Consider the following 144179-nt stretch of genomic DNA (forward strand, 5'->3'; position numbering starts at 1 on the left):
ATGACCTTTTGATTTCTAATTTTTGCAAAGTATGCCTTTACTTCCAGGCCAGTTCAATCTGATTTTAATCTGGGAAAAGAGGCACAGTAAAATTTAGGAAGGACGGGTTTTCTATCACTTGGCAGGTCACTGTCTGAATTTTTGTACCATCAGGAAGGACAGCTAGTCAACCTAGATTTCCTTTAATGATCCCTCCCCAAAGAAGGTTGCAAGGGACATCCTGTGTGGGATGTTGATAAAGACAGGTCAACATACTGTTTGTAAAGACATCTATCTGTGTGTAGAATTTCCTAGATGCAAATCGCTCTATTTTAGTTTTATGAATCTCAGTAGTTGGTTTATACTATAAAGTGGTTTCCCAAAGTCTTCAGGATAAAACCCAAAATGTTTTATGTCAATGTCTTGGGTGTGAGGTCTCTTTCTACCTCCCAGTTTTACCTCCTGTCCCTTCACACAGACTCTGGGGACTCATGTCATGGTAACTTTCTTGCAGTCTGCAAAATGTATCCTGTTAATATTATTTCCTCTATCTGAAATGAGAGCCACCTATTGTCCCTCTGGTGAAAACAATCATTTCTTGAAATTCAGCTTGTATCACCCACTTTTTGGAGCTCTCCTGTATTTTTCTTCCTTCCCTCCTGAACTTGTCAAATGAACATGTCTCTTGAACAATGTCATCTGTTGCTTCCCCCTGATACTTTCATATCTAATCATGGAGGCCAAGAACTGGGGAGTTACTGACAGCTTTTATAAAAGACAATGATTTTGTAGTCATTAATTACCTTACCCTTTTTATAGGTATAGTGCAGCTATTTTTAATCCATTCATGCAATTCAGATGAATCAAAGTAGAAAACATCTGTGTAACAACAATTGTTTTGTTTTGTTTTTGTACCAATGATCAGAATTTATTTAGCCTTACTATCTAGTCAGGTAAATGGTGATTTTTAAAGAACAGATTGGGGAAAGAATGGAAGTGCATACACACGATAGAAAATTCAAAAAGTACAAAAAATATACTGTAAAAACAAGTCTTTCTTTTGCCTCTAGTTCCCCAGTTCTCTCCCTGGAATTACTAATACTACAATTTATTGTGTATTTCTCCAGAGATATTCTAAATATATTTGCAGAAAAATAATTATATATCATAAATGGTAGAAAGAAACAATAATTTTTAAGTAAAAACCTTACTAAAATAAAGCACTAGTGTAAGTACTATAATTACTATATTCTTTACTATATGTTCCTGAGGAAGAGGGTCTTATATTTAGTTAATTAAATACACAATAAGCCAAAATCTGGATAGAGGAGTGAGGCAGAAACTTAAGTAATCAAATGTAATTTTTCAATAGATTCTTCTTGGTGTTACAGTTTTGCTTCTGAAACTAGTAGTCTAATTAAAGACTAATTTCCTAGTTCCAGAGATGGAGTATGAGTAAAACACAAGTGAGTTTTGTTGCCTCTTCCCGTCCTCCTGAGATGCAGAGAGAAAAACAAGAAAGATCTTCGTTGACTTGGGAGGTGGACATTCAGGTTTCTTAACCATTTCAGATATGGTGAGCACTCGCTGTCAGAAGAGAGGTGGGGACAGATTTGTTTCCGAAATGCACGGGTTTCTAAGGAACTAAATTCTTTTTCCACTTGTCAGGGCAGGAGAACACTGGGTTTGGTGGTCTCTCAGCAGTGGAATGAGCTGGCTGTTCTTCCTGTCACCTCAGACTGTCCCATAGCTGAGGACCTTGAATTCTGGCTTAAGGAGCCAACTGGGGGCACCTGGCTGGCTCAGTGGGTAGAGCATGTGACTCTTGATCTCAAGGTTGTGAGTTCAAACCCCACACTGGGTATAGGGATTACTTGAAAATAAAGTCTTAAAAAACAAAAAAGGAGCCAACTGGATACACCCATGGTTTTATAAGCCCGGTAGGGTATTCTGGGTAGGGCTGCCCGGATCCAAATTTCTTCTTCCACCTCTCCTTCTTATTTTTGCTTTAATTCTCTATTTATAAATGATCTTTTTTATATTTAAATCATCAGTGTAATCCCATATTACACAAAAGATATTGAATGTTATACCACTGAGAATAAGTCTCGCTCCTACCCTGGCTCTCGAGTCATTTAGTTCTGCCCCAGATGTGACAATTATCAATAGCTTGTATGTCTTCCAGAGCTTTCTCTCTGCAAACAGTAGAATGATATTCACAGTGGTCTGCACCCTACTTACTCACTTAATATCTTTTTGAGACTATTCCAAGTCAATACATATATGCTATTCTCTTTTTTTTTTAACAACTGCATATAATTTCATTGGTAAATAAACTCTCATTTATTGCATGACTCCTTTCTTAAGGGACATTTATGTTGATTTCATCCCCTTGCAAGTAGTGCTAGAATGAATTTTTTTTTCAGCTTTTTTGAATATAATTGACAAACAAGATTGTGATATATCAAGGGTATACAATGTTATTTGGTATTTGTATTTATTGATATTTATTGAGATTTGATATTATTTGATATTTGTATATGTAGTGCGTGGATTCTCACATCCACTGCCTCTCATATTTACCTTTGTGTGTGTGTGTGTGTGTGCGTGTGGGTGTGCACTAAAGTTCTACTCTCTCAGCAAATTTCAACTCTATAGTATAGTTGTATCAACTCTGGTTACCATGTTATACATTAGATCCCCAGACCTTACTCATCAGGGAGTTTGTACCCTTTTATCAACTTTTCTTCCTCAATTTCTCTTTTTCTCTTCTCTTCTTTTCTTGATTTCTATTTCCCCCAGCACCCAGCCCCAGGCAACTACTTTTCTACCCTCTGTATCTATGGTTTTGATTATTTATTTATTTATTATTTATTTATTTTTATTTATTATTTTCAAATTATTATTTTTTAGTAATCTCTATACCCAATGTGGAGCTTGAATTCATGACCCTGAGATCAAAAGTCGCATGCTCTTCCAACTGAGCCAACCAGATGCCCCTATGAGTTTGACTTTTTAAAAACAATTCCACAATATAAATGATACCATGTAGTATTTGTCTTTTTCTATGTGGCTTATTTCACTTAGCATGGTGTTCTCCAGGTTCATTCATGGTGTGACAAATGGCAGGATTGTTGTGGTGTTGTTTTTTTTTTTAAAGGCTGAATAATATTCCATTGTGTGTGTGTGTGTGTGTGTGTGCGCGCGCGCGTGTGTCTGTGTATCATATTTACTTTATCCATTCATCTGTCAACACTTAGGTTGTTTCCATGTCTTGGCTTTTGTGAATAATGCTGTAATGAACATGGAAATACAAATATCTTTTTGAGATTATGATTTCATTTCCTTTGGATAAATACCCAGAAGTTGGATTGCTAGGTCATATGGTAACTATATTTTTATTTTTTAATTTTTTAATTTTTTTAAAAGATTTTATTTATTTATTTGACAGACAGAGATCACAAGTAGGCAGAGAGAAAGAAGAGAAGCAGACTCCCTGCTGAGCAGAGAGCCCCAATGTGGGGCTCAATCCCAGGACCCTGGGATCATGACCTGAGCTGAATGCAGAGGCTTTAACCCACGGAACAACCCAGGCGCCTTAAGTAACTGTATTTTTAATCTTTTGATGAACTCCCATACTATTTCCCATAGTGGCTATACCAGTTTACATCCCACCAAGTATACAAGAGTTTCCATTTCTCCAAATCCTTTCCAGCATTTGTTATCTCTTGTTTTATTGATAATAGATGTCCTCTAACAGTATGAGGTGATATCTCATTGTGGTTTTGACTTGCATTTCCATGATGATGAGTGATGTTGAGCATCTTTTTATGTACCTGTTGGTCATTTGTGTGTCTTCTTTAGAAAAATGTCTTTTCAGGTATTTTGCCCATTTTTATTGGGTTATTTTTATTGATTGACTGACTGATCGCTCTTGAGGTATATGAATTTCTTATATATTTTGGATGTTAACCTCTTAATGGATATTTGATTTGCCAATATTTTCTCCCATTATGTAGGTTTTTTCCAGTTTGTTCATGGTTTCTTTTGCTGCGCAGAAAGCTTTTTAGTTTGATGTGGTTTTACTTTTTGCTTTTGTTATGTTTGCTTTTGGTGTCAAATCTAAGAAATCATTAACAAGACCAGTGTCAAGAATCTTACTCCCTGTGTATTCTTCTGAGAATTTCAGGTCTTACATTCAAGTCTTAATCCATTTTTAATTGATTTTTGTGTATGGTGCGTTGTATGTCTAGTTTCCCCAATACCATTTATTAAAGAGATTGTCCTTAACCCATTGTATATTCTTGGCACTGTTGTCAAATTTAATTGACTATGTAGGTATGCATCTGTTTATTTCTGGGCTCTTCATTCTGTTTCATTAATCTATTTGTTTTTATGCCAATACAATATTGTTTTGATTACTGTAACTTAAAAATATAGTTCAAAGTCAGGAAGTATGATACCTCCAGCTTTGTTCTTCATTCTCAAAATTGCTTTGGCTATTTGGGGTCTTTTGTATTCCATAAGAATTTTAGGATTTGTTATTCTATTTATGTGAAAAATGTCATTGGAATTTTAATAGGGATTGCATTGACTCTGTGGATGGCTTTGGGTAGTATGGATACTTAAATAATATTAATTTTTCCAATTCATGAACATGGAATATCTTCCTATTTAGTTGTGTCTTTTTCAATTTCTTTCATCAGTGTTTTATAGTTTTCAGTGTACACATTTTTTCACTTCCTTGATTAAATTTATTTCTAAGGGGGCTCCTGGGTGGCTCAGTGGGTTAAAGCCTCTGCCTTCGGTTCAGGTCATGATCCCAGGGTCCTGGGATCCAGCCCCGCATTGGGCTCTCTGCTCAGCAGGGAGCCTGCTTCCTCCTCTCCCTCTTTCTCTGCCTGCCTCTCTGCCTACTTGTGATCTCTGTCAAATAAATAAAATCTTTAAAAACAAAATTATTTCTGTATTTTTTTCTTTTTTAAACTATTGTAAATGGGATTATTTTCTTAATTTCTCTTTCTGATAGTTCATTGTTAGTGTATAGAAACAAACCTAATTTTTGTACCCTAAAACTTCACTGAATTTATTTGTTTTAATGGTTTTTAGTGGTGTCTTTAGAGTTTTCTATGTATAACACATTGTCTGCGAACAGAGATAATTTTACTTCTTCCTTTCTAATTTGTATGCTCTTTCCTTCTTTCTATCTTGGCTTAATTATTCTGTCTCATAATGTTGCTGGTACTGCACAATACTGGTCTATAAAGTAGTTTGGGCCATCAAATAATTTTCTCAGTAGTCACAATACTAGCAAATCCATAATTAAATATGTGTCTAAATATTTGAATCAGTTACATATCCCCATAACACTACACATTTTACTTACATCATAGGGCAAATTGTCATGGAAATAGAATCCAGTAGCCTTGCATTTAAGGCCAAAGTAACAATTATTTTAGGGGATATAGATTATTTTCTTGATTTTGGCTTTTAAGATGAGTTTTTTCTTGATTGAAGCCACTTGAAGGACTACCTTAGAACCTTCAAATCATAAAATGTAGTATTCAGAACTGCAGAAGGTAGAACTTCTGGTATGATCTGCTATTTTTAATTCTGGTGAACCAATTAAGTAAAAATGTTTTAGTAAGAGAATAGAAATTACAAATATTTCTCATCACAAAAACTGTAACATTCTATAAAAACACTTTTGGATAAATATAAAGCATACTAACTTTAAAAAAAAGATTTATTTATTTATTTGAGAGACAGAGAGAGAGCGAGCACAGGGGGGGAGGGGCAGAGGGAGAGTGAGAGAGAGAATCCCAAACAGACTCCCTGCCGAGGCCAGAGCCCAAAGCAGGGCTCAATCCCAAGACCCTGAGATCACGACCTTAGCCAAACCCCAAGAGTCAGACCCTCAACCAGTTGAGCCACCCAGGCGCCCCAAGCATAGCAACTTTCTATTTGAACTAATTAATTTCCAGTTAGTAATGCCAAACTTAGAAGGATAGTTTTGGATTTCGATTGTATTTATTAGATGTTCAAAAATGTAATGAGAATAATCCAAAATTGCAAGATCTACATGAAATATATTGTATGTGGTCAACATTAATATATTAAAAGAAAAAAGTCACTAGTGTTTAATTCCTGTTATAATTTGAATGCTAAGTAAGAACAGTAGAGTAACACTGGTTTACGCTTAATTTCTCAAGTATAAGGACCAAGTAGTATGTTATGACTACAATGAAAATAAATTGCGTAAGAAGTGGATTATATGTAGAACTACATTTTCTTTTCTGCAAGGTAGGAATGTGCTTAAAAGAGTTAGAGATTAAATTTGAAATAAAGAATTTGTTCTATTTTGAAGGGAAAAAAACTAAATCTCTTTATTTTGATATCATTTTCTTTTTGGATTTTTTTCCTTCTTTTAATATATATCAGCTCCATGGTGAAAAATTAAATTAGACTAATGTGATAGAGAAAATCTCTTGTACTTACGAGTTTGTTTTGTTGCTTAATCTTTGTGTGAGCATGATCTCGGTCTTCCATTAAATACAGATTTCAGAATATTTTATCCCTCTTTAAGTTTTTGATTCTTACAGAAAAATCATATTTAAAATCATGGCTATACTCCTGCAATCAACTGCTCAAAAAATCAGTAGCTCTTTCAGGGTTTTCTGAAGTTGGGGGTTTAGTCAAAATTAAGGATACATTTTAGATAATGCTGATCTCTTGCGAATTATGATTTTCTTAAATTTATAAAATTTCACTTATCATAGATTATACTCTGTTTGAAACTAATAATTATTTCTTTAAATATTTAATAATTAAGATGGTCACTGGTAGATATATTTATCCATTATAATTTTTTTAAGGTTTAATTTTTTTCTTTTTATTAACATGTAATGTATTATTTGTTTCAGGGGCACAAGTCTGTGAATCATCAGTCTTACACAATTCACAGCACTTACCATAGCACGTACCCTCCCAATGTCCATCACCCAGCCACCCTGCCTCTCCAACCCCTCTTTCCCCCTCTTCCAGCAGCCCTCAGTTTGTTTCCTGACATTAAGAGTCTCTTATGGTTTGTCTCCCTCCCCGGTTCCATCTTGTTTCATTTTTCCCTCCCTTCCCCCGACAACTCCCTGCCCTGCCTCTCAAATTCCTCATATTAGAGAGATTGTATGATAACTGTCTTTCTCTGATTAACTTATTTCACTTAATTTTTTAAAACACAAACAAACAGTGGGAACCTTTCCTCTCTACTTATTTCAAAATATACTATAATTGGTTATTATCATCTTTTGCTTTTTTTTTTTTGAGAAGTTAGGTCAAATTTTAATTAATTTTTTTTTAAGATTTTATTTATTTATTTGGCAGACAGAGATCACAAGTAGGCAGAGAGGCAGGCAGAGAGAGAGGAGGAAGCAGGCTCGCTGCTGAGCAGAGAGCCTGACGCGGGGCTCGATCCCAGGACCCTGGGATCATGACCTGAGCTGAAGGCAGAGGTTTTAACCCACTGAGCCACCCAGGTGCCCCAAATTTAAATTAATTTTAAGTAAGAATTTTCATTTTTAAAAAATATTTCATTTATTTATTTATTTGTCAGAGAGAGAGAGAGAGCACAAGTCGGGGGGGGCGGAAGGCAGAGGGAGAAGCCGGCTCCCTGCTGAGCAAGAAGCACAACATGGGGCTCGATCCCAGGAGCCTGGGATCATGACCTGAACCAAACAAAGGCAGACACTTAACTGACTGAGCCACCCAAGTGTCCCAATTTTGTTTTTAAAGCTTATTTTACTTGGCATTTTTTGAAATAAATGATGGAAAATGAAAAAATTTGGAAATGAAAGATTGATAATTTTGTCCTAAATTAGACACAATTTTCCAATAATTTGTAGAAACTAAACTAACTATACCTAAAATGATCTTGCCTTAGAACCAGATCCATGTGGGGTGGCCTAGTCCTTCAAATAAGGAGGGGCCAAAGGACCTTGCATAGTCAGGATCCAGGGTGATAGTCAGCACCTGCTCCTGGAAAGGCTTATGCTCAGACTCCTTTTCTGGCAATAATCACTTATCTGTCATGATCCAACCAAAATCTTCGGCCCATTTGGTTAAGAAAGCCAACGTGAGATCTGACCCGGCATCCTGGCCTACAATTTGCTATTGGATTACCTTACCACTCACCAAAGAGAAGGGCTTGGAGAACCATCCTTTCTACCACCAAAACACTGGTTTTCTTGGGGAGTCCCAGGTTATTCAATAGAGTTTATTTTGGTGCTTCTGATCTGGGTTGTATTTTTGATCAACCCACGTATTTTCGGTGCCAGGGGTCCTTAAGCTGAGATTGTTAAATAGACAGAGTTGTTCAGCTGCTGCTGCTGCTGTTTCTTCTTCTTCTTCTTCTTCTTCTTCTTCTTCTTCTTCTTCTTCTTCTTCTTCTTCTTCTTCTTCCTCTTCCTCTTCCTCTTCCTCTTCCTCTTCTTCTTCTTCTTTTCCTTCTCCTTCTCCTTCTCCTTCCTCTTCTTCTTCCTCTTCTTCTTCTTCTTTTTCTTTCAGCACGCTGAATGCCAGAAGCCAAACTAAAGGAATCTTCATGTCAAAGGATTGTTGAGACCATAGTTTCTACTGTTCTTCCATAAGCATAGGTTCACATTTCATGTAGGTAGCTGGCTAGTGGGAGAAGAAGTCATTCTAAGGCTTCCTTCATAGCATGAGATGTCCTCACAAAAAAATATATTGTCTGAGACACCTGTTATCAATCTTTTTCTTTAAGTGGAATACATCCTGTTTTCTCCTCAATCCCACAATCTCTAGCAAACAAGCTGGTATTTCCATAGTGCAAATTACAGAAACTGAGTTCAGAGTCCAAGGAATGTAATATCAAGTCTAAGAGCTAAATGAGTCCTACTTATGGACCCAGTCCACTAAGTTAGGCTGATTTTCAAGGCCTGGAGTAAAATAAACAATGAATATTGCTTATTTGGAAACTTTCTCTCAGGCTTTTAAATGATCTTTTTTAGGGTGTGGCTTCATTTCGTGTGAGGAGATCTCATTTTCACAGTGGGTACTCAGTGATATTACCCTTTTGAAAAGCCAACAGGGCTCCCCACTGATTCGTGACCATTTGCAGAACATTGTCAGTCTCTGGGGTCCTTAATTTTTTTCTCCCCTGGTTCAACGAGACAAATGCACTGAAACTCTGCCAAGGTTTTGCTTCAACCATTGCATGAGATAAAGAGGATTTACAGGCAAAGAACTCTCTTGAACAGCAGCCAAAAAAGCAGATAACTTTTAAATAACACACTGTGGTAGAAGAAACTGCCTTGTGGCAATCTACTTTTGAGAAAAATAGCAACTATTTATAGTACATGTTGGCAAACATGTATGCTAGGCTCTAGGAAAGGTGGAAGGTTACCATACTGTTTATGGTTTTTCTTACATGGCTAACACTGAATTGAATGTTACAGACAGAAGTTACATTTTTATTACTTATCTTCAACCAAGTTCAATTGATTTACAACAATCAGCCATATGACTAATTCAATTTGAATGGAAATGAGTTCAAAGAATACATGAAAAGAAACATACAATGATAAATTATCTAAATTATACAAATGTACCCCCTCACTTTAACAAATTTAGATTTGTAAAGTAGATAAATAATAGATAATTGCTTTCTTTTATTGAAGGGCTTTTTTCTTTTTCAGTATAAGGTGATTCATCTCCAGATTTCCCTAAATAGTGAACTCTCTTAATGTTCTTAAAGTATAATTAGATTCCAAAAATGCTTTTCAAAAACTTGTTTCTGGAACACATCTATTGCGTGTGAGCCGGGGAAGGGGCAGAGGGAGAGGGAGGAAACTCTCCCACGGAGTGCAAAGGCAGGACTCGATCCCAAGACCCTGAGATCATAATCTGAGCCAAAACCAAGAGTGGCTGCTTAACCAACTGAGCTACCCAGGCGCCCCTTGTTGACACGTTTTTTTTTTTTGAACCAATAAACCAGCCTTTATCTGCAAGCAAGAATCATTTATACCCACAGTTATACTCACAATTTCATTTCCTTTTTAGTTCAGAAACTTGAGAAAATTTTCTTTGGTCTTCCTCCTTGGTAGGAACTGGTAGTATATTTTTTATCTTAATTCTTTGCATAAACTTCTAAACAAGTATGATTCTAGTGGCTTAGATTCACCATTCTGAGAATATCATTTAATGTGGAAAACAGGTCCATGGAAAAATTTTACACCAACATTTCTCTGTAATTAACAGTCATTGATGGCATTTTGGAAACCAACTATTGATATACATCCTTTGACTTAGAATTAAATATCAGTATACACATCTTAAGCATTTTACCTAATTTATATTATTTGTTTCAACATATTCATTTAGCACTTTAAATATCTTATCTCAAAAAGTTGGTTTTGGTACCTTTCTGCAGAACAAATGATGGGTTTTTTTTAAGCTTTTCTCTTTAGGTAGTCTAACTAGATTTGTTAACTGGGTATACTTTGTATTGCCTACAGATTGATCAATGTTTGATTTCTAGATTAGGGCTATCTCTATGGCAACTCACATGCTGTAAATGCATCTACTTGTGATATTGCTCAAAAATTACATCTTTTCCATGCTCTTATCTTGCTCACCCCAAACATGGGCAATTTTAACATAGGCTGTTTAATTGAGTGATTCTATAATTATGTATGCGAGTTGGCTATTGCTATGAAATTAAACTTCATCTCATACAGGTGTAACTGGTTTCATAAAAAATTTATTCTTTTTAAAATTTTAAGCTCACAGATGCTTTAAGAAGTTCAAATCTTTTTGGAGGGGAGATGGCCTGATTTGCTAGGCACTGTTGCTTCACTTCATAACTTTTCCATGACAAAAAAAAAAAAAAAATGCTGAGGATTAAATGAATTACTGGAGAGCATACATGTGAATTTCAGGTAATCTTCATTATTCTGCATGATTTAAGGTTTCTGATTCCTTGGCTTTGTTGGTTTCCCACTTTTGCCCCTACATTTAAGATATATTGAGATATATTTATTTGTATATTATATATAAATATTTAAATACCGATATATATTTATTATTTATTAATATATATTAATATATTTATTTTGCTCCCAGATTTATTGAGATGTAATTGACATACATTGTATAAGTTTAAGGTGTACAATGTGATGATTTAACACACATATATATTGTAAAATGACTACCACAATAAGGTTAGCTAACATATCCTTCACCTCACATAATTACTGTTTTATTGTGGTTGCAGTGGTGGTGAGAATATTAAAGCTTTACCTGCATAACAGTTTTCAAGTATATAATAGAGTTATTGTTAACTACAGTCACTATGCTCTATCTTAGATCTCTGGAATTTATTCATCTAATAACAAGTGTCTCACCATTTTTCCCGACCTCTTGATTCCTGACAACAATGATTCTACTCTGTTTCTATGAGTTCAGTGTTTTTAGATTCCAAATCTAAGTGCGATCATACAGTATTTGTCTTTCTCTGTCAGACCTATCTCAGCATAATGCTCTCAAGGTCCATCCATATTGTCACAAATGGCAGAATTTCTTTCTTTATGGCTGAATAGTATTCCATTGTATATAGATACACATTTTCTTTATCCATTCATCTGTCAATGGACATTTAGTTTGTTTACATATCTTGGCTATTGCGGATAATGCTTTGCAGTACTGTTTGTGAAAATCATCTCTGAAAGCCTAGCACCTGTTCCTTCAGCCCTCACAACAATGCTATAAATCTTGAATTCTCTGTCAACTAGAATAGATTTTCTTGTCCACAGTGGAACTTCAAATGATACAGTAATTGGTACCAGAAGCAGCTGCTGACCTTAGAAATCCAAAGATGTAAATCTGGAAGTGGTTGTTGAACATGAGTGAGTTTGAAAACAGTGAAGAGATCTGTTTACTTTGAGAGGATTTCTGATGGGAATCACCTGTGGTCTCCTAGAAAGAAGTACTTTTTGGAGAGAGTTTTGACAGGACAAAAGTGGCTATGCTGTAGCAGAGTGTAGTAAACAAAAGCACCATAAGGGATGCAGACTGGGCAAATTACTTCTAATTATATTTAGTAGTTCTGAGACAGAAAATGACAGGCTTAGAGTTTTAAGTTTAAGTGATTGCTAGAGAACCAGAGAGTTCCAGTGACTGCCACACAATACCTTGTCTCTTGTAATCACAGTCTGGATCTATAAATTTCTGATTTATAATGTGTGCTGAATTCGTAGCCTCACCAGGCTTCTGAGAAGACCTAGAAACAGTGACCAACCCGGTAGCAATGAGCAACCCAAGTGTTTAAATTATGCTCTCTACATTTAATTTTCCACTATGATGAACCTGGGCAGAAAATATTTCCAAGTTTTATATGACAAATGACTTGTATCCAGAATATATAGAGAATTATTATGAGGCAATAGTAATAAGACAAACAGATCAGTTAAAAGTAGGACAAATATTTGAATAGATACTTCACAAAAGAAGATATAGACATGGTTAACAAAACGTAGAAAGAGCTGATCATTAGTCATGAAGAAAAAGCAAATTAAAACCAGAGGAGACACTACTACACACCCAATAGAATGGCTAAAATTTGAAGGCCTGATAATATCAAGTGTTGTAGAGCATAGGAAGCAACTGGATCAATCACTCATTGGTAGTGGGTGTGCAAATATAGTATGGATCCTCTGGAAAACAGTTTGGCAAGTTCTCATAACATCAAGCATACACATGGCATAAGACCCAGAAATTCCATTTTTGGGTATTTTCCCAAGGAAGGGGAAACATATGTTCACACAAAAACCTGTGTATAAATGTTTAGAGCAGATTTATTTATAACAGTCCAAAATTGGAAAGAACCCAAATGTCCATCAACCAGTGATTGGATGTTGTATATCCATGTAGTGCAATACTACTCAGCAACAGAAAGAGACAAGCTATTGATACATGCATACTATGAACAAATCTCAAAAGCATTATGCTAAATTAAGAAGCCAGACACAAGAGGCGGCATATTGCATGGTGCAATTTATAAGATATTCTAAAAATCCAAAATTATAGGGAGAGAAAACAGATCAGTTTTTCCTGGAGAAGAAGACTGGAGGGAAAAGTCTGACTTCAAAGGGGCATGAAAAAAATTTGGGATGATGGAAATGCTCTACAGCTTCATTGTAGTAATGGTTACACAACTGTAAACATTTATCAAAAATCATCCAGTTATATATGTTAAAATAAAAAGGACCCCAAAATATAGACATGCACAGTAAAGACTAAGAGCCTGGGGAAAATAATTAAGAGAGTAGCTTAAATTGCTTTATGAAAACTCTACAATTTGTCTCTACAACTTAACACTGTTACGTGTATTTTCAGGATGGGCTAGTATGATGCATTGGTTCTGAACAAGGCTATAAAATTCAAGTTGACTTCAGTTCAAGTTCTGGCTCTGCCATTTATGAATAGAGTGACCTTACACTAATTATTTCATTTCCACCTGAAAGGCTTATGGTGGGGATTTAATGATGCAATTAAATGCTTCATCACTGCTTGGTTCATATGGGCATTCAACAAATGTTAATTATTTAGGAACATTTAGAAAGAGCCTGGGTGGGGAGACACACACATAAACAAATAAATTACAGTATCTTGTGAAAAGAGCAGAAATAGAGCAAGTGTAAGGCGCAGTGATGGCAAAAAAATGAGAAATGTTTCACCATGTTTGGAGAAGCCAATGATGCCTTTGTGGAGGAAATCATGACTAAGATAAAATTTGAAAGACAAATAGATGGTTTTCATCCTCATTAGGAGAGTGAAGGGCATAAAATGTCATAGTGTACTTGGAGAATTATGCCCGAAGTTTGCCATTTCTTTCCTTTTCTTTCTTTCTTGAGTGATTAGAGAAGTTATTGCAGTGTGAAGGAGTCAGCCAGAATAAGCTCTGGAATGCTAATTTAAGAATCGTGTTGTATCTCATCCTGCATGTGGTGGAGTGGTTGGGAGCCAGCAAAGAGGGAAACAAATTACAAAGATTACTTTCGTCATCTTGGAGAAGGTGGATTGAAGCTAGGATGAAGCTAGAGGGAGATAGACCTGTCAGAAGTCTTGTTAGATGAAATCAGGTAAAGGATGGTGACATTCAGTGCTTTAGCTATGGGAATGGAAAGGTGAGAATAAATTCAACACAGTTTTAGGGGAATTCACATAACTGAATATGAAGGAAAATGGTTCCAAAATGACATTCACAATTCATGCTTGGGTATCTAGATGGGTAGTGGTACCTCTTGATATGTAGAAAAAACATATTCCTAAAGGGAAATGATGAGTTCAGGTGGGTAGTGTTGATATTTGAGATGCCTGTGGACATCCAGTTAGAGCTTTCCAGTAAGAGGAAGGATATGTGAACCTAGAGCTCAGTATTGAAGTCTGCTGGGGAGCTATATATATGGCAGTTGAAGTCACAAAAATAAAGATCACCCTCGAAAAGCATATAGTATGGGAAGGGATTCAGGGACAGGACCCTGGGAAATATCAACACTTAAGTCTATATAGAAAAGACCTTAAATGGTGGTCATAAAAGTAGGAGGATCAAGAACAAGTAGTATCAAGGAAACCAAGGAAGGTGTTTCAATAATGGGGTATTATCAAGAGAGTTATACGCAGCAGTGATGTCAGGAAGAATGAAAACCAAGAAACAGCCAATGGATAGGAGTAGTTTTAGCAGTGGGATCAAACCAGATCGCTGTGGTTTAAAGAGTGAATGGAAGTTAGTACATGTGGAAATATCAAATGTAGGCTACTGTTTTGGAAACTCAGTCAAGAAGAGAAAGAGAAAAACGGAATGAAGGAAATACAGGTTGAAAGGAGGTTTTTTGTTTCTGCTTTTTGTATGAGGCAAAGGAGAGACTTCACAGTATTCCCATATCAAAGGGGAAAAGGCTGAAGATCCAGGAGTGTATTATTTAATGCCCAATCCCAACCAGAAGATAGAAATCACAAGTTATTTGATAGAAAATTTAATATAAAAATTCTTAAATATGAATAAAGCTGTTTATCAGGTAATTTAAAAGGTGATATAAGGACATAAAGCGATATGAAAGAAGCAACTATAAGAAACATCTAACTCTCCTAGGGCTGGGGGACCAGCAGAGGCAGGCAAGGGATGGAGTTTTAAAAGTGTGATAGGAATTCAAGAGAGGGAGATATTTTTGTTTGCTTGTTTGTTTGTTCTTTTGTTGCTAAGATCCAATCAAAGAGTATTTTATGAAGACGGCATTTGAGCTGGGCTTAACTAAATAGAAATGAAAGAATGTTCCAAGAATTACACAAGTTGCACATGACCTGGCAAATAATAGATGCTTAATAAATATTTTTGAATGAATACAAGGCAAAATGAAGAGGGCCAATTGCCTTAACTGCTGATTGGAGGGAAGGGTGGAAGACGAAGAAGGGAAACGGAGGTCTAGGCCATTGGGAAGAATGCATGAAGAGGAAAGAAAGGCGGAAGGGGAGATTTTGAAGGGCCAAGATAAGTTCTGGGAGGGCAGACTAGACATCCTAGTGCACGCAGGGTCTGGGCCCTGCAGGTCTGCGGCTTCGTGGAGTCCGGACAGAAAGTGGAGATTTGTAAGTCATCCCAGGATTCTGGCCAGCCCTGTCCTGGGGAGAAAGCGGTAGCATCTCCGAGTTGGTGAATCCAGAACCAGTCCACAGGCGAGAAGCTGAGGCCGCACGCCTGCTGATTTACAGTTTGCACCTGCGCTCGCCTGCAGCTACTAGGAAGTGGAGGATTCTCCCGTCTATCCTGCCTCAAAGCAGTGGACTCTGGGAGCGGAGGACGCCCGAGCTCCTTCCCTATGGACCGCTTTCTTAAGGCGGGACAATGAGTTCCTCTGGCTGCCGAGCGCGAGCTTCCTGGGAGGAGGCGCGCGCTCCGCTGCGCGCGCAGCCGCGGCCCGGTGTCGCCTAGCAACCAAGAACAACAGTGGCCTAGGAGGCGCGCGCCAGCCGTGGCGGGTGCAGTTCTCCAGGTCCGAGGAGCCGCGGCTCTGAGGGATCTCCTGGCAGGTAAACGCAGGAGTGCGGCTGAGCAGCTACTCCCGCGGTTTGGAGAGGCCCAGGGCCAAGGTCCCAGCAGAACTTGGGCAAGGAGAAGGTGCCCCGCGGGTGGGGACATCTGGGCCACCTGAGGGAACGAACGAACACCTTGGAGGGGTTGTCGGTCCCTGCTCTATGCCCGCAGTATTAGACGGGGGTCGGGGTGGGCTTCCTAAGCATCCCGCTGCCTGCCACTTAACAGGTGACAAAACTGAGGCCCGGAGAGGGCATCTGAAAGATTCCGCTACTTGACTCTCAGCAAATCAAGAAGCGAGTCCCCACTTGTTCTAGCCTTCCTCCTCCCCGTAAGTTTTCTCAAAAAAGATCTCCCCGTAGACTAAAATTTAAAGTCGTGTAGTCCGAAAGTTCACCAAGAAGTACAAATGATTGGTACGTTTTCGGGGGGAAAATGTGGCGCCTCTCTAATAATCGGGAAGATGCACATTTAAAGCAGATTTGTTTTCGTACCCAATGCCGTGAAGTTCATGCCTTTTCATCCAGTTATTTTCCTTTACCTTAGAGAAGCAGGTGCAGAATGTGGATGAACATTTTAGGTTTAAGGATGTTCATTGCAGACTTAATTTCCCGTAATTTCAGGAAATTGGAAACAAGTGCTCAGCAATAGGAGACTGTCCAGATAAATAGTGGACTTTACAATATTATTTTATTTTATTTTTTAAAAAAGATTTTATTTATTTACTTGACAGAGATCACAAGTAGGCAGAGAGACAGGCAGAGAGAGAGGAGGAAGCAGGCTCCCTGCTGAGCAGAGAGCCCTATTCCTGGACCCTGAGATCATGACCTGAGCCTAAGGCAGAGGCTTTAACCCACTGAGCCACCCAGGCGCCCCTACAGTATTATTTTAAATGACATGATATGCTGATTCATTGGAGATGATTGGAGCAATAAATTGAGAATGAACTCTCTTGAACTTGTCCATCAGTTTAATATAGGAAGAAAATGGTTCCATTTTCCTACTATATTAGGAAGTTGAGAATAGGAGCTAGAAATCCAGGTAGGCTGGTAAAATCACTGTAGAAAACACATGAAAAAGGAACTATATTGAAATAGTGCTGATCTCCCTGAGTTTTTTCCTGAGTGATTTTTTTTTTTTTAAATCCAAGTGCCCTTCCTTGTTTTCCAAATTTTCTGTAACGAAATGTATTACCTTATAAAGTAGACAGTAGACACAAAGCTATACACTTAAACATGATTAAAATCACAAATTTTATAGTATGTTTATTTTGGCACAATAAAAGTCATCAATGGGCAGATGGTAAAATAGTCAAGAAAAGCAGGTTTTCTTCAGTAGAAAGGATTTATTTTCTTAATTTGACATCTCTGAAGCTTTAAAGGAAAACAAATTTTTAAAGAATAAAATAATATAAGGTAATTTGGTTGTAGCATGTTGATTTTAAGTAAAATGTTGAATTTACAAAGTTAAAAAAAAAACACCTTAGGATTATTTTTGAGGTTTATTGCCTCTGGCTCTATGTCAGTTGTATACTTCCTCCCGCATTAACTGTTATGCTCAAGATGGCAATAAAAACACAAACTAAATGCTTCCTACTTCAGGGTATTGCGTAGGAACAGCTCCATTGCTATAATCCTGTGTTAAGGCTATTCCAACCTCTGCACTCTTCAATATGCAATTATTCAAAGCCACTATCTTAAAATGGGAAAAATCAGTTCCTGAGTGAAAATCAGATTACCTACAGTAATTCTGAATTACAGGTGTAATTCAGTTCTCAAACACTATTCAGAAGCAGTTCTTATATAAATCAAAGTCTGCTATATCTTGGAATTGGTTGCAAAGAGCTGTGAAGTCTCTTTTTTCCTAGAGGTCAGTCATAGGATAGATTTTCATTCATCCAGAGTAGTTTCTGTGCATCTGCTTAGAATATTATAGACAAAAGCCTAGGGTCTTTGTGCTTGTTAAGCATCTATGAGATGATGTTTGAATTTTGAAAAAAATATTGCCTCTAAAATCTGAAAAGAAAATTGAAAAATTAATGTTAGATTTTTTAATTAATATTGTTACATTTGAAAACAGTTTTCTCATTTTGTAAGAATTTCCAAGTGCACAAACTGCTGAATAATTTCAAATGCTTAATTTCAAGACTTTTTAAGAAAAAATTGTATTTAATGGATAATGTGGGTACATTTTAATGTTCAATGTATTGGATATAATGTGAGGTAGTGCATCACAGCATAAACTTGCCCAGACCCTCAAAGATCTTGAAATTTATGTGACCTGAGCTTGGGGATGTCATTTCAGAAGTAACTAGGAGTTTTTCTAGGAACATGTGGCTTTTAAAAATATGTGATAAATTAGGGTCAGTGTCCCTAATGCTAGGAGTTGCAGTTGTATCTTGACAGACTATCTGGACTAACTCTGACATTGTAGATTCTCTCCAAGGATTTTTCACTTCCCAGAATTTCTCTGGAAACTATAGTAATTTCCTCAAGACTAGTTTATACCATCTGAGATTGCACAAATGCCAAGCATAACCCCACAAGCTCTCATGGGAGAAAATTCAAAAGATTTCTGGGGTTTTTCTAGCAGTCATCAACATCGGGAAAGTCCTCTGTACCCAAGTGGAGTTACTCCTCTGTGGTGTATCAATTGTGAGTAACAATGCTCTTGATGTTTTTCCTGCACAGTCAAGGACATGTGAGGTAAAAAGGGTCTTGCAAGCAGGAGCCCCAATTTCCCCAATATACAACTCTTCACATTCTCAGTTACTTTTTTTTTTTTTTGAGCTATGGGTTATATTAGAGAAAACTTCTGGTTATTTGGGAAAATGACACCAATGTTAGTTTAGTATTGGTATGTCTTGGGTATCATATATCAAATCATACTCCCAGGAAAAACGGTTAATGATTTTTATAAATAGCGAATGCCTAGTGTTCACCAGATACTCTCGGGATAGATCAGTGTGAGAAAGCAGTCCAAAATCCATCCTTTTGTGGCAAAACACTCTTGCAGATCTCAAAAGTAACTTGGATTTAGTCTCCCAAGCCCTCTAAGTGAGCTGTAAGCATGGTAAACTATTCCCGGTTATGTAAGTAAAAGTTTTGTCTCTAATGTATTGTCTTCCTTACGACCTGGAAGCCAGAACTAATGCTCAAAAAATTCCAAAAACACTGAGAATTTGAAATAAGAATGTAGGTAACATATTTGTACATGTACAATAATTTCTACATATATTAGTAGAAATACTAATATTAGCATAGTCTCTTTTCATGTACAGTTAAAATGAGGAAATAAATCTCTTTCTAAGGGCATAGGTGACATAGATTTGTACATTGTATAAACAATGTACAAATGATACTTTTTTTTTTAAAGCAGGCTCCACTCCCAGCCTAGAGCCCAACATGGGGCCTGAACTCACAACCCTGAGATCAAGAGTCAGATGCTTAATCAACTGACCCACCCAGGCGCTCCTATTTAACTATTTATTGCATCTTTTTCCAGAATGGGTAAAAAGATAAAGAAGGAAGCAGAACCACCTCCTAAGGATGTGGTAAGTTTCTGATTTGAATATTATAGTAGCACATTAACAACGAGTTTTAAAAATAAATTGTTCAAACAGTTTGGCACATACCAGTATATACATGAGTACACAATGGCAGAAGTCCAAAGTCTGACTAATGATAAGATTAGTTAGAGAAATCTAACATTATATAAACAAACATTTACAATGTTGTCATTACATAATTAGCACAATTAGAGAGTAATTATTAGCTTTTCCAGTATGTGGATGGCATGTTTATAAGCCTAGTTAATGAGCAAATAGTTTTGGTTTGTTCTTTTAAATATTTTAAATTTATATTTGCCTGTCTCTCATTAATGTTAATCATCCAAGTGCATTTTCAGAGATAACTAAAGTTTATGCTATAGCTATCAGATGGGGGTAGAAGGTTGTCTGAAGACTGCCGTTTGGACATCAGAAGTCTTGTATTTTCCAGTTCTATGGAGACGAAAGTGTGGGTTCATCCTCTTTTTCTATTCCCAATATTTGAGTAATGCATTTCCTACAACACGAAGCTCTGTCTCTCTTTTTAAATTTTTTTAAAAAAATTTTAAAAAGATTTTTATTTATTTATTTGACAGACAGAGATCACAAGTAGGCAGAGAGGCAGGCAGAGAGAGAGGAAGGGAAGCAGGCTTCCCGCGAGCAGAGAGCCCAATGCGGGGCTGGATCCCAATGAGGGGCTCGACCACAGGACCCTGGGATCATGACCTGAGCCGAAGGCAGAGGCTTTAACCCACTGAGCCCCCCAGGTGTCCCCCCATCTCTTTTAAATCATGGTTTTATCTTATTTCTTTAAGGTTTATCAATTACTGAACGATTGTGTTAAAAATAGAAAATGAACTTGGACAGTTTTCAGTGTGGAAACTTCTTTTGAAACAGACATTTGGTATCATTTTCTTCAAATAAAATGTACATAAAAAAGTGCTTATAGTCAGTCAGTAGACTCACAGGATTTTATAGTTGAGAGAAGCTGAGCTTAGCGCAAGATCTTCCCAACAACACTGGAGTTTTGTGGTTACAAACGTGAGCTACATCCCAGCTCTGCCTCTCATGAGCTGTGTTATTTGGCACAGTTGCCAATTGTGGCTGAGTTTTTTCAGCTTTTCAAAAAAAAATTTCTTCAGTGCGAATTATAATGTCCAATTCATTTTGGTTGTTGTAGGAATTAAAATGAAATAAAACACATCAAATTTTCAGTACCTGGCACATAGTTAACACTAGTAAATAAGACCTATTATTATGGGACTCCTTTAGACTCTGACATGGGCACACACACACACACACACACACACACCCTACATAACTCCTTGTGGATGATCCTTCAGTACATTTGGGAACAAAGACAGCAGAAGCATCTGTCTGCCCAGGACTAGGAAATCTTTGCAGAGATAGACGGTCATTGTGGTTCATGATACATTTTCATCATTCTAGTTGTTCTTCCTTTGGACATACTCCTAAAACATTCCAAATTCTCTTGTTTTTACATTACCACTTTTTATTGCAAAATAGCATTTTTTAAAAGATTTTATTTTATTTTTTTAAAAGATTTTATTTATCTATCTATCTAACTGAGGGGGAGAGACAGAGAGAACACTCAGAGGGAGGGGCCGAGGGGGGAGGGAAAGAGGCAAGTGCTGGGCTCCACACCAGGACCTGAGATCATGACCTGAGCCTAAGTCAACAGTTAGTTGCTTAACTGACTGAGCCACGCAGGTGCCCCAAGATTTTACTTTTAAGTGATCTTTATACCCAGTGTGGGGCTCAAGCTCACAATCCCAAGATCAAGAGTTGCATGCTCCACTCACTGAGCCCGTCAGGTGCCCCACAAAACAGCGTTATTGACATCTTAATACCGAAAAGTGAACTAATGAACACAGTACTTGATGATGAACACTGATTAAAATTGGAATTAAGAGACTATTAAACAACAGAAATATTTGTCTAATACACTTTCTATAATTTTGCAGTGTCTTTCCTCTGTATTGCAGTCCTTGCAAGGCACAGTCAAGGGCTTGAGAAACAATTTTAAATCCTAGCATTACCAGAAATCTAGCTCTTGTTTCCTCATGAGGTTCACAACAGCCTTAGGGACAGCCAAAGCGTGTGCAATGGCCAATGTCAAAGAAATTACTGCCTGTGTTTTCTTTGGGAGTTTATGGTTTCAGGTCTCATATTTAAGTCTTTAATCCACTTGAGTTTATTTGTGTGTGTGGTATAAATCGTCAGGTTTCATTCTTTTCCCTACACCATTTGTTGAAGAGACTGCCTTTTCCCCATTGTATATTCTTGCCTCCTATGATGAAGATTAATTGACCATATAAGCATGGGTTTATTTCTGGGCTCTTATTCTGTTCCATTGATCTATGTGTCTTATTTTTGTGCCAATACCATGCTGTTTTGATGACTATAGCTTTTGTAGCACATCTTGAAATCTGGTATTGTTATAACTCCAGCTTTGCTGTTCTTTCTCAAGATTACTTTGGCTATTTGGGATATTTTGTGGTTCCGTACACATTTTAGCATTATTTGTTCTAGTTCTGTGAAAAATATTGTTAGTATTTTTTATAGGGATTGCATCAAGTATCCCTTCATAGATGACTGGATAGAGAAGATATGAGATATATATATACACACACACACACCCCCACACACCCACACACACACACATATATATACATACATACATATATACATACAATGGAATATTACTCAGCTATAAAAAGAATGCAACAACACGAAAGGACCTAGAGGGTATAAAGCTAAGTGAAGGAGGAAATCAAAGACAGACAAATACCTAATGATTTCAGTCATACATGGAATTTAAGAAAAAACCAAATGAATAAACAAAACAAGAGACAAACAGAAAAAACAGACTTTAAATTCAGAGAACAAACTGGTGGTTGCCAGAGGGAAGGTAGGTGGGGGATGAATGAGATAAAGGGGGTCTAAGAATACACTTATCTTCATGTGAGCTGAGAAATGTACAGAATTTTTGAATCATATTGTACACGTGACATGAATATAACATTCTATGTTAATTATACTTTAAAAAAAATAGAGTGAGACACCCCCCCCCCCAAAAGGCATGTTACAGTTACCAATGGTCCTTGACTATTGCCTTTCCTCAAGGTCCTTCCATCCTTTCCCTACTCTGACTTTATGTTAATAAAGCTGATAGATTAGTGTGAAAGTATGTAATCACTTTCTATCTTGAAAATTCAAATACTTCAAAACAGTATGCCACAGTTTAAGCTCTCTGAACTTGGAATTTTTTCTAAGGTATAGCTCTTCAAAGTCTACAAATTTTTCTTGTACAAATTTTAAAGGAATACCAAATTTAAAAGATAAATATATAACTGCTTAATAAAATAAACTTTCCTGTGTCAACAAATAACAACTTCCTTATAGAGTTCCTAAAAACATTATTTCCAAAGATTTGTATTTTTATTAGTCTTCCATCTACTATTTAAAATGGGTTATGGGGACAGAAAGAAGAATGTTCAGTTATATGGTTAAAACAAAAAGCTCCCTTTGCTTTTCTTATTTTCTCATTGTCAAAGCATACATCTAATATATGCCTGTATGGTTTATTGGCCTCCATTCTTTTTCATGCAATTGACCACTACCTAAGAAGATGCTTGGATGTGGGGAAGATACAGCTTAAGTGAGCAGTGTAAGATTCTGCCTTCCCACATCATTTCCATGTCTAGCTGAAAGGTTGGTTGTGATGCTTTAAATAAAAGGCAAACTTCCTGTAGAGTGATTGCATAAGAGAGTTACTAACAAAGGATCTTAGTAGACAATATTTAATATAAGGCAAGATATTCAGTGACTGAGAACATAGGCTGCAGAGTTATACCGCCAGAACCTGAATCCTCACTCCATCATCCATCGTTTGATCTGGGGCAAAGTTTCCAACCTCTGTCCACTCCAGTGAGGAGGTAATGATAGCCACCTCATATCTACTCGCAGCAACGAGACAATGTAGATAAATAGAAGATGCTTAGAACAGTGCTTGGCACTAGATAAGAATTTAGTAAAAGTGGTTATTTTGAATCATGTAGTTGAGGGTACTCTTCATTACTCTGTAAAACTTTAGAGTTTTTATGAATTGTCTAAGGAGGCAGGGAGATCAGCTGTGGAAGACCCACTGGCCACTGAAGTTCCCAGTGGCCTGGGTGTGGCCATTATGATTCATGGTCAAGTCTTCAAGTCTATGAGCATTTGCTTAATACTTCAGAGGAAATCAAGTTTCAGTGGATAAATCCACAGCATCTAAACTCACTAGGGACGATGGTTCTGGAATCTCACTAAGTATCAAGTTAAAGAACATTTATTTTCATGCGTCAACACCTTTTCTCCATAGTTCAGTGCCATCTGGGGGAGGAGTATTGAGTCAGAGCAACAGGCAATAACAGAACTTGCTCCCTCACATGGGCAACCAAACCCAGTTCCTTGCAAGAGTGGGATGGCTCCAGGGTCCTTTTTCTCCAGGACGCTTTCATCAACCTCAGAATGCAACCCTTAATGCTCTGACACCAACTGCCAAAATGGACTTATTTCAGAAATGGAGCTTCATGGGACTTTATTTTCCTGTCTTTTGCTCTCATCACAGATAAATAAAATGTCATAGTTTAGAGGTGCCTGGGTGGCTCAGTGGGTTAAAGCCTCTGCCTTCTGCTCAGGTCATGATCCCAGGGTCCTGGAATCAAGCCCCGCATGGGGCTCTCTGCTCAGCGGGGAGCCTGCTTCCCTCCTCTCCTTCTGCCTGCCTCTCTGCCTACTTGTGATCTCTGTCTGTCAAATAAATAAATAAAATCTTTAAAAAGTCATAGTTTAATGAAAATTATTATAAATTAATAAACATATACAAAACTGTATAAAAAATTATCAGCTTGCTTACCTAGCTCTAAACCTTTAATTTGGGTCATAGGGAAAACCAGAGACCATTTTAGCTGTTTTCATTTTCATTTTTACACTTTTTAGCAGATTTTAACTGATGTCTAGATGTTCTTTACTAAAAGTTCATACTAGAGTGGTAGTCTGCTTGCTTCTGTTTATCTGTCTTTCTTTTCCTGTGTAATTGGTTCCTTGTGACCTGAGACCACTGATGTAGTAAACACATTCCAGTCGACATCAAAAAAGCCTTTTATTTGCCCTTATTGGTACCATAAAAGTCACTAAACTGTCATGATTTATATACTTTCGCTGAGTTCAACTTTATAATTTTGTATTCTTTTATACCTGTACTAATGCAGTAGTCACTGGCCACATGTGGTTATTTAAATTTAAATTTACAATAATTAAAGTAAAATCAATCAAAATTAGCAACTAAAACTTAAATGAAAAATTCAGTTCCTCCATCACATTACACTTCAAATGCCCAAAAGCCCCACGTGGCTTGTGACTTCTCTATTGGATGATGCAGAATCAGAACATTCCCATCATTGAAATTCTACTGGGCAGCACCGTTCTAGACAATCTTGTTTCATTACCAGAGATACAAAAATATCTCTGAGTCTATGGCTTCTCTAATTAACTGAGCTTAAAATTTCAAGTTTAGCCAAAATGCTTCCCCTTTATTACACTCTTTCTATAAATAACTTTTGTTCATCATTTATTTTGTACAGAGCGTGAAATTATAATTTCACAACCAGCTTGCTGGTGACTGACTGTGAGCTCCTCACAGGAAAGCAGATGGGATATGTAATTACAGCACAGTATTATTTATTTAGTTGTGTGGCATTCTGTTATAGCTATCATTTTATTCTCAGCACCCATTTTAATAAAAAATTACTATAATGCTGTAGGCTCTGTAGGAGAAACAAATATCATGCCAAGTTTCTCCACTCTCTGCCAAATATTCGTATTTTCCCTCTTTTAATAGCCCTTTAGATTGTGGCTCTCACAGTTTGAATCTTCCCTTTAAGCTTCTTATAACCCATATTACCTTTTTCTTAAGGATGACCAGAAGACATGGCAAAATACTGAAGTGTTTTCTCAACCATTAAAGAAGGATTAAAGATATTTATGATAGTTTTAGTTTAAATATATTTTCATGTACTCCTTTGACAATTGTAGTCATTGTGTCATGACATAGCCTTGTTTTAATATGGCATATTTATTCACATGCTTATAAAGTCAGCTTTAAAAATATTGAAATACCAGAATAGTAAATATTCTAGTTGGTGGAAACAGTCACTTAACAAATAATAATATAATTCAGATAGCAATGATCAATGAGGAAAAATAAAGTAGTCTATAGGGATGGAGAATGATCAGGCTACTTTAAATAAAATCCATGTCAGGGCAAGCTTTCCCAGTGGGGTCACACTTAAGAAAGACAAATGGAATGAGGAAGTATGCTATGCAAATATCTGGAGAGAGCACCCCAGCCAGAGAATAATAACTAAGGCCTTACTTAGTATGTGTGAGGAATGCCAAGAAAGTTGGTATGACTGGAAATTACGAAGCAGGGAGTACAAGCTAGGTACCAAAGGTGGTGGGATGGTGGTGATGATTGTTTTTTTTTCCTAATGTGCAAAAAGGGAAATCCAGTGGAGAGCTACAAGTAGAGGATTAGCAGCATCTCATTTATATTTAAAACAAAAAGCACAAGAGCATTCTAGCTCCACTGTGAAAGGAAAGTGAAAACTGGAAGACCAATTCAGAGGCTGTTAACAGAGGAGCCATGAACTCTGCAGCTAGCCCCAGACGGTAATTGTGCAGGCAAGAAGTGGCCATAGTTGGGATCCATGTTGAGGGTAGAGCTGACAGAATTTGCTGATGGTTTGCATGCGTTGTGTGAGAAGAAGAGGAGTTGGGGGATGTTTCAAGGTCCGGCTTGAACAACTGAGCAAATGATGGTAAACTTATTGAAGAAGATGCATACACCAAAGAAACAATGCAATGTCTTGAGTGCTATTCTAGAGAAGTTCAGAGGAATATAGCTGTGGAAAAAACAAAACAAAACAAAACAAAGCGACTCCCTCAAGCAACAACAAAAACCAAGGATTTTCAATATCTGAACTACCATGAATAAAAAGCAAAAAACATTATCCAGAAAGATGGAGGCCTGGTAATTAAAGTCAGACTTAAGCTTCTACAGTTTCAAGTATTATTATTTTAATTCTCTAGAAGTGAGATAAAAATGGCAAGTGATAGGTAACATGGTGATCACTGATGATGGTCTTAGACTATTTTGGTAAACTGATGAGGATGAAAGTCAGTTTAGAGACGTTCAGCAGGAAGTGTGAGAAGGAGAAAATGGAGAAAAATCAATAGTTCATAGAAATTTTGACCAAAAGGGAAGGAGAGATAGGATAGCATCTGGAAGGTGATTAACATCTAGGAAAAGATTATTTTTGTTTTAAAATAAGAGAGTTTTGAGAAGCCAGAGTTTAGAGAGGCTAAGATGGCTGGAATTTGCAGGGCCGAGTGCCAGAGAGGAGGGAAATACATAGAAAAATAGCTCCAGAAATTTGGTTAATGGTCCCCTTGATTCTTTGAAGTCAAGCAGCACAAGGTGAAAGTCATGCTCATGACAAAGAACAGGCATGAACAACTATCAGGGAGATGTAAGCTGCATAATTTTTAGACTCATACTGGTCTGGAAGACATTCTGATTTTGACCCAAAAGATTGGAGAGATCTTATTGAACATCTGGGGTATTAAATAGAGGCCCCAGCAAGGTCATGCCTTAGTAGTAGAATGGTTAATCCAGCCCTAGAGCAAAGCTTCCCCAGGCTTGCTGTAATAAGGCTTTAAAACACACCTTAAATAGATCAAGCTGAACCATAAATAAAACAACTGTCTAGCAGAACAAAATTCAACATCCTTTAAGAGAACCCCCCCACAAAAGACTCCAGACACTCAACAAGGTAATTTTCACAATGTTTAGCTGCCAATAAAAATTATTATATATGCAAAGAAATATGTGATCTAGTCAGAAGAAAACTCAGTTGTTAAGCCAATAGAGAAGATAAAATTGGATACTAAAAATATTCAACTATCCAAAAGAAGATAGGAAAAAAGGAACCAGGGACCAAATCAGAGAAATAGAAAACAACTAACAGGATGGTCCGTTAAAACCCAATTATATCTATAACTATATTAAATGTAAATGATTTAATACTCCAATTACAAGTGAGAGATTGTCAAACTGAATAAAAAAACAAGATCCAAAATATAAGCTGTCTATAAGAAATCTCCTTTCAGTATAAAGATACGGATAGGTTAAAAGTAAAAATAAGGAAAAAGATACACTGAAATAAGCACAAGAGAGCTGGAGTGTCTATATTAATACTAGATGAATTATATTACAGGGCAAATAATATTACCAGAGAAAAAGAGATATATATCATCATAATGAAAAGGTTCATTTGGAAAAATGGTCTTAAATGTTTTTCACCTAGTAACACTTGTTTAAAATACATGAAGAAAAAATGATACCATTTGTCCTTAGCATCAAAAATAATGAAATATTTAGAGATAAGTTTAACAAAATAAATGTAATACTTATATGCTGAAAAACTATAAAACATTGCTGAGACAAATTAAAGAAGACAAATAAGTGAAGAGAAATACTTGCTGGATACAGATACATTGCTGGTGGGAACACAAGACTGTAAAACAATTTTGGAAAAAAAAATTATTATTATTATTATTGTTAATTTTTTTTTTTTTGTAGAACTAAACATGCAGTACCAGACAAGCCAGAAATTCTACTGCTAGGTATTTATTCAAGAGAAATGAAAGCATATTTCTATAAGAAGACTTATATGAAAATGCCCATTGCAGCTTTATTCATGATGGTCCCAAATGGAAACAACCCAAAGGTCCATCAGCTGAGTGGATAAATAAGTTGTGTTGTATTCATACAATGAGATACCACTCACTGTTAAAAAGGAATGAATCACTGATACATGGAACCATCTGAATGAATCTCATAAGCATTCTGCCAAATGAAAGGAGCCATACATAAAGGGTACCTATGTAATAATTTTATATTAAATAGTCAAAATTAATCTATAGCAAAAGTAGGCAGATGAGTGGTTGCCTAGAGTGGATATGGGAAAGGGAATCAGCTGGAGAGAGAGGCAGGAGCATTGGGGTAATGGAAAGTTCCACATATCATTGGTTATACATATGAGTTTAGTAAAATTCATCATACTTACACTTAGGTGGATTTTGTCAAATCTAAGTTGGCCCTCTGTAAAGTAGACTCAAACGAAGCAATGGGAATAATTTAATTGTTAGGTGGAAGGTGATTACCCAAGAGAAAAAAAGGATGATTAATGGTATGACATAACTGGGAATATGTATGTTCTATGAGAGCGGGGGAATTGGTTATCTTGTTTAATGTGTGCTCTTCTCAGTGAAATGCATTTATTAGGGGTTGAATGAGTGTTTATTGAATGAATGAGTGAATTAAAGATGAATAGGTTAAAAATCCAAAACACACATTAGACATTGGGCTTAGGTAGTAGAAGAAGCATTTCCTTTAATATAATACAGGGATATGTGTAGAGGCTCTTGTGAATATGTGAGGCTGTTGTGAATTTGCTGATCATGAATTTATAGTAATACTGTTTTTCCCTATAGTTTAATGTTCTCTAAGAACGCTCAGTTGCTTGAGCACAAATGCAAAGAGAGAAATTCTTAATGTATGTTCATGGTTTGGATATTCTAAAATTGATTTGATAAGAAGACAGAAGGACACAAAGATTTATTTCGGGTTTGGCAGGAGTGTTATTAAAATAATAGATTATTAAATCTAAGCAGGATAAGAAATAAAGTGAAGTAAGAGTAAGACACTTAGGGGCACCTGGGTGGCTCAGTGGGTTAAAGCCTCTGCCTTCGGCTCAGGTCATGATCCCAGGGTCCTGGGATCGAGCCCCGAGTCAGGCTCTCTGCTTAATGTGAGAGGAGCGGGGAGCCTGCTTCCCTCCTCTCCTTCTGCCTGCCTCTCTGCCTACTTGTGGTCTCTGTTTGTCAAATAAAAAAAAAATCTTAAAAAAAAAAAAAAAAGAGTAAGATCCTTAGAGTAAGACATACACAAACAACAGCTTTAATTTGGATGTTAGATGATGCTATCCTGACATCCAACAGACATTTCCCCTACAAGGGGCATTTTTATTCCAGCTGTGCCCTTTTAAGTCATTGCTTACTGCTGTCTTCTCTGCTTTCCCAACCTTACACAATCATGCTTCCTTACTCAGAGTAATCTGTCCCTCCATTCTTAGCCTGAAACTGAACATCAATTTTTGTTATATACCTAGACACAGTAAGATGTCCATTTAGGAAGGGCCAACACAAAGAGCCAGCTAAAACTTTGAAATTTATTTTTTCCCCTTTAACATAAACAGAACACCCTCCTTCTCCAGTCTCTGGAAATGGAAGAAAAATGGTGTGATAATGTGTTTTCACCTTGACTGAGGAAAACCCATAGGAGCCATGAATTTGTTATTGTCCACCATGGCTACCCATGAATTCTCAAGATCTCATAACACAATAGAGATCTTCCTAGAGCTCTATATTTTTTCTTTACACTGTATTACCATTTGCCCTGTTTCAGATTTTATCCAAATGGCTTTTACATTTTGGTTTTCTATTTTACATTGTGGTTTTCTATTGCTTTTTAGTTATTCTGCCTACGTAATTTCTGCTTTCTCATAAAGAGTAGTGATTAGAAACAAGTACTGATTATTAGAACTGCCAGAGCATGTAATATATACCGGTACTCCAGGATTCTTGTGTATCAACTTAAAATTATGCTAGTATATGTTATTTAATGATCATCTATTATGTGCCAGACAATGTGCTAAGTGCTTTACATATTTGATCTCTAATCCTCTCCTTGATCCTTCAGGGAGAATATGTATCATTATGCCCATTATACAGAAAAGGAAAACTGAAATTCTAGCAGCATAAGTAACTTGCTTGATTCCACATAGCTAAGTTGAAAGACTAGATCCATCAGATTCCAAAATGCTTTGCTCTTCTGCCATTACTCCAGGAATTCCAAAGCCAATACTGGCACTATCTATCAGTGATTTTTTTAAATGAAAACTTTACAGTGCACTTCGTGGGCAGCGACCACATCCTTTTTGAATGATTACGTTCTCTTCAAGTTTCTAGACACTGTTCATTTTTTTATGTGTTTCTTAAAGCTCATATGTGAACCTGACATATTTTCTCTCTACATTTCAGTTTGACCCCTTAACGATTGAAAGCAAAAAAGCAGCAACTGTGGTGTTAATGCTTAATTCTCCAGAAGAAGAAATTTTGGCTAAAGCATGTGAAGCCATTTATAGATTTGCTTTAAAAGGTTTGTTTTTTTTTTTCAGTTTATTTTTCCATTTCATTAGTTTATTAAAATATTTACTACATAATGGGCCCTTTCTTCCTATCTTAAATTCACTTCTTGTCAGATGAATTCCTTCAGACAACCAGAATATCGTTTAATGCATTACCTGAAAGTAATATATCTCCCTAAGTGCCTATCTTAATCTTAAGGAGTAATTTAGTCACTGCATAGAATAGTCATGTTGAAGGTTTTATTGTAGTTTAAAAAATTGTAAGTCACAGGAGCTGCAAGAGCTCCCAGTGGTCAAAGCTGGAACAATTTGAGCAACAAAATAAAGTAGTATTGAATTATAACCCAAAGTATAAATAAGTATTTATTAGCCTGTACTGATACAAATAAATAATTGAATAAGTAAATAAATGAGAGAGAAAATAAAAAACTCCCATGCAGAAGAATTCCAAATAATTTATGTACTCTGACTTCAAGGAGGCAAAATGTAACTTTTCACTCTGTGGGTGTGGGCTTTGCATAGGGACTTCTTTTCAAAGATTGCAATATGGAAACAGGGAAAAAAGAGTAAGTTCATAGTGGAGAAACCTGACAAGCACTACTGAGTCAGGTGATCAAAATCAGCATCAATAGTGATAAGTCATAGTGATAATATGTGAACTTGACATGATGTAATGAAAAATGGCACTTCTGTAATTTTCCCCCAAAACTTATAACCCTGAAATCAGACAAGTTCCAAGTCAGGGACATTCTACAAATACACCTAACCAGTACTCCTCAAAACTGTCATAGCTATCAAAACCAAGAAAAGTCTGAGAAACTCATAGCCAAGAGGAGTTGAGGATAGGATATATGACTAATGTCACAGGGGACCCTGGATAGGATCCTGGAACAGAAAAGGAACATTAGGCTAAAAGTAAAGAAATCTGAATAAACATGGACTTTAATTAATAGTAACATATTAATATTGGTTTATTAATTATAACAAATGTATCTACTAATACAAAATGTTAATAATGGGAACATGGGTTTAGGATATGTGGTAACTCTGTTCTATCCGAGCAATTTTTCTGTAAAACTAAAACCATTATAAAAATTGGAATTTATTAAAACACTATACATGTTACAAGTTAGGTCCTATCTCAAGGATTATTCATAGAGGGTTTATAATCACAAATGGTAATTGTATTCTAATTCATTCCAAGTGATGATAAAAGTAGACTTTTATTATACTGTATAACATTTTAATTGAGAATACTGAAGAGTTTAGTATAACTTTGTATTTTTAACAAAACCATTTAAACTAAGAAGGGAGCAATTTGAATTTTAAGGAAATGATACTTACATTTAAGGAAATGATACTAAACATTGTTTTGGGACTTGTATGAGAAGCAACAAATCACTCAAGTAGCAAATGGTGAAATACTCACCTTGATATATTTCACTCTAGTTATTGGGAATCCAGATAAAAACCAGAATCATTACTTCTGGCAGGTATGGTTTGTGAGTAATTGTGTAGAATTCTAGGCTGGATTTCAGGGAGACATTGGATCATGAAGTTAGGGCAACTTGAGTCTCACTCAGCTATACAGAATCATCAAATGCCATCTTTTTTTTATATGACATGAGGTAAAGAAATAGATAGATATATATTTTATGTGAAATCAATACAGAAATTACTGTAAGTCTGGTGTTCTATACTAGCAGTATTTTCTGACTGTGTTTTTAAGATAAATTACCTCCTGGCCATCATGCACCAAGAGGTCAAATTTACTTTCCTGATTGAAATAACTAAGAAAATGAGAATCTATGAAATAACAGTTGGCAAAACACTGAATATTAGGCAATGAATGACAGACCATTGAGAGAGAGGAAATGAAAGAAATAAACTTTGATTACCTCAGCTTATTGATTTCAGAGAATTTCCAGGACCACATCACAGGAAGGGGTATCCTGTACAGAGCCTTGTAGACTCTGAGAAGACAGATCTAAGAGTTCAGGGAGACAAAGGCAGCAAGAGTTTTCAGTAACAGAGAGGAAAGAGAACTCGGGAGAGTGGCAAAGGGTCTGATTCAAGTGCTCAGCTGAGTACTGATAAGGAGATATGTATGTGGGAACTACTTGAAGTCATACAAAGCACTTAACAGGATCAGATTTAACAGCACCTGGTGCTCACACAAGGTCACAAGTTGTGCCTATTTCCATCAGCCAGACTAGAAAACTTCAAGATTCATGGAGAATTATATAGAATACACCAAAGGGTCTTGCCTCAAGAGTTAGAAATTATTAGCCCTAGATCGAGCTTTGCTCTAGTACCACCTAATAAATATTTTAAAAAACAAGACCTAAAGTGATCAAATTATTTCCAGATAATTATGTCCCAAAACAAATTTGAAGAATACAATAATTACCATTTACCAAATGGGTAAAATCTACAGTGTCTGGCATCCAATAAAAAATTAGCAGGCATGAAAAGAAACAGGAAAATATAACCCATAATGAGGATAAGTCATCAGTAAATAAAAACTGACACAATGTATGTGTAAGTGTAAAGAAGAGAAGAAGGACCGAAAAAACGTTAGAAGAAATAATGGCTCTGAATTCCCCCAACATGACAAAAACTCCAAGCTTCTGGATCCAAGAAGATCATACAAAACCAAGCACAATGAATATGAAGAAAAGTACACCAAGGTACAACAAAATCAAATTGCTTGAAAAGAATGATAAAGAGAAAATCTTAAAAAGCCACCAGGAGAGAAGCACATTACATTCAGAGGAACAAAAATAAGGATGACAGTAGATTTATCATCACAAATGATGCAAGCAAGAAGTCAGTGGAGCAGTATCTTTAAAATACTGAAAGAAAAATAAACTTTATTCCTAGAATTTTATTCCCAGCAAAAATATCTTTCAAAAAACACAAGTGAGATAATGTCTCAGACATTCAAAAGCTGAAGTAGTTTATTGCAAGCAGACCCACACTACTAATTGTAGTAAAGTAGGTCCTTCAGGAAGAAGGAAAATTGACACTAGATGGAAATGTGGATCTGCACAAAATAATAAAGATAGAACACTAGAAATGGTAACACACAAAGGTTTCTCTCATTATTTAGATCACTTAAAATAGGTTATTTTAAACAAAAAGAGTAACCATTTCCTGTGCAGAAACACTTGTAAAAATAAGATAAATGACAACAACAGAACCAAGGTAGAAAGGGGAAAAATGGAAGTATACTACTGTAAGTTTCTTGCACTATATGTGAAGTGGTCTATCACGACTGGAAAGTAGACTGTGATAAGGATGTTTACTACAGAATTTAATACAACCACTAAAACAACAAAGAATAATATTAAATAAGCCAACAAAGGAAATGAAATGGAATCATCAAAATAATATTCAATTCATACAAAGAAGGCAAAGATGAAAAAAGGAAAACAAAGAATAATGAGATGCACAAAAAAACAAAAAACAAGATGGTAGACTTAAACCTAATGATATCAACTATCAAACTAAATGTAAATAGTCTGAGTAGTCAATTAACAGGGAGATAGTGCTATAGTCTATAAAAAGCAAGACCAAACTACATGCTACATCCAAGAAATGCACTTAGAATGTAATGACACAAATAACTTGAAAGTAAAAGGATAAAAAAAGATATCCTATATCAATACTCATTAAAAGAAAGCTGGAGTGACTATATTAATATCAGAATAATAAAAGAGCAGTATCAGATTTAAAAAATTATTTTATAATAATAAAAGAGTCAATTAATCAAAAAGCTATGAAAAATAAAATAAGATGAAAACAGAGAGGGAGGCAAACCATAAGTGATTCATAACTGTAAGAAACAAACTTAGGATTGTTGGAGGGGAATTGGGTGGGGGAATGGGATAGTTGGGTGATGGGCATTGAGGAGGACACTTGATGTAGCGAGAACTGGGTATTATATGAAACTAATGAATCATGAATTCTACCCCTGAAACTAATATTGCAGTTTGTGTTAACTACATTGAATTTAAATAAAAGAAAAAAAAAAGAAGCTATGAGAAAACCTAAACAATTATTAATGTCAGGCCTTCAAAATACATGAAGTTAGAGATGTAGGGAGAAATAAACATCCACAATTACTGCTGAGGACTTTAATAACCTTCTATTAATAAATGAAAGAACAAATGGATAGCAATTCTATAAGGATATAAAAGATTTGAATAGCAATATAAATGAATTTATCCTAATTGATATTTCTCCAAGCAGAATAACATTCTTTTCAATGCATACAGGACATTTATCAAAATAGGTGATATTCTGAGCCATAATACAAGCCTTAATAAGTTTATTTTTTGTCTTAATAAATGTAAAAGAATTACAATCATATAAAATATGTGTCATACCACAATAGAATTAAATTGAGAATCACTTAACACAAAGGACTCTGGATAATCATTAAATAGTTAGAAAGTAAATTACACACTTCTAAATAATCTGTCAGTGAAAGAATGCAAAAGGAAAATCCAAACTGAAGATGAAAACATAACATATAAAAATAAAAATTTGTGGGATGCTACTAAAAGGGTATCTGGGTTAGCCAAAAGTTTCTTAGATATGACCCTAAAAACATAATCCGTAAGAGGACAATTGATTGGATTTTATCAAATTGACCCGAAACACACACATCACCAGAAAAGATACACAGATGGCAAATAAGCACATGAAAAGACATCAAATGTTATCAGGACATTGCAAATTAAAGCAATAATGAAATATCACTATACTCTGATTAGAATGGCTAGAATTCTAAAAACTGACAACATAAAATGCTGGTGAAGATGTGGAAACAACAGGGACTCTCGTTCATTGCTGGTGAGAGTCCAAAATAGTACAGGCACTTCGGAAGATGATTTGGTAGTTTCTTAGAAAGCCGAACATGATCTTATACATTTCTCAAAACCTATAGAATTGTAAAACACATACAGTGAACTGTAATATATATTATCAACTCTACTTAATAGTTACATATCAATATTGGTTTATCAATTGTAACAAATGTATCACACTAATGCATGATTTTAATAATAAGAGAAATGGGGGAGGAAAGGGAGATGGAGTATATGAGAACTCTGTATTTTTTGTTCATTTTTTAGAAAGATTTATTTGAGAGAGAGAAAGAGAGAGAACATGAGCAGAGAGGAGGGGGAAGGGCAGAGGGAAAGACCCCGGAGCCCAACACAGTACTCCATCCCAGAACCCTGAGATCGTGACCTGAGCTGAAATTCAGAGTCAGCAGCTTAATCGACTGAGCCATCCAGGTGCCCGTGTTCATTTTTTAATAAATTTGAAACTGCTCAGAAAAGTCTAGTAATTTTTAAAAATATGTGCTATAGACTAGAAGAAATTTTTTATTAATCATATATCTAAAGAACTCTCAAAATTGAATAATAAGGGGCCCCTGGGTGGCTCAGGTGATGAGCGTCTGCCTTCAGCTCAGGTCATGATCCCAGGATCCTGGGATCCAGCCCTGCATAGGGCTCCCTGCTCAGCAGGGAGCCTGCTTCTCCCTCTCCCTCTGCCTGCCACTCTGCCTACTTGTGCTCTATCTTTTTGTCAAATAAATGAATAAAATATTTTTTTAAAAAAACCTCAATAATAAAACAAACCAAATTTAAAAATACATATGAGCAAGAGATTTGAACAAACACTTCACCAAAGAAATATATGGATGGCAAAAAGTTACCTTATGCTCACCATCATCAGTTGTGAGGGAAATGCAAATTAAAACCATGATGAGATAATACCTCACACCCTCTAATGACTATCATCAGAAATATGGACAGATGTGTTGGCTAGGATGGGGAAAAATTGGAACTTTCACATTCACTTTGGAACAGTTTGTCAGTTTCTCGAAAAACTAATGCACATCAACCTATATGGTCCAGCCAAATCATGGTATATCCATGTGGAATAGTAAATAACAATAAATAGGGTGAACTATGATACATGCTACAACATGAATTAATCTCAAAATAATTAGACTGAGTGAGCAAAACCAGGCAATAATGAATTCATCCTGCATGATTATATAAAAGTTCAGGGAAAGGCAAAATAATGTATAGTAACAGGAGGAAGAGATATCACAGTGTCAAAAGGGCACTTTTGGGGTGTTAGATATGTTCTTCATGGTAGCGTTGGGTTTCATTGGTGTAAAACACATGTCAAAACTTATCAAGTGGTTCTCTTTAAATATGCAGTCTATTATATGTCCATGATCTCATTAAAGCTTTAACAAAGAATAAAAATAGATGTAAAAGATGACATAGGTTGTTAATTTTGCAAATCCTCTTTTTCTGATCATAAAATTGTAATATATAGCATTATTTTAAAAATTTTTAAAAATATGTTTTAATGAAATAATTCAAGTTATATAATAAAAGTCTCAGAATGAAAATTTAAAGAAGCCATTAACTTTTATAACAATCTGATATATAATACATGTTTTTATTTAAGCATAAGTATCTTAGAATTTATCTTAAATTAAGATCATTTAACAAAATGTTTTCATCTAAGAAATTAAGTTTTAAATTTCCATAAAATACAAATATTGGAAGATTTGAAAAAAGTTTGTAAGAGTCAACGATGCATATTTCAACATGTTCTTACCAGGTGACAGATTTGACCATATAGATACAGGGCAGTTCCATGAGCTCTAAGAACATATAGTCCATGTCTTACGAGAATGTGGACCTACAACTTAAAATATAAAATAGTCTAATTTTATGAGAAAACTAAGGCAAGGAAAGTTGAAATGACTCTCAAATTAATTTTGAAAGTGAAATCTCTATTTTCATTGCCTGTGAAATTGAAAAGCTGAAATTAATCAGGAGGTAAACATTATTCCTGACTTTGTACAATGCTATCTCACTCATATAGATACAGACAGACAACTTCTACAGTTAAGCAAGACTCTGGCCTTACCTGGCCTTCTGGTTCTGGGGCTTCTTGCCACAGCTAAGGAGTCCCCGGTGACCCTGGCTGCTCCCCTCTACATGCACACCTCCATGCTAGCTGCGGGTACATCTTGCCTGACAAAGTAGCTATAACCCCGTTGGGTGAAAAATGAACCCCCAGAAATCAGCCATGACCCCACTTTAACTCAAAGTGGGGACTGTGTATGTTAAGGAAGTCTTGTGATTAATGATGCTAATCCATGACTGGTACTATGCTAGGCACTGAGGGATATGAGAGAGTAGAATAGGAAGGGAGTCTGTCCTCAGGGAAATTAAGTTAGAGTGGAACAGGCAGACAAAGCAAGGAGATCGCCAAGTGGTATGAAGAAGGCAGACTAAAGAAGGATAAGAAAGGCTTGGATGGGGACTCCTGGGTGGCTCAGTTGGTTAAGCAGCTGCCTTTGGCTCAGGTCATGATCCCAGCATCCTGGGATCGAGTCCCACATCGGGCTCCTTGCTCAGCAGGGAGCCTGCTTCTCCCTCTGCCTCTGCCTGTCACTCTACCTGCCTGTGCTCACTCTCTCTGTCAAGTAAATAAATAAAATCTTTAAAAAAAAAAAAAAGAAAGAAAGGCTTGGATGTAGTGATAACATTAGATAGGGGGGTCAGGGGAGACACCTCAGAGCAGGTGCAGTGTGGGCTGACAAGAGGAAACCAGCTTTGTCACCGTCAGGAGGAAGGAGAGCAGCTCGCGTCTAGGCTACCTGTGCTCCAAAGTTTATTCCGAGCAAAATATATATGGAAGCAAAGAGGAATATGGGAGGCAAATGGCAAATAAGAAATTAAAATGACATGAGGAAGAGTTTTGATGAGACTGATGATGTCCATGCATGATTTTATTTTACCCATGACATCAGGTGAAGAAAATAAAGCTACCCTCCTTGAACTTGGAGCCGTGGAGCCCTTAACCAAACTGCTCACCCATGAAGACAAAATTGTAAGAAGAAATGCTACTATGATATTTGGAATCCTGGCTTCTAACAGTAAGTGTTAACTTAAAAAAAAAAAAAAACTAATAATCTCATATAATGCGTTCTCTTTTTTAAATTTAATTTTAAGGGATTTGTTTGAATTTTATTTGAACTGACTTTAATGTTAACAAAAAGTTATGTACATATAGAAATTTTATTTTTTTATTTTAGAGACAGAGTGCTAGCTGGTGTGGCGGGGAGTGGGGAGGGACAGAGGGAGAAGGAAAGAGAGGCAGAGAAGGAGGTTCCCTGCTGAGTGCAGAGCCAGATGCAGGGCTTGATCTCAGGATCCTGAGATCATGACCTGAGCCAAGACCAAGAGTCAGAGGCCAACCAACTGAACCACTTAGGCGCCCCAAGAGATGTTTTTAAAATATAAAAATATGTACAAATATATCCATGCAAAATTTGTCAAAGGTGGTGATGTATGTTCCAGTCTAACAAGTTGAAGGCAATCATTGTCTCTTAAAATTAAAATGGCTTTTTTTCTTGAGTTAGCCTAATGCAATTTGTCTGCCTATATGAAGCTACACTTCATATGTATGTCACAGTGAAAGTAGCCCAGGATAAAGAGGTTTGACGCATTGGGTTTTTTGAAACTATTAAATATATTTTGCCAAAAATAATTTTAGATGTGTATTTATTTCTTAAATCAGACTCATTACTTGCTTGAATATTTTCATATATTTAATATGGTGGAATAATAGCATTAGTCAAAACATGCTATTCTGTCTGTTAGAATATCAGTTTGACCAAAACCATAGCAATAAAGGCAGCCCCTGACTAATGAACAGGATGTATTTTCCACTTGAAAGTCATTTTCATGTTATAATGATAGGTTTTTTGAGTTAGCCAGTGAAAGTCTTCTAACTTTATAATAAAAAATGACATTCTTGGTAGAGACTGAATTCTAACATGAAACTCAGGCAGCTAGGAATAAACATGTCTCTCTGTCTCTCATGGCATCTGGCTAAAATTACCATATTTTCCCTCTCACCAGTCTCAGTGAAAACACAGTTTCCACCTTCAGCTTCCGGCCCCCCCACCTCACTTTCCTGAACGTGTGAGACAGGGCGGGGGCAGGGAATGGGGGCGCTCCTTATTTCATGGTGTCCGGCAGGGACTGTCGCATTAGTCAGAGACAGGAAGATGGGAAGAAAAGGGCAAGGAGCGTTTTCTGTGGCATCTGTGCCATTTCCGCCTCAGCTGCAGAGCCGGCATGGACAGCCCCTGCAGTGGTGGAGGGCAGGTGGGGCTCCGTCGGGGCTGTTACTGAAAGGGATTTGGGCAGCACATGCATGAGTTCTAAAGGTGGCTGTTGGGTAAGGCACGGGCTCTGCAGATGGCTGTGGGAGAAGGATGTTCCACCAGCCCAGATTATGGTAACAGTAGTCAAACCTTACGCAGCATTTCCAGTGTGCCAGGCGCTGCTCTACGTGCTATTTGCATATTGTCATTTAACGAGGTCGGTGCTATGATCGTTCCCTTTACATATAAGGCACCTGAGGCACAGGGCAGTTAAACGAGGTAGCAGTCATTTATATTGTGGAGCCCTCATAAATTTTAATCTCAGGGGCTGCCTGTATACTTATTCTGCCATGTTGTATGAGCCTCATTGAATGTACTTAAAACCAAAAAATGGAAGACTAAAAATTTTCTTATGTTTTATTCTGTTTACACACCACAGAATATGAGATCCAGTGGTGCTTTGTAACACGTCTTTTGCAATTCCTGCAAGTCCTCATCTTAAAAATAGGAATGGGCTCTGGAGGGGTTAAGTTCCTGGCTCAGTCATGCAGGTGCTTAGTAGAAGAGGTGAGATCAGAGCTAGAATTAGAACGTACTCTCTGGCTCATAGTATAGTGGGCTTTCTGTTCCTCGATCTTCTCTGATCCTTAACATTAGTGCACTTGCTAAGTCAGGTTCTCCTTCTAAGTGATTTTGTGGGGGGAGAATGCGGTTTGTTTGGAATGGAGAGTTATAATTGCCTGTGTATACTTATATATTCTAATTTAATGTCTAGGTTTCTGTGACTTCTTTCCTGTTTACTTTTGTTCTTAATTTCTATTACTCATTTTAATTTGATATTTCCATCTTCCAATATGTGAGGAGTTTTAACCTGTGAAGCCCTCCAAATGGCAAAATTTTCCTGGGCAGGATCTATATAGTGGATTCCATGAGTTTCTAAAGGAGCCTGTGACCCCACAATATTGTGAATGACTGTTGTGTCTGAGTGCTAAATGCGGTGGTACTCGGACCTCTCGGGTCCTCCTCTGATGGCTGCTGGCTGGGCGGCCACCAGTGCTGGGCGAGTTCAGTCTGCAACCACGAAGCCTAGCAATGGAAAGAGCTTTGCTGTATTTGCGATTTGAGTCTTACATATGATGAGTGAACTTCCAAGAGCTTTCTTTTGATTTTATGAATTGGGTGGAAAAAAAATCAAACCATTATGGGAATGAACTCATTTTCTATTTGAATACATGGTGTCCTCAACCGCTTGTGGAGTTTCTTTTCTGTTACTACACCTAGTACATTAATGGCTGTTGATTCACTCTGCATACATGTCCAGGTTGACATGGAATAAAATATGAGCTGCAGTCACGTGCTCTAAATCAAAAGGCATATTTCCAGATGAATATGTAAATAAATGTACCTCTGTGGCTCCATGGTCAAGCTGTCTTAGGGCTGTTTTAAAATAACTAATTTTACTTTAGCAATTTTTATCTTTACATGGCTTTTATGTACTCAATTGTATCACTACATTCATATGGATGAACCAACAGAATGTTCCAACAACAGATGCCAGGTCTTAAAAGGATTGCCATGAGAGCAAACAAATCTTACTTTTTCTTCCTTGTCTTTTTTTCTGAAGTGATTGAGTTACCTGCCCATGCCAAGCCTGGGTCCTTCAAGATAGGCACTTAAATTACTTTGCTAAACCTTTTTATCAAATGGAGCCGCTGTCTCCTTTTACCTGCCAGTCTGTATTTCGTTTGATGAGACCATCTAACAGAGACTCTTTTAATGGAGTCAGCTAAAGAGAGAGTTCATTGCAATCCTCAAAGCTCAGACTTTACATTGCTTTTGGCAGTCTGAATAGCTTGCCTTCTTAAGAAATGGTTGATGTAAAAGAATATATAAGGCCAAAAGTAAATTTAGACGGTCAGTATTATGTAACCAAAACTTGTAAATAAGAATGCAATGAAAACAGATCCATGAAGGTACTCCAGGACGTGAAGGTGCTGACAGTTCTGGAACAACCTAAAATTGTAGGTGTCACACTGTTTAGCAAGAGTGGATTTATGTGGGCCAACCACAAGTCAGCTGCCATTATAGGGGGGTCTGTTGAGAGAGAAGGGGACAGAGGGCAATATTGTTTTTAAAGTGATGAAAACAGCAGCTTCGCCCTTATTTTTATTTTACTGATTTAACCTCAAGAAAAGAAATATTGGAGGGGGCAATTTAGTGTCAAAAAGCAGAATAACCAATTGATCAGCCATGCTTCCGATTTGTAAGACTGGTCAGTGAATCCAAATCATCCACGGAGCCAAGAGAAAATGGTTTAGTGGATAGATCTACCAGATCTATCAGATTTGGCTAAATTTATATTGAGAAGGGAATTTCACAGCAGAGAGAATCCTCTGATGAGAACTTTGGACTTGTTAGGGCAGACCAAGGGGTGATGGTACATACGGAGGCGTCAAGCTGGCCTCTCCCTGCAGCAGCAGGTCCTTCCTGCAGAGAAGCAAGAGGAACAGAGAGCACACAGAGCCTGAACGTCCCCAACATGTTATTTTGTATACCAAATGGGGAATGAGCTTGAAAATGTAAAGGCCAGAAATATTTAGTGTTAAGTATGCAAAAATAGACTGGTATGGCCTTCTCATTTTGAAAAATAGAGACTGCACTCTTCACAGTGAGACGAGAATAGAAGCAGCTCTTCCGGAGGGCATGCACCTGTATAGCTCGCCAAAACACCTGGAAGGATCTGAGTATTATGCCTTAACTGAGTTAATTCCCTGTCAAGGTAATACCTTTGTTTTTTGAATGAGTGTCGACTGAAAAATAATGCCCTTCACTTTGGGGCACTATGCTTTTCAGACACTCTACTATTCTTTTGTACTTCAAGCTTGGGTTGACATACCTATAGCTAGCTGTAAATTTGCTGGCCCTCTGTAGCCATTTTGAACAGAAACAGAGAAAGCAGAAGTTTCGGTGGGTAGAGAAACAGCCACATCCTGGAATCCTGCAGGAAAAGGCGTCCAGTGGAGGTCAAGTATGCCCAGTGGTTAATGAGGAAAAAGTCATCCAGAGACCATCTGCCTTAGATGCTGCCGAGCGAAATTTTCCAGAAGTTTGCTGATGCTAATTTTGGCTTACAAGCAAAGATAATTGACCAAGAAGAGAAACTACAAAAACGAATTAGTACCTATGCCTTATTTCTCAGAAAATTGGGGCTAAAGATGGCAGGAGATGAGCGGCGGCATACCTGCATGGACTTAATTAGGCTCACATAAATAATACAAAAGTGAACTTAAAAAATCGGTGTACTTATCTTTAATCAGTTTTGGCATCTCTGATAAGGAAATGGAATACAAACAAGATATATTCATTGAAAAGGCTGAGGATAATTCTCTTGTGCATTCTGTATAAGTTTTATTAAAATATAAAATTTAAGAATGCACTTCCCAACAAAGCAACACAACAAAGAATTTCTACTATATAATAAACAAATGTAGGGCACAGTTACTCAAATGTACTGATTATGTTCCAGGAACATTTTGTATTTTTTTTGGTGTTTTGGAAGAAAGTATATTTCAGTGATCAAGGAGCAGAAGCCAGAGTCTGTCTCGGGTCAGGTAGCCCTGGACAGGCCACCTGGTCCCACCACTCACTCGCTGTCCGACTTTTGAGCCTCAATGTCTTTATCTGTAAAATTAGGTAATGATAAAGCCTTCTTCATAAGGGTCTATTTCAACAACATCACCATTATTAGTAGTAGTAATAAACATTAATATTCTGTGTCTCCTTTTGTAGATGACGTTAAAAAACTGTTAAGGGAATTAGATGTCATGAGTTCCGTCATTGCTCAACTTGCTCCAGAAGGTAACTTTCCATCGTGCATCTATCTGTTCCAAAAGCGGGGCTGGTTTGTTTTTCACATTGGGCTAAACTATTCATTGAAAATAGTTTACATAGTATCAGCTGTGAATTGTCATTAAAATCTCTCAAACCAAGATGGACTCCAACCAAGTAAGATTTGCAAAGCTTTGGTTTTCAAAACGTATTTTAACATAATGCTTGAGTAAGCCTTTTGCATACTTGTGTTGTTTATCTCTGATGCACAGAAGAAGTGGTTATCCATGAGTTTGCCAGTCTTTGCCTGGCAAACATGTCTGCAGAGTATACCAGCAAAGTACAGATATTTGAGCATGGTGGGTTAGAGCCACTCATCAGACTGCTGGCCAGTCCAGACCCTGATGTGAAGAAGAACTCTATTGAGTGCATTTACAACTTGGTCCAGGTGAGGGTAATTTCTAAAAGTGTGCTTTGACCTAAGCTACTTCTAGAATTTATTTCAAGATTGCTCTGCTATTTAGGGTCTTTTATGGTTCCATACAAATTTTAGGATTATTTGGTCTAGCTCTGTGAAAAATGCTGTTGGTATTCTGATAAGGATTGTATTAAATGCGTAGATTGCTTTGGGTAGTACAGACTTTGTTCTTCCGTTCGATGAGTATGGGATGTCTTCCCATTTCTTTATGTCCTCTTCAATTTCTTTCCATGTTTTATAGTTTTCAGAGTTCGGATTTATGAAAGGACACTTTAGGAGTGTATTTAAATTTTGAAAGAATAGAATGGCTTGCAAATTAAGACAGGACTATACTAGACAAAGGTATTTCTTCTGAAACAGGATATCTAATATATTGAATTAAGTTTGACACAGGCAGTCATTTGTTGACCTAATCTTGGTGATTTAAGCACATTGGGTGCAATATATGCCTTATTCAGTGTACCAACATTTTGGATTAGGCTTATTTATTGGTGAAAATCCAGTAAGTTGAGTACATGGAACAGAACTCATTGGTCACAATTGTAAGATGCTATGTCACTGAACAGTTTTCCTTTGTTATGGAAAGAAACAGCCTCCCTTGGCCTTTTCCACCTGTGCTGTTCTATGTCCCTACCCTTAGCTGCAGCCCCACAAGGCACACACACTCACACCCACAACAGGTCCCCTTCCTGACACTTTGGACACCTTTCTCTGCTTCTTTCCCTGCTCAGGTTCCTGAACAATTCCCATACACACTTGATAATCTTTAGAACAACTGAAGATACAAAAACACCATCTTAAGTAGCCAGGAGTGGAGTATAAAAAGAAGAGATAGTGAAGTGAAAATGAGGCCTCCATTTCATGGAAAGGGGATGAGCTCACGCCCAAAGACAGCAAAGCAGACCTACATTCCTGGCCTTAGAAGTCATTGCCACAGGGCTGGGCACTCACTGGCTTTCCCCTTGTTCTTCCTGAGGGAGACCTGCTGAAGGAAGCTCGGCTGTTGACCTTCTCTCATCCACAGGCCTAAATAATCCTGTCAATGTGTTAGTGTCTTTTATCTCAAGACTCCTCATAGCTTTGATTTCCCTGTATTTTTTTTTTTTATTTCCAGCATAACAGTATTCATTATTTTTGCACCACACCCCGTGCTCCATGCAATCCGTGCCCTCTATAATACCCACCACCTGGTACCCCAACCTCCCACCCCCCGTCCCTTCAAAACCCTCAGATTGTTTTTCAGAGTCCATAGTCTCTCATGGTTCACCTCCCCTTCCAATTTCCCCCAACTCCCTTCTCCACTCTAAGTCCCCATGTCCTCCATGCTATTTGTTATGCTCCACAAATAAGTGAAACCATATGATAATTGACTCTCTCTGCTTGACTTATTTCACTCAGCATAATCTCTTCCAGTCCCATCCATGTTGCTACAAAAGTTGGGTATTCATCCTTTCTGATGGAGGCATAATACTCTATCCCCAGGGGTACAGGTCTGTGAATCACCAGGTTTACACACTTCACAGCACTCACCAAAGCACATACCCTCCCCAATGTCCATAATCCCACCCCCTTCTCCCAAACCCCCTCCCCCCAGCAACCCTCAGTTTGTTTTGTGAGATTAAAAGTCACTTAGCAAACTCAACACCCAAAGAACAAATAATCCAATCAAGAAATGGGCAGAGGACATGAACAGACATTTCTGCAAAGAAGACATCCAGATGGCCAACAAACACATGAAAAAGTGCTCCATATCACTCGGCATCAGGGAAATACAAATCAAAACCACAATGAGATATCACCTCACACCAGTCAGAATGGCTAAAATCAACAAGTCAGGAAATGACAGATGCTGGCGAGGATGCGGAGAAAGGGGAACCCTCCTACACTGTTGGTGGGAATGCAAGCTGGTGCAGCCACTCTGGAAAACAGCATGGAGGTTCCTCAAAATGTTGAAAATAGAACTGCCCTATGACCCAGCAATTGCACTATTGGGTATTTACCCTAAGGATACAAACGTAGTGATCCGAAGGGGCACATGCACCCGAATGTTTATAGCAGCAATGTCCACAATAGCCAAACTATGGAAAGAACCTAGATGTCCATCAACAGATGAATGGATCAAGAAGATGTGGTATATATACACAATGGAATACTATGCAGCCATCAAAAGAAATGAAATCTTGCCATTTGCGACAACATGGATGGAACTAGAGCGTATCATGCTTAGCGAAATAAGTCAAGCAGAGAAAGACAACTATCATATGATCTCCCTGATATGAGGAAGTGTTGATGCAACATGGGGGCTTAAGTGGGTAGGAGAAGAATAAATGAAACAAGATGGGATTGGGAGGGAGACAAACCATAAGTGTATTTTTTCTTTTAATCAAACACAAATGAAAAGCTTACTTTCACTATTCCTTAGAACAGAAATATACTAGTTAATAACAGTATATTAATTTCCTTGGTTTACAACTACATCACTGCAATCTCTCCTCCTCCTTTTAAGGACACACTCTTAGGAGGACACCGTGAAGTACCTACCCTACTCCACTATGATCTTATTTTAACTAATGACATCTGCACTGACCCTGTTTCCAAATAAGGCCACATTCTGAGAGTTAGGACTTCCAGCTTATAGCTTGGGAGGGACATAATTTAACCTATAACAAATAGCCACCCACGATTTTTATATTTGTAGGAAGCATTTGTTGAAGAATGGATAGAGAAACCTAAGCTGTTAGTTAGTAGGGCTTTTCCACCTTTAATACTATTTTACATTTGTGATGTATTGATTTTAAGTGTCATGATTTAGCAGTTTGGGGGCTTTTCATGACTTTTCGCTCCGTTTTCTCCATTGCTGACTGCAGCTAGCCCTGTCCCCACCACTCACATACACAAAATTATAGACAAACTGCAGAGCAACTCATCTAGACTCTAATGACCCCTTGATATTGTAAACATCTTAAATAAAGGTCATGTGTCTGAACTAAACCTGATAAAAATCTGTGTGCACAGGGCCTACCAACAGCACTATGTGCATGTATACGTTTCATAAACATTCCATTTCAATAAAGATAATAAGGAATAGATGCCATCATTTCATTTTATCAAATACAATTGTGTGTGAAAAGAATTTGATTATGCATAGATTTTATTATAATGCTATTTGTAATAAAAGAAATTTGCTGGATAATAAAGAAACAATAGATACTGCAGAAGTCATAGATCGCATCTTCCTGTTATCAACAATGTCTGCAGAGTTAAAATGAATATTTAGGTGTTGCTGGTTGAGGGTTTGCTTATATTTGGGGGGAATTATTTTGGAAGGGAATCTGGAATAAAAAATGGGAAACTTAGAATGTCCTTCGTTAGAAGAGAGAGTTTTCCATTCTTGAGATTGACTGTATTTTGCTTTCAAAGTTACTTACTTGATCATTTGTATTTCATGGCAGGATTTTCAGTGTCGAGCTACAGTTCAAGAACTAAATGCAGTCCCCCCTATATTAGATCTCTTGAAGTCAGAATTTCCAATTATTCAATTGTTGGCTCTCAAAACCTTAGGTGTTATCACAAATGATAAGGAGTCACGAGTGATGCTAAGGGACAATCAAGGAATGGACCACCTTATTAAAATCCTAGAAACTAAGGTATTTGTAACTTTCATTCAACTCTCTACAAGGAAATGTATCTCTTCTAAATGTTTTTATAAAATATGAACTGTAGAATTTTTAAAAATTAAATTTTAATATATTTAAGCATAGTACTAAGTACAATGGACTAATTTGCTTATTGCTGCATTGTTTATCAGCATGATTAAATCAGATTAATGATAAAGGCCATTATAAAATAATTTTTTTAGTCTTCTGGTTTAGAAATTTAAGATTTTAAAATTTTTGTTTAGGACCTTCTTTATGATTTCCTGAAGTACCTAGAATTAGTCTTTTAAGCTTTATCAGCCATAATTTTCTCTAAGGTAAAGTAAGAAGAGTTGTTTACTCCTCATTGTGGAGAGTAATCTGCTTTACTCAGTCTATTGACTTAAATATTATTTTCATCTAAAGAAATACTTTCACAGAAACATCTAGAATAACGTTTGGCCACATATTTGGATACCAGGGCCTACCCAAGTTAATAATCATCATAAGTCCATCCCTTATAAATCTGGCACCCATACCCATCTCCTTAAATCATACTCAATCTCCAGGTGAAGGCAATAACAGAGTCCTACTTCTGCCTGGCATGATGTAACTATCCTGTGTACAACCAAAACATACTAATCCTTTCTTCAGAACAGGATGCAATGATGTTTACTCTTCTCCTTGATATTCTATAACATAAATACTGTGATGTAAAACTAGTGCTAATTTTTTAAAGTTAGTACATCTTATGTTACCTAAGGGGATAAGAGAGGGGGAGAAAAACAAAGATATTTCATACATACACACTGATTTATAACAAAATAAGGAAGAAATACTCATGGCAGTTACAACCCTTTTGTCTATAGGTAGCCACATGGTGGTAGTTAGTATTTTTAACAACTTTCCTCCAATACACATTCCATGATCCCTTTGCCCTCAGCAAGCACTTTAGCTGGGTGCGGTTCTTTACCTGGTCGGGTGATCCATGTCTTCATTCCTGAGGGTCTGGGCCATTAGTAGTCCTGCCTGGATTGCATAGTTACAGTTTTCCATTGACCTTAATCACAACGCGTGGTAATACTAAGAGACACCACCCTGAGGACTTCCTATATTCCAGATACACCTTCTTACCTCTACTGTGGAGTAACAGTCCAACATCCCCTTGGTAATTGGGATCAGTCACCCCAGCAGCACTTTGCCTGCGTTAGAGGCATGGGGAGGCCAAAGTGGCTGGGTGGCAGTTTTTAACTTCCAATTCAGTGGAATCACTGTTGTGTCTTTTGGTGGAAGCATTCTCCTCTTTGGAACTAAGACCTCTGGGCCAGCAGAGCCTAAGGTCTGGGAGACAGGAAGCAAAAATGTTGCTCATGGGTCCCTGGGGGTAATCATGACTGCTGTCACACCCATTCCACCCCTTGATTCCTGGACCCACCATCACTGGCTATGGGAGAAGGGCACCTTATATCGGATGCTGATTCAGAACATAACCTCATGAAGAAACTTGCCCAGCCCCTGCAAAGTACTGCCACTTTGCTGACATCGTAACTAAGTCTTCAGAAGGCCATTCTGTCAAGCCAGCTGCTTCAGGATGGTGGGGATCATGGTAAGACGGGGAATTCCATGGGCATCCTTCCTGTGTTCCTCTCACTCTAAGGATTCCCACTTTAAATGTCTTGCTGTTCAGGGAAGGCTGCAGTTTTCCACAGTGATGGGGATTCGGGAGATTTGTCAGGTAAGAAGGCCACAAACTTATAATACTTCCTCTGCTAGTAGGAGATTTTAAGGAATATGCTTTCCTTCAGCTTCTGTCTGTTTTTTCAAAGAGTATTATCTTCAGGGGAGTCTGGCTGGCTCAGTGGGTTAAGCCTCTGCCTTCGGCTCAGGTCATGATCTCAGGGTCCTGGGATCGAGTCCCGCATCGGGCTCTCTGCTCAGCAGGGAGCCTGCTTCCTCCTCTCTCTCTCTGCCTGCCTCTCTGCTTACTTGTGATCTCTGTCTGTCAAATAAATGAATAAAATCTTAAAAAAAAAAAAAGAATATTATTTTCAGATTTTAAAGGTGTTGTTGGTAGGAGGTTGTATGAGCAGCTTCATTTGGCTGCCATTACTGGAAATGTCCAGTAATTATCTTCTTTTCTCTGGGGGAGGGAAAACAAGAAGAGATTGGCAAACTGTGAGGGAGAGCGATGTTATGATCGCAAACAAAACTGTTTCCTTGGGCATCTGTCACAACAAAGTTAACGGCATTATGTTTTGACTGACCTTTGTCCTAACAGTAAAATTTAGGAAGTATCCATCTCTTTTAGTACAATTTTCTAAAATTATGTTTGCTTTTATTATTAGGAATTGAATGACCTTCATATAGAAGCACTTTCCGTGATCGCAAATTGCCTTGAAGATATGGATACTTTGGTGCTAATTCAGCAGACGGGGGGTCTTAAGAAGCTCCTGTCATTTGCAGAAAATTCTACAATTCCTGACATTCAGAAGAACGCAGCAAAAGCAATAACTAAAGCAGCTTATGATCGTATGTCTCATTTTATATAAACTAAGCACACATATTTCCTCTTTTATTCTTGATTTAGATTAGAATTAACAAGCACTAGAGTATTTGTCTGCTTTTATTTTTTTTTAATTTTATTGTCTTTTATATTTTTTCAGTGTTCCAAAATTCATTGTTTATGCACCACACCCAGTGCTCCATGCACTCCGTGCCCTCCTTAATACCCACCACCAGGCTCACCCCACCTCCCACCCCCTCCTCTCCAAAACCCTCATTTTGTTTCTCAGAGTCCACAGTCTCTCATGGTTTGTCTCCCCCAACTCACTTCTCCTCTCCTTCTCCCAAAGTCCTCCATGTTATTCCTTATGCTCCACAAGTAAGTGAAACCATATGATAGTTGACTCTCTCTGCTTGACTTATTTCATTCAGCATAATCTCCTCCAGTCCCATTCATGTCGATACAAAAGTTGGGTATTCATCTTTTCTGATGGAGGCATAATACTCCATAGTGTATATGGACCACATTTTCCTTATCCATTCGTCCGTTGAAGGGCATCTTGGTTCTTTTCACAGTTTAGTGACTGTGGTCATTGCTGCTATGAACATTGGGGTACAGGTGGCCCTTCTTTTCACTATATCTGTATCTTTGGGGTAAATACCCAGTAGTGCAATTGCAGAGTCATAGGGAAGCTCTATTTTTAATTTCTTAAGGAATCCCCACACTGTTTTCCAAAGTGGCTTCATCAACTTGCATTCCCACCAACAGTGTAAGAGGGTTCTCCTTTCTCCACATCCTCTCCAACACTTGTTGTATACTGTCTTATTAATTTTGGCCATTCTAACTGGTGAAAGTGGTATCTCAATGTGGTTTTGATTTGAATTTCCCTGATGGCTAATGATGATGAACATTTTTTCATGTGTCTGTTAGCCATTGGTATGTCTTCTTTGGAGAAGTGTCTGTTCATGTCTTCTGCCATTTTTTGACATGATTATCTGTTTTGTGTGTATTGAGTTTGAGGAGTTCTTTATAGATCTTGGATATCAGCGCTTTGTTTGTAGTGTCTTTTGTGAATATCTTCTCCCATTCCGTGGGTTGCCTCTTTTTTTTTGTTGACTGTTTCCTTTGCTGTGCAGAAGCTTTTGATCTTGATGAAGTCCCTAAAGTTCATTTTCGTTTTTTGTTTCCTTTGCCTCTGGAGACATGTCTTGAAAGAAGTTGCTGTGGCCAATGTCAAAGAGGTTACTGCCTATGTGTTCCTCTAGGGTTTTGATAGATTACCGCCTCATGTTGAGGTCTTTTATCCATTTTGAGTTTATCTTTGTGTACAGTGTAAGAGAATGGTCAAGTTTCATTCCTCTTCACATAGCTGTCCAATTTTCCCAGCACCATTTATTTAAAAGACTGTCTTTTTTCCACTGTATATTTTTCCCTGCTTTGTCCAAGATTATTTGACCATAGAGTTGAGAGTCCATTATCTGGGCTCTCTACTCTGTTTCACCAGGCTATGTGTCTGTTTTTGTGCTGATACCATGCTGTCTTGGTGATTACAGCTTTGTAGTAAAGCTTGAAATCAGGCAACGTGATGCCCCCAGTTTTGTTTTTCTTTTTCAACATTTCCTTAGCAATTTGGGGGTCTCTTCTGGTTCCATATAAATTTTAGAGTTGTTTGTTTCAGCTCTTTGAAAATTGCCAGTGGAATTTTGATCGAGATGGCATTGAAAGTATAGATGGCTCTAGGCAGTATAGACATTTTAACAATGTTTACTCTTCCATTCCATGAGCATGGAATGCTCTTCCATCCTTTTGTGTCTTCTTCTAAATGGTCATTTGAGAATAGGTGCCATATTTACTATCTGGCAGCAAAATTCATCCTAATGCCAATGAGTAAAACGAGAGATTGCTTTGTCAGGGATATAATAAACTCTTTGATTTAATTATGAGTCTTTTTTTTTAATTAGGTAATTCATGCCTAAATTGTTTTTAAGTCTTTATTTCTCTTGATTTTGAAACTCTACAGAATCTATGCATTGTTTGTGATCCTGAAAACATTGTTTCAGTATATTGACATTTGGAATGGTATCTATATAGTAATTTCAATGTCAGCTGGAGACAAGCAGTGCCATGTGATATAGCTGGGAAAAATAATATGCTCATACTATATACATAATACAATTTTCATTTCAGTGGCAAGCTATGTTGACATAAATCTGTAAAATATGAGGGATAAATTATATCACAAGTACTGAAGATGAAATTATAGTTTTAATTTATGTATATTTGGAGTCTTTTATTTAATAAAAGAAGTGATTTTATTTTTCCCCTTCCACATCACTCCTCTTATAAACGATGACAGCTCTGACTAGTTTAAGTGATTTATATTCTAAACCTATATACTCACATCTGTATATTTGTCTATGTGTATATTATGGGAAACATTTCCTTCTCAATCCATACTGATTTCTTGAAGGCAGAATTTTATTGCAGTAAGACGAGTCTCACCATCCAGTGCATAGTTAACATAGAGGGGACTTGGCAAATCTAGACAGGCTGTGAAATTAAAGTTTTAATACTGGCATAAGTTGCTTGATTCAGTATTCTGTCAAATAGAGTTTAGAACTTATCAATCCTGATCAGTTCTGTTTTCCAACTTTCTCAGGACTTCTTAGCTATTTGAGACCAAGAGCCATGGACAATATCAGACCTAAAATTTTTACAATTTGTCTTATTTCAAGATGGTTGCAGCCCCTCTTGGGATAGTGAGTTTCATGAATTTATTACTCATCATGTGATGTAGCATTGGGAAGAGCACTGGATGGAGAGTCCCTGGTGGTCCAGTTGTTCTGCTAGTCCCCTACTGGCACTGCAATGACCTAGGTTGTGAATATGAGGGAATCACAGCCTCTCTGGACCTCTTTATTAATGATTTATTGAGCCCCCACTCTGTGTCAATAAACCCAGAACAGGCAAGGAAACAGGTGATCACACTGTAGTGTTAAATGGGCTTGATGATGGAAGAACAGGATGGGGGGAGGGGCAGGGTCACTAAATGTCAACTTGGATCAGATAGATCTTCCTGACATATGTGATTTATAAGCAGGACCTAAAGTAAATAATAGAAATTGGCTGGGCAAAGAGGGTCATGGTGAGATGGGGAAGGATCACAAGTGCTCTAAAGGGAAAGAACAGTGTACAGGCCAGAGGAGAGACTGAGCATGGTAAATTCCAGAACTGAAAGTTTTCAGAATGCCTAGTGAATAGAATATAGCAGAAAACTAAAAGTGAAGGCTGTAGAAAGAGAAGCCAGATGCTAATGGGTGATAGAGGCCAAGTTAAGGACTTCAGACCTTATTTTGCTAGCAACAAAGAGCCACTGAAGTGGCTTGGAGAGCTGAGGGACCATTACAGATAGTCACTTTTTCAAGAAAGCACCCTCTTGCTGCAAGGTGGCGGAGAGGTTAGAAGTGCAGGACCAGACCCAAAAAAGACCAGGAAGGGGATTGCTGTGGTAATCGAGGTAGAAGATGAGAGTATCCTGAAACAGACATTTGCAAGGAGGACCACCAGCACAGTGCTTGGCACATTGGGAGGGTCCATAAGTGTTTGTTGACTGACCACCTGCGTGGGAGGAGGAAGAAGGCAATGTCAAGAATAAGACCAGGTTTCTGGCTGGGATGGCTAGAAGCAGAATGGTGCCATTCATAGAAATGATTTTTTGATGAAAAGAAAGGAAATGAATTCTATTCTTCTTTTAAAAATGGTTGTAAGAGGGGTGCCTGGCTGGCTCAGTTAGTGGAGCATTGCAACTCTTGATCCCAGGATCATGAGTTTGAGCCCCATGTTGGGTGTAGAGATTATAAAGAAATAAACTTTAAAATAAATAAATAAATAAATAAATAAATAGGCGAAATACACATAATATTAAGTTTCTTGTCTTAATATTAAGTTTATTATAAATAAAGTTGATTATAAATAAACTTAATATTATAAATAAACTTATTATTATAAATAAACTCAATATGAAGTTTATTGTCTTAACCAGTTTTAAGCTCAGTGGCATGAATTCCATTCACATTTTTGTGCTGCCATCACCTACATCCGTCTCCAGAACTCTTTTACATCTTGCCAAAGAGACAGCCTGTATCTATGGAACAGCGAACTCCCCACTTCTTCCTTCTTGCAGTCCCTGATAACCACCATCCTTGCTGTCTCTATGATTTTGACTATTTTAAGTGCTTATGTAAGTGGAACTGTACAATATTTGTCCTTCTGTGATTGGCTTATTTCACTTTGCACGACTTATCCTCAGGTTCATCCATATTCTAGCATACATCAGAATTTCCTTCCTTTTTAAGCCTGACTAGTGTTCCATTGGATGTATATATCACATTTTGTTGATCTATTTGTCTATTTTTTAAAAATATTTTTTATTATTTATTTATTTGGCAGAGAGATAGAGAGCACAAGTAGGCAGAGGGGCAAGCAGAGGGAGAGGGAGAAGAAGGCTCTCTGCTGAACAGGGAGTCCGATGCAGAACTCAGTCCCAGAACCCTGGGATCATGACCTGAGCTGAAGGCAGACGCTTAACTGACTGAGCCCACCCAGGCACCCGATCTATTTGTCTGTTAATGGACACTTGGGTTGCTTCCACTTTTTGGCTACTGTGCATAATGCTGTTATGAACATGCATACACAAATAGCTTTTCAAGTCCCTGTTTTTGGTTCTTTGGGATATACTCATGATTGGAATTGTTGGATCATATGGTACTTCTGCATTAAATCTGCTGAGGAGCTGACGTGCTCTTTTCTATAGCAACTGCACCATTTCACATTCCCATCAACAGGACACAAGAGTTCCAATTTCTCTACATTCTCACCAATACTTGCTATGTTATTTATTTATTTATTGAGTCAGTTAGTTAGCTAGTTAGTAGCCATGCTAATGCCTATGAGGTGGTATTTCATTGTGTTCTGGTTTGTATTTCTCTAATGATTGTGTTGTTGAGTGTTTTTTCCATGTGCTTATTGGCCATTTATTTTTTTGGAAAAAATACCTGTTTAAATCCTTTGTCCATTTTTTTAACCAGGTTGTGTTTTTTGTTTTGTTTTGTTTTGTTTTGTTTTGTTGTTGTTGTTTTATTGAGTTGTAGGAGTGCTTTTTATATTCTGGATAGTAACTCCTTATCAGATGGATGATGTGTGAATATTCTCTCCCATTCTGTGGGTTGCCTTTTCACTCTGCTGATTGTGTCCTTTGATACACGGTTTCTAATTCTGATGTAATCCAATTTATTTTTTGTGTCTTGTACTTTTTGGTGTTATAGCCAAAAAATCATTAAGACATCTGATGTCAGGAAAATTTTCCCCTGCTTTCTTCTTAGAATTTTATTGTTTTATCTCTAATGTTTAGGTCTTTGATCCATTTTGAGTGGTTTTTATATACGGGTATAAGGTAAGGATCCAACTTCACTCTTTTGTGAGTAGAAATCCAGTTCCCTAGCACCATTTGTTGAAATCCATTCTTTATTTGTAATACAAGGAAACTTAACAGAGAGTCTTTAAATCCCATCTGGCACTTTATGTTTTATGAATCTACTTCCTTATGTTAGCTCTAAAATGACTATATTCCAGTTCCAAATTGTGTCTCCTCACTCTTTATTTTAGAATCAAATGACTAAATCTGTATTTATTACATCGATGTCATTTGTGATTTTTTCATGTTCCCTTTAGCCACCATTTTTCCAGACTGAAGAATCTATATTTTACTTAGTCTTTCCCTATATATCATGTCTGTAGGCTATCCTGTAATCATCCTCTTACTTTTTCTGGACTTTCTCTTGTTCATCATGTCTCTCTCAAGTGAGGTGATATGTATTATAAACAGCATTTTAAAAATATGCACCATCATTTTATGTAATATAAAGATTTGGTTATCTTATGATTATTTTCAGTTTCAGTTTTATGAAGCAAGTATTTTAATCAGCCTTTTGACCATGTCAGCAAACTGAGCCAACACTTTGAGGGAAAGCCCTACAGTGAACCCCAGATCCCCATTTTGAACCCAGAATTCAAAGGCTTCCATTTTAAAGTCTAACATTTTTTTAATTTGTAGTTAAAAAATGTAAATTTTGCTTTGGAAATAATATTGCATTTTCACTGAGGTCTAGGAAATAATCAGTGTATACAGGTCTTCTATGAAATCTTGAAAAGATACACTCTTTTCTTACTACCTAATATTTATTCTATGCATGCTATATGCAAGGAATTATTCTAGAAGATAAAGGTAAATAATGAATAAAATAAGTGGACAAATATTTGTTGAGTAGAAAAAAGATGTATTTCTGGTGGAATGTAGAGTTTGATATTTACCTTTTAGTTCAACTTTATAAATTACATTGTACAGTTTTTGTCCTCTTTATTTTTATCTATTCTTTGATATCACAGAAGAAGAGTGGTATGTTAGAAGTTTCTCACTATGTTATTTCTGTTGATTTTCTCTTGTAATTTTGTTTTAATTGACTTTGCTTTATTTAGAGTTATTTTATATCCACTATTAATTTTTTTTTTAAATCTCACTTAACTGATTTTTAGCTTTAAATTCTAATTTGATATTAAGATTGCCACTTTATCACCCAAATATGGTCTTGGAGAAAACCAGTTCTGTAAACTCCAGATGATTTAAATAAAGAGACAAAAGAAGGGACCCCTTTCCAAAGTATAATTAGGGTTAAGGGAACAAACAACGGATGGTGATGTCCCCACAGATTAGCAATATCTTATCTCCATCTCTTAACCTTAAGCATGTGACTTCTGTTTCTACCATTCTGCCAAAACAGTCCTTGTAGAATTTGACATTGACTTCCCAACTCCTAAATCTTACAGAAGTTTCATTTAGCTGATTATTCTCTTCTACTGTTTGTTTATTTACATCCTTATGCTGTTTACATGGCCAGATCAACAATAACCACCTCCTCTTCCCTGCTTCCATTCTATTCTGTGCTTTTCTTTTTTCAAACCCTACCTATATTTCTTGTCTACCCCTTTTTATAACTGTTGCCTGCCTTGACTTCTTTCTGCCAGACCTAGCCTGATCTAGCATGCTGTCTTTTATATTAATTAGTAACAATGATAAACTCTAAAAACTTAACAAGGATTAACAAAGTTACCCCCTAGTATTTCTGTATTGAAGATAAATCATTGTGAAGTTTCAAAATAATTTTCCACAGTTAGAAAATCCTAGAAGAGAGCACAGGCAGTAATTTCTCTGACATCAGCCGTAGCAACATTTTTCTAGATATGTCTCCTGAGGCAAGGGAAACAAAAGCAAAAATAAACTATTGGGACTACATCAAAATAGAAAGCTTCTGCACAGCGAAGGAAACCATCAGCAAGACTAAAAGACAGCCTACCAAATGAGAGGAGCTATTTGCACAGTTAGAAAACTCCATTCATAAGCAGGTTTTAACAAATACTGCTCTTTATCCTGTTGTTAAGAATAATGTAACCATCAGTATTCTTTTATAACATTTTTTTTTTTTTTTTTTACTTTCCATCATCATCAAACATGTTTTTGGGTTAGGTAATGCATTGTCATCGCATGTCAAAAACACAGTTGAAATACACAAACACATTAACACACAACCTTGAAGTTTTGTTTGTTGAATGCTTTTTAACACGGGTCCCCACCATAGAAAGCCCAGCTCAGTATGCCTTTGACCTGGCACCAGGAGGGGGAAGGTGTTAATTACCACGTTGCCATGAGGTTTATGAACTGGCATTAACATCTCAGCAGGCGCAAAGGTGGCACAACAGCAGCTTCCTAGAATGGGTGAAGAAAGCATCATCACGTGAAATTTATTTCCAGTTACAAAACCTCATGCTTTTTATTTTAGTGATACTGCACAAATGTTATTTTTAAAGCACATTACTCTATTAGTCGCGTAATTACCTTCCCATCTTTATTATCTGTGTAATTAAAACATAAATACTTTACTTCTTGGCGTAGCAGTTCAATGACGGTGCTTGGTTAATACATTAATTCATCTTTTAAATCTATTATAGCCACACTGCAGTCAGCACTTTTGAGGTTTGGTGAACACAGCTGGATTTCGAGAACACTCCCAGCAGGGCTGAGAAACTAATTGCCCGCAGTATTTAGACTATTTTGAAAAATCTTTCCAATAATTGCATATATACTGTTTTTTGAATGCAACAACAGCATACTCCAAAGTTAGTCTTTACAAATTAATTTGTTTGGCTGATTTCCCTGGTAGAAATTTACTCTCAGACTGTTCTGTTTAGTAAAGTTGATTTAGAGCTTTAAATTCAGGGAAGTCTTAATAATAAATCTAAACAATTTAGGTCAGAGACTCTAGAAAACTTTCAGATCTTATTTATTCAGGGATTACTAATCAGGACTACATATATGTTAAAACATTGCAGAAGCCACATAGTTGAGATTTAACTATTAATCACAACATTTTTATAAATCAGTTCTGACCTGATTGAATTCTAATTTTAAACGAAAGGAACAAGGGATTAAAATGATAGGATTACCGGACATGGTTTGTAATTGGTTTAAGACAAATGACCAGAAGTGTTAGTAATTTAGCTTGATGCCTGTTACGCCCTTGCGGTGTATCAGATGAACAAGGGCCAAAAATGTTTGCAAAAATGGTGGCATCCGAATGTGACTCTGCTTCTGTGAAGGAGGCAATTTTAAAAATTTATTTTTGGAAGAAGATAGAGATCATATGTTAACTTTAAAGTGGAAAACCAGTTTCAATAACTTCTGAGAATATTCCTGGAAAAACAAGTTAATTACAGTATATGTACATAATGAATTACTTCCACATGCAGATGTTATGTATGACCTAAATTAGAATCAGCTGTTTTTACAGAGATTTTTATTTTAACAGAATAGTATTCTCCGATGTATATCAACATCCTAAGACATGTATCACAAATTCTTCTGTTTTAACCAAGTAAATTGAGTTTATGAAAGTCGATTAATGGAGAATCAACCCTATGACAAAGTATTTTGAAGGAAATGTGAATAAATGAGCAAAAAATTATTTGTAAGCTGTTGCTTTTCAAACTAGTTTCTGGCACCTCTTATGGCATTAAAATTGAGTTTGGTTTAATATACCTTTTTTTGAGTACATGCCTTTAATAAATAGTAACTTATTTAGAATTAACTATAGAACATAGACCAAAAAATTAGGTTTTAATGTTCTAATTTAGTTTAATGTAATGTTTGCTTAGTATAATAATGAGGTTGTCATTTATTTAAAAAATGAAACAAAATCAGGAGAAAAACATTAGGGAAAAAAGAGCATTAAAAATACTTTGGTTTTTCATTTAGTGTTCTATAATGGGGTAAATATCATGCTATGTACTTAGAGTCATAATTTTATTTGTTTTCAAATAAAGAAAAACATACTAATGTGTGTGTTTAGATTATACTGATGGTAATTTAGCAATTAAATATTTCATTTCTGCTACAACAGCACGTATTGTAATGAGATAAAAATGATTATGAGGTTTTGATAGAGGATTATAAATCCTTGAGACTTGGAATCATACTCTATTACTCGTTTTTACTTTCTCCTCTTCTCTCTTTTTCTCTCAAGCATGTAGCATGCCAGTTTGTACACCTTAGGCACCCTTCAAATACTGAGTTTTGTATTTAAAATGAAGATCGAATAAACAGGGCTTTGTCCTTAGTGTGAAGACAGCATTACTCCAGGCACCATGAATGACGTTAAATAAGTTCTCTCTAAATCTGAAACTTGGCTTTTTATTATTATGGAATTTTCCTTCTTCTTTTTTTTTTTTAAGATTTATTTATTTTAGAGAGAAAGAGAGAGAGAGAGAGAGGGAGAAACCATGAGCAGGAGGAGCGGAGGGAGAGAGATTCGCAAGCTGACTCCGTATTGAGCACACAGCCTGATATGGGGCTCGATCTTACAACCCTGAGATCATGACCGGAGCTAAAACCAAGAGCTGGAGGATTAACTGACTGCACCACCCAGGAAGTCCTAGAATTTTCTTTGCTGTGTTATTGCTATCATATTAGGGAACAGGAAAAAAATTCCAATAACCATAAGTCATTTTGCATCATCACTGTGTTCTAAAGGTTAAGCAGCTGTATATTTTGTTTAGTTTAGAGTCTTTGTGACTAAAGCTAAGAAATAGTTTGAACTCTTGTCATATTTTCGATGAGGAAGTAGTTACGCTTGCATGGTTTTTGCAGCAACATTCTGAATTTTTTTTTCCTTTTGGTTTATGCAAGCCGAAAATAGAAAACTCTTTCACGAACAAGAGGTCGAGAAATGCCTTGTAGCCCTTTTGGGTTCTGAAAATGACGGAACGAAAATTGCTGCCTCCCAAGCTATTTCGGTGATGTGTGAGAATTCAAGCAGCAAAGAATTTTTCAATAATCAGGGTAAGCAAACCAGACAGACCCATTTTGAACATTTTTAGGCCACCAAACTGTTGTTTTTTTGGATGTTTATAGACTCACGTCTCCCCTTTCTGCTTCTGCAGGGATTCCACAGTTAATTCAGTCGCTCAGGAGTGACAATGAAGAAGTGAGGGAAGCTGCGGCCCTCGCCCTGGCTAATCTGACCACATGCAACGCGGCAAATGCAAAGTGAGTACCACACAACTCCACGCCGCCTCTTCTGGGGACCTCCAACAGTCCAGTATGTTCTGATTGTAATATTTTGGCTTTCAAGCCATTGTACATATTCTGTCAGCTGTTCTAGCTTGGATTATTCCTCAGGAACCCTCTCTTGTGGAAGATTCTAGAACAAACAGAACTGGATAGTGCTGGAAATATTAAAGACAACTCTATATAAACCTTTGATAAAGCTAGAAAAAATTTAAAAGATCCTTTTTAAAGTGACATAAACATTAGGCAAATCTAGAAACATTTTAGAAAGTCAGTCCGAAACAACATATTATGGGTAAATACTATGAGGAAAGATTGGAAAGGAATGCCCTCTGCATGCCAAGCACTGTGGTACATGATCTGTATTCATTAGAATTTTAATTATCAAGATAATCTGTCAACAAATGAGAAAACTGAGGCTCTGAAATTTACCTAATTTTCCTAGGTATACAAATTTATTAAAATAGCTGATCTGGAAATTAAACCCAGGTCTCCTGGCCTCCAGAATCTATGTTCTTTTCTCTGCAGAAGTCCACCTGATAAAAAAGTGAAAATTTATTATTTTTTCTTCTTAAAGATTTTATTCCTTTATTTGACAGAGAGAGAGATCACAAGTAGGCAGGCAAAGAGAAGGGGGGGGTAGCAGGCTCCCCGCTGAGCAGAGCTCAGTACGGGGCTCGATCCCAGGACCCTGAGATCATGACCTGAGCCCAAGGCAGAGGCTTAACCCACTGAGCCACCCAGGCGCCCCTAAAAGAGTGAGAATTTCTTGAAGGCAACTTTCATAAATAATTATTTACCCTCCCTATATCATATTTGGTATGTTTATTAGTCAGAATTCTCTAGGGATACCTATCCAATAGGACATAATATACATAGACCAGGAGGTTTATTATAGGAATTGGCTTACGTGATTCTAAAGGTCAAGAAGTTTCATGATCTCCCATCTGCAAACCTTGGAACCAGGAAAGATGGTGGTATAATTTAGTCAGAGTCTGAAGGCCTGAAAGCCAGGGGAGCCAGTGTCCCGGGGCAGGAAAAGATGAATGTCTCAGCTTAGGTAGAGAGCAAGTTCACCTTTCCATTTCTCTTGTTCTATTTGGACCCTCAATGGCTTAGGTGAGGCCCACCCACTTTGGTGAAAGCAACCTTTACTCTGTGTACTGATTCAAATACTAACCTCTTCCATAAAGACCTGCACAGACACACTCAAAAACAATGTTTTACCAACTACCTGCATGTTGTTTAGCCCAGTCAGGTTGACACATAAAACCCACCTTCACAATTCGCAAGTCAATAACTTTTGTATATTATTCCTTTGTGATATTGTGGTTAAAATCATTCTTTCTAAATTTGAAATAAATCTTCCTCCACCTCCCTCATATACTTAATCTATTTCTTACCCTTTCTTTCCCTTTCTCTCCTCCCACACAAATGTTTTACAAGGCCTTATTCAATGACTAAAAAAATCTAACAATGCCTGATTAAAATACAGCCAAAATGTATAAGCATCAGAATGAAATTGTTCTCCTTAAATAGCTATAATCGTTGACACGGTAATTTCTGAAATTCAGGCTCATCATCATCTACATGAACCACACGAATTTCTAGAATACTGAGTCATAGTAAGTGGCAGTTTGAAAATAGCATATTTAGTGATTGTTCCAGTATCAATGTGCTGGTGCAGAAGTCTTATCAGTGACATTAAAACACTTCTGGCTTAGGTACATTTAGATTATATAGTATCTGAAATACTTTAATAGGCCCCCAGAGTATACAGACATTGCAATTTGATGTGAGTTTGCCTGGCTTCTATCATCTCACGGTTTTATATAAAATCAGAGAAAATTGGGATGTTAAGTAGCTTCCAAAAGAGGCTGCCCCCAGTTTTTCTCCTGCAATTTAATCATCTGTTTCACAGAATTTTGTCATCTGACTCTATAGTTCCATTGTGTCAACACAGAAAGGTCAGTTAACACTAAATGATGCCACACCCCTCTTTATTTTTGTAATTTATTTTTATTTTGATAAATTTCCAATTGCAGTTATTTCTTTTACCTATTATATATGGTCCATTCTGATTTTTTTGGTTTGTTTGTTTTTCCATTTGTGTTTGGTTTGGGACATGGGACATGAATGAAAGTGGTTTTATGGATATCTTTCGAGGCTTACATAGTTTTTACTTTGGACTTGCTTGGCTAAAAGATATTGAAAATAAATGTTTCTGAGAAGGAAATGGAGTAAGATTTGACATGTTTGTGTCAAATGTTAAAGACTGGAGTTGACAAAGATTCTATAGTCCACCAAAAGGAATGAAAACAAATAAGCCACATTGTCTATCTTTCTAGCAAACCTCTTAGAGTAGTAATTAGAACCACAACAGAAGAGACAGCAACCATGATTGATTATTGTTAATAAGAAGCATTTTCTACTCAGATCATCTTTAAAAACATATTAATTTAAACTCAGCATTGATGAGTATTTCTAGCATCACATTTTAGAAGCAGGGCCTTAGATCATCTTTCCTAAATGTGGGATAGAGGTTGGTGGGCTGAGTCATGGCTCTGCTGCTGGGGCAGTAGGACTAGGGGATGGAAAGAATGTTGCTTTTCTGCCACACCTAAGTGATAAAAGAAGGCAAAAAACCAGAGCTAATGGCTTCCAGGTGTACTGCATAGCTGTTTAGATACCTGATAATTGCTGGCCTAATTAAAAAGAAAAATTGCAGTTAAGCACTGTGAATACTAATTTTGTTTGTTAGAAGACAACCCTTCTCTAACATTTGTATCTCTATGTGCCTATAATTCTTAAAGCCAGGGTAACTTCTGGAGTTGGAGACCCATTTCATGAATTGAGTTTTCTCTGGTGTGTTATGATTACATGTAATGCTGATATAATTTCCTTTATGTAACAATGGATTTTTGCCTGGAAAGTTGTGGGTAAATAAAAATTTTCTAAGTTAAAGGAAAAAAAAAATCAACCAGAGGAAAGAAAAATATACTTTGTGGTGACTCTTTTTGTAAATTTGACAAATGCTTTTAAAAAATAAAATATTTTCACAATCTAAAAATGGAATTTTATATAAATTTATAATCTAAAATACCTATAGTCAGATTTTCACACATCTTGCTTTCTTAAGAAAGAAAACACACCCATATCCTAGAGAATTAGGTAAGACAATGAGTAATTTTGCTAGCAATGACCAATAAATAGCCACATCATCCATACCTCTTTCCACTTTAATTATAAATATCACCTTAATTGGTGCCAAAAGATTTTGCCTCAGTGGTATATTCTCTGTGGATGAGGATTCCTAGATGCTCAAGTTTTCCATATATTTGAAAATTCTTTATAATCAAAACTTTTTAAAAAAATTCATAGTGCATTTGAATTAAAATCTGAAATCCTTCCCTCCAACTTTTGAAACTGATCATACTGTTTTTAGACTTTGCAGGGGAGGGTTATGGTTGCCATTTTGAGTTGATGGCCATCGTGTGCTCCAAGGTGGTGGTGTCAGGCCCTGTAGGGAGGGTAGATGCTTGCCTCACTCCGAGTGTGGCCTTCTGGTGGCATTGCCTTTTGGGTGTTGATGCGTTTTGTTGACCCCTCATTGGCAGCCTCTCAGTATGAATTTTCACTACTGTCTGTAGATCTGATTGGCAGGACTGCTCCTGCCAAAACTCTCCTCAAATCCCTCCTTTCAGTCAGTTAAAAGCTTGGATACCAGGTAACTGAGATTTATGCAATCTTATATAAAAGCCACAAGTAAGGACCCGAGACCTCTTCTCTAAGTGGTGTTTTGGTCCCCAGTGACCATTTCTTCCTTTCTTTTTCCCTCCCTCCCTCCCTTTTTTCCTTTTCTTTCTTTCTTTCTGATAGTACTCATGTATATTCTGAATATATGACGTTTCCAGGTATTTGAGTTATATAGACAATTGAGACTGTACTTAAAAAAAAAAAACAATAATAATCTAATAGACACAAATCCCTTTGCTCACAAAGAAGCCAGTATTGGGGAGTAAAATAATGAAAGGTGAAGTAGGTCATAAAAACTTTTCTGGAAATATGTACAACTTTCAGGAGTATTTTGCCTCAGGCCTTATGGCTGGACTAGTCTCAGTGCAAGGAATATTCTTGGCCCCAGAATGCCCATGGCTCTCTCCTCCTTCAAGTCTGTTCAAATGTCACCTTCTTAAAGAGACCCACCGTGACCACAGTGTTTATAGTTGTACCCAGACACACTTTTTTTCAAACCTCTTTCCCTGCTGCCCCTTTTCCGTAGCACTTTTCTAATACACTATGTGACTCATTATGTTTGTTATTTATTTTCTGTCCTCAACCCTTCTCTGACCAGCACCCATGAAGGAAGTGCCTTTGTCTGTTTAATTCACGGATACTTCTCAAGCATCTAGAATGTGCCCATTGCAGAGTAGGCATTTGGGGGAAGTAGACTTACCACAAATATAATGGAAAGCAACAGGACAGTGAAAAAACAGTTCTGACATCCATCAATACCCATAACCTCCAACAGAAAGTGATCATTTTGCGCACTCATTTTTACATAATTTGAATCACAAAAGCAACAGTGGAAACTCACCTCTAAGAGTTTCCTAGTCATACTTTTCATTCTTTATTATCTACAGGGTAAAAATCACTTAAAGTGGATAAAAACACAAAGGCCACGAACACAAATAAAAATAATAGTTTGGAGGTGTAGGAAAAAAAGGACAAGTACAGCCAGATTCACTGAAAGTGATGGGGGAAAAGAAAAAGTGAAATTATTTTTTAAGTGAATAAATAAAAAGCAAAAAGCCTGAAAGGAAGAAGTAGGCGAAAATAGAAACCAGAGAGCAATAATGAATTTTTATATAAAAATGTAACCCATTGGGGTGGCTGAGTGACTCCATGAATTAAGCATCTGAGTTTCAGCTCAGGTCATGATCTCAGGGTCTTGAGATCAAACCCTGCGTCAGTCTCTACTCTCAGCACGGAGCCTCCTTGAAGATTCTCTCCCTTTCCCCTGCTCCTCCTCACCAGCCCCCTAAACCCCAGCCCACATACATGCTCTCTCTCTCTCTCTCTCTCTCAAAATAAATAAACAAATCTTTTTAAAAAATGTAACCCATTTAGTTACTCTGGACACTGTTATCCTTTCTTGGTTCACTGATAATCTTTCTGACAATTCTCAATTTATAATACTTTTTGGAAAGGATAAAGTTGATTTTTGATGTAGGAAATACCATTTCAGCAACATTTCATGTGATATTAACCTTGTACTCTTCTATCCAGTTATTCATATCAAAGCTGTACATTATTTATGCAAATATCTAGAGAATTATTGTTGGTTGACATTCTTCTGGGGGGCAGACTCTACCTATTACAAGAGTGTTTTAAACTGTTAATTTATAACATCGCTGCCATCTGTTGGATCTGATCAGAATTAGTTTTTGAGTTATCCTAAGAATAAAAAGAGTTCGATGTTTTTCGTTTTCCTTGCCAACACTCAGTAAATTTTGGCTATTAGTAAACTATGAAAAGATTAGAAAATAGGAGGGTTGGTGACTAGATCTCAAAAGATATAGTTATTTTAGGAAATAAGACAATGAATAAAATGGAAACATAAAAAGTAATAATACAATGAATACCCATAGATAAGTAAGTACAAACGGTGGTTTTGCTGTAGAGAATACATAATCCAGTCTCTGTTGTTTACTCACAGATCATACTAAATCCCGCGTTTTCATACTCCTTACTTCCATGTTCTCTCCATGTAGAACTGAGCAATTTCACTCAGGCTGAGAGACCTTCTTATCTCCATTTCTTTATTTTTTATTTCTTGTACCCCTTCTTGGCTTTCCACAACAGTGACTTAAGTAACTTAATTCTTACTTGATTAATGATTAATAATCGATTAATGATTGATTAATCAATCATTGATTAATAGTTGATTAATGATTGATTAATGACAGCACATATAGTGGTTACTTAAACAAACAGAAAGTTGACTGATGCAGGCCACTGCAGGCCTCCACAATATGAAAGACAGAGCCCACCTCTCCCCTGTTCCCCTCGGCCTCCTCTTCCTCCTCCTCTTCCTCCTCCTCCTTCTCTTTTTAAAGATTTTATTCATTTACTTGAGAGAAAGAGATAACAAGAGAGAACACAAGCAAGTGGAGAGAAGGAGAAGCAGGATCTCTGGTGAGCAGGGAGCCCGAAGCGGGGCTCAATCCCAGGACCCCAGGATCCTGACCTGAGCTCAGGGCTCAGGTCACTTAACTGACTGAGCAACCCAGGGGCCTCTAGAGACAAAGCTCTTCTGTAAGGACCCGTCTGCTTTTGTGTGACCTACGGTGAGGACCACAGCAAAGGAAGTGAGGAGATGAGTAAGGAGCACACCTCAAAGGGATTCCAGAAAGAGACAAAATGTCCCCAAACTATATGGATGTATATTTGAGTACTTTGGGAACTTTTGAATGTTCTTTATTACCTATGGATAACCTGTTATTTTGTATTATCAGTATTAATATTTCTCTTTGCTAATTTAGAAATAAAACATTAACTAAATGGTAGAATTATTCCTGGTGGACCATGCCTAAGGAAACCATGTAAGGTGTAGAGAAACCATTTCAAAGGTATGCCACGTGCAGAACTTTATACAGCCCTTCCGGAAAAGGCAGGACCTCATCCATTCACCATGACCCAACTCCCCGTCAGTCACTGGGTGTTATCACTCTAAGTCATTTCTTGGAATGTTAAATCTCCCTAGTATGTATAGAAAGCACTTTTCAAAGCTTTTTTTTTTTTTTTTCTCCCATTCTCACCCCATTAAATAGAATTGGTGGAAGATAATATATTTGTATATTTATTTTTACAAATATGTCTTTTGATTTGTAAACTTAAGTATATAGACTAATGCTGTATCTTAGAATTGGTTATATTGTGCTCTCAAGGCTAATGTGCGCTGAGTGAGGACAGTCACTTTGAAGGAGAAAGAAAGTCTCCCCTAAAGTTGGCAAAACACCACAAGCTTCACTTCCAGCTCTGTTCCTCTATAAGAGAGATGGGATGTACAGCTCTGAAATGGCTTGAGTGGTGTTTTCTCACTCTTTGAAAATAAATTCCACTATCTGTTCTAGAGCATGCTTCTTTTTTATTTATTTTTTGAGATTTTATTTATTTGATAGAACAAGACCACAGAGAGTCAGAGGGAGAAGCAGACTCCCCACTGAGCAGGGAGCCTGATGCAGGGCTCAATCCTGAGACTCCAGAATCATGGCCTGAGCCAAAGGCAGATGCTTAACCAACTAAGCCACCCACCTGCCTTTAGAACATGCTTCTTGGCCAAAGCACACAGATACACTTAGAGCAAACCATCTTGTCACTTTGAATACTTTGCTATTAAAGAAACATCCACTGTAGAACTAACCCACTGTGATTTACAAAATTAAAATTCAGTCTTGTGAAAAATGCAAACTCATGTTATAGACTTGCTGTCTCGGCTGGACTTCAGAATGCCAAAGCTATACAGTTACTGTCTTTGTTGCCTAAGGGTTTTCACCAGTAAAATGTTTCCAGAGCTCCGGTTTCCTTGTGAACGGTGAAGGGAACTATGTCTTCATACTGACCCCTAGTGGTCATTGAGGAGGAAGTTGGGGGATGGGCAAAAAAGGCAACGGAAAGAGCTCTGTATTGTCATGAAAGGCACACTAATTTAATTTGAAACACTCTCTGATGCGTCTAAAATAATATTTTAAAACATTAAAATATTGTCTCATAAGCATTTCATTTTGTTGCTTTTGAAGAAAGAATATTCTACTGCTAAATGTGTGTTAATAGACGCTTGCGTTTGTCTTTGGTCCCTTTTAAGGTGCAGGCGCTTTAAAATGTTTTGACACGTGCCTTGCTCAAGTGACGGAATAGCTGCGGTGCTGTATAATCATATAGATTAATAGATATGCTTGGACAGCACAGTTAATCACATTGCTATTGTAGTCTCTCTAGAGCTGATTTTTTGCTCTTGACTTTATATAATAGAAAAGATTGTTTTGTTTTGAAATTCTTATTAGTATCATTTTGTTGTAAGATGCTACCTCCTTTGGGGCACCTGGGTAGTTCAGGGGGTTAAGCCTCTGCCTTCGGCTCAAGTCATGATCTCAGGGTCCTGGGATCGAGTCCCGCATCAGGCTCTCTGCTCAGCGGGAAGTCTGCTTCTCCCTCTCTCTCTGCCTGCCTCTCTGCCTACTTGTGATCTCTGTCTGTCAAATAAATAAATTAAAAAAAAAAAGATGCTACCTCCTTTGAAATAGAATGCTCACAATATGAGCATCCTATAAGATAACTGAGTTTCATAACCTTTTAGAAAATTCAGTTTTGTATAAGGATATTTTAAACTTTTGTATTAAGGATGATATCTCAAAGAACTTAAAATATTTATTTTCTATTTTAAAAGGTTGCTGAAGTTAATAGATCACATAAATGGGAAGAGTCTTTGTAGTAAATTTATTCTTGTATTATTTCCCTTCAAGTTTACTGAATGGATGCTTTTCCTTTCTACCTGTTAGCACCTTGATAGGGGAGTTCAAGGGAGTTCAAACTCCTAGTCTCCACTCCGGCAACTTTTCTCTCTCTGCCTCCTGCTCAGTATCTGAGTCTGAACTTCTCCAGATCTTCACCAAAATGCTGTTCTTTGCTTTCCTGATGTCTTTGAGTCCTAGGCTGGACCGGCCACGCCCCTCTGGAGGGGTGAGTCTTCATTTTCTCCTTTCCTTCCTACACTCCCTCCACTTCTCCCAGTTTCCTTTCCATTAGCTTTCCTCTCCTTCCCCCTCCTTCTGCAAAGAGAATAAGGAAAACTGAAATAAATATATCCGGTGGTTAGTAAGAATTCCCCACTATGCTACATAGCAAAATGGCTTGCCTCATTTCTCATTCCCCGGCTTCTTTTTTTTTTTTTTTCCCTAGAAAACCTCATACTTTTTAAAGCTTCAGAGATGGATGATTGTAAAAAAGGTTATAGACTAAACGTCAGACCACCAGACTTTTAATCCTGTGTTGGTTGACTGACTTGCCTCACGAGCAAATCTTAATCTCTCTATATGTTATCTTTCTTCACTGTAAAACAAAGAAAAGCAAGCCTAGATTATCTGTTGTATTTTGTGCATCTACTAATTACCCTCTATCCAGCATCATAAGGAGTCTTGAGCGCAACTTCCACTAGGAACTAGTTGGGATCATTCTTTACTACTTTTATCATTTTATCGCAGAGGTGAAGGAAGTTACGAGTTTAAGTTTCTCTTGTAACTTTCACCATTACTTGGGGGTTCTTATATCTAGGCACTGTTCGAGGCTGCAGGGAAACCATACGGAGCACATCGAAGGTTCCACCAGACTGCTGTCAGGCCATAGGGAGTAACTTTAAGAAGGTAATTTCAGAAGTGATAACAGTATCAATTAAATACAGCAGCACAATGTCCTAGAGAGGAGTATGCATGACATTTTTTGTGAAAAGGGTCAGGGCCGATGACATAGAGCTCATCCAAGACAGCCTCTCTGAAGAAGTGACATTAGAGCTGCCGAGAGAATAAGGCAGCTCAGCAAGTGCCTTGGGTTTTTCTGTCCTGTCTCATGAAAGCATGTGGCGTCCTTATTATTTAGTGAAGAAAATCAACATGGTACCTCTAATTACTTAGGGATTGCGTCACTTGTCACATACAGATGCATAAATAGACTGATTTCTGGATTAAACAGAAACATTCGGTAGCTGCAAAAGCCATTTATTATAAGTATTCCAACACCTTGACCATTATTCCTGTTTTATCAGGAAACAAGTCAGCCATGTAAAATGAAGATGGTGGTTCTTTCCTGATGGCAGCTAGTTAATTATTGGCAGGCAGTCCAGCTTTTGAAACAGAAGGTGGCGTGTATGGAAGTGAAGTATTGCGATTGAACAGAGAGGTCAATAAGTATTCCACGTCACTTGTAAGAAAATTACATTTGATTTCCCTAGACTTTGATTGACTGCCTTATAATTGGTAACAAAAACCTGCACGCTGCTTGTGGAAGTGCTAGGTTAGCCTCTCTGCAACTGCCGCTCTCTCTTTAGAACCCATGATGTCATAGCCAGCTAGAGAACACAAACTCTCAAAACTCTCAAAATATACGATTAGGTCACATACTTTTTTTAAAAATTTTTATGTATTTATGTATGTATTTATTTATTTATTTGGCTTTTTCCCTATTTTGCTATAGGATGTAAAACTGCTTGCATTTGTTTTTGTGGCTGGGTTTTACTTTAGTAATTACATGCTACTTTAAAAAAAAATCCTTCATTTTAAGCATTCACCTACAATTAATTGTGTTAAGGGAGAGCCCTTAACTACTGATAAGTTTCTTTAAATAAGATTTCTTTAAAAGGAGAAAATTCTCTTGGCTACTTTTGTCAGTCCTGGAGTTCGGCCAGAGTTGGGGACAAACATCCCATTCTCCCGCCACCGTGGGGCTGCGCCGGGGTCAGAGTTGTTTCGGATGTACTCAGAAATTGATCAATTTAACGAACACACTTGACTTTTTGGATCATTACTTTTGTTGAAAAATTGGCTGGACGAGAGTCAGGAATCCTGCTCCCAGCATTCCAAATCTGGCTGTGATAACCAGGAGACCCGTTTATCATCCCCGCCAGCGCCCCGTCCCCACGCACCTGTGCAGACTCACGCGGAGCCGGCAAGGCTCAAACATGCCCCACCCCCGCCTGCAGCCTAAGCACCTCTCCTGACCACTTGCACCAGGGCTGCCGCCAACACGTCTTCCTCGGTGTGACAAACCTCGCCGAGACATATGAAAAGTCAGGCTGGTGGGAATGGTTGTAATCACTGTTAACAAACAAGGTTCTGATTGCCAATATTACCATCTGTTTCATCAGGTTCCACAGATTACCCTGTATGTGGGCTCTGTTAAACAGATTTCTGTCCTGCCCAAGGTCACCCTTGATTCATGTAACCAGCCTTTACCCATGGGTTAAATGGGATCTGCGAACCGCAGCCAGGATTTTCTGAGAACTACCGAAGAGGGTCACCTGGTGATACCACCCAGACGAATGGAGCCGCCCACGTCTGCAAAGAAAAAACGTGGATGTCCTTTGGTTTATAAATGGACATATCCCTAAGACGTGTTCTAAAGTATAAGATGTCATTCCCTAAACTCCATATAAAAACTCCTTCACTAAATTAGGGAAGAGTTGGGGTTGGGGAGAGCGGCTGTAAGTGCTCCAAGCAGAGATCTCAATTCTTTGGGGTCCCGTACTTTTTTTTTTTTTTTTTTTTGGTCCTGTGCCTCTGTGCCTTCTTGAAACCGTAAAGCGGAACTGGGTATTTTCCCCTCACCCTCTCTCGACTCCTCCTGAGGTTTTCTTCATCGCTTCCCTTGAGTGGAGTCAAGTCAATTTATATATATTGATCTTCTCGGCACTGGGGATATAAATAAGACTCAAGACGTGGGGACCGGGTGTAGACATAGTAAGAGGAAGGAGTGAGAAACCAGGAGAGGCGGGGATGGACAAGAATGACCACAGCAGAAGGGGCAGCTGAGTGGGTTCTGAAGGGCAAACTATGGTTCCCCCGGGAAAGGGATGTGGACAGGTAGGGCCAGGCCTTTCGGGCAGAGAAACCACGAATGCAAAGACACACAGACACGAAATCGCATAGTATTTTCAGTGAGCCGTAAGCAGACACTATGTGTGTACGGTCATTGTATTTTTCCTTAACCATATTCTTAGTGCCCCTCCTCTAAGGGCTTTTTCACTGTGGGGCTCAGGGATTCAACCAAAACGCTTTGTGGTCAGTCCTTTACACAACAAGCTTCTGTAACAGAATATTTCAAGATCGTTGCCATTCTGTGGGACCCTTTGTGCCCAAACAGCATTTTTTTTAAAATGTATATATGTTTCACAAACAAATAATCTTGAGCTCGTGGGGAAAAGAGACCTGGTATCCAGTTTGGGGCTCAAGATATGCTAACTTGAGGATGAGGTACTTGTGCTGAGCTTGGCAAGGTGATTGGGAATTATCAGGAGGAAGAGTTCATCGAGAAGTTAGAACGGCGGGTGTATGAGAATACCCAGGGATAAGCCAGAGCCTGGCGTGTTGCGGGTTGCCAGAGAGGCCCTGAGCACAAAGCCACAGGGAGAAGTGAGGGGGGTGTGGGCTGGTAGGGGAGGCAGGTGGGCTCGAACAGGGCCTCAGAGGCCATGTGGGAAATTTAGGGCTTCATCCTGAGCAATGAGAAACCAGAAACATTTTTTTTTTCAAAGATTATTTATTTGACAGACAGAGATCACAAGTAGTCACAGAGGCAGTCAGAGAGAGAGGAGGAAGCAGGCTCCCCAAGGAGCAGAGAGCCCGATGCGGGGCTCCATCCCAGGACCCTGGGATCATGACCTGAGCCGAAGGCAGAGGCTTCACCCACTGAGCCACCCAGGCGCCCCCAAAAACATTTTGAAGAGGGGGAAAATCTGATGAGGCGTATGATGTATATAATTATAATCATCTGGTAATTATTTTAGAAGATTCCTTTAGCTGGAAGTTGGAGAAAGACTCGGGGGTGGCGGGAGAGACCTGTTAGAAGAGCACACCAGTTCACAAGGGGTTGGAGGAATGGATTCGATGGAAGAGACGGAGCTCGAGAGAAGAGAGAGATTCGAGAAATAGGGAGACGGAAAAGAGTCAGAACGTGGTAATAAATTGGTTACACACGACATGCCGAACTTCACTTCTGTTTACATACATCAAATGATATAAACAGAAGTTTTTATACTTTTCCATATTTGGGTTTTAGGTTTTTTTTTTTTTAATGTACATTTTAAACTCTTACTTGATGAAACTCCAACTGATGGAGGTTCACGATAGTAAGAATCAAAATATTTTCAGATTATCATGATGACATATGGCCCTATAATTCTGGATTTTGTAACAAAGCAGTTTGACTTCTGTCCCGTTCATTTGGATAATGCCATACTATCTAGGAAACAGAAATGTGTTTTTAAAATATGACAGGCTCCAGCCTGTGTACATTATCAGACACAGGGAAAAATAAAACAGAATGTCTTGGGTTTAAAACACAGAATTAATGCGATTCTTTTTTTTTTTTTTTTAAAGATTTTATTTATTTATTTGACAGAGAGAAATCACAAGTAGGCAGAGAGGCAGGCAGAGAGAGAGGAAGGGAAGCAGGCCCCCTGCTGAGCAGAGAGCCCGATGTGGGACTCGATCCCAGGACCCTGGAATCATGACCCGAGCCAAAGGCAGCGGCTTAACCCACTGAGCCACCCAGGCGCCCCAATGCGATTCTTTAAAAAGAAAAAAAAAGTAAATTCTGTGCTCTATTTCTATAATGAAATGAGGGTTTTTTTGGTTTTTTGCTTTATTGTTTTTTGGTGTTTTTTTTTTTTAGGTAAAAATAATAGCTTGATTTTTTTTTAACCATAATAACTTAATTTCGCTTATGCTTTTTACACCTACGCAGACGGCACACAGCGCATTACGGGCAGGTTTGTACACACAGCGCAGCTCGTTCTCCCAGCTGCAAGCGTGCGATCTGTCTTTCGGTGCTGGGAGTTATGTTCAATTTAGTAAAAGCTATATTCCACTGTGCACTAGAATCTCCCGTTTCTTAAACAGCTAGGATTTTATGTACTTCTCCTTATTGGCTCATAAAGAGCACAGAAAAGAGGAGAAGGTAGAGATAAAAATGAACCAAGGCAAAATCCGCCTTTGTCCAGGAGAGAAGACGAAGCAAACACAAGCACAAAGGCTGTGAGCAGAGACGCGTCTGGCGCACATTACGGGAGCTTGCAGCCTGTTTTTTGTCTTGTTTTGTTTTTTAATAAATAAGAGAAATCAGACGACAAAGTGTGATCCTATGTATTCACTTAAGTTTTCCAGAAAAGCCATGAAGCATACAAAAGACAGCCCTGGAGAATGTACTGGTAGGCGCTTTCCTACAATACTTGCAGCTTCTCACATGGTTGCAATGAAACACCTCCACTGTGTGCTCCTCCCTGATTCTCCAGGACGTTTTAAAAACGTTCCCTTGAACGTTGTCAAGGGAAAAATCACTAAATGACAAAGGAATCGTGCCTTCTAACTGAGGCATGTTTCCAGTGGCTACTAAGTACAAAGTATTTTGGTTGAAGGGACTGATTGCATTCAGTACATGAAAAATAAGTCAAAGAAATTAAACAATTTTAATAGGTTTATGTCTATATTAGAAAATATGCATAATTTAAAATTCTTGCTGGCAGTTTTAAAAAATTCAATATTTAAGCTCTAAGTACAAAATAGGAGAAGTTTCTGAGAAACTAATGTACTAGTGCCTCCAAATTTTTCCTTATTCATACAATCAAATGACCCCTGTTTGATTAATAGTAGGAGAAGCATGGAAAGTAAAATTATCTTGAGTGTTTATTTTGTGCCCTAAGACAGGAGGGCAAATGCTGGCTCTCAAGCTGTCATAGTGAGATGCAGGCAGACCCTTCCTATATTTTTATAGAAACAAACTTTGGTTACAGGTCATCTAACCAATTTTTAAAGAGATGCCTTCCCCAGAAAATAATGGGTGACGCCACAGGAAGGATTAAATATGTACCAAGGACTATAGGAAGAAATGGAAGCAAACTCTGACTTTGCCTTCATAGCAATCTAGTGTGTTTTCTGGATGGATTTAGTCAAACCAGGGGTGGGAGCTGCCTTCAGGGTTAACACCAACAGAGCCCAGCATTCCCCAGAGTGGCCGCCTTCATTGGTCATTTCATCACAGCCCAGTAGCTGCTGTTCGGTCCACTTCAGAGCTGGTCTGAGTGACAATCACAGCTTCCTTTCTCCCTGATGGCACTTCATTTACATTGTGCCCTCTCTCAGACAGTTGTGATAACCTCTAATCTCGAGATTGTCACTTCTTCACAATCAGCAAATGTAAGTGACTACCAAATTAAATTTAATTATCAGAATATTCATCGGAATACAGGGTGATGGGCTGAATCCTATAGCCTCACTTGTTTTCAGATTTCATTCTTAATATGATCTTAAGTGGAAAAAAATTGTCAGATATAAAACGTAAAGGGACGTTCATGTTATTGGAGTCTCAGGTTTGTTTTTATTGTCTTAATTACTTCTATTCCCATGACGATGTAAATGGGTTTTTAACACAATTTGGGGTCTTCCTTTGAAAGTAGGATGTTCTGTATATCTTATGGCTTGGAACATCTCTTATTTGAAAGAATTCCAAATATTAAAGAACATAATTAAATCATCTACCTCTCCTTAAAATGATCCCCTTTTTAATTTTTACTACTTTATGAGCTTTTTAAGTGATTAGAAAGCAAGGACTTTAGAGAGTAGGGCCTTCTTAAAAAGAGGCTTATTACTTGTGAGACTATTAATGTATTTGACGGATAATCATGGTCTTTTTATAGCAGAAATAGGAAATTAAGCAACTGAATATGCCTACATTACTAAAACTAGTCATTATGTCAATATTATGACTTTGATCTTTGATATTTACTTTGTAAATCAACTTTCACCTCCAAAATGTTTTGCTGGCTTCAAATGTGTTAACCCCTGCCTACAATTAACAACCTCATTTAAAGATGGGGAGGATGAGCTAAAGAGTTTTAACTCAAACCAGGAGCATCTCTCACTCAATCATTCCCCCTATTTAACGGCATAGTTTTCTAGGGACTCTTGGGTGGCTCAGTTGGTTAAGTGCCTGACATTTGATCTTGGCTCAGGCCCTGATCTCAGGGCTGTGAGATTGAGGCCCAGATTAAGATTAAGGTTCTTCCTCTCTAAGAAAAAAAAAAAAAAAAGAATAAAGAAATATATAGTTTTGCTTTCCTACTGGTTGAGAATATCTTAATCGACTTTCTTTGAATAAAATTTCCTGGTCTTATAAGTATCATGGAGTTAAAAAAAAAAAAAAACAGCTGTAGGAGGATTTCTAAGAAGTAGTCATGCATTTTTCTATAATGACAAGCTGTAGAAGTAGGAAAAGGACAATTTAAATTCACTCTTAACTGACATTTTCCCAGACTCCACTTAAATCACTGGCACCTCAAGTCTGGGTTCATTGCATTGGACGTTAATTTTTTTTTCTAAAACCGTATTTATGTACTCATTTGTTTAATAAGCTCCATTGTACCCTCCAAGGACCGCTTCTTGAACTCAGATGACGCGCATTTCTCTTCTGTGTACCCAGTGCCGCTGCTGAAGCCGATGCAATCGATCCACTGATAAGCATCCTGTCGAGTAAACGAGACGGAGCCATCGCCAGCGCCGCTACAGTATTAGCGAACATGGCGATGCAGGAGCCCCTGCGGGTGAACATGCAAAACCACGACGTCATGCACGCCCTCATCGGCCCGCTCCGCTCCTCCAACACGGTTGTGCAGAGCAAGGCAGCTCTACTGGTGGCCGCAACCGCGTGCGACGTGGAGGCCCGGACAGAGGTGAGAGCTTGTCTGTCCGCTCATTTTTCCGGTCTGTGCCTATGGGTGGATTAATTTGAAACATTTTCAAGGGTTTGAACCTACCCATCATTTAGACCCTTCAAAATTGGTGCAGCCCTTCAGCCACCGGCGCGGGGTGATAATAATGTGTCAGTGTACTTTCATCAGTTGTAACAAATGTATCAGTCCGACAGGGGATGTATTTGATAATGGGAAAGCAGCTCCTGCCTGGGCGCAGGGGAGTGTGGGAAACCTCTGCACCTGCTACTCAATGTCGCTGTGAACCTACAACTACTCTAAAAAGATAAAATTATTTAATTGGTGTGACCCTTTGGAAAGCAAATTGGCTTTATCTAGCAAAGAAGAGCAAATCCTCTAATCCGGTATAATCTGGCAGTTCTGTTTCTAAATTCTACTTAGGACGGTCTCTTGCCTTTTTGCACCAGGATGCATTGTTTCTAATACCTAAGCAACTGGAAACACACCGATTGTCTCATTTTTTAAGAGAATGGGTAAATAAATTTGTAATATATTCATAAAATGGAACTTCATATCGGTGAAAATGAACTATAGCTACAGACATCAACGGAGCATAATGCTGAGCAAAATCCAGTTGCAGTAGAATACAACTTATGATTCTATTTATGTAGCATTCAGAAATATACACATCTAAGCAAGATATTGTTTAGGTAAACATACATGTGAGTTGCAACTGTAAAGGCAAAGGTCAATGATTAGGCCTTGATTAACCGCAAAGTAAAGAAATCCTCTTTGGGAATCAAGGGAGTGGATGTAATTGAGAGGAACAAACAGGGGTTCAAGGTCATCTAAATGTGTCATTTCTTAAACTGATCAGTAGACAAACAGGTGTGCCTTTACTATGATGTGTTACATTATACCGGTGGGTTCCACATACTCTCGTGTTTCTTGTATATTTCAAAGTTTTAAAACCTAGAATTGTAATTTTTTTTACAAGTGTATCATATAAAAGTGTGTTTTATTCCATTCATAAAAATAATGCAAACCTACAAACATCCTTTTTTTTTTTTTTCTCTTTCTTTTCTCCTATTTACTTGTCACAGGGCACTCATTCAAACATCTTAGGGCTTTGTTCCTCTCCCGCCAATATAAATAACAGTAGCTAACACTGAGCACTTACTAGGCAATGGGCACTGTGCTAAGCACTCTACAAGCATTTAAGCCTCACTTGTGATGGGCATGTTTGTAATCCCCATTTTATAGATGAGGAAAACAAGGCTTAAAGACACATTGTACTCCCAGCAGAGTTGGTAAATTGGGAGATCAGGGATGCCATCCAGAGCCCAAGCTGTTGCACTGGGTTCTCTGCTCAGACAACTAAAAAATCTTTTCTGTCCCCTAGGGCAGAATAGACAGTCCCTTTCTATTCTGTCCCTTTCTTTGTTCCCATTGACTCCAGTTCATTTGTATTCATCCATTAAGGCATTAAGACTACCAAATTTTAAAAAAAATATTTATTTATTTAGAGAGAGAATATGTGCACACACAAGAGTGGGGGCATGGGCAGAGGGAGAGAATTCCTAGGCGGACTCCATGCTCAGTGAGGAGCCCAACAGGGGGCTTGATTGCACCACCCAAGAGATCACGAAAACCTGAGCTTAAACCAGGAGCTGGACACCCAACGGACTCAGCCGCCAAGGCACCCCAAGACTACCAAATATTTATTTGCCCTCTATTCCATGTCAGGCACTATGCTAGTCTTTAGCAACACAGCGATCAAAGCGCTTTGGTTCTGCGTCCATGCAGTCTGCAGAACAGTCCATCTCCTTCCAGGAATATCGCAGCTAAGTCTCCTGCTCTCCCTACGCCTGCCGCCTCCTGCTCCCCACACTGTCCCCAGACTGATCTTTCAAAGATATGATCGTCCTCACATCATTGACGTGGCCATTGGTGCACCATCACCCCAGAGGAAGAGTTCAGCAGCTTAGCAGGGTGGGCGAGGACGCCCAGTGACCTGCACCTACCCACCTTGCTTGAAGCCTCTTACCAGGCTTAACTCCATAGTCCAGAAACCCCATGCTATTTGTAATTCTGTCCATATGCTCTGTTCTCTTATTTATATGTCTTTGATTTCTCCACTTGGAGAAATATTCTCACTTTTGTCCACCTGATAAAATCACACTTCTCCTTCAAAATGCATGTCCTTCAAGCCATCCTGTCCTCTATGGTGCCTTTCTTCAGTCTTCAAGCTGGGAACCGCCCTCCTCCGTGCTTCCCTTACGCTCTGTGCATGCTTCCCGTGTCCTCTGCTTTGCGTATACGGTTCTTGTATGAAAGGCTATAAGCTCCTTGAGTCTTTAGAGAAGGGACCTGGGAGTTTTTCTTCCCTGTGTCTATGCCATTAATAGATATCTGGCACAGAGGGCATACTTAATAAACAGTCATTAAACGAATAGGGAAATGAATTAATCAATGAATTAGATCTTTGCCACAAGAACACATGAAGAGTTAGACTATCTTCTCTTATACTCAGAAATAAAGAGGTTCAGAAATTTGAGTTCCTGAGCTTAAGATGCTTCCAGTAAACTTTTTGAAGCTGTAATGTTCCATGTACTAAAGTGTGATCCCTGAGAAGAAAATGTCTCCGGACATTGATGGAAAATGACTGACTGTGGATCAAATGGATCATACCCCATAATGGCTCTTGTCTTCAGATACTACACAAAGAAACTGGTAGAATGTTCTTTTTTTGTCCTCTAGGTTCAGATGATAGAGTGTTGCATTTCAGACAGTGAGAAAAGAGCTCTATCAAATCTTTTTTTTTCCCCTGATTAGAATAATTTTATCCATGAATAATTACCTTTATTACCTGAATTTCCTTTAACAGTGTAATTAATGTAGTTCTGTCCAATTCTCTTCTTATTCTTTTTATCTCTTCCTCACTCCTGGGAGAAATGAAGAGAAGATACTATGCAGCATTAACAAAAATCGGTCTTTTTCTAGGGCATTGCTATGGTAATTCTTTGGCCACACTGATGATTTAGTGGCGGTGGCCAGTAACATGGGTCCCCTGGTATCACTGTTTCGGTTCCTCCTGCCCAGGCTTGGGGACTAGATTCCTTACCTATTACTGCTGTAACAAATGACCACAACATCATGGCTTAAAGTAATGGAAATCTATTATCGTATAGTATAGGACATCAGAAGTCTGAACACAGGTCTTATGGGTTGAAATCAAGCTGTTGGCAGAGCTATGTTCCTTTGGGAGACTTTAAGGGAAAGTCTGTCCTTTCTAGATTTTACCATCCACCCCCCCCCATCCCTTGGCTGTGGCCCCTCCCTCCAACTTCAGAGGGTACCACTCCAATCTCTGCGTCTATACAGCTCCGCTCTTGGCTCCAGGCACCCGTCTCTCTATCTTACAAGGACTCTTGGGATTAAATTGGGCTCACCTGATTATTCGAGACAATCTCCCCATCTCAAAATTGTTAACTTGTCACATCTGCAAAATCCCTTCCAGGGAAAAGGACACCTTTGGGGGACCCTCATTCTGTCTACCACAGGGCCAAATGAACATTCAGTGTTGATGAGCAGAATGAATGAACACAGGGGAACAGGAGGACAGGCTCTCAGTCTCCCTCCCACGCAAAAAGTCACAGTGACCTCCCTCGATTATTTGACTGTGGCCTCCTCTTGACCTTGAACAGAAATCTGGGCTCCTGTCTCTAAGATTTTGTAATAAATTGTTTCCCTCTGGATGTAATCAATTCTAAAAATCCTAAAATGTTCTCACATGGTTAAAATCGTTTAAAAACCCAATGAGATTTGAAAAAAAAAAAAAATCAGTGTTTATATTCTGTACTTCCGATGCATAAACTTTCGGTTTCCACGTCCAGTTAAGAAATTCGGGTGGCCTGGGGCCGCTGGTGGAGCTCCTGCGCTCCAAGAATGACGAAGTGAGAAGGCACGCCAGCTGGGCTGTGATGGTCTGCGCCAACGACGAGCTGACGGCTGTTGAATTGTGCAAGCTTGGGTGAGTGGAGCGGCCTCGAGTTTCGGGCTCAGATTAAGGGCAGAAGACGAAGGAGCACATCTTTCGGGTCCAAGGAAGTCAGGCAGAGTCCACACTCCTGCGTGCATGCGCCGGAGCCCTGGAGAGCTGGGACCGTGCAGTGGGTCTTCCCTGGGAAGGGGCGGCCTGGCATTGGGCGGGGGGTGCGGGGGTGGGGTGGGGGGGGGTCCCTCTCCATTCTTTCCAACTGGAGGTCTTCCCAGCACGCTTACACAACCATCTTCACCATTTCCTGTCCACCTCTTCACCCTGATCAATCCCTCTCTTTCCTTTCCTCCTGCTATTGCTAACACGCAATTCTGAGTCGCCACTTTTGAAGTGAAAATAAAAGGTGAGCCATGACTGTGGCACCTTTCTCTCCCTCCTCCACCCAGACCTCTCCGTCAGAATTAGGCATTCACCAGCCTCACCAGAATAGTCTCTCCAGCCTCAGCAGGTGAGCGAGTTGCCTTAGCACACGGGCAAATGGGGTTTTCAGGTTCCATGGATGGGGTCACCCTACTTCTAACCATCTCTGTGTTCGTGGATATTGCCTGGTTAGCTGGAAAACTTGGAGCCCAATACTACTTCCGCTTTAAATGAAGAACCTCCCTTGTTTGTCCTTTTCAGCTGTTTGAATATGAGTCTCTAGGTGGCATATATATTCTCAAAAGGACTGATTTGTCTTCATAATTCTGTCAGTCTTGCTTTATCTAACAGGGTGAGATAACTTTAACCTTTCCATCTCAATTCTTCATTCAGGGTCTGGGCCGGGTATATAAATGAGAACTTAATGTTGGATTGCTTGTTTAAAGCAAATAATGCTTTTTTTTTCCCACTCTTATTGACAGGACTTTAGAGATCCTTGAAGAAGTTAATCTATCAGTAAGTCGGAAAAATAAATTCAGTGAGGCAGCTTATAACAAATTGCTCAACAACTACCTGTCTCTGAAATACAGCCTGACTGGCTATTTGTCATCAAGTAACATAATTGGTGATGGATTCTATGACTATGGTCGGGTGAGTGACAGCACTAATTCATATTTTAGTATATACGATCATTTCTTCTTTAATCACGGTGCCCTTTCATTGCAATTTTATAACCACCTTACAGAATGTATATTTTTATAGGCAGAAACTTGGAAATCAGAGCTTTATTCTTAACTTTGGCTGTAAGATTTTGCATTTGTGTACAATTTTAACTAGAATCTGATTACTTGTACTAGAATCAGCTTGCTGAGGCTACTCTCAAGTTTCGGAGAAGACATAAAAGAAGGAGCATTTTCTGTTCTAATATTTCTATGGTTCATAAACCGTGATAAGGATAGAAGTATAAGTGTTTCATTCTATTATAATCTAACTGAAATTAAGCAGACTGTAATACCAAATTTTAAAATGTAATACAGAAGAACGTTATTTAAGCTGCATTTCTATGATTTTAAAAACAATATGCAGTGTAATTCAGGGTTAATGTCAAGAGAAATGGGAAGCTAAAAATTAGAATCTTAAGGACTTTTCAGCATTGCTGCTTAAGCCAGCATTTTCCTTTCTTCTGGAAACCAAGAGCAATTAGGAGAATGGAAAAAATTTTTTTAAATATACAAATGCCCCTTTCGGCAAAACTAGGAAACAGATATGATCCACAGACTTCATTTTTTAAAAAATGTAGGAGTTACAGAAAATGCCTGAGATCAGACAAAAGGAGTGCAGGAGGAGGAGTGAAAAGGGGAAAGAAATAAGCCCAGAGAGGGGCAAGGCAGCTAGTGGGAGCAGGTCTTGGAAAACACCACTCAGCTGAGGGGAGAGCTCAGAAGTGCAAAAGCCAAATGCTCTTTTTGCCAGGCAGGTACAGGACCAGAGACCTGGGTTGAGCAAGGCTGGCACCAAAAACCAGTTTGGACCAGTTTGGTCCAAAAAGGCAGAGCAGACAGGGCCATGAAAGAATCCCATAGCTGACTGTCTTTGAAGGAAACACTATCGTGGTAATAGAATTGGAGACATTTTAAAATTATATTATTTTTTAAGTAATCTTCACTATGTGGGGCTCGAACTCATCACCCGGAGATCAAGAGTCACATGCTCTACCAACAGAGCCAACAAGTCGCCCCTGGAGACATTTTTTAAAAGATTTTATTTATTTGTCAGAGAGAGAGAGAGCACAAGCAGAGTGAGTGGCAGGCAGAGGGGAAAGCAGACTCCCTGCTGAGCAGACAGCCCGATGTGGGACTTGATCCCAGGAATTATTCAGAATGTCTCAGGACAATGAAAAATGGCTAGCCTAAAACTGGACTCCTGCTGTTCCTTCTGCTTTCCCTGGCTGCCTCCACCACCTGACCTAACATCACACACACACACACATGAGCCACTGAGAAATCAGTGCTCCCAGAAAGCCCATCTCATTCAGTGATGCGTCGTTCAAAAAGAACAAGCACACCATTATTAGGACAAAGGTGCTCTGAGAGAGATGAGGGAAAGAGCAGAAAAACCAACAAAGAACAAGTTCCTCAGGAAAATGTTGCCATAAATCAGATAAAACTGTGACAAATGTATTTGTTCATACAGTTTTTCTAAAAAATTTAATGAAACAATATTCTTTATAAAGGAGAACTCACTGATTCCTTCATTTAGTAAATATTAAGCTTCTAGTATTATACGTTGAAGATGTCAGTAAATAAAAGACATAGATCTCTACTTTCATGACACCAGTGAGAAGAAACAGACAATAAGCAGTAAACATGACAAAGAGATAAATAACATTTATCACATGATCAAAATGATCAGAGCTTGGCGGGGGCAGTAGAACAGAGGTAGGATAAGGGGGCTCTATAGTGCTGGGTGGGGACTGGGGTTGATGTTCACGGTAATTTTGGAAATTGTGGTCAGGAAGGCAAAGACTAGAAAGTTGAGGGACTTAGCTGTGGGGACGGCTCAGGGAAGAGCTTTCCAAGCAGAGGAATATGTGTGCTCGGTACCGTTAAGAAACAGCAGTCAGTGTAGCTGTAGCTGAGTGACCCAAGGAGCAGACTAGTAAGGACTAACCCACAGAGGTAGAGCCCAGACCATGTAAGTCTTGTAGACGACCAGAAGGAGTTTCGCCTTCATTCTGAATGAAGTAGGAAAACTTGGCAGAGTTGTGGGCAGAAAAATGACATGCTCTGTCTGATTTTTAAAGGATCTTGTAAAGTATCTTGGATGAGAGAGGGATCTCAGTATAATACAATTGGGGGAAGACCCCAGAAGGTGGTTCGGTCTAATCCACCTCAGCAGGCTGGTAAATTTGCTAATACAGGGCCAGGACTAGCCTGTTTTTGCATATCCTCACAACATTGTCAGTCATCTGTTTGGTAATTAGTTACTCTCACAGACAAATTCTGTCTTACGTATACATTACATACATCAAAAACTCAACTATTTTCAGGGGCCGAACTGATAATGATGGTGCGAAACAGCTGAGAGAATAAAACAATACAGATTGTGGAGAACCGGAGGCGAGCTGCCCACAAGTTCAAGTTCCTCTTTCTGACTGTGCCTTTGTGTGTGTGAAATTACGTTACTTCAAACAGTCAAGAACATCAGTATTCACTTAAAACAATATAACCCATGCGGATATTACTTTTTTGTTCTTAAATTACCTACAGATTAATCCCGGCACCAAACTTTTGCCTTTGAAGGACCTCTGCTTACAAGAACCCAGTGATCTACGTGCTGTACTCTTAGTTAACAGTAAATCCGACATGTGAGTCTCATTGGGGGCGGGGGGGGTGGATGCAGGGAAACACATAAGGCTTTTTGTCTGTTCATCATCACGTGAATATATAAGATTTCCAGGACGGTATCCTTTTGCCCCCCTGTATTTGGCATTACCCCGAAAACAAACACCAATCCGTAAACTCATAGCCTGCTATAGTAAAGACCATGAAATCACCACCAACGTGGTTTTTCCTCTGACCCCCTTTTACCACTCAATTCCAGATGTATTTCTGTAGTCAGTGCTTCTTACTCTGCTGGTGACATGAAGTAATTGAAGAAAGTGTAAGTAGATAGGAGTAAACCAAAACGAATTATGTTTATAAGGCTCCACAACTGTATGCAAGACTCTAACTTCAGCCCAGAGGTTTTCTGTCTTGTTGCTTTTTTTAATATAAAATAAGAAGTAAATAGTAAAGCTAAAAATGAAAGCTTCAAAATGTTTCCTTAAAATGTTCATGTATATCTATATACCTGTCGTAATTTATTTTATGTGATGTATTTATTTTTAAAGATTTTATTTGTTTATTTGACAGAGAGAGAGAGATCACAAGTAGGCAGAGAGGCAGGCAGAGAGAGAGGGGGAAGCAGGCTCCCCGCTGAGCAGAGAGCCCGATGCGGGGCTCAATCCCAGGATGCTGGGACCATGACCTGAGCTGAAGGCAGAGGCTTAACCCACTGAGCCACCCAGGCGCCCTTATGTGATGTGTTTTATAAAAATATTTCCAGTTCCAGTTCATGAACAGTAAATCTTTTTGTCCTACCTTCACCTCTCCTTTATGCTTTCATTCTGTCACTGTTAAAAGTCAGCTCCCATTATGATTTTCTGGGGGGAAAAAAAATCTGTTTTGTAGGACAAATCTGGTATTGAAAAATAAAGCATTTTAACTTGTATATAATTTCAAAAATTTTAGTTCTCCACCTCCATCTATGGAAGATAAGTCATCAGACATTGGTTACGGACGGAGTATTTCTTCCTCATCTTCTTTAAGAAGAGCAAGCAAAGAAAAGACAAAGTAAGAAAAGGGTATCTTTTCTGTACTCAAATAATTCTCCCCTCGGTCTGGGAGTAAGAACGAATTTAGAGTGTAGGTTTGGGCCAGTTAATTCTTCTCATGCTTCTAGTATGATCATTTCATAATTGCCTTTTTAAATTGTTGTGGAAAAGATCTCTGGGACAAGTAGGCTTTGGGTGCCGAGTGCTGGGAACTTCCAGTGAGCCCTGGAGCACAGGAGACACAGGAGCTGTGAGCTGGCTTTGTTTGATTATCTTTGCTGGAGTCATGCCTGGTGCTCAGCCTCCTGAAGGGAAAGGGAGCCCAGGCATGTCATGGCAAAGAAACATGTCTTCCAAATGACCAAATGCCCGGCAAATGTAATGTTTTATTATTTCTCATGATGGAAATCAATGATGAGTTTTATCTTGTCCTAAGAACAAATAGTCTTCATTTTAGTGCCGGATTTGGATCCCCTACGGAAGACAGATCAGAACCGACTTCTGGACGAAATACGGCTCTTAGCAAACTCGCCATTAAAGAGAAAGGATCAAGGTAGGAAATGTGGGACTGTCTCCTTTTCCAAATGATCATCATGGGAGGTTTTGATTCCCCACCGAAGCTGGTGAACCGAAGGGGCGGCCTTTAAAATAGGAAGCTTTTCTTGTGGAATCAGGATGTCGTACGAGGCAAGACTCATGAAATGTAATTAAAAAGTAACTTCGTTTTTGTCTCTTGGAATCTCTTGGAATTTTTGTCTCTTGGAGTCTCCCACCCAGAGGGAATTTCTTCTCCTGCCTCTGGGTGAGAACTCGGGTCACTTTGATCAACTGTGTACCGTCCTACAGACACGTGCATTTGAAAACAGCAACAGCAGTCTCTACCCAGTCATTTAAAAGTCCAGCCCTGTGTCGCAATCAATGTAAAATGACCCTCTGCCCTCCCGCCCATGCCCCCCCCCCCACTGCCTTCGCAGGTGGTGAGCCCCACACACCGGAGTGCGGTCCCCTCTCTCTCTACCTTGTGCTTCTATCTCTCCCCCCCCAACCCCCCCCCACCCCCGCCCGGCATCCTGCTCACCCAGAGAAACCTCTGACCCTTCAGGAGGCAGGGAGAGGGAGGAAAGGGAAATAGGACCCAGTTCTGCCTTGATGGAACAATTAGAATGTGGTTTCATGCTTTTTAGGCCTGGCATGTTTCAAACATGCTTTCTATATGTTTACGTATTTTTAAACCTATTATTTCTCTAATGAGCACTTTCCTGGATTCCTCAAAAACCCACTTGGACCTCTGGCCACACTCCGTGACCCTTTAATTATTGTTGACTTAAGCCCTTCAGAACCACTGTGGTATTGGAGGCTGTTGGCACACATTTCGAGCATCCGCTTTCTAAACTGAGACGGCCCTCTACGGTCTCCTGAGGTCCGGGCAGTGGTTTGCTCTCCTCAGACCTCAGAGCTGTTTCTCATCTGTTTCTGACCTCATTCTCTATTGTCAGTCTCCTTTGCTTCTTATCTGCCGTCTTGCTCCAGGACTGGTACTTTCCGCCCTTCCCTTCCTCCCCGCCCCTTCCTGCCTCTCCCCTCCCTTCCTCATCCTGCCCCGCCCCCCACCTTCTCTTCCTGTCTTTCCTTTCCTCCCTGGGCTTCTCTGTGCTTCATTCTACTTGCATGGAGACCTCCTTGAGGACAAGACCATGTTCTGACTTGAGTGATTTCTCTTTCCGTCCCTAGTGCTTAGCCCAGGGCTTGGTGGGCATACAGAGGCATTCGTGTTTCTTCAAGAGGATAGAAATCTGAACGTCTGCAGGAGAAGATTATTTCTGACAAGGTCCACCGTGATAAACCGTGTGTCTTGAGCAAGTTGTTTACCTTCTCTTTGCCTGAGCGCCCCCCCTCAGTACAATGGACATAACATAGGGTGTTCTGAGGCTTAAATAAATTAGCGTGTGGAAAGTGTATAGAGCAGTGCCTGGCGCAGAGGAGACACTCAGCGAAGTCGGTACAGTTGTAGGAGACAGTTGCACGGAGCCCAAGTCCACTCAGCCCTTGCAGGGATGCGGAGGAGACTCCAGAGTCCGATGCGGGAAATGCAGCCATCCCCTCAAGGACGGGAGCCGGGAGGAAGTCAGTAGAGTCTCTGTCTCTCTCCCTCACTTTTTCTCTCTCCATGTGTGTGGCATCTTCTTTACAGATGCTTTGTTATCCTCCTTGACTTTCTTTTGGTTACTGCCTCATCTGTAACCGTAGTTTTTATGGGACTTTGGTTTGCCATGGGGACCGATCTGGCTCCAGTTCCAAGCAAACTTTCAGTTCTAAAGCCCAACAACTATCCTGTGCATACTTGTCAGAGAGACCATCTTCCCCTTCATAGGCCATACAAGGTATGGGCTGGCTTTGAGGCAGGTGTCTCCCTTTGGTCTACCCAGCCATGGCCCTGGGGAAGAACTGGCCTTCTGCCCTCTTGATAAGGGAAGGGTAGGCACTTGTCTGATGGGCGACCATTGCACATATATTGTACTTAACATCATCAGTCAAAGTGTACTTTTCCCTCTGGGGCCTCTGATAGCGTATCAGCTTTAATCCTTGGTGATTCTGCTATTCTTGGCAGAATATCGTCTTGTTTTTCTTATAGCTTAGTCTGGTTCTTAATCCTAAATCTTTTGGGAGAGAATGGACAGTCCAACCGGTTTGAAAGTTATTTTGTGTACTTGTAAATATCAAAATGTTGATCTTCAGGGAGGCAGAAAAAGAGAGGGGGAAACAAATTATGAGAGACAAGATCTTAACGATAGAGAACAAACTGGGGGTTGATGGCGGGAGATGGGTCGGGGATGGGCTAGATGGGTGATTAGGGGTAAGGAGGGCCCTTGTGATGATGAGACCTGCGTGTTTTATGTAAATGATGAACCACTGAACTCTACTTCTGAAACCAATATTGAACTCTATGTCAACTAGCTAGAATTTAAATGAGTTTTTCAAAGTGCTGATCTTCGGATAGCCATGGGTTCTTAATTACAATATTTGATAGTTTGATTTTTCTGTACTACTCACATGTTTATCTCATTTGATCCCTACCTCCTTGTTTGATGGTAAGTCCACTCTTTTCTGGCCCTTTGTGTTATGTCCTCTTCTGCCCATCACAACTACCTTATATACTGACATGCTCCAGGATTCTTCATGTACTCCCATTCTCCAGGATTCTTCATGTACTCCCACTCTCACTCTCCATGGTTTTAGCTACTGCTGACATGTATGTACCCCTCTCCTGAGTCCAGCCTTCTCTCTCCTGCTGCCCTGTACACAATGTGTTCCCGATGAAACTCATTGTTCCCCCAACTGCCAAACTTCCTCCTCCTCCTCTCTTCCCTAGGCTGGTGAATGTTACCATCTTCCCATGTAATTGCTCAACCTAGGAATCATCTTAAAGTCCTTCTTTTCCTTTCCTGTCCTACACTGACTCTCAGTCCCATGCATTCAATGTCTCTTAAGTCATGGTTTTTCTCCATTTTCACCTTTATGTCCCCAGTTCAGGCCTTTGTATTACATCTCAAGTCACTAACCTCCTTTTTGTAAGATTCTTCTGCCTTTTGTATAGCCCTTCACAAACCCATCCTCCATGCTACCCCCCTGAATTACCTTCCCTGAAATGAAAGGCTGATGATGTTATTCTGCCTAAAGCAATGATTCCCTGTCATCCTCCAGATGAAGTCCAAACAGCCACCATGGCGCCCCTTCTGATTGTCTTACATGTCTCCTATGCATGGCAAATTTTTTTTTTTCCTGGCAAATTCTGACTCATTATATATTTTGTTTTTGTGAGGCCTTCCCTGGTCACCCCACGTTAGGTATTCTCTTTGTGTTCACTCCTTCATGAATGCAAATTGTCTCATATGTAACCTGAACTTCTTGCTTTTGATCTATTTGTCTTTCTTACTCAGCAATGGACAACTTGAGACCTGGGACCAGGCCTTTTTCATTTTTATAGTCGTAGAGCCTAGACTAATATTATGAACACCAGGGACAGTCAAGAAATATTTATAGATTAAATATTCATAAATAATTTCAAATATTGAGTGTTGGTTGTTGAAGGGAGTAGAGGTTTGACTCCCTCCCAAAATGCCCCAGGAGAATAAGTAAACAAATGAAGATAATTATTTCTTCTCACACCATTTCCATTCTCCTCCTTGTCCCTGAATCTTCTCCCCACTTGAAGATAAACCCTGATGTACTCCTTGTCCCTGAATCTTCTCTCCACTTGAAGATAAACCCTGATGTACTCCCAACATTCAAACAGATTGTTAGCATGAAGGAGAACACACATTTTACGTTCAGACAAAACTAGTCCTTTGTTTTCTTATCTCTAAAACAGAAAAGATCCTTGCCTCATAGAGGTTCTGTGACAGTAAGTGAAACTATGTTTGCCCAGTGCCTAAACCATTGCCTGGCTTACTTAAGTGATAAGTGTATGTCCAGACCTTTACCCCCTCCTTATTCCTGGGTCCACTGGGGAGATAGGTTGGTCATAATCTTGTTGTCTGTCTTTTGGTCAACCCTCCTTGTCTTGTGACTATTAGTCCTTTGGATCGTGGAGATTGAATAAAACATTTTAACTCTATTCATCTGAGAATGTTTAATGTTACCACGAAGTTACTGAGAGGTACTGACAAAGAATGATGAGCCATCTAAGACCACAAAGTGGCTAACTTCTTGAAAGGAAGTGGAGAGAAGGGATGGGAAACAAGCAAATCAATTATGTGTGGGGGGTAGCCTAATATGGATAAGGAAGGAATGATTTTTCTCTTTCTCCTCATGAATATCGTCACCATATTCTACGTAAATTAAAATCTGGAAGCAACATGGTCTCACTGGGTAACCAGCCACCAGATTATTTTTGCATGTGAAGGTTTCAGTCATGCTGTCCTTCGTGGGAAAACACTCGTGGGAGAGGTGATTAGTTTCCTCTTTATTCTTGATACGTTCTTAGGCTTCACCGGAGCCAACAAATCTAATATGCCCTCTGAAGCTTTTCTTTATGAAGACCATTCTCCTTGCAATAAACATTTACTATACCTATTTGTAAATGTATTATAAGTTCTATCTGTGCTGTATTTTTGTACTCAGACCAATTTTCATAAATATTTAAGTTGACTGTGTGTGAGTTTATTATACACACTTAAAAGTTTATTGCTTTCCTGTCTCTATTTTGTTTCCTTCCATTTTGTTTATCTCTGGAGTCTTCTAGAAATTTACCACATGTACTTAAACATTTCTGCTGTTCTGTCTTGATCTTCATCATCGTGACTTCCTAAAACATTTTTATTTTTAAAATAATTTCCCTCAAGCCCTTCTTTTTAACCTTAGCTTAGCCATTTTTTCTCTTCCCCCCCAAATCTGGACTGACTACAAAAGTCTTTCAGAAATAGATACTGTCTCTTAATCACCCTTAACATCTTAATCATATTTAAATACCTTCTCACCTTCTTTTCTTGAGATTATTCATTCATTCAGCAAATATTTACTGTACTAGGTATTAGGAGCTGTTCTAGTGTTATAGATACAGCAGTGAACAAAACCTCTGTTTTCAAAGAGCTTACACCTTACTGGGACATTGACAAATAACAAAATAAACTACACACACACACACACACACGCACACATGCATCCTTCTAAGCCCAGAATACATTGTGTGTCCACTTTGTACAATACTCTCTTTGGGTAGGTGGAACAGGATACCCAATGGGGATAGATTTCTAGAACATCTTGAGTTTCGTATTTTTATCACGCATGTGGAATTTATTGATCAATACCAGACATGATAGTTATTTTTCATATACCAAAATCTTCCTGCCTAAATTGAAACCCCATGTGGGCCAGATTCATGACTTACAGTTCTCCCAGCAGGCTTGCCTTCTAATTTATTCAAATAGTTGATGATGTCAAAAAGGAGTGAGTGATTAAACTTTGAAAATGTCAATGCACAATTTGGAGCCAGACAAATCTTAGCTGCCTACCTTCCCATCCACCTATGAACACAGAAACGATCTTTATTGTTCTAGATTCCCACAGTAAATCTCTGTTTTCTGAGGTAGTTTTGCTCAAGCCCCTGTAAGAAAGTTAAAAGTCCTGCTATCTTTAATCACAAATTGATGTTCTTTCTGAGGATTAATTTTACGAGAGTTAATTTTGTTATTTCTGAGCACTTGTTTCCATATTTATTTAGAAATGAAATTCCTTTAAGTATTAAAGCCCTTATTAACACAACTGAGCAGACTTCATGGGAAAGAAGTCCAAATGAAATACTTCCATAAAGAGCTGTGGGAAACTACAGTTCAAGAGCTCCATTAAATTATCCCTTTTTAATAGCTCAATAAGATTGCCCTCCATGATGCACTTAGCCCTGTGTGCTGGCTAACATCTTCTACGTGCCAAATGATTCTTCCTTTCTCCTGGAGGCACACTCCGTGAGAAATACAACCTGCTTTGTTTTGTAGGTGGCTCTGAGTCAAATTGTCCAATATTACAAAGCTACCCTGTAACTGGGTTTACCCTGAACAGGTAAACCTAAATATGGTTCCCACCATTCTAATTGACCTTCCAGTGGTCGTATGCTTTTTCCTAAAGTCTTCCTATGGGTGTGAAGATGTTCCATTTACAAAAAAACAAAGGAAAGTGTTTAGATGGTAGAGCTGGAAAAATACTAATTTTTGCTTAAAGATTTTACCATAATATGTGGTAAGTGCATTTCATACATGATTAGGCTCAACCCTTTACTTAGCTATAGTCAATAGAATATTGAATTAGAAAATATAAAACTTGGGGCTCCTGGGAGGCTCGGTCAGTTAAGCATCTGCCTTTCGCTCAGGTCATGGTCCTGGGGTCCTAAGATCAGGCCCTGCTCAGCAGAGTCCTGCTTCTCCCTCTGTCTCTCTCCAATAAATAATAAATTTAAAAAAGAAAATATAAAACTTTTAGTATTTGTTATGATCACAGAGTTTTGTGTAATTCTCCAAAAGCATTTCATAAAATTATTTTTGTATTTTTATATCAAAATAAAGAGAAAATTCATGTGGCCTTTAGCTGATCCCCTTTCCCTTCACCTTGTACTTCAAGAAATATTTAAAGATAATTCCTGCCAATGTACTGCTTGTGGAACAGAATGCTCAATAGTTGCAAGGACATAATTTAGGAAATTCACCTGACCTAGCCCCATTTTCTTGGCTAGCTGGGGATATATTATATTTATATTTATATATAGTTATGGCCGAGATTTATTATAGCAAAAGATATAATACAGGAGCTGCAGGAAAAAGACACACTTAAGCAAAGGCTATAGAAATCACACAGAGGTTTCCTTGTCCTCCCTCCCTTTCTGCTAGCATAGCATAGGATGCAATTTTCTTGTGGGAGATAGCTCTGCCCAAGGAAGTCCACCTGAGTCATGGAATCCAAAATTCATAAAAGCGCATGCTCCAGTTTCCTATAGGGAAACTCCAGTTTGAATGACAGTACATTTCTCTCAGGCTAAAAGGAAATGGCATAACATTTCTCAACTGCTAAAGAAATCAACCATGTCTTCTGTCTCTTCGAAAACTATCCTTTAGCAACGAAGAGGGGGAAGTAAAGACATTTCCAAGCAAAGGAAAACAAAGAATTTATTCCTGATAGTTCTACCTTTACATACTGACTAGTTACTAGAAGCTCTTCAAACAAGAAGAAAATGTTGAAAGAAACTGGAAGCATCAAGGAAGAAAGAAGGAATAGCAAAAAGAATTGGAATATGGTTATACACAATAGCCTGTCTATTTCCTCATGAGTTTTATAAACCATATTTGATGATTGAAACAAAAATGAAGAAAGGTAAAGAGACCTCCATGGATGTGAGGTTCCCACGCTTCCCTCAAAGTGGTAAAATGTAGATACAAACAGACTGTGATAAACCACCTATGTGCACTAAAATCTTACAGTAACCACTACAAACCAATACAAAGAGCTATACTCAAAAATGGTGCAAATAAATCAGAGTGGAAAACTAAAAAAATGTTCAGGTAACCAACAAAAAGTCAAAAAAGGAAAAACAGGGGTAAGAACCAATCAAAAGGCAGAGATTGGCAGAGTGGATTAAAAAGTTATAATGGAGGGGCACCTGGCTGCCTCAGGTGGTAGAGCATGTGACTCTTGATCTCAGGGTTGTAAGTTTGGGCCCCATGTTGGGTGTAGAGACTACTTAAAAATAAAATCTTTTAAAAAATGTTATGTGGAACTATATGCTGTTTAAAGACACTCACTTCAAATTCATTGGTATAGGTAGGTTGAAAGTGAAAAGATGGAAAAAGATACCATATAAACATTAATTTTTTAAAAAGCAGGAGTGACCTTTTAATATGTAATAAAGTAGACTTCAGAGCAAAGAGAATTTCTAGAGACAAAGAGGAACATTACATATGACAAAATGGGTTAATCCATGAGGAAGACATAATGGTCTAATAATGTTAGCACCAAACAGCGGATCCTCAAATACATGAAGCAAAAACTCATAGAGCAGAAAGTAGAAATAGACAAGTCCAAAATTATGGCTGAGGATTTCAACACTCTCCTCTGAGCAACTGACAGAACTACTTGACCTGAATTCAGCAAAGATATAAAAGATTTGAACAACAATAAATAGGATCTAATCAATATATAGTAGAATACTCCACCACTAACAACAGAAAACGTATTTTTTTCAACTTCATGTGGAACATTTACAAATATCCAGGGTCATAAAACAAAGCTAAGCAACTTTAAAATAATTGAAATCATACAGGATATGATCTCTGACCATTATAGAAACAAACTAGAAATTAACAACATCAACAAGAAAATCTCTAGATGGGCAGAAATTGAGTGACACGTTTTTAAATAAACTATGGGACAACAGTCTCGAAGTTTAAAACTACAAAGAACTGAATGAAAGTGAAGATATAGTATATCAAAATTTGTGGGATAAAAGCAAAGCAGTGCTTAGAGGGAAATTTATTTTACTAAATGTATTAAAATGAAAGGAAGGTCTTGAGTCAGTAAGTTAAGCTCTTACCTCAAACCAGAAAAAAAAACAAGAAAAGAAAACCCAATACAAGGAGAAGGAAGAAAATAAAAAGGACCAGAAATCAATGGAATTGAAAACAGAGAAACTGCAGAGAAAGCAAATGAAATCAAAAGCTTATTCTTTAAAAAACATCAATAACATTGAAAAACTTCTAGCAAGACTGACAAAACATAAAAAAGAAAATATGTAAATTATCAATATTAGAAATGAAAGAAGGATTTATCATCACAAACCCTACACACATTGAAGGATAATGCTATGAGCACTTTAATTCAGCCACTTAGAGGAAATGAGCAAATTCATCAAAAACTGCAAACTACTAAAACTCACCAAGGATGAAATAGATGACTAAATAATCCAGAACTATGAAAGAAATTGAATTCATAAAACCATTCCTAAAAAGAATCTCCTGACCTTGATGGTTTTATTTGTAAATTCTGCTAAACGTTTCAAGAATTAATAACAACTCCAAATAGTCTTTTCCAAAAAATAAGGGAAAATGTTTCCCACTGTATTATCCTAATGCCAATATCAGAAAAGGCAGTTATACAAAAAATTATGGGATGCCTGGGTGGCTCAGTCGGTTAAGCCACTGCCTTTGGCTCTAGTCATGATCCCGGGGTCCTGGGATCAAGTCCCGCATCAGACTCCTTGCTCAGCAGAGAGCCTGCTTCTCTCTCCTTCTGCCTGCTTGTGCGCTTGCTCTCTCTCCCTGACAAATACATAAAAAAATAAAATCTTTAAAAAAGAAAAAGAAAATTACTGCTGAGTAACCATCCTGAATACAGATGTAAAAGTCCTCCATGAAATATTAGCAAATCAAATCCAGCAATACATAAAAAGAATAATTCATCCAAAAGGAGTTTATCCCAAGAATGTAAGGCCGAAAATCAATGTAATCTACCATATTGACAGTATAAAAAAAACCTCCATGATCCTATTAATTGATGCAGAAAACATATTTGACAAATTTCAATATTATTTATGATAAAAAAATACAACTGTCAGCAAAATAGGAATATAAGAGAACTTTCTCTATCTGATGAAAGGCATCCACGGGGGGTGAAGAAAACTACTGATTATATCTTAATGGTGAAAGACTGGATGCTTTTCTGACAAGATCATGAACAAAACAAGGATAACTATTCTTATCACTCCTATTCAACATTGTATTGGAAGGCCTGCACATTGCAATAAGGCAATTTTTAGAAGTATGAAGATTGAAAAGTGAGGGGGAAAAATAATTCCTATTTGCAGACAACAAGATAGTCTAAATAGAAAATCCTTAAAGAGGGGCGCCTGGGTGGTTCAGTGGGTTGAACCAGTGGGTTGAACCACCTCTGCCTTTGGCTCAGGTCGTAGGATTGAGCCCTGCATTGGGCTCTCTGCTCTGTGGGGAGCCTGCTTCCTCCTCTCTCTCTGCCTGCCCCTCTGCCTACTTGTGATCTTTGTCTGTCAAATAAATAAATAAAATCTTAAAAAAAAAAGAAAGAAAGAAAGAAAGAAAAGAAAATTTTTAAAGAATCTACTTTTTTTGTTGTTAAGAATCTACTTTTTTGTTGTTATTTATTTATTTGACAGAGAGAATCTCACAAATAGATGGAAGAGGCAGGCAGAGAGAGAGAGGAGGAAGCAGGCTCCCCGCTGAGCAAAGAGCTCAATCCCAGGACCCTGGGACCATGACCTGAGCCGAAGGCAGAGGCTTTAACCCACTGAGCCACCCAGGTGCCCCAAGAATCTACTTTTTAAAAAACCTCATAGGACTAATAGGTGAGTTTAGCAACAGATCAGGATATCAGGTCAATACACAAAAATCTTATTTCTATATACTGACAATAAAAAATTGAAACCCCAAAATTTGTCGACTACCATTTTTAATAGATTTCAAAAGGAAATATGAAATAAAAATGAAAGTGAAACAAAACTTATACATTGAGAACCATCAAATACAAAGGAAATCAAAGAGTCACTGAATGAGTGAAGAGATATACCATGTTCATGTGTTGGAAAATTCAACATAGTAAAAATGTCGGTTTTCTTCCAAATTGATCTATAAATTTGGTATAATTCCATCAAAATTCCAGTAGGATTTTCTGTAGATACAGACATGCTAATTCTAAAAACTTTATGGGAAGGTATATAAGATAATTTTGAAAAAGAAGAATAAAGTTGAATCTCTCTGATTTAATGATTTGTGATAAAAATACAGTAATCAAGATATTAGTGAATGAGTCTTATATGCCTTCTAAGAAAAGTGTCTTTTTTGTGTGTCTGTTTTAGCCAGTAGTTGACCCAGTTGATTTCTTCTTCTTCTTTTTTTTTAAGTTGTATTTATTTAAGTTGTATTTTTTTTAAGTTGTATTTTATTTATTTAATCTCTACACCCAGCGTGGGGGCTCAAACTCATGACCCCAAGATCAAGCATCACACACTCTTCCAACTGAGACAGTCAGGCACCCAGACCCAGCTGCTTCCAATCTTCAGCAAGTTTCAGCCAGTGTTCTGTGGGTTGTCATTTCCATGGTCCGTCTGGTTTCCAAAAGCTTGGCAGTGCTATTTGGAACAGTCCTGACTGTGTGTCCAGCTTAGGATTTGGGTGGTGGTCAGTCCCATTGTTCCATCCTTAAAATCTGTGATGTACTGTTTAGGATCAGAACTATGTATACACAGCTTTGGGGTGGGCAGCGGGTAAGCCTAAGAATTCATAAATAACTTGATTTTTTTTTCCTGAGCTTTTCCCTCTTCGTGATCTCCCTTGTCTTTGTTGGTTCCTTGGAGGTTTCTTTTTGGTCCTCAAGCCAGAAAACTTCATTTATCCTGCCCTACTATACTCTTACCATGACTGCCCCTATATCTCCAGCCAAGCAACATGAGGGCTGAGCAAGTATAAAGTTATTTTAGGTTCTTATGAAATGCTGATGTCACCACTGCCACTACTGTCACAGGATTCCTTAGGGGCTGGGGCACAAAAGAATGGAGGGGAAAAAAAAAAGAACACAACAAAACACAGCTTTCCTCCACCCTGTGTCTTTCCTGTTTCTCAAGAGGGCTCCTCCTTGAGCTCTGTCTGTGCGAATGCCTACTTCCAGATTTGAGCTGTGTCTGGTTTGGAGAATACTGGAGGAAAAAATAAACTCACCATCTGTTCAGTAATAATTCAAAAGATTTTCTCAGATCTTCCTGCTACCATTTGCTTTTCAGAGTCTTCAACTAGTGGTCGAATCCTGTCCAGGTTTGATAGACTGTATTCAGTAGGAGAAACAGGATTAAATGTGCCTACTCCATGTTACTTGGAATAAGAACACATGTCATTACTTTTGCCCAACTCATAAGTTAATGAGGGAACCAGTAAGACATTAATATTAGTCCAAAGAACATTTGGTCCAAAGGACATTTGAGGATCTAGGTATTTATATCCAGTTTAATTAAGGAATGTTAGGAAAAGATCACTGAGTTACATAAAAAACAACAACAACAACAGCTAGTTAGCATCCTACAGGATAATAAACTATAGCCTCTGGCAAGATCTTCTCAATCCACAGAAACAGTTTGCATCTCTACTAAACAAACACATGTTAGCTAGCAAATTCTCTAAGTTTGAAGCAATTAATTCACAGAATGTTTTAATTAAACAGTATCTTTATAACTAAGTACATTCCAGTTTTCCTAAGTACAGAATTAAGTGCATTTCACCAGATAAACTTTAGGTAAGGGATGCCTGGGTGGCTCAGTCGGTTAAGGCATTGCCTTTGGCTCGGGTCCTGATCTCAGGGTCCTGGGATCAAGTCTTGTGTCGGGCTCCTTACTCATCGGGGAGCCTACTACTCTCTCTCCCTCTACCTGCCTGTGCTGTCTCTCTCTGTCAAATAAATAAAATCTTTAAAAAAGAAAAAAGATAAACTTAGGTAAGTCTTCACTCCTATGTGACATGGATGTCAGCCTTATTTTATTTTGCTTTTTTTCCATGTTTTGGATCATTCTTTTTTTAAAAAAACAGTGATTCAGACTCTTCCTGCAGAAGGTCTCAACTGAAGCAAGAAAGGATGTAAGACTGGCTTAGACTCCCTGAGGCCACCTATTTTTTCCCGATTCAATAAATGTTTATTACGTACCTACTACGCACCAGACATCTGGCTAGGCAATTGTAGGCAAGACCAGTGTATGATTTTCATAATACATATCAGTCATGTCATATTATCTTGAAAGCTAATTTCTCTTACATAATATAGAGACTATAAAATGCTATCGTTGTCATCAAAAATTTGAAAGCTGCATATGATACGGTCGTTAAGGTATAAAATACTCTATTTCTGGGGTGCTCTTCAGATGAACTCGGAGCGCAGTTACTGCCTGTTCATTTCATGACTCTGATTGCTGCCGTTTCCTCTCAAAGGAAAGGCCGAGGGAAAAAAGAAGAGGAAAAAGTGAAGGAGGAAGAAGAGGTTGCAGCAGTCCCCAAACTGATCGGAGAAGGGAGCCCCGATAAAGAATGGTACCCTCCCTCCGACCCGGACTTCTGTGTTTATGTGTATGAAGTGACCAAGTCAATATTCCCCATAACGAATATCAAGGAGCAGATTGAGGCTCTTGCCAAGTAAGTTGTCTCTATCTACATAGACATTTAAAGTTTCTGAAGCAAAGTTTTTGATTTTAGTGGTTTGCATTTCTTAGCCCATTTTCAGCTAACGACACCATAATTACTGGCCCCCACTTCTGACCCTGAAGCAGAAACACAATAAATTGAAAAAATGCCCAATTTCTATTTTAGGTCCCATTTCCGCCAAGAATCAGAGCTAGGAGCTGGAAATTGCTTAAAGAAAAATGCTTTTGTCATTTTCTCCAGCTAAACCATTAAAGGCATCGTTCAATGTGATCCTGGAGAAGTTAGGAATGAATCAAAAGTTTGAAAATTAAATTACTCCAAAAATAAAAAAAAGAAAGAAAGAAAAAATTAAATTACCCCTTAGGTACATGGGGTGCTCATGATTTAAAGGAATCCTGTTGTGAATTCTTTGCGAACTCACAAATTATTTCCTTTTTTTTTTATTTTTTTTAAGTTGAAATTCAGTGGATTAACATGTGGTGTATTTTTCGTCTCAGAGGTAGAGTTCAGTGATTCATTGGTCTTCTATGACACCCAGTGCTCATTCCGTCACATGCCCTCCTTAATGCCTATCACCAGGTTACCCCAGCCCCACAAATTCTTTTCTGATACAAATAGTGATCACTGTTTTTTGATCAGATAGATGTCTGGTATTTTGCATTTTGCGTTGCTCTCAAGTGAGGGTGTGCACGCTCTAAGGGGTGGCTGTTCGGGCAGGCTCTACGCTCTGCGGACGCCAGGTGACATTGCCTTCCTCATTAGAGCATTTAATGTGAGTCCACTAAGAGAAATCTGAGAACTGGACTTGGTAGCTGTTAGGGATTAGGAATCACAGGGAAGCGGAGGGTGGCCTCTGTAGCTGGCACCAACAACCCGTAAGTGAGCTACTGGATCCTACAGCAGCTGTAGTCTCCACGAGAGCCTGGATCTACTCCAAGTAGACGTGCCTTGCACTCATCAAACCTGGGTGTGACAACTGCAAGAAACACAGCCGCCAGATCATTGACTTCTCGGCAGCCAGAACTGGAAGAGAACATTTTTGGCGATGGAAGTTTTCCTGATGTCCTTGAGAAGTGATGACGTGCGCAGAACTCTGAGCTCATTTCAGCATTTGTCAGATGTCCCATGCTCTGTTCCTATCAGGAACACTTTTCATCATTCCCAAATAATTGTGTGTTTTTGTTTTTTTAACCTGAGCCCTTTATGCGGCGAGATCCAGAGCTTTGTCCCTGTGCCTTTGGTTCCCAGCATTCGTTATAGGACTCCTGGTGGAGCCCATGGGACAGCTCTTTCCCCACCCCTTTCTGGTTTTCGCATGGTTCTTCTTTGCTTGATCCTATGGACAGCAAGAGGAAATTCTTTCTTAAACTTTGCAATTCTGCTTCTACTCCAAGATGTAGGAGCCTTCAAGAGAGGATTTTTGGAGGTGTGTATACTAACTTCTGCTGGGAGAGCTTCCAATAAGGAGGAAAGCCCCAGGCAAAGCACACCACCCAACTTAATTAGTTTTCCTTCTGCCCCCTTCCACTCTCCTCTTACTTCAGTGTTACATGAATGCCTCTAAATAAAAAAAAAATAAGACAATTTAAAAGGAAAACACTTATAGGACTTGAAAATATTTCCAAATATATTCCCAATGGGAAATTTTCCAGTGTGTTTTTATTATCCCTTTGTTCAAATTCCTTAAAAGAAGGACCATATTTAGTACAATGCCTTGGATTTCAGATTGAAACATTTGAAAATATTTTTCAAGAGCAAGATAGAACTTTAAGACTGCTCTGATACAAATTTAGTATGATATTGATTTGTATCTTGTTGTAAATATTGAAATTAACATTTATTTCTTCCTTTGTGTTGAATGAAAGAGTTTTGAATTGTGTTGAATGAAAGAGAATTTCAGTTTACACATGATAGTTTGAAGACAACAGGCATAATGTTAACACTCTTATAGTACGTTTAAAAAAATAAAGCCAATAATAAAAGTCAGAGGAAATACAGTTTTTGCACATATAGTTATACTCAAAGCATCTAAAGTGAGATACTAAACTTGATTAATTCGATCTCAATGTAACTGAAACAGGTATGTGGCAGAAAAAATGGGTGGTAAAGTTTCAAAAGAGAAACTACATGATTTCAGCTGGGAACTTCATATAAGTGAACTAAAATTTCAACTTAAATCCAATGTTGTACCAATTGGACTGATCAAACAAGGAATCTTCTACCATCGAGCTTTGCTTTTCAAGGTACTTAAAATGTTTTGTTTCATTTGCCAGTAGGTAAAACTGTTTGTCTTTATCATGATGGTGTGAGCCAGCAGCTAACATTTAACTGGCTCATATTAATCCTATCATTTAGAGTTACTTCTATTTGAGATATGTATGTATGTGTATATTTGTTAGACTATCAGAAACATATTCATTCAACGTTTATCATACATCTACTATAGGCCAAGGGCTCTTCTATGATCTGGGAATATAAAGATATGAAATTGGTAGCCCTTACGCCAGCTACCTAAGGAGACTTGTGGGTTCTAAGGAGGTGTCAGGGAAAGTTTCAGGGAGGAAGTGATATGCATCCTGAATATTAGAGACTACGTAGAAATTCAGCAGGTAAAGAAGGAAGACAAGAGCATTCTAAACAAAGCTAACATTTTATACAAAATAAGAGGAATGAGAGCCCCTGGTCCATTGGAGGAATGCAGAGTAGTTTGTCTGGATGTAGGAAAGAGGAGAGGTTGGGTGAGGCTAACAGGCAGATCACAGAGCACCACGGGAGTTTGCACTTGACCCTAAAATCTGTGAGAGCCACTGAATGTGGTTAAGGGGAAAGCAGTAACGTGATTTTGAAACACCAATCAGACAACAGAATGGGGAATCGATTAGAGCAGGGGCAGGACTGGAGACAGAAGGACCAACCGGAAGATCACTGCAGCCAGAACTACGGATGACCTTTACTTCAGCCATAGCTGTGAGGGTGTGAAAAAAGGTGTGAGTGTACAGGGAGATTTAAGAGATACAACTGAAAACAGTTGGTGTCTGCCTAGGTGTGGTATGAGGGATTGCATGAGAAGAACATCGTGATTTTCAGGTCCTGGGCGGGGCAACTGGTAATGACGGCATTAGTCACTGAGATGAGGACACTCAACAAGGATCAGATTCAAGAAAGAAGTAGGTGGTTTTTTCCTCCATTGTCTCAAGTATCTGGACTATAGAAGGAGCTGCAAAAATGGTTTTTGAACTATAGACTGAATGTAAAGATTCCTACCCCCTCCCAAATACCTACAAACCTCTTTACATCCATGTGTATCTTGTTTCCAGTTCTAAGGTAATTCGATCTCTAATCCAAATGCCAGCCTTCCCTATTTTCTTGGATTTCTTGCTTTACCGAATTTTCTCCTATCTTCAATCTTTCTCTCTATTAGCTGTTTTTCCTTGAAAATCTAAAGTTAAGTCTGTACTACTTAAAGAGGAAACAGAAATCTTTTCTCATCATAGCTACAACTGCTCCCAAAGCTCCGATTACCATGACCACCATCATTTTGAACTACGTGTCAAGTACTTGATAAATGCAATTGTGAAAGTCTCAGAAATGCCAAAGGTTGAAATTACTACCCTTGTTTGAAAGACAAGAAAACTGAACTCAAAGAGGGAACTTACCCAAGGTCAACCAGAAGCCCAGCTGGAGCCCGAACCCGTGCCTATCTGAATCAAACCTACCACATTGCCTCTATATGTAGATAATTCTCATTCTGGGTCAAAATTCAGAGTCTTCTCAGCATCTTGTCCTTCCTCTGTTTCCTTAGTTTTTCTCCTCAGCCCACTGAAGTCTGGCCTTGGCTTCCTGTTAGAACGGACCCCAGGAATCTATCGTCTGTCTTACTTGATATGTCAAAAAATTTGTCACTGGTCCTTCTTGTCCCTTGACACCACTCTCTTTAGTCTTTTGAACTCTCTCTCCCCCTCATCTCAGTCACCATTGGTGACCTCTTTTCCTCGACCCCTCTTCAATGTGGGGCTCCCTCACGGTTCCACCCCAGACCTTCTCTTTTCTTACTTTATATATTTCCTACAGTGAGGTCCTCCGCTCACATGGCCTTAAATACAAACTGCCAAAGGCACCCAGATTCTTTCCTCTGTCCCACAAACCTCTCCTGATTCCTGATCTGTGTGTCTGCGCACAGTGGGCTGCACCTTAATGTCTCACAGGCACTGTATTACTGTGCTCATGCTACCCTCACAAAATCCCATACTCTGGGGGGTTTAATCAGTGAACACTTTTTTCTCACAATTGCTGAGGCTGGGAAGTCATAGATCAGGCTGCCAGCGGAGTCAGCATCTGGTGAGGACCCTCTTCCTGGTTTGCAATGGCCACGTTCTGCCTGAGTCCTCACATCCCAGACAGACAGGAGGCTCTGATCTCTTCCTCCTCTTACAAGACCATTAATCCCACAGTGGGGGGCTCCATGTTCATGACCTCCTCTGAACATGACTACCTAAAGGATCCATCTCCCAATACCACCCAGCTGGGGAATCAAGGTTTCAGCATATGTGTTTGGGGTGGGGAGGGGCATGAATATTCAGTCTCATCATGCCAGAGTGAACCTATTACCCTCACACCTGTGTGGAGTCACACAATTCAATAGCCGGGTCTTGTCCACCCCTGACATTCTGACCGCCAATACCAATGATGAAATCTTATCCTTCCGCCCTCCTAAATCATTCACTCCTATGAATACTCTTCATCCTCCTATTTTCTTCCAGTTTGCTGCCTCCTTTTTGGCTTTGCTTTTCCCCCTTGGCAGCCTGGATGAATTATCCTTGGACCTTATAACTGGCTCACCAACTTCCCTCACTTTCTTGACCCCATCTGTCCTCCCCACTACCTTGCCAGTACCCCAGGCCCAGTCGGATTGCTTGCCCTTTTCACCGTGATGCTCGGGCTTTGGAACTCGACAGTGGGGAATGCCACAGCCAAGTCAGCATCCCCAACTCACATGGACAGTCATGTAGCCTGGCCACTCTTTTCCAGCTCCTGGTCACAAGCTTTCCCTTTTCTCCTCAGCAGCTATGCCCTACACCTGCCTGTCCTTCTACTAACACTTTCATCTCTGCCTCTTTCTTGGAGCAGACGACCTTGTTTCCCACTTCACAGAGAAGATGGAGACTTTCAGCTGGGAATTCATTCCACTCAGTGGGAGGCAGGATCACCCTGAGCTTAGGAGCTCAGATTCTGGGGACAGATTCCCTGGCTTCCACATCAGGTCACCACTTATGGTGACCTTCCTCGGGAAAGTGATCTGGCCTCAGTTTTACTCTCCATAAAATGGGAAATGCTATCTAAAATGGGAAATCATTATCTATTTTATAGAATTATTTTGATGATTTAAAGGGCCTTGACATGGAGTTAAGAGAGCAATAAATATTATTCCAGAAAACATGTTTATTTTCAACTCTCTACCCCACTAGACAATGAATGTAAGAGGATCCAAGTACCAGTTCCAATGAGGGGAGGGGTGGCAGACCCGGGGTTAGGGGGCAGTTTTATACACCCAGCCAGTCCTCCAACATCAGCTAGCTCAATGCAACTCAATTCCGACACTACCCACCTAGAGACAGCGTCTGACGCCACAGGTTATGGGCTCGGTCCTGCAACACTGTCCCGTCCCCGCCACACACACTTCAGCCAACCAGTCCCAAGCCCCAGTTGTCATCTGTGCTTCTGTAGATTGGAGGTTCCCAAGAACACAGCCCCTTAAGGGCTGATTAATTTGTTAGAGGCACTCACAGAACTCAGAAACATTTGGATGACTAAATCACCAGTTTATCATAAAAGGATATAACTCGGGAATAGCCAAATGGAAGAGATGCATGGATAAAGGTATGGAGAGAAGGCTTGGAGCCTAGGTGCCCCTCTCCAGGTGCACCACACTCCCTGGATCTCCACATGGTCACCAGCCCAGAAGCTCTCCAAACCCTTGCCTTTTGGGTTTTCAGGGAAGCTTCATTTCATAGGCACTATTGATGAAATCATTGCCACAGGTGACTGATTCAACCTGCAACCCCTCTCCTCTCCCCAGAGGTGGGGGTGGGACTGAATGTTGTAATGTAACCAATTAAGATTGGTTCCCCTGCCAAACAGCCCCCATCCTTAAGTGTGGTCCAGAAGTCACCTCATCAACATAAAGACACTTTTATGGTTCTCATCGCTTAGGAGATCCCAAGGATTTAGGAGTTCCATGCCAGAAACGGGACAAAGACCCAATGTGTATTTCTTATTATAAATGATGATACCACAGAACGCCATCCATTTGGATACTGTTGTATTGGAGTTGACTATCAGGCAGGCTCAGACTAGATAGGACGGAAGGCTCTAAGAGGGACAACCTTGTCTTAATCATCTTGGTCCACCCAAAAAAGTCTACCCGGTGTAGTCAATACATTGTAAATAATCAATAAATCATGTTACTATATACATGGGTTATTAAAACCACACAATTCTTGCCTTCTGCTACTGGGAACCCTTGTTGAGTCCCCACTCTGCAGCATTCATAACTCTAAACACTTGTCACACATTCGTCCCCTTCATCTCCGCAAACACCCCGCTAGGAAGGAGGCTCTTCTGTTGTTCTCATCTCTCAGATGAAGAAATGGAAGCACAGGGAGGCTGAGACATTTGCCGGAGTTGACAACAACTAGAAAGTGGCTAAGACGCTACGATGTGGCTAAGAAGTTTCCAGATTATTTTAAAGACACTTTTAAAAATAACCTCAAAATCAGGGCAAACTGAAGAGAGCACTTCCAAGGGACATAAGCCACTCTAGAGGAAGTGGCATCAGGCAGCCCAAGAAGGACGGACCCATGGCGCACGGCACCGTCCCCATCACACAGAATAAATCAGCAAGGAAAAGGTCCCCACCAATTTGATCCCTCCAGTCTATCCCACTGCATATCACACCCACAGAGCAGCCTAGAAACATAGAAAGATTGATAGGCGTGGTAGCGCTGAAAGCCCGTGGAATAGCTTTTCTCCAATGACGTTATCAATCTTGTGCTGATACAATGCAGTGTAACTGCCTGAAAAATGTCACTTCCCAGCAGGACCTACACAGAGATTTTGAGTCTACAGGATCTCGGGGAACAAGGGAACTTATCATACTGTATTTGCTCCTATCACAACATTCCACATTTTTTTCAGCCTCCTTTCTAAGCGCTTCTTTGCAAGAGTTGTATGTTTCGCCTTCAACAAGGTGGGTTTTCCGGCTAAGGATTTTTCCCCGTCCCTCTCCCTCCCCACTTTTGGTTGCTCTTGTGTTTTCTCTCACAGGCGCTGGCTGATAAAATTGGCATCGGCTGCTCTCTGGTTCGTGGGGAGTATGGCAGAGCTTGGAATGAAATTAAGTTGATGAATGAAACTCGTAAGGGACTGATTGGGGCTCTCCCTCCCCCTGAGGTGTATATCGTTGACCTCATGTTCCATCCAGGCGGGCTGATGAAGTTAAAAAGTAAAGAAGCGGATCTTTACAGATATCTCTAAGCTACCAAAAGAACAAAAAAAGGGTTCACACAAGAAATGTATTATGTACACTTCCTATGAAGTTCACCGATTGATTTTATTTCTTTAAATAAAAGTATTAGAAATGTTCTCTCTGTGTAGAAATGAGGACACGTGGATTGAACTTGGTGGTGGTTCTGATTTCAGGCTCTTGGCGAGAGTTCAGTCTGGTTAGATCCTATTACGCACACTGACCCTCATGTAAAGTTTATTATTGTCAAAATTCATCCATCCCACTATTTCCTGAGGAGCCTCTGCCCTTTGGGAACCTTGTGGTAAAACACCCAGCTGCTGACCGCTATTCCAGGGACAATCCCATGGCCTCATGCCTGTCACGTCCAGAAGCTTCAGGAACACTAGGTTAAATAAATTCAATAGTATTTTAGGTCTTCAGTCACTAAGACTAAGTGACTAAGTCACTAAGACTATGTCTTGTCTCACTAAGTCAGAGTATTGATAGTTCGAATATCTATAGATCGATTTTAGTATTACAAATTCTAAAAATTTGTTGTTCCCACTATAAAAAATGTATTATTAAGAAAATCACTTAATATACGTCACTGAACTAAAAATCTTTCTAAAACCTATTCCCATAAACTGTGTTTGTCTTTTGTCCTGTCTGTGTTTTACTTAAATATATACCTCCAGTGAAAAACAATTCTGATTTGCTTTTACACATTTTCATGCTGGGCCATGAAATGAGCTGTTTGCATTTGTGTAGCCTAAAAATCCTTTTTTGGAAAATTTCAGATAAGGAAAGAGAGTAAATCTTTGTGAGAAATTGTGTTCTGAGTATGGAGAGCGAAACAGGGAACAAACACACATTTTAAAAGAGAAATAAAAACTAGTAATATGATGACTGTCCTAAAGTACACATATCCTAGCCTGACTTTAAGTCTAAAGTTTACTGTAATCATTTTACTAGAGGGTTTTTAAAAGTCAGCTTCGTTTTAGAAATGAAGGCTGAGATGATTCTGTATGAACAGATGTATAACTTCAAAGAATTTGTATTTCCTTATTTCAAAATAAAGTTCTTTATATCAAATGGTGTGGTAATTATATTTATCATGCAATTTCGTGAACTGGGGCATGGATTATAGGATGCAAACCCGTCTAAGCATTTTCAAGTCTGTTTTGATCCAGAACACATTTAAAGTGGATTACAAAGATATGTAAGATGTAACAAGATAAAAATAAATGAAAAACAGGCGTAAGTGTTGGAAAGCAAGTTCAACCAGGCCAGGAATAAGCTTAGAATTCAAATGCATCCATGAAAATCCCATGCATTTGTTAGCAGTGGGTGAAAATTTGACGCTAAGCTCTCTAGCAGACAAGGCAGTGGGAAATGCTATCAGTTACATGATTTATAATAGGGTCCGCTGGCTAAAAGCACAAAGCAGTTTCTCAGGAGGAACAAAGACCAGGGGAATTCCTCTTTGGGAGCTTCATACAGATGACAAATGTAATATAGAAAATAACATCGTTGAAAAACAACCTCCTAGTAAGTCCTGAAAAGGGTTTTTGTAGGCAATGGCCTAACGGCAAGATGGAATGAAGCGAAAGTTCCCGTCGGAGCCACTGTGCTGCGGTTCGGGTAGACAATGTATTTTTCAGCCTGGTACAGGCCAAGGGCCATCCCCCGCCCCTTTTCTCATCTAAGAAACATTTGCGTATAATGTCTCTCTCGGCTGGCTTCTAGGAAATTATTGCGCAGGTTTGAGTTTAAATTCTATTTTGAGACAGTTCTTTGAAGTTCATCTATTTTGTGTTACCAAAAGACAACATGTTCACGATAGCAACACAAGGTATAAATAAATAAGGAAATAAATTTAAGGTATAAATTACAAGGTATAAATTTAATAAGGAAAACTATTTCATGAGATCTGAACAAATGAAGATACACATCATTTTCCTTAATGGAAACTCAGCAATATAAAGATTTCAGTGCTCCCCGTATTAATATATACATTTAGTATCTCATTTAGAATCCCAGCACATTGCCTTTTCTGAAACCTGACAGATAGGAAACTTTATCTGGAAGAATGAATGCATGTGCATGCCAATAATATTTGCAATAAATGAAGAGGAACTGGGTCCATCATATATCAGAACATATATTAAAAAGTGGTAAGAAATTAGTATGGAATGGGCATAAAAATAGAACAATATCAAGAGTACAGACACAGATACATATTTTATATGTACATATAAAACATGGCTCAGTGGGTTAAGTGTCTGCCTTCAGCTCAGATCACAATCCCGGGGTCCTGGGATCAAGCCCCATGTCTGGCTCCTTGCTCAGTGGGGACCCTGCTTCTCCCCCTCCTCCTGCCCACCATTCCCTCTGCCTGGGCACATTCCGTCTCTCTCTCTAGCTCTGTCAAATGAATAAATAAAAAATATTTTAAAAAATGAAATCTTTATATATGTGTATATATACATATATATATACACACACAGATTTATTATTGATAAATCTAATTCTAATTCTAATCCTCTGCCAGGAGCAAGGCACAATGATAGCACAATGATAACTTATTTAGTAAATCACTATGAGAAAATTTTTATCTTAGCAAAGGAACATCCTCTATTTCTGACAGATAAACTAGAAGCCATAGAAGAAAATATCTGACAAGTTTAGCTCTATAAAACTTTAAATTTCTGTTCAGAAAAATACAGCATAAGCAAAAATATTTGTTTGGCAAAAAAAAAAAAAAAAAAGGAAAACCATAGGAGGAAAATATTTGCAGCATACATTAACAGACACCATGTCGATATCCTTAACAAACAAAGAGTTTCTATAAACCAGTGAGGAAAAGACAATGCACTTGGAGAATAGCCAAAGACATCAGTATTTAAATAAGACATCTATACAGTGGCAACAAACAATTCCCAGATCTCAGGAGCTTGTCTTTTATCACATTACATGTCAAACAGAGGTCGGTAGAGGGGCTCTGCTTCACACAGTCACCCAAGGACCCAGGCCAATAGCAGCCTGGAATATAGGACCTTCTAAGCCACTGCAGTGGGAAGAGAAAAGGCCGAGGATCTTCTTCAGGAATTACCTGTTTTGGAAGGCAGCTGTGCTAACCACTACACCACCAACGCAGGAATCACCTGCTTTGTGCTGACATACCATGTAATTTGGTCAGAACTAGACCCAGGAAATATTGGGTAATGTCTGGAACCAAGAAGATCTGAGTTAGAATCTTACCCTGTCACCTAAAAAGTGTGCAAACTCTGGCAGCCATTGTGGCTGTGAGGTTTCAAAACAATCTATAAGTAGCTTGTTGTTATTCTGTCAGAATCAAAAGCCACATTTTCTCTTCTGGAGATCAAACCATTTCATTAAAATTAATATCTGACGGGACGCCTGGGTGGCTCAGTTGGTTAAGCAGCAACCTTCGGCTCAGGTCATGATCCCAGCATCCTGGAATCGAGTCCCACATCGGGCTCCTTGCTTGGCGGGGAGCCTGCTTCTCCCTCTGCCTCTGCCTGCCACTCTGTCTGCCTGTGTTTGCTCTCTCTTCTCTCTATGGCAAATAAATAAAAAATCTTAAAAAAAAATTAATATCTGACTTTTATTTTCTTTAGAGGTGGGGGGAGAAAGAACGGGAGAGAGGGAGAGAGAATCTTCAGCAGGCTCCACACCCCGCACAGAGCCCAAGGTGGTATTTGATCCCATGACCTTGAGATCATAACCTGAGCTGAAATCAAGAGTTGGATGTTTACCCAACTGAGCCACCCCCCAGGCGCCCCTAAAATTAATATCTAACTTTTTAAAGCAGCTATGCATGGAGAAATGGACAGTTAAGTAAAATCCTTTCCCCAGGCCTCCAACTCTGGGGCAGGTATCATAACCAGGATTCGAGACTATACTGCACTTTAAGTAGCGCACATCAGATGGCAAATGTATTGTTTCCTTGTCAAAGAAGTGGCATTGTCATCAATGAGAAACACTTTTCTAGATGCTCAAAGTAATATGTAAAATCGAATGAGTACTGACCTTTTCTTTTTATTGACACAGAATTCTCCAAATATGCTAACTTGTTTCACAGCAAGATTATTACCAGGCTATTCCTCTGCCCAAGGGGTATCTGGGGATACAACTTAAGGGGTTTGGGGAGATGGTACATTTTCCTTTAGAAGACTTCACAGAAAGCCTGGAATATACATACTGGTGGTGATCATTGCTTTCTTCCCCCTCTAACTCAACCCTGCTCAGGGTAGGATCAATGGACTCTATGGAGAATTGTATGGAAAATATCACTGTTTGGGGGTTGATTCTTAAAACAATGCAATAGTAACAAATCACTTATCTACAGTTTAGTATTTAAAAGCACTATTCTCTCATTAAAATTACCTGAATATTGTTATATAAATAACTGGTAAAAGCTTTGCTTAGACTTATACTCTTAAAACCATGAATGTTATTATTTTAATAATAAAAATGGACTTGACTTCAAAGGATAACCATCAAAGCATTAGGTGGGAATATATTAATATAATGAATTCAAATAAGGCTCTTGCAGAACTCAGACAGGACAAGAGATCTGTAGGATCTGCCAATAAACAACCCACAAGTCACAATTTTTAAAAAGTATTGTCGGAAAGGGTAAATTCTATTGTGATTTTATGTGTGAATTCTATAGGCCTTTAATATTGAGAGGCAATATAACAGCAGTAATAAAGTCCAGATTTTAAAGCCAGAGCTGAAATTAAGTTGTGCATCTACCTTTTCCTACCTATGCGACCCTAACAAAAATACCCAACCTCTCTGTCCCTCAGTTCCTCTGCTGGGAAATGGGGATACACAATAACAAATATTTCATGCCTCTGTGTGATCCTTCCATGGACCCTGTAAGTGTAGGAATTTCACAAGTAACAAGACCGAGGCTCAAAGAAGTTAAGTGACTTATCAAAAAATCCCTCAGCTAGTAAGTAGCAAAGTTTTAAATTTGGACCGAATTTGTCTCCAGCGGCTCTCCTCCCAAATCTATATTCCTAATTATCCCAGCTGTGGAGATGAAATAAGACCACCTGGCGAATGACAGGTGTATGATTAGGGGCAGGAAGGGACGTGTACACATGTGAGTACATGCCTGTGTGTGTGTGTGTGTGTGTGTGTGTGGACAAACATGGATGTGCCTGTGTTTACGGCTCTCTTTTTTATGCCCACATCATGTTCTGCTCATACCTCTTCAGCACATTTTGGGGGAATTCTTTATTCTACATGAATCTGTTTATTTCTTTAGACCAGAGGTCACCAAGTGTTTTCTGGAAAAGACCGGACAGTAATTATTTTAGGCTTTGCAAACCATGGAGTCTCTGTTGCAACCATTCAGTTCTGCTATTGTCACACACAAAGCACTACCAATAATGCCTAGACGATAAAAATTTACTTACTGAAAAAGGTGTGGGTCAGATTTGGCTCATGGGCCAGTCCGTCAACCCTTGCTTTCAGTGATGAGCATTTTAAGAGTATGGACATGGGAACAGTAGTACTCTACTTAGCCTCGTCTCTGAGCACCTGGCTAACATTCAAGGGCGCCCCCCACCTACTGCCATTTTGTCTTCCTTTATTTCTTTAGGCTCTAAGATGGACCTACTTGATATTAATCTAACAGATGCCAAAACACATGCCTTATTTTTCTATAAGGATGAGGACAAATTTGATCTCTCTAGAAAAGAAATTTTCCTGTCTTCTAAAGTGTGAAGGGCCTGAGATTTTACCCCAGTGGCAAGTTAACTACCATGGTTTCATGGTTGCTGGCGTAAGACATGAGACTCCTGGGTTAGAGACAAAGGACTTTGTTACTCATAGCACAGCAAGCAGCATGAGCCAGGGCAGTGGGTTAATTCTCCTTACTCCCAGGTGTCATGGGGATAACCCAGATAGATCCGGAAGGATGCCTATAAGTGCAGTGGATTGCATTTCAGGAGGGGGACCCTGGGCTTAGAGAGCCCAGTCTTTTATAATAGGCAGTAAGCCTACTTGCCCTTTCACCAGAGGGAGACACCATATCTTTCCAGGCTGTGTGCCAACATCCTTGAAAAGATAATCTGGAACAAAGGGAAGTTAGGAAGCCTCTGTTTATAAGACACACAGAAACAAAGGAGACAAATGGAGATTTGTCTCCCAGAAGCCTGATCAATTCTTATAGTATCAAAGGCTTGATGGAATTTCTCATGTATAAAATAGAGATAATTAACACATGGATATGAAAACCTACCCTAGCCATTGTCTCTATAATTTTCATATATATATTTTTTATAAAATATACATTTTTATAAAATGTTGTGTAAATACATTATATATCAGTTCAATGACTTGTGTATCAGCTCAATAACTCATGCGTCCAAATTTTCTTTCAAGTCAAAGAAGTGTTGGTGAGAAAGGATGGTAGTTATCCTCAATATCATCCACTAATCTTTTGTCTGCAAGTTCAACCCAAATTCAGATAAGCCTCACTGTCTCCCCTAATTTCCCCCATGCCTCTCACTCTTCTGATGACCTCTACAACCCTATCTTCGGCACTCTTTCTGGCTTCTCCCCATACGCTTCCTGCCCGGCACTGCCATTTTCCTAACACCTGTAACTATCGGGTTGAGAGCACACGTGCCCTTGGAGTTGGAGAAACTTGGGTTTGTGTCCTCCGTCTGCCATTCTTAGCTGTGGGATGCTGAGCAAATGTTTTGATTTTCTTGTCTTTAAAATGAGGATGTAATAATAGTAGTGACTTCATAAAGTTGCTCTGAAGAATAGATAAGACAGTGCATGTAATGTGCTCAGTACAGAGCTAACCCTTGTAAGCAGCTAACAATTGTTAGCTCTTATGCTTTGATCTCCTCCAATGAGACAGAAAGCTATTTCAGGTCTGGCAAACCCCTTACTGGCAGAGAGTTGCCAGCACAAGCAACTGAGCGATATTTGTTGACTGTCTTGATGCCTTAAACTAACTGACTTTAAAGACTGAAAGGGGATTTTCATTTTCACTTGGGTGCTTATGAGAGCAACCATGGGGTCAAGAAGAACACTGCCATCTCCGATTAGGTACTGGTTTCCTTCTACCTTTCAGTGTAGAAGAGATGATGACTGCACCGCCACTTTTGAATTTGTGCAATGGGGAGTGAAAAGTCAGAACCGCTCCCTCTCTTTGGAGATTTTGTCTGAAATCATCCTCATTGCCCCTGTGCGTTCCCATGTAACCATCACCTTGTCTACCCACAGGATGCAACCTGTCGTGGTTGTTTCATTGGGAAAGAGTGGAGCATTGCTTCCATGGTTTAATGATTTTGTACTGCTGCTTGGCCCAGCTTGCCTGTGATTTTGAATGATTCTTCTTGCATATTTACCTTTTCAAGTAATCTGTGTCGTGAAGACTTCTCAGGTCGTTGTTGACTTGCTAACAGCGCGCAAATGCTCTATATTGGCTGAGATCTCGCCATCACCCAAATTCTGCAAAGGAGCAGGCCCTTGTAGTAAGCATCTGCTTTGAGTATATTTCAGTCACGAGTGTCTGGGTCTGACCTCAGGATGATGAGCTGAGAGCCATCAATTTCCTTCTCCAGCTCATAGGTATCAGCCCCCAAATCCTGCAGACAGTCCGACTCTGATTATCTTGAGAAAGTCCCAGTTTGTTTTACACAAGAACAGCTGGCATACAAATGGAATCAAGCACTTTTAAGTAGTCATTAATCATACTGATGAGAACAGCTGAAACAAACAGTGTTCTCTCTAAGTACTTACATATCTGACATACAAATCAAGTGATAGTCCAATTAGTTATTTATAGGTTCCTTTCTTTGAAAAATCGTAGTGTCTATCTTTCCTCTTTGATTCTATAGTCTTTACTTTTAGGAAAAAAAACTTTTGAAAACCCCAGATGAATGCATTTATATTTTTGTTATCAAGTCATTTATCTGCTAAATCATTGAAAGTCAATCCTACATATACAATTTTCTGTGTGATTTCTTTTATTTGTTTTCGGGGAAAATTTTTTTTAATCTCTTTTAACTTTATTAATACATAAAGAGAAATGCAGAAAGAGAGATCAATAGGATAGAGGCTTACAGAATAAAAAGCTTGGCTTGTATGCAATTATTTATTCCTTTAAGGATTAGGATGAGAGAGAGAACTTAATTGTTTGATGAGATGAGATTTTCATTATGCAATTATTTTCTCTAGCCAAACAAAACAATAATAAAATAAAAAATAAAAAGGAAGCTAAGAATTGCCAGAGATGGACGTCACTGCCCCCACTCAGAAGTAATAATATGGAAATCACCCTACCTGGCTTTAAGGATCAGCACAAAATTGAGCAACAGGAAAGCTCTCTCCATGCCAGGAGCCACGATTACTAGCTACACAGACATTATTGGTGAGTTAAAAACATTTATAGGATAACTCAAATGCTCCCTTCTCGCTCATGTTCTTTACTAAATGAGTGCCCTGGGACTCAGGATTGCCATGTGCCACTGCTACACCAACACATTCAGAGAATATGCTCACGAATATGAAATCCCATAGAAAGACAATGAAGAAATGAGGAAGCCTTGGGTTTCTCTCTTAAATACCTACCATCTGATTCCTTTTATGCTTAGTTTTAGCTTCACCATTACATTATTGGCATAGTCCCGAAGGCCTGGGCTAGATTGGGAATGACGTCTGGCTGGGAATCTAGTCCAGAGCTATAAAGTAAATCACTCCAGGAAAGAAGCCAAGTCTTGCCTTCGGCCTGTCACTGGCCGAGCTTCAGAGCCTGGGAGAGGATGCTCAGAGAGTAGCTTCCCCAAGGACATGTTCTATTATCATTTTTCATGTACAGTTGGCATCTCTGTCAAAGACACCATGTAGAAAGAACACAACAACCTATAGAGGTCAGCTATGAACTAGAAATGTCCACAGGCAAGGTCAGAGTGGGTCGTTAGCAAGTGTTCCAAAGTGTTCTTTTAGCTCAGGTTTCAATGTCAAAGGTTAAGTGTGGATGTTAAGACATTAATCCAAGCAGAGATTTGCAAGTAACTGTTCTTCGAAGTTTTTTTGAAAAAAAGAACCAAACATTTTTTTTTTTTTTACAGCCAACATGGGGCTTAAGCTCACAACCCCAAGATCATGAGTTGCATGGTCTGCCAACTGTGCCAGCCAGCCTTCCTCCCCAATTTTTTTAATGAGTGTATTCATTTCTATAAAAAGACAATTTAAAAATATATGAAATAAATTGTCTAAGAAACTTGAGATGCATGTTGCTCTGAATGCCTTGGTTGCAAGATGCCATTGGCTTTAAAATTTTGTTACCACCAGTTTCGTTGACTGATGACAGGGTTCACACACTATTCCAAAATCTGGCAACTTGACAAAATTTTTAGCTGAAGGAATTTGAGAAATGCCAGGTACAGGAAGATCTCCCTGACTTTCCCTGCATCCCCCAAAACAGGTCATGAGATCCTCATGTGAGAGGTGCTCTCTCTATGCCCAGAGGAAAGGAACAGCCCAACTCTGAGATTGAAGGGCTCTGAGAAGAATTTGAACGAAGAGGATTTGTTAAGTTTCCTCCAACATTACAGCAATTAACTCATATCTTTGGTCCTCATGTCTTTTCCATGACTTTCACTTTTCATCAAACCTAGTATACAAACACACAGGTTTCACCTTTCTGGGGGGTCTTCATTTTCTTATGAAGGCTCCTGTGTCATGTAAAACTTATATTAAGTAAATTTGCATGCTTTTCTCTTGTTATGAGAATTTTGTCATTCGATCTACGGAACTCCAGCCAGAGAACCTAAGAAGGTAGGTAGAAAAAGACCCTCTCTCCTCCCCTACACTGAAGAGGACAGGCTTGCACTGGTTGGCCCTACTCCTTGTCTTTTTAGATTCATACCATTGAGATACTCAATCATTAAAGTCCTTGGGCCTTGAGAATATTTAGACGATGAGTTCCCATTGGGCGCCAGTACCCGCTGGTATGCTAGTTCTATTCTTGGGACTTGGGTATGTGGTTTCCATAGAGAGTATATTTGTACTCTCCCTTTCCAAGCAATGGAATCACACAGTCCCCAGTCTCCTAATTACGCATGTAAATTGTGAGCACATTGTAATTAGCATAATGCCTAGAAAGGTATCTCATTATAATCTTTAAAACTTTTATGCACAGCTGTAAGCAAAATTTGAAATGACCATGGGCAAACACCATGGTGGGAGACTTGAGTCTGCTTATTGGGTGAAGGCCAGGTTCATAGCCTGGGTCAGCTACTCACTGAACGCAAGGTCTTGGGTGAGTGACTCTGGCTCTCTCTTTCTTTGCCCAGAAAATGGCAGTGACAATGCTCCCTTCTCATTGGGTTATGATGAGACTTGAACTGATGAATAAACGCAAAGCTGTTATAGATAGTGCCTGGCACAGAGAACAAATCCAGCAAATGTTCACTTTCCTAAGCCCATTCACACGACGTCCCGAGCCCCAGATTTTCAGACATGATCCACATAAAGGGGAATCTGGGGGTTGAAACTACCCACAGCCTCTTTCCGTTCGATGAGGGTCGCACTGGATGTAAGAACAGTGGAGCCAGCCACCTCCCTGACCACACCAGAAACCCTCTCTCCTCTCCCCATGGTTTGGAAAAGTGAGTTGGAGTGAGGACAGCTCAGCCCTCCCACGTTTGCATCTAAAAACACAAGACCAGGAAAATCTGCCCGAATGGTTTCTGACAGCCCTAGAAGGATGATAAAAGGCTTCTTTTTTCTTAAAAGAAAAATCACTTCTAATCACTCAGTGTCAGGAGTCAGGACTTTCTGCTGTGAAACTTCCAGAGCTCCAGCTTCCTTTGTTCCCCCTGCAGAGCCAGGCGGGGAGGTGGCAAGGGCATCCGGGCCGAGCCCTTGAAACTCAAGGGCAGGGAGGGCTGGGGAAGTCCAGTGCTTCCTGATCTCCAGGGCTCCAGACAACAGCTGGGCTTTCCAAGAATTCTGTGCTGCAAAGCGGGGCGCGTCTTCATGTCTGTGCTTGAGACTCCCAGCGTGCTGGGTCGGCAGGTGCGCCCCAGCAAACCCTGTGGTGGCCAGGCCTGGCTTCCCAGCCTGCTTTCCATCCTCTTTTCCCAGCACCCCCCCCACCCCCACCAGCCCCCACACACCCTCAGGCTCTTCAGAGCCCGCTCTCTGGTGGCCTATCAATTCCAAAGGCTTCTTTCGAAAATGATGAACTCTTGCGAATCTGCATTTTAAAGATATAAACAACGGGAAGTTGAATTCATTCGTTTGTTTGTAAGAAATACATGCTTATTGCAGACAGAACGGAAAATAAGGCAAAGAAGTTTTCCAGGAACCGCAGAGTTTTTGTGTTTTGATAGATTTCTTTCCAGCCTCTTCATATGTACTTTTTAAAAAAACTTAATGACCTGCTAAGAAGCCGATTTTGTTCCTATCCAATGCGGATCACATTTATTTAGGAAGGATGCTAGGGGGAGAAGGGCTGGAACAAGAGAGAGCCTCCTGGCGTCCAGAAGTCATGCGACAGTCAGCAGCTCCCCTCTCTGGACACGTGCCACCGTCCCTCCCCTCGCTCAAGGGAAAGCCCAGCAATAAGCCAAGTGGGGAGAAAAGAACTTGGCCATGGTACATTTCCTACCTCCTCTTCCTGTGCTTGGAGCCCCTGGACCTTTCTCAAAGGCCTTGGCTTTGTGGAATAGCAGCCACAACCCATGACAAGGCGGGTGATAAATAGGATATTGATGGGCAATTACCTGACACCAAATAGCTCCATAAATCAACGTGCTAGAAGCTGGTACCACAGTCAAGGGCAGCTCTCAGCAAACGCAGGCCCCGCAGCCCAGCAAGGTGAGGACGGGGAGCAGAGGCGGCCCCTCAGAGCACCGGGCAGAGAATGGGAGTTCTCCTAAGTGGGGAGCCACGCTGTGGCCGCCACGGACGGTCCGGGTTCGTGGAGCCTCAGGAAGAGATCTTACCCAAAGGAGGCTGGTCTCTGGCTTTGATGCCTTCCTGTTATTATCAGCTCTGTGACACCTTGTGACCTCCTCCTGCATGGCGGGTGGGTGGGTTAAAATAGTGCTTTAGGATTCTATGGGTAATACAGCCTCATTGTAGAGTTTTTTAAATGTTATGCAAATATATAAAGAAGCTGCTCTACTCACAGTCCCAAAACCAGAGGTGACTAACCACTGTTAACATTTTGTCCCCTTTCTGGTGTAAAAAAAAAGGGCATACCCATAATCCCCAGTGCGGAAAAAGCGGTGCATTTTCATCCTCTGACCCCATCATCACCCATTCAAGGACAGAGCTACCCTGCTCCCCACACCACCACTGGGCAGCCAGTTCGTCTTCCCCTCGTTCAAAAGACAGGGAGCTCAAATGATGGGCAACCGCTTACTTGTCAAAAGATGGTTCCAGAAGCTTCGAGCTGCCCTGATGCCTTACATGCCAAATCCTCCCTGCTCGGTCTGAATTCACACGCTACAAAGAGGGTCCTCCCATCCACAAAATCTCAACCCAGACAGGAAAAATATCCCACTACAAAAACAAAAAAACAAAACAAAACAAAACAAAAAAGCAATAAGGAAAACAAAACAAAAAAAACTTGGAAATCTGGTACACATTTTCGGCCTCCAAACAGAACTGTTTGCCCAAGAGCGTGGCTACCATCGTCCTGAATGTCACCAGGGAAAACCTTCACAGACTTCTCTCCAGTGGGGCTCCTTCCTGGGAGGGAAGACCGAACAAAGGCTTGATTCCCTCACTCCTATGGGAGTCATTCTTAGAAATAATAAATGAAGTCAGATTGTGAGACTTAATAAAGTCCTCTAATACAGTTATTTTGCAGATAATGACTGAAGCTTTCTTTAAAGCCCCTTTGCAACATTTTAAATTCATACAAAGCAGAAATTGCTTTAAACGAACAGTCTTTGATTCCTTGTCCTACAGCCAGCAGATGCAGCCCAGGACAGGGCGCAGATATATATATATTTTTACTTGCTGTGGGGATATAGCTCATCTCTCATAAGGCTCCTTATCAATTACGTCCTACATGGAATTTGCCAGAAGCATGTCTAAATGAAAAACACACCTTCTAGGGCCCTCTAACAAAATCAGTCCCTCAGCAGGAGAGTGAAAGCTTGTCTAGATCTTGCATTGAAATGCACATTTGCATGCTAATTACCCAGAAAGCTCCTCTAATTCGCTGAGGTGTTATGGAAATGCTAAATCAGAATTCTAGGAGCCCAGGAAGTGAGAGTGGCTTAGATGGAAGCAACTGGAATACAATTTATGTTTAAAGTCATTTCTAGAATCCACTTGAGCTGGGTTAGCCGTGTCCAGATTAACCAGAGAATGCTTTCTTGAAGTCCCTCAGACTGCAGATGGGAGCAAACGAATCGCTTTCTTTTTTTTTTTTTTTTTTTTTCCTGTGCCATTTACAGCTGAAGAATGCCTTTTCACACAGGTTCCAAAGTCTGTGTGCCTGAATAGAGAAAATACAAACATCACAACTCCCAGACTCCATCTCAGCTCCCAAAGTTCCTAAAATGCGTTGTTTGCAAATAGGGTTATAATTGAAAAGAATTATTTCCCGATTGAATAAAATGAGGCTGCATCTATTCAGCAAAAACAGTCTGCGAGTACAATTTGAAAACTGCTTTCTGCCACTGGAAACAACAAAGTATTCATACATATAAATGAAAAGCAAAAAGCTTTTTGGTTTTCTTAATGCTCTCTACTCTCCTTGGCTGCGGTATGTGGGAAACATTTTTCCCTTTCCCTTTGCAGAAAGGTGCTCTGTTTCTTCTGTTTTTTGGCCATTTTTCTCTTCTGCTTTTGAAAGGGTTTGAAGCCCCGAGAATGCCACGTAGAAATGGACATTTTTCTGATTCTCCACTGTTCTAAGTCTTCGGTGGTGGTTTATGCTCAGGTTTCTTTTCCCACTTGCACTGACCTTTCTCCTGAGTGTTCTCTAACATACCAGCGGTACCAGTGGTTCTGTGCACCTCCAACCAGCTTTCCCCCATTACCAAAAACTCCTGAAGGACAGGACCATTGTGTCTGCCTTCTTCTCCCCATTGAGTCCAGACCAGCCTTATCCCAGCCCCTAGAGCAGCCTGGATGTTGTACCCTTGGTTCAAAATCACTCTCTCAAAACTGTTTGCATTTTTAAATCTTGGATTAAAATAGTGGATTAGGACCCAGAAGACTTGTTCTCTTTTTTGAACTGTTCTATAGACAGTAGCATTGAACCCCCAGAACCAAGGATCCTGAGTGTTCAGTGGGGACGGAGAAGTAACGAAGAGGGAGGGGCTAGAGGCATGCGTTGCAGACAATGTGATAGGTGTCTATGCTGAGAAATGTACTTAGCACATTCCGAACACTAGTCAATAGTACCCAGGGTTATTAAAACTTCTTTCCGTGCAAAATGACGGGATTGTGAAAAATCCAAGAAATATTCCAGCAGAACTCTTTTCCTGGGAAACATCATGTAATGGCAGCTCTTTTCACGGAGACATAGATGGTGGACTCAGATGTAGTTTCTCCCCGTCTCATGTAATCCCAGATACCGAACTCCAGTGCAAATCCTACATGAACCTCCCCTCCTCTATCATTTAATTCATTTGTAAAGTCACTATGAAGAACCCATTATCTGATAATTGTACTAAAAAATCGCCTAAAAGGACTTTCACTATCCTAGATAATAGATTATTTGTTCCCACTGACCAAGATTCTCTCCTTGACCAAACTTTACGCAGGCTCCCCTGAGATTCCTTTTCAACGAGGTCTCATCCTCAGACCTTGTCTTAGACCTGCCTCGTGCAGTTGTAGCAAAAATCCTGCTAAGTCAGTTTGATAAGAATTCCCCCACCTTTACTATCTTGCTTCCAATGAGCATCCTGTTGTATGGGTTTATCAAGAATCTCTTGTTAAAAACAGGACAACAGGTCCAAAATGGAGTTGCTTGTGCTAAGACCCAGGTCATCAAACCAAGACTTAACTACAGTTTTGGCTTTCCTAGAAATGGAATCTGAAACCAATCAGGAATTTCCTGACCAGCCCCAGTTGGGCAATCTGCCTGATAGAGCCTTGTCATCCCCTGTAAGGAAAGTGACCTTGCAATAACCACGTGCTTTTCTGCCTAGAACAACTTCCTTGTTCCTGCTCCCATCTCCTTGGAGCTTCTTTCTGTCTGCTAGACTGGATGCTAGGTGATTCATGAATCATTGTGCAAAGCCAAAAAGACCTTTAAAATGTACTCATTTGAATTTTGCTTTTTACCAAGCCCCACCGTTGATGTCTCCACTTAATGATTTTTTCATTGCCCTCCACTCTGCTCCTGGGCTATAAATTCCTAGCTGTCGTAGTCTTCTTCTTCTTCTTCTTTTAAGATTTATTTATTTTAGAGAGAGAGAGAGCATGAGCAGGAAGGGCAGAGGGAGAGGAGAGAGAAACTCAGGAGACTCTGACCTAACTGTGGAGCCTGACATGGGGCTCGATCTCATGACCCTGACATCAGGACCCGAACCAAAACCAAGAGTTGGGCTCTTAACCGACTGTGCCACCCAGGGGTCCCAATCCCTAGCTGTCTTTATTGCATGTGCAATTAAGCCTGATTTCTCTCCTCTACAGCAACAGACAATACAGCAATGCCTATTGCAATAGTCCTCAATACAGCCTTCCTTATCCTTCTAACAAATGTCAGAATAATTTTTTCCTGGCACCCCAAAAAACCCACTACTTAAAACTTATTTAGAGCTTACCTAGATGAATTGTCCACTGATATTTTGTTTTTACTTTTTCTTTCTTTTTTTTAAAAAAATTTTTTATTTAATCATTTGAGAGAAAGAGAATGCAGGCAGTGGAGGGAGCAGGGAGCCCGACATGGGACTCGATCCCAAGACCCTGGGATAGCAGCCTGAGCCCAAGGCAGACACTGAACCAACTGAGCCACCGAGGCATCCCTGTTTTCACTTTTTCTGAAAGAACTTTTGTGTATTATCTTCCCTTTGCACATATACCACCATTAAATATGGAAAAGACAAGTCATAGCGTGTTTAAGGCGGCCAAAGCATCCCGGAGAAAATGTGTATTTCAAATCTACAGTTAATAAAACAAAAGCGGCTGCCCTAGACACAATAATATTCTCACAATAGTGATTTAAAGCTTAAAGAATTCCTAGAGACCCTCTTGTTCAACCTTCTTATTTTATAGCAGGGAAAAACTGAGACCCAGAGAAACCAAGCGATTGGCTCAGGGTTCTTCATCAGTTCCTGGCAACACTAGTTCTGAATACAGATCTCTGTACTCCCAGGGAAGTTGTCTTTCCACTCCAGAAGGAGGTATAAAGTGGGACCAACTCGATCCTCAAAAGCAAAGAAAGTGACTTTTTTTCCGTGGCCTCCACCAGAGCCTGTCTCCACCTCCCTAGACCCCTCCCCCAAGAGTTAGCACAGCCCTGGGTGCCAAGGGAGTGTGGAATGCATCGTGAGTATAGGGGTGAGTGCTGGGGCCAAGTGCAAGGGTGAGGCTCTGGGTTAAGCGTGATAGAGGATACAAGGGCTGGACAGGACCGGGGCTTTCTGGTTGACCAAGCACTGCCACACAGGAGGCCACGGGATGACCACAGAGACCTGGGAGACAGCAGGTGCTGCTTATGCCCACACACACCCAGGAGAAGCCATGTTGGGGAGGCTGTCACCCGCCCTGTTTTTAGGTAATCACTGGTGCCAGGAGCACACCAGGAATCTAGAGGCAGCCCCGAACTCCAAACCACTTGCTCCTTCCTCTGTCCCATGCTTCTGCCACTCGTGGTAATTCCAAACAGATGGTAGAGGATGAAGGACAGGGCAAGGAGGAAGAGAGGAAGAAAAGGAAGTCAGATTTTTGGCTCTGTGCATACACACGCATTTCTACATCTTTTTTTCTAGGACGATTCATGGCAAACCATCTTTATTTCATCACAGGTACAGTTTAAAAAAATAATTTCTAATGATCATAGACTCCTGGTATTACGTTCACATTATAGATTTTTCCCAAAGAGGTCAAATAATCCAGAAATCATGGCGGCCGACTCCTGGCCTTCAGCAGTCACCCCAGCACCCGACCCCGTCCTGGGACCCCTCCTCCTCTTTGCAACTTTGTGGGAATTCTCCCACAGTCTGGCCAAATCAGACACTGGCTAAGGAGCTCTCCTGACGTGGGGAGAGAGCGCAATTCCTCTCGGCCCGGAGTGTGTAAAACATGAACAACGTAGCACAGAGCAACTCTTAAATCATTTATATTTTCCCTTTTTATGATGCCATTGCAAATTAGCTATTTTTTGCATTTGTAATTAGAGGCTGGAACAGATGGGGAGGCCGTAGTTCAGGGAGATAAATTTGCAGGCGTGCTGCGGCTGCTCAGTGTCCCTCGCTGTAAGTCATCCAAATGCCTCCCGGGAAGCCAAGGCACCAGGACCGGGGCCTTGTTCACACCCCCACCTCCAGCAACCTCTTACCCATTTGGGAAGATTCCTGCTTGCCAGTTGAAACTCCTTCCTAATTACCAGGGGGGTGGGGGTGGGGGGTGGGGGGGTGGGAAAGGAAGCCTCAAGAGTAGAAACTACATTTCCCACAAATCCCTTCGGCCCTCAACGGTCTTGGGAACAAATCGCAAGAACTCTACCCAAGACCCTTGAACCCTGGGCTTGGGTTTGAAAGTCGCAAAACACTGTGTTTTCAAACTAGATCTGATCCTAAGTCCAGCAGCACTGCGTATGTGGGGAAGTAAGGAGTTCTGCTAATCATCAAACTTCTCATTTTGCCTGGAAAACTATTTCCGAAGGAATAACTGACAAATGGGTCGTAAGCTCCCAGTAGGGTGTCCACCACTTGCTTAACAAATACTTGGGGAAGGTGCCTGACTGGGAAAAATACAATATACAGGAGCTGAGAAGTCATTTGGTTGTATGAGGCTCTTCCCGGAGAATCCAACCAGCCCTGGGACTCTTCCCTGTCGGGCAGAGCCCCTGGGCCCTGCAGGCAGCGGAGCTGGGACACAGAGGCAGGGCACGCTGTGCCTGGAAGTTTCCAGGTCTTGCTGCCCCAGCCAGCCTGGATGATGGACACCGTGTCTGCGCTTTCCCAGAGCATCTCCTCTGCTCTGAGAGCACACCCAGCTGCAATCAAAACGTTGGAAGGCCTAAAAACAAAAAAAAAAAAAAAAAAAAAAAAAGAGAGAGAGAGAGAAAGAAAGAAAGATAAACTTGCCAAAAGGCTCAGCTCCTTTTTCAACCCCCAGGAAGAGGTTTACGGGTGGGGGGTATTGGATAGCATTTGGGGCCCAGTTAGCACATCACTACGGCCACAAATCACCCCGTTGCCTTCTCAGATGACATTGGCCCAATAAACTCTGCGAGGCACTGCTCTTTTGCTGAAATGTAAAACGAGGTGAGGAAACTGGATCCAGGACCTGGGCATGAGAATCGGGAACGGCTCTGAAATCCGCTCCGAGGCCTGCTTCTGTTCTCTCTGCCGTGAAAATACAGTTTCGGTTACATAACATCTGGATAATTCCGCGCGGCCCTCCCTTACAATTGTTCCTGTCCAACTTAACCCAGCCCGCAATGAGCTGCTGACAGGCAACAGCTGAAGGAAGACGTTTGAACTGGTCCTGGCCGGCAGATGTTGGTGTGCTGACGTCTTAGATGGTTCGTGGCATTTGAGGAGCTCTTTGTAAACGAAAACCTTAACATTTGTTACCATTTGAGAAAACAACATGATAAAGAATAAGGTTCTAAGGAAGAGCAAACCAAGCCCAGGAACGGGTTTAAACTTCGCCAAGAGCACTGGTCGTAATACCCAGAGTGGCGAGGGAACCCCTTAGATGAGCCACTTGCTATTTGATGCTGCTTTGGGGGGAAGGGGGGAGGTGACCCAGCATCTTTCAGGTTGATGCTTGATGTGGCAGGTTTTCCTTGTGCATCGCCTACCACCCTGTTCCTCCCTGCGAAGATGTCTGGGTGCGCAGAGGTCTACAGAGCCCCACTGGGTCAGAGAAACCATGGACAGTGAACCGCTGGTCCCTGACCTGGCTTTCAGGGAGGAGGGACTACTATGCTGACACCAAAGCCCCAGCCCTTTGTCTCTGGCCACAAATTCCACCTGTTCTCTGACTTCTCTGTTCTAACACCGGGCTTCCGTCAGGCCATTGACCCTTTTAAGCCTCTTTTCTGGAGCACGCAGTAATTTCTAGATTCCCCACAAATGCTCTAAAGACTGGGGAAAGCCAGAAGCACTGAGTGCCATGACCACCAGCCCAGACATCTGTCCAACCTCTACGATCGCTCCCCGGCACAGTGTTAAGCAAAATGTAGGCATTTTCTGGAGGCTCGCAGCCTCCCCCATGCTAACCCAGGAAAATGGGCCACTGGTTCCCGAAGTTCTCAGGTTTTCCAAAATCGACAGAATGTCTCTTGCCTTCCCCATCCGTCATACTCAAGAACAAAGAAAGAACAAGAAGGTTGGCACCTGATCTTCTCAGCTTACTTCTTTTCTGACTCCCTACATTCCACCAGTAGAGGGAAAGGGCTTTTCTCTTACTATCACATCCACCTTCTTCCTTACTCCAGCCAGATGATGAGCTGGTGTATGACTTAGCTATTGCTGTGTAGCAAACAACTATAAATCCTAGTGCCGTATAAGTTTTAGCATTTATTTAGCTTACATGTTTGTGGGTATGCTAGAGATTGGCTGATCTAGGTGGGGCTTCACTGGGATGGTTCTGCTCCTTGTCTCTCATCTCCCTTCTCAGATCAGAGAGTCTGCCTAAGCCTGTTCTTCTCAGGGGAATGGCTAAAATCTCGAGAGCAGAGGTGAACACCCACTAGTCCCCTCAAGACCTGGGTTCAGAACTTGCACACTCACTTGTAGCCTGTTCTTTTGGCCACAACAATTCATGGGCCAAGCACAAGGTCAAAGGATTGGAAAATATACTCTGCCTCTTTGGTGGGAAAAACTGCAAAGTCACAAGGAAAGAGGAGTGAATATGGAGACGGGGAAAGATCTGGGGACAACGATACGCTCGATCACAGTATGTGTGCAGGAGAGAGAGATTTGCTTGTTAATATGGAATATTTGGGAATTCACTAAAAAATAGTAGATCTATTATGTTCGTCCCTATCCTGGTGCCAAAAGTCATGGTTACTTGCTCTGGTAGGTAGACGAATGGACCCTTGGGAAACCTGTTTGCTCTTTCCTCATCTTACGGGCAGGTAATGAGCAGGAATCTTCAGCAGCCTGCCAGGGTGTACGGATCGTTTATGCAAGGTGTTCCTACTCGCCTGGCATCATCCCTACTGAATGAACACCTTACAAAGAAGACAGCTTCTTTGTACAGTAGAGACCTCCTGCCCTCTGCTGCTTGCATCCCACACTTAGATGATTTCCAACCTCCAGATTTTGAAGAAAGCTGCTCAGAGAGCTATGGGCCAGATCAAGCTCCACTAACTTGTCCATTTAATGCACAATGCATTCAGTGCCAACCAACGGCCAACCTCTTTCCTTTACACAGAGATGATATAGTATACTCTCACGGGCATGTAACAGATTAACAGCAGGAAGTTTTCTCTACCCAACCTGAGGATCCACAACACCTACATCTTTATCAGAATCCCTTGGTGTGGGAAGAAAACCACAAGTGATAATAGATAGAAGAGAAATCATGATCTTCTGAGATTGAACTATACCAGGATGGATGTCATCTCTGTCTCCAGAATTACCTGATTATTTAAGATTACATATGACAACAGGGGCGCCTGGGTGGCTCAGTGGGTTAAGCCGCTGCCTTCGGCTCAGGTCATGATCTCAGGGTCCTGGGATCGAGTCCCGCATCAGGCTCTCTGCTCAGCAGGGAGCCTGCTTCCCTCTCTCTCTCTGCCTGCCTCTCCATCTACTTGTGATTTCTCTCTGTCAAATAAATACATAAAATCTTTAAAAAAAAAAAGATTACACATGATAACATACAATAGATATTAAAACCCAAAGGAACATATGATTGAATAAGGGATATAAACTGTGCAAAAAATCATTCTAAATGGTAAGCATAATAACATTGAATGCTTACTTTTCAGGTACTATTCAAAGTCTTTGCACACATTGCTCATTTAATTATCTCTAATTCTTTGAAGATACAATTATTCTTTTCACTTTGAGAGATGAAACCTGAAGCTGGGAATTTGCATGACTTGCCCGAGCCCAGGGTTCCTTGGATAATGAACGCTAGGGCCTTGATTCCATCTAGAAATATGTGGTCAAGAGTCCCTCCCTTTCCCCTCCAGGTCTGGGCTCAACTTTGAGGTATCCCACCCCGATTTTGTAGGAATTTTTAAATGGCTACAATTTAAGGTTACTGTTTTAGTTTCTGGAAGGCACAATGTCTGGCAGATATAGTCTTTCTAGCAGGCTAGAACAATGTATAAAAATACTCACAGTGGTTCTCTCTTAGGTGGTGGGTTTGCAGGTGGGTTTTGTTTGTTTGTTTTTAGAGAGAGGCAGAGTGCATGTGTGAGCTGGGGGAACGTCCAGGGGGAGAGAGAGAATCTTAAGCAGGCTCCATGCTCAGCATGGAGCTCAGTGTGGGACTCGATCTCACGACCCTGAGGTCATGACCGGAGCTGAAATCAAGAATTGGGCACTTAACTGACTGAGCCCCCCCAGGTGTCCCGCAGGTGATTTTTGTTTTTTTCTTTTCATCATGCTTTTCTGTATCACATTATACCACATTTACATTGACCAGAAAATTGAAACCTCTTCTCATTAATTTTTTTCTTATTTTGGAAAGTAGTTCTTTTTCATAAAAACGAATTGCTTGTTAACCTGGAATGGGTTTATTGCTGTGATTTTTAATGAATTAATAGATATTTAAATTTCTCAGTTTTCATTTCTAATACAGTCAATCATAATAGATCTGTCCTACAGAAGCAATACTCTTCAGGGTCTTCAATAAGGGGTCCTGAGACGGAAGCCTTTGAGAACAATGATGTAAGGCACACAACAGGATTTGAAGGTGGAGGCTCTGAATTTGAGTCCCAGTTTTGTCACTTAACTGAATTTTATTTTAGGAAGGACAATTAAGTGCAGTACAGGTCAGGCTGTCTGGGGCCACGATGTGGCCCCACTGTGTGCTGACCGCGTGACTTTGGCTGAGTTATTTTACCTTGCTAAACAGAGACAACTAAAATACTCCTTCATCAGTGGCTGTGAGGATTAAACGGCTCGGGTCCTTTCTAAGTGTTTACACCTGTTCCTCAAGCATAGGAAGAGCCCCAAACTATTTTTAGCCTGAAACATTTTGCAAGAGGACAAGCTCCTTCCTGTTGCATTACCTCCCAGTTCAAAATCGTCCGTCACAACCACCTAGGAATTCTAAAAGGCCGGAAGCCGTTACAAAACTGGCCTTCTCCGTCTTTGCCTCCTGTTTCCATCAGGCAGGTCCTGAAGTCAAAATGGATCATTGCTGTTTTCCAGAAAGAGGATGTGAGGAAGATGGGGGACTCTAAAGCAAGAGGAAAAAATCACGGAGGCTGCGGTTGACACAGGGGACTGGGAACACTTGAGTGACCCAGACAGCCAGGCCCACAGGACGCCCACGACCTTCTGCGCCTGGAGACCCAGAAGGTGTCTCCCCCAGTCAAGGCCAAACCCGGCTCCTTCCCTAACCCCAGCCCTGCCCCTCTATTTGCTCCGCAAAAACACCATATCCCAGTGTCTCTGTAGCTCCCCAATCCCACAAAAAGCAGCCTCTCTTCCCTCTCCCCCCTGTCCTGCAGCCCTCACCAGCTCACCAGTTACCACGTCCTTCTCCCTGGTCCCCCTCCTCACCCTCCCGTCGGGGGCTGGCGGTGCTCTTCTCTGTCAAACCCATTAAGCGACAGATGAAGGTCTTCCAGGAACAGTTCCAGAGCCTTCGGGAGTCGGAGGCATCCCAAGACCAGGGCTGGCCGCCTGCCCTCTGTGTGCGGAAAGGCGAGCCATTCCGAGGCGCCGGGCGCCCCCTAGTGGCCCTTCCTCGCGCGCACAGCACAGACCCCGTCCCCTCCTCAGCCCCTTCGGGAAATGCCTGTTCCTCCGGAGGACGCCCGTTAGGAGGGTAATGAATGATTCTGTTCTAATGATCCCGCAGCACCGTGGAGACCTTCTCAGCTCCCTCACTCTCCAAAAACGGCTTCCTAAGAAGGCAAAAGGAGGAAAGAGAAAGCCGTGAAGCCAAGAGCTGCTGCACTCTGCAGCGATGTTCCCTGCTGCCCGAGCTCCCAGGGAGACCCTCCAAGAGGAAACCAGAGCGAAACGCTGGGGGTAACCAGGGATGCAGAGACGCGACCGGAAGAAGCCAAGGGCTGGAGACATGTGGGTCCGGCAGTAGCTGAGGCTCCACCCGCGGGCACTTGGAGCCTGCTGGTTTCCACCCGAACGTAAGTGAAGTTCACGGGCTTGAATGCCCTTTGGGGCGACGTGCAAGCAATATGGGACGTGTTGGCTCGGCCTCCCGCTTCCCTCCCTGCGGTCGCCCTCCGCAGTAGGCAGGGAGACCCCCACCTCCACTAATAGAGCACATTCCCCTGTTCTGAGCTTCGCAGGGGTCCTTGGAAGAAGCACACTGTGCCAGGCTACTACCTGGCTACCTCAAGAGGCCCGGAAGGAGACTCCCCCAGACACAGACTCTTTCAAGAGCAGATGGTTCCAACTGAAAAATCTCTCCTGTACACTTAGCCCAGGATGACAGCAGATGGCTCTAACTTGTAACTTTTCAAGGCATATTGTCCTCACCTAGAACTCTGGGAAACATCATGGTGAAATCACAGGGCTTGTGTTTTTCCAAGGGAGAGGTTCTTGGATCCATCATTTGTGCAGCCCCATGCAAAGACAATTTTAACAGATGTTAGTTCATCTATAGGCAGGGAGAACGTCTCCATTCATAACTGTCTGCTTGTTCAGGAAGATTGGAGAGACCTTTCCTCAGCTACAGCCTCAAGTTCACATTAGGGGGGGAATGATATTTCCATTTAGGCAAATGGCAGGACATAAATATATGGCCGGGGTGACTGTTTTTGTTTTTTTTTTTTTTTTTAAACAGGGTTCATGCAGACTGTGATTACTCCTTGGTCTTATTTGAGACATGCTAATTCCTACCTTGTTCAAATGGATTTGATTTGAGGCCCCTGGGTCTCATAGTGATACCTTCGGGAAGCCAAGACGAATAGTTCTTTCCTGAGAAAGAACAATTCCCAGTCGTGTCCCAGAGGAAGAACAGGACATGCTGGGGGTCCGGTGGCGGCAGCTGCTTGAGGCAGAGAGAAACCGAGGACGCGAGGGCAGGGACTACTATATTCTGGCCCCAGTGATTTCCTTTGCGGTTGCCTATCTCATTAATCGCAGGAAGCTCAAAGAAAGGGAAAGACGTTTTCTCGCTCAAGCTGAGTAGACATTCTCTCTTGGCTGTTCCTGGAGGTTAAGGTCCAGAAAGATCTATGAGGAATGCCAATGCCAGCAGTTCTCTTTTTAATTCTACACTCTGATATAAAGTTCTTGTCACAGTTTTATGGAAACCATTGTAAAACACAGAACTGGACATATATTTAAAACGAGGGCCATAGAAGAAAGGACATGGAAAAATAGAGAGGATACAAGGATCAGTGATTCAAGGGCTGAAACACTTCTGTCTGCGGTATCCGTTCATTGCCATTCAAGAAATAATGCACCCTACAAAATCTGGTCGTTTCTCTCCAATATGCCCTTGGTCAGGGTTGGGTAATCAGCTGTGGGCTATGCCCAGGATCAAGCGTCTCTCCAGAAGGTTGGAAGCTAACTACCCAATTTGTTGACATCATTGTCTAATTGTAAACAGTTAAGTAATTACACCATTAACTGAGGCTAAGGAGTTACGACCCCAAAGCCACAAGCCACTTTAAAAAAGAAGCTGTTCTTTTATGTTCCCTTCATTAACTCCTACATTGCATCAGCTAAAGCAGGCTATACACTCTGATACAAGAAGCTGAAGTGTGTTCACTGCTCTCAGAGTGAGATTCTATTCAAGGGTTTGTTCTCACGCTAGACTGAGAGAGCAGTGGTCTCAAACTCCAGTGGGCATCAGAGTCTCCTGTATTCTACTCAGTACTGGGCCCCACTCTCAGAGATCCTGATTCAGGAGGTCTGGGGAGAGACCTGAGAATCCGCATGTGCAGCAAGCTCCCGGATTATCCTGCCTCTGCTGGTCTGGGGCTACCATTTGAGAACCACTGACCTAAAATCTGAAGAAATCTCCACTTAGGCTAGCTGTCCTTTCCCAATGTTTGTGTACCAAGAAACATGGCAGATACGACTCCTTCCTGAAGAGGTAACCAACATCTTGGTTTATAACTAAAGGACATGGGCAGTTTTGAGAATCTCTAAAGTCTCTTCATTGATAAACTATGAGATTTCCATTTTAGCCTTTTTCATGCACTAGAGAGGTTATCACTAGAAGTAAGGAAAGCACTAAATTCAGAAATGGGTCAACCTCCAATAACAGCTGTCACCACCTTGAGGGTCTTTGGGCCCAAAAAAGTTATACTCGACTGTTCTTTTCTCTTACTGTGTACACTGAATATATTGCAAGTCAGCAGAATCTCTAAGATGTCTGGGACAAAGAATGGAAAGCAAAGGATTAAGATCTAAATGCAGTAATTCAAAAGCAAGGAAGGAGATTGCCCACCTGATAGCACAGGATTTTTAAATTGGGAAAGAGAGAGCAATTTCCACCGTATCTTTATCAAAATGACTCGCCATTGACTCACTGGCCCTAAGCCCCGCAGATTTGTAGGCTGATAATACAAATGAGCTAATGTGTAATTATATGTGTAATTCATTGTAATTATGTGCTCAGAGTACAGTTTTGGCTAAAACCTTTGTGCCAGAAAGATGCCCTCCACCATGAGCTTTACAGTCTTGAAGATTTGACATCCTCAGCAAAGAGCTCCGCCTCAGTCCATGTTCATTCAGGGATTATTTTCCTTTGTCATAGTTCGTGACGGTGATGAGAAAATAAGGACCAGCTCTATAACTGCCTGAGTAGGACTCTCAATGGTGACACTGGTGGAAAAAAAAAAAAAATGACAGAATAAACACATCCAAATTCCATGGTAGGCTTGTAAATTTTCAGCTGTAAATTTCAGTGTCTTTTAAAAGTTGTGTCATGTGGTTTCTCAAGCAAACTTTACGTGGTTCAGCATATTTAATTACATCATGTCCTTTATTTTTATTGTTTTTATTTTTTGAGAGAGAGAGAGTGTGAGCAGGGAGGGGTAGAGACAGAGGGAGAGAGAGAGAATCTTGAGGCTCCATGACCAGTGCAGAGGGTGACTTGGAACTCGATCTCACAACCCTAAGATCAGGGTCTGAGCCGAAATCAAGAGTGGGACACCCGGGTGCCGCCATGTGCTTTATTTACACGTGATGGTGAGACTGAGGTTTTACAGAGTGATAGCCACGTTTTCCTTGAGTTTCAAGACTGTATGTGTCCTGGTCTAATGAGATTACGAAGTACGGGCGCAGCTCTTCCACACAGAGAGCAGGAAGAAGAAAGAAAGAATTTTAGGATTCCAGGAAGGAGGAGAAGGGAGCTCTGGGCTGCACGTTATCACTGAGCACAGACTGGGTGGGACCTGGGACCTGGGGCGGAACTGGGGGCAGAAGAATGGCCAGGCAAGGCAATCAGCAGACAAAGCAGCTATAGGAGCACGGGTTCCTTCCCCAAATAGATTGGTTACTTGGCATGTCCAAACTTACACCTCTTCCGGGTGGGAATTTCCTCAGTATTAAAGACAAAGACACATGCTTCCCATGGAAACGTAGAGAACTTGAACCATCTCTTGGCAGCCCACGTACGGCAGCCCTGTGCTCACGGCCCACCATAAAAAAAATAAAAATTAAAAAAATTTTTAAAAAAAGCCAGTTGTTATAAGGAAATGTTTGTCAGGAACTCTTGCTTGAATGCTTTGCAACGTCCCTATGTATACAGCTGGTTATTCGCCCAAACAGAGGTAGAAAGACAGATCTAATTAGGCGTTGTTGTGTAGAATGATGGTTCTGCCTCTGGAACCAGAAAGCCGTCGGAGGTCACATACTTGCTTTTTTTGGTTTATATATTTATATCCCACCTTGTCCTACAAATAATTTGAAAAAGCTTATAATATGTATGCCACTTTAAAATAAAGAAATGTGAGTTATAAGTCAGGGTGAGGAATTACACGGGAGGAATGGGAAAATAGTACTAGAAGTTCTCATGCAATTTCCACAATTGGAGACCAGGCCAGAAATTGGGGCCTGGGCTTTCAGCAGCCAAAGGAAAATAGGAGAAACGCAAAATTCATGCTGTCTAGCCAAGGAAAATATAGCAAGTCATCAAAAGAAAGGCTTTCCTCGATTTTTAGGTTGAAAGAATTTTCCTGCACATCAGTTCCTATGGGAGATGGCCTGGCCATGTTGGATTCACTTCCACTCGAGCCCATCAGGAAAAGAATCCTGGAGTTGGAGTCACAAGACCTGTGTTTGAATGGTGGTTCCAGTTAGATGATCTTGGGCTAGTCACTTGCTTATGAAAAGTAACAAAACAGGGGGGCCTGGGTGGCTAAGTCCGTTAAGCATCTGACTCTGCGTTTTGGTTCAGGTCATGATCTCAGGGTCATGAGATCAAGCCCTATGTCAGCTTCTCGGCTCAGGATGGAGTCTGCTTAAGATTCTCTCTCTCCCTCTGCCCCTCCCCCTGCTCTCATCCTGTCTCTCTTTCTCTCTCTAAAAATAAATAAATAAATAAATACTTTTTTTTTTTTTTTTTAAGTAGCAAAACGTATTCCATAGCTGGCTTGAAAATTAAGATGAGAGAAACAGAGACTGTGAAGCGTTGTTCAAAGGTAGGGCATTTTAAAATCATGTTTTCTTTATTATTGCTTTATCCCTCTTTCCCAGAAAGGTCATGCACACCCTCCCACATGTCCTGCTGAATCTGTGGGTCCACAGGGGCACTCAACATCTCAAGTTTAAAACCAGCCTATGTCCTGGAGTGCTGATCAACCTCAGGATCTGACTCTCAGTTATCAGTAATTGTGAACAGTCCCCAATTTATTCCAGGCTTTCTCCGGTCTTGATCAGCAAACAGAGATTAATCTGAAAAGCCCATTCATGTGTTCATCTGTCCCAATTTCTACTTCTTGCCCCCACTCACTCCAGCATCCTTAGTCTCCACCCTTTCTCATGCACAGCCCGACGTAAAACCCAGGAAGGCTTTGCACACCCAGCAAAGCCTAAGGAGGAGCTCTGGCAATGAAAGTAATTTTATTTTGTAAACTCATTTTTTAAAAAGTCATCATATTTCATTCCTAACGCCACGTAGAGAGGATATCAAGTGCTTATCTTAAAAGGTTCTGTAAAATAAAAGAGTGTTTCTAATACCAAATACTAAAAAGTGTCACAAAGCCAAAGTGAAAATTTTTAGCAAATGACCATCAAAAACAGAGGCACAGATTTGTATTCTACATGTTAACATGACAGGAGTTTGTCTATTTTCACTCTGGTCTTGGTGGTGGGGATGGGGCTGCTTACATAGATCTTGTAACGAAAACAAAGGAACTCATACAAAACAAAAGAAGAATGGGTTATCCGTATCTTGTTCTGTAATTTTTTTTTCTTTTAAGTAGGCTCCACAATGTGGTGTTTGAACTCACTTCCCTGAGACTGAGACCTGAGCTGAGATCAAGAGTTGGACACTGAGCCACCCAGGAGCCCCTTTTGTCCTGTAGTTTTTCACTAGCTCTACTTCCTATTCTTGTGACACATGGGGGCAAGTCTTCCAGGTGAGAGGTCTTCCTGGCTCAAGTTTGCGAGATACGTGAGTGCATTTCATTCTGAGGTCTCCATCTGGAAAACTGCTATTCCAGTTAAGAATATAAGTGATATCGGGGCACCTGGGTCGCTGAGTGGGTTGAAGCCTCTGCCTTCAGCTCAGGTCATGATCCCAAGGTCCTGGGATCGAGCCCCACATCGGGCTTTCTGCTCAGCAGGGAGCCTCCCCCCCCCCCCCGCCGTCTCTCTGCCTGCTTGTGATCTCCGTCTGTCAAATAAATAAATCTTAAAAAAAAAAAAGAATATAAGTGATATCTTCTTCATACTCAAAGAAATAAGATGTCTTCTATTTAAAGAATTCCTTCCACTAATGACAATATCCATCTCCAATTACAATAATTTCCCTCCATTTTTTAAGACAATGGATGAAATAGGAAGCATACTAACACTAGCAACTCGTAAATTAATTTTCTAGATAACTTGCTTCTTTAAACTCTCAAACTTAGAAATAAAAACCCAGCCACCTTGGATGGAAATCTTTCTACAATGAACCAAATAGGTAACTGCTTTACCAAAGAATTTCAATTCTTTGAGAATATAGATATTATTTTCCCCCAACCACAGCTTTCGGTGAGTCCCTTCTCCTAATGATAGCTCAGGCAGGATCCATAATTTCTGGTTACTTTCAATTATTAAAACATGGTCAACTCAATTCAAAGTTCCTTCTGTCCCTGATACCAGCTAGGTTTGGGGGCCCAGGGCTTGGAGTGGGGTCTGGGTCATGGTTTGCACAGCCATTGTTTCTCCCATCCCAGCATGCTGGGTTTGGCTGGAGAGAGCGGGGGTCCCCACTCCGCTGGAGCTCTGCTATCTGCTGGGAGCAGAGGGGAAGGATAAGGCAAGAGTACCATAGCAGCGCTGTGCTTAGAGTACTGTGCTCGCAGTACTTCCTAAGTAGCCATTGTTATGATAATGAAATGCTTTCCAGGAACCGCTCTGACTGTCTCACAGTAACTCTGTATGCCGCTGGATGTTCAAGTGCAAGTGAACAGATGACTTTGACACACTGTTTTATAGAGCTCAGAATGACAGCTCTCCGGCTTGCCTTGGGTGTGGTCTAATAGTGGGCAACCTGGGTGGGGGGGGGTAGACTCCACGTAGGTGCTATGTTCCCTTTGGTTGGGTGGTGTCTGGCTTCATCCCAGCCTCCTCTGTCCCCAGAGTCCCCTCAGAGTGATAATCTCATCTGTCCTCTCTGGCTGTCCACACTTCCAGCCTTCTTCCAGAATGGAGCACCCCATCCTTTGGCTTGGTGACCTCCTGGGAAGCCCCCGAGCTCTTACCCTTTCTCTAGGCTCCATTCTCCTTTATGTGGAGCCATCGGAGTGATTAGATTACTTTTCCCATCTCTCGAGAAGTGAAGGGAAGTTGGTTGGGGAGGGACTGTACCCCATGTCTTCCCAGGCTACTCTCAGGTTCAAGACCCCCCAGTACAGTGCACCTGACTAGACACCAGGCCAAAAATTGGCAACATCCCCCAGGGTCTTGCATGGCCCCAGTTGCAGACCATGCATGTCATGTGTTGCTCTTTGTTCCTACTTGTTAAGGCTCCCGTGAGGGGATCAGAGAGAAATCTTCTGCGGGCATGGCAATTTCTATGAGTGATTATCTTAGGAAAAAAAGGAGAAAATTAAGGTAAAGAAAATGGGGGGGGGCAGAATTTGCTTATGTCCAATTCTGGAAACTCAGCAAGAAGTGGAGTAGAATAAAAGCCCTCAGGGAAAGAACTAGTGTGTTGTTTCACTTCTCTCAGAGTTAACTCCTAAAAAGTTCACTCAGAAGAAGAAAAGGAGACCCACTGGTACGGGGAACCTTCTAGATTTCCATTGTTTATGAGGGTGTAAGTGCTATGGTTTTCTCTTTCTTTGTTTGGGAACCATGCTATCTCTTAGCTTATAAAAGAGAGTTCCTTATGCATCGTGTCTTACAACACAGGAAAATATTACTTCATGGTTCAAAGAGAACTTTCAACCAGCTTGACTTGTCAGGCATTAGTATGTTAAGATTGATGGAGTGTTCCTCGGGGAGAAATTAATGAATATGCATGCATGACTAGAGCTTTTCATTAGTGCACCCTCTCCCTCTCTCTCCCTCTCTCTCTCTGTTTCTCTCTCTCTCTCTCTCTCTCTCTCTGTGGCGAGTTAAAAACTTTGACTTACATAGTTTGGTCAATGACTGAAGTCTGGTTAGAAAATTAAATAACAGAAATTTCCATTGGAGAGATAGCCTGACACATCAGAATTAATGCAAACATTTTCCATCAACTATTAAATATAAATATTAGTTTAAGCACCGTGTGGCACCCAGAAAATGTTACTGACTTATTATTCATCCCACGGATACTCTTATGGGGTACCCTTTCCAACAGAAAAAGTCTCCTTACTCTTGCCTATGATAAGTACTAGGAATATTTTGGTTCTATGAGTAAATATCCACAATTTTGAAGGATTAAAGCATTAACCAATCTGTTGTTGTTCAGAGACTAATTAAATACTGGTTTCTATGGTGATATTATGTGTTGAGAGTCTCATTATCCTCAGATACCCCTCTGAATGTTCAGCATTTACACACACATGCCCACACACACACACACACACACGACACATCTACAAAACATAGGTAGACATTCAGATGTCATCGCATCTCAGGGTTCACCCTTTACCGTAACAGGATAAAGCTGAACAACAGAGTCCTTTTAAAGGCAAATCAGACTCGGGTGGCACGGCGTTCTGACATTTCAGCAGAAATTATTTTCAGCACCTATTATCCGAGATATAAATCTGTACATGAAACTAGAAATGTAATGCCAGCCAAAGTACTTGTCACACAGCAGGTGACACCCCAGGACTCTGCGCGTGTTTTCCTTCAGACCTATAACACCCGTCACTCCTTCTGGTTGACTTCTTGAAGACCTGTTTCACGTCTCACCTCTCTGCGATCATGGTTCGAAGTTGAAAATGAGAAGCTCTAGTAAGTAATCACAGCTATGACAAGAGTTTACCCACAACGAGAGAGTCATCTTCAAAGGACGCAGATCACAGGGCAGGCTGAGGCTGGAGTCCACAGTGAGACCAATCCAAGGAAGCCCACTCTGAGTGGACACGGAAATAGAGTATTGAGCGGGCAAGAGTCTTCTCGGCCTTGTGGTTTGCAGGGCAGGGGAGAGCAGCGAGCCTGGCACTATTTGCAAAACACTCCACTGGAATCAGTCCCACAGTCTCACACAGTCGGTATGAAGAGAGAAAAACTCTGGGCTGTCGTCAGCCCTGAGCCCCTCGTAGAAGGCAGATTAGAGTACAGGGGTGAGCGCCCAGGCCACGGGGACAGGCATCTGGATATCAGATTCTGCCACCTGGTCCCTGTCACTCTTGGCTGAGGTGACTGCCTAGCGTCCCTTCCCCCTGGAGCTTCAATTTCCTTGTCTGTGAAAGAGGGGCAGGAACCATATATATTTTCTACCGAAGCCAGCTGACAACCAAGGCCTCGTGGTTGGGGGAACTAGATAGGATCATGTGTGTCCAGGGATAGGTCGAGTGCCTGGATTTCAAGAAATGTCACACATGGTTGGTTCTTCACTCCTTCAACCACTGTAGTCCCCACAGATAGCCTCCTCCCTTTCTTTATTCCTGTTGGCTGGGCTATTCTCACTTTGGGTGCTTTCCCCCCTGCCCCCCTCAGCTTCACAAATTCTCTTTCCATACGTACAATCATTCTCACATCTGTAACACTACCCCTAACTCACCCGGCTCAGCCACAAGGATCTTTCCATTCCTGTGGGTCAACATCTTGACTGTCCCGCTGGGTGAGAGACATCATGAAGATGATAATAATAGCATGTCCTTTATTGGATGGATTTTATAAGCACTGACTGAATACTCATGGAATTAAGTCCCTACCTGAGAGAGCAGCTAAAACGCTGACAGGTTAGAGATGATGTCTCTTTATTTTTATTTTTTTTAAGGTTTTATTTATTTATTTGACAGAGAACACAAGTAGGCAGAGAAGCAGGCAGAAGGGAGTGGGGACCAAGTTCCTTGCTAAAGCAGAGCGCCCGATGCAGGACTCGATCCCAGGACCCTGGGATCATGACCTGAGCCCAAGGCAGAGGCTTTAACCCACTGAGCCACCCAGGCACCCTGAGATGATGTCTCTTTAGATCATACTTTGTACCTACTAAAGTTCTGTAAAATTAGGAGTAATAAATAATCAAGAAGCAAATGATTTTTATTCAAGGGAAGATTATTTACAAAGGCACAAAAATAGGTGATAACCTGTGCAGAGAATTACTGGATTTACGTGAACTTGGTTTTCAGAGAAATGGTGTGTGATGCTCAGCTTTTCTTGTTGCAATCCAGTCATCCAAAAGCCCACAGAGATCTGGGTAAGTGAAGACAAGTGAGGTAAAATGTCATCCAAACAGGCTGCAACAAACTGCTTACTCAGCTGTTAAAACACGCAAACCGATACTTTGAAATAAAATGTATGCACTTATCATCACAAAAACGAGTATGTTTAATTAGAACATGGGCTCTAAAGGAGCAATGAACCAAGAATTAAGAAAGTTAGAATGCATTGATATATTCAAGATAAACCAGATAGGATCGTTTTTGCTATTTCTGCTTCATCCGGGTCCTCCTACAGAGTTCTCCAGTGACTAGAATGGATTGAAAAACAGATCTATTAGGGACTAGGGAATCGGGACAAGGGAATCTCAGATTCGTGTTGTGAAGCATAAAGAATCCCCGCTAATGGTTAGAAATGGTTCTGATCCTTTAGATGTGTGAAATCAAGGACAACATCAGACTCTCTGGACTTCAGTTGGCTAAGATGAAAATGAAGAGGTCAAACCTGGTGACTTTCCACTCTTACGTTCAACACAAACCTTGCCCGACATTGGGATTCTAGTATGTGCTCAAGCTCTTACTTCTGAATGTTAAGATTATGGCATCGTCAAAACATTATTTCATGAACTGTAATGGGCTGACTATTCTCTAGCTGGGTGGCTGGGGTTGGATAGGTTTGAGGGTGGGATTTCACGTGGACCATGATTGAATTCAGAGTTTGGACCATAAACGTCTTGCTATTTGCTTGGGATCAAGGCACTGTCCTAGACTAGAAAATGAATTGGAAGGTTCTGGGAAGTCAGGAAGCTTGAACTGGTTGGTATCCCTCGGCCTTGTCTAAGAAAAAAAGTGAGGGTTTTGTGACCACTCTTAAATAGTGAGAAATCAGAGTGTGTTCATATGGACATGAACACGGAACTAGGAGGGGAAAAAGGGCAAGCAAGTTTCCTGCCAGCTCTGTTCACCTCAGCTTTGTAAACCTAGATTTTTATACGCCTCATATACATCAGTCCCCCTCTGATTTCTCTTAAGTAAAATTCTAGTCGATGCAGATTTACTGGTGTATAAAACTTTTCTGTAGCTGCCCAAACTCCAGTTTGTGTATGAGCAAACCTCAAGTCAGTCCTATTAAAGAGAATTTGAAAAAGAAGGAATGGGATATAGAGAAGAGGAAAGAGGAAAGAGGAGAAAAGAGGATTCATCACCTTAGGAAGATGAATGACCAAATGCAAATATAGTACTCCTTCCCCCAAACGTGAAGGTTTATATTTCTAAAAACCCTTGAGCTGTTTGCTTCTGGTCCCGGAGAAGTAACAAGTACCAGAGTCACCCTCCTAATATGAAAGCTATAAACCCAAACACAGTATATGCAGCTGTTTCAGGCAGTGGACAACAGACACCACAAGGTTGTGATCTTTGAAAGGAAGGAAACTGTGCATTCACCCTATGATCTGCCTGATGGTGGTTTCCAAACTAGGATGCAGGAAACGGAGGCCCAAGAGACAGGGCTGAGGAACCAGAGGTCAGGTTCAAGGGTGTTAAAATGGAGGTAAGAGAATAAAATGTTATAGAGGGAGGAACTTCACCGAGAAGGAGCTCCAGAGACCTTGGATTTTCAGTGGGTCCTCTTGAGTCTTTGGCAGTGGTCTAAGCTGTGCACATGCAGGGTGAGACCTTGTTGGGCTGAGACCCTGTCTGAGCAGGACCGAGTCACCCTCAGCCATGCAGGGTTGGACGATGTTGGAGTTCCCACCACCCAGAGGAAAGAGAACCTGCCAAACCCCTCAGGTACTGAGCTGAGAGCTCAGAAAGGCTACATGTAGAGCAAGGACAGTCCGTCATCTGCCCTAGCAAAGCCTAGAACAGCTCTCAGCAGGAGTCAACTGGTCCCTCCATAAATCAACCGAGTGCCATAAGCAAACCCAATACCTTTTAAAGAAAGACATCAAAATGCAGCACAAAGTAGCCTTTTCAAAGTATATAATAAAAAAAAAAATTACTAGATGCGATGCAGCAGAGAAAGGTGACCCATCACTGGGAGGAATGAGAATGAATAGGAATAGATCCAAAGATGACACCTACTGGAATTATGAGAACAGATGTGAGAAATGGGTTCTTAAAGGAAAAATGAATATGAGATACAGATATGGACTCTCAGCCTAAAAATGAAAAGTATAATAAAAAGAAAACAAATGGAAATTATATATCTGAAAAATAAAATATTTAAATTTAAATATAATGTAATTGTATAAAATATATAGTAATATATAATAATGTGATTTATAATATAAATTTTATTATATTGGTTAAATAGCAGATTACACACTGCACGACAAAAAGCCCATGACCTTTAATACAGGATAATAGAAACTTTCAAAGCAGAAGCACAGAGAGAAAAAAGGACTTTTTCAGTTAACTTTAACAGAGCCTCAGTGACCTGTGGGTCTGCATCAAGTAATCTAATCTACCCATAATGAGGGTCACAGAAGCAGAGGAGAGAGACAGATTGAGACAGGAAAAAACATTTGAAGACATAATGGCTGAAACATTTCTGATCTTGTGGAAATATTTCAACCTGAAGATTTAAGAATCTCAACAAACCTCAAACAACACAGAATAAACACAGTGATAAAGACATCCAGGCACATCATAGTTGAAATGATAAAAATTGAACCTTAAAAAGTCAGCTAGTGTGTATGCTACGCATGTGATAAGTTAAGGGTGTATATGGTAATCTCTAGGGCAATCGTTGAAAAATAAAACAGTGGTGGGGTACCTGGCTGGCTCGGTCGGAGGAGTGTGTGACTCTTGATCTCAGGGTCGTGGGTTCGAGCCCCACATTGAATGTAGAGATTACTTAAATAAATAAATCTTAAAAAAAATAAAAACAGAGAGGTATAACCTAAAAAACCTACTTAAGGAGAAAAATCAGATACCAAAGAAACAACAAAAAAAATGTATTTAAAAAATCAGGAAACGAGATTAAAAAAAGAAGCAAAAAGTTGGACAACTGGAAAACAGATAGCAAATAACTCCATATCCCCCTCCCCCAAACAAGTGTTATGGTCCTAGGTAGGGGTAGCTCAGTTCCTGTGGGAAAAAACCCTTACAAAGATTGTT

General features: G+C 39.8%; 1 protein-coding gene and 1 non-coding gene across 7 annotated transcripts; both read left to right on the forward strand.

The window, feature by feature from the left end:
• The first annotated feature begins 1770 nt into the window (after positions 1 to 1770).
• On the forward strand, positions 1771 to 1843 carry TRNAK-CUU. Its single transcript has one exon. It is a non-coding gene; the product is annotated as a tRNA-Lys (tRNA).
• A 14146-nt stretch (positions 1844 to 15989) lies between these two features.
• Positions 15990 to 108843, forward strand: ARMC3 (armadillo repeat containing 3). 6 transcript variants are annotated; one of them, XM_032349612.1, is made up of 20 exons: positions 15990 to 16077; positions 19586 to 19634; positions 30858 to 30975; positions 38823 to 38948; positions 43974 to 44042; positions 44285 to 44460; positions 47943 to 48137; positions 50471 to 50654; positions 60923 to 61075; positions 61177 to 61282; positions 77549 to 77798; positions 81674 to 81810; positions 82680 to 82848; positions 85467 to 85564; positions 86490 to 86591; positions 87018 to 87125; positions 100051 to 100251; positions 102341 to 102503; positions 103304 to 103427; positions 107584 to 107677. In XM_032349612.1, the coding sequence occupies exons 2-20, from the start codon at positions 19587 to 19589 to the stop codon at positions 107592 to 107594; spliced, it is 2538 nt and encodes an 845-aa protein (XP_032205503.1). In that variant the 5' UTR covers positions 15990 to 16077; position 19586; the 3' UTR covers positions 107595 to 107677. The 6 variants fall into 6 exon arrangements, with proteins under 6 accessions (XP_032205503.1, XP_032205499.1, XP_032205501.1 ...); XM_032349608.1 differs by lacking the exon at positions 103304 to 103427 and having other exon boundaries at positions 107584 to 108843; XM_032349610.1 differs by lacking the exon at positions 103304 to 103427 and having other exon boundaries at positions 87030 to 87125; positions 107584 to 108843.
• Positions 108844 to 144179: the final 35336 nt, after the last annotated feature.

Source organism: Mustela erminea, chromosome 6 (genome assembly GCF_009829155.1).
Source record: "Mustela erminea isolate mMusErm1 chromosome 6, mMusErm1.Pri, whole genome shotgun sequence".
Lineage (NCBI taxonomy): Eukaryota > Metazoa > Chordata > Mammalia > Carnivora > Mustelidae > Mustela > Mustela erminea.

Coding starts and splice junctions, on each gene's coding strand:
- ARMC3 (XM_032349608.1), top strand. CDS start 19,587: ATGGGTAAAAAGATAAAGAAGGAAGCAGAACCACCTCCTAAGGATGTG. Junction 50,655..60,922: donor AACTAAAGCAGCTTATGATC/GTATGTCTCATT, acceptor GGTTTATGCAAG/CCGAAAATAGAAAACTCTTT. Junction 61,076..61,176: donor AGAATTTTTCAATAATCAGG/GTAAGCAAACCA, acceptor CTGCTTCTGCAG/GGATTCCACAGTTAATTCAG.